Below are 128,351 nucleotides of genomic sequence, written 5' to 3'. Positions count from 1 at the left end.
ACATCATTTGCCTAATGATCAAAGGGTTTCAAAATTTGTAATTTTAATAGTCGATAAGAGGCGTTTTCTCGTTTAACGACGTAAAGATATCCAAATCAATTGAATTTTTGTTAGAAAATTCTTTAAACTATTTAAAACAAGATTTATACTCTTGATCTTGATTACAAGACTCCTATCATCAATTTTTAAAGAATATTCACTTTCAGCCATTCATTTTTCTGTTCACTTGATGGATAAAAGAACAATATCGAAAGTGCGTGAAATTTGATTACTAGGTAGTTTAAATGGTTTAGATCATATTTAACGGAGCCGATCATCAATTTGGAAGCTCTATCATTGAAAACAAATCTGTAGTAAAACAGTTCGTTTACTATCGATAGTATTCTAGCTCAACTATATATATATATATATATAGAGAGAGAGAGAGAGAGAGAGAGAGAGGCTACGACTACTGTACTCTTATGAGTATAGAACTCTTCATACTCATAAGTTATTTTCAATGATGGAGCTTTCGAATTGACGATTCATTCCATTAAATATAATCTAGAGTATTTAAAACTTCTAGAAAATAAATTTTGTAATTTTTCGAAATTAGAATAAAGTTCATCAAGCAGGTATAAAATGAACGGTTAAAATCAAACGACGTCTTAAAAATAGATGATCGGATCCTTCAATTTAAGATCGGAGTTATTAATCTTTATCTATGTAGTTAATAGAATTTTCTATCAAAAATTCAACCAATTTCGATTCTTTTACACCGCTAAACGAGCAAATATCTCATACCGGCCGTTAAAAATTGTCAAATTTGTGACCTGTAAGGTAAATTATGTCGAAAAATTATAAAATTTAATTTCTAGACGTTTTAAAGCCTCTAGATAACGTTTAACGGTGTGGATCGTCGATTCAAAACCTCTATCATCAAAAACAACTTATGAATAAAAGGGCGATCGTACTCATAAAAGTATAGTAGCCGGACTCTCTCTCTCTCTCTCTCTCTCTATATATATATATATAGAGAGAGAGAGAGAGAGAGAGAGAGAGAGAGAGAGAGTTTGTGAAGGCTCAAACATGATGGAAATTTTATATTTTGCATGATTTCAAAATATCATTTGTCATTGCTTGCGTGTGCTCGTAATTAATTTCCATTTCCTTTTTTTTTTTTTAGTTTCAAGGCTCGTGCATGGTGCGTAATATATAATCTTCGAAACAACTATATTTATGGTTAGAGGCACAAAATAAATATGTCACGAGTGTTAGAGTTAGGTGATACATGTTTTGTTACACCTAGCTAATTGTAATATTATGCTTCTTAGTCATAGGAATATCATACGATTTCGAGATCGAAGTGGTTCATCGACTTCGATCGATATATATATACACTATGGCTCGATTAGATCAAATATTTTCAAATTATTTTAATAAACCCTCGACGAGTGCTCACGCGATTTGTAGAGGAAAATGATGGTTTTCCCACAATCAATTATACGAATATAATCTTTATTTTTCCACTAACAATTTGAATACAAATATCATAAGGAAAAGAATGAATGTAGAAGTATTAACTAATAACATTTATAAATTCAGTACATTTTATATGTAATAGTGCAAGTTTATTAGCATGAACTGGAAATGAGGTTTAATTTCTTTGTTACTGGTTAAATTAGATCGATTACTATCAACAATTAATCAATTAATGCTCTACTTTTCCAACTTCAAATAATTAATTAGAGGGGTCAAAATGAAGTAGCTAGATGTAAGTTTAATTTACATCCAAATAATTAATTAGAGGGGTCAAAATAAAGTAGCTAGATGTAAGTTTAATTTACATTTTGTGTAGGGTGATTAAAGTCAAAGTTTAAGTAGCTATGACTTTGACTAAAACGACTCGAAACAACATGACACACACAAGAGGTCAAAGAAGAAGTTACCTCGCACCTCATTTGTTAACCCTTTTCTCCAACCCTTTCTCGAGTATATTGAAGAGAGATTCGATAAATTTTTTATTTTATATATATATATGCCAACCAATTTATTTAAAGTAAAAAAATTATTCTAATTGTAAGAACTACAGAAAAAAAAAAAAAATTGTAAATTGAAAATAGTTTGCGAAAGTACCTTAGATCCTTTATACTTTTTCCTTTTAGAGTTCTCTCTCTCTCTCTCTCTCTCTCTCTCTCTCTCTCTCTTACATGGGTTTATTTGAATTTTAGAAGAAATTATTTTAGAAGTTAACAAGTTTATATTTCAGAAATTAATTAAACTTCCTATGAAATAGGAAACCAAAAAGTATTTAAAAAAAAGAAATCGCCTACGAATATTTTTTCAACCACCCACACAGCACACACATATATATATATATATATATATATATATATAAAATCAAATTTTATACTTTTCTGATATTATTTTCTTGTCCATCAAGTGGACATAAATTGAATGGTTGAAAATGAATATTCTTCAAAAAGCAATAATATAGTTTTTGTGTTCAAGATCTAGGGTCTATATATATCTTGTTTTAAATAGTTAAAAAAAAAATCTAATAAAAATTTAGCTGATTTAGACTATTTTATACTGTTAAACAAGTAAACGCATCGTACCGGCTATTAAAATTGTAAATTTTATGACCCTTTGATCATTCGATTAGCGATGTATCAAAAAAGTATATATAAAATTTGATTCCTAAAAAGTTTAAATATATGGACTATATTATAGTCAACAAGAATCTCGGTTCATACATTTGTGCTAAACATATGAATTTGTTCATATTTGTTTTTACTTGCTACCTCTTCTAGAATTCAAATAAATTTTTAATAATACAAAATAATAATAAAAAAATTATAGGATAGCAATATAAAACCTTTTTAACTACAAACCAACAAAATAAAAATACGTTAAAACAACATAATTAAGGACAATTAAAGGTTTTCCCATCTAAAAATAACACGTCTACTACACACACACACACAAATACTAAACTCTATATGTGGAAACATATGAAATTGACAACAAAAATGGTGTCCCCTCTCTCTCTCTCTCTCTCTCTCTCTCTCTCTCTCTCTCTCTCTCTCTCTCTCTCTCTCTAGGGTTTACATGTTGCATGTGCATGCATGCATGTTACAGAGTCCACCGTCCAAACACCAAGTCTTCGTCTAACCACACACGTCACGAGAAATTAAAGCTACCAATGCACAACTCTACCTTCTATTATAAAAGTGCTTTCACAAACATTTAATTTTTCTTCTTTTTCTTATAAAATGAGAAAAACAAAAAAAGGAAGCTAGAGGACAGTGTTTTGCCTCTATAATTTGTTGCAATTAATTGTGTCTGCAAATAATGCTAGGTTTTCATGATATATACGGTGAAAACTTTTAAAAATAAAAGAAAATTGTTACATTAATTAGTTTGATCTTACTTTTGCTTCGTATTACAGCTGTTATTATAACTAGTAAAAAAATATATATTTCATGTTATAGTATTGTAGTACTTTTCTAATAGTGCTATTCAGATAGTACTTGTCAAACCAGATTACTTCTGTCCTAATCGCCATTAATTCTTTTTGACATATTCTTTACATTTTTTAAAAAATCAATAGATCGAATATTTCTAACGCGGTTGAGAAGGAAGGTTTAATTAGGAGACAATGTTTGAGCAATTACGTACAATGTCGACACGCGCTAAAATTTTATGCTAATAAGAGACAAATGACATGTTTGATTCAATGAAAATTCCTAACCTTTTCCACTACTTGTGCGAAACATTTTAAACAATATTAATTTGCCCCTACCTATTGCCAAAATAACTAATGTCACCAATTCCATTCACAACTAAGACAAATCTCCTTCCACTTAATTGCAATTGGAACACTAATTAATTGACATCTTTTGAAGGTTCCTTAAATTAACAACCACCAAATTGAGAATATATATATATATATATATATATATATATATATTCCAGCTGGAATACTATCGATAGCACGGAGCATTCGGTACTATCAAATTTTCTGCCGTTAGATTTATCTCTTTTATCATTTTCATCGGTTCAATTATACTATTCAACTAACCATCCACTCAACCATAGGGAGCCTATATCATCCTAACCGCACATATTTTAATCCAATGGTAGAAAACTTAATAGCACTAAATCATTGGCGCTATTAATAGTATTCACTCACTCAACCATAGGGAGTCCATATCATCCTAACCGCACATATTTTAATCCAATGGTAGAAAACTTAATAGCACTAAATTATTGGTACTATTAATAGTATTCCAATCTAGTTCTATATATATATATATAGTGTAATTAAAGACCATTATTCATTTATTCCCCACCTCCTCTCTTTTCCTAGTAATTTCACATGCACAAGAACATCCTATATATAAAAGCCACTATAATTTGTATCAAGTTCAATGTGTACAATGTAGATCCTCTGATCATCAAATCAAAGTCTCAATCAATGGTTACTTTTTCCCCTATCTCTTTGATTTTCATTTTCTAAGTCACAAATTATGCTCACAAGGTACTTTTCGCTTTCTCATTTGCTCTTCCAAATTCCATGCGTCATTGCTAAAAGCATCAAACTAATTATCAACTAGAATGTTAGTTAGGGTATTGTTCATCAACCGTAACGAGGCCTCACATCTACTATTTTAAGTTTGAATTTGAATAAATCAAAATTTAGTTTTATATTTTGAATTATCCATGCAACTTCAAAGTTTATTTTTTTTTAAAAAAAAAGATTTAAAATTTTGATATTATTTCAAAATTTGATGTAAATTTTTAATATTTAATTTTTAATTTGAATTTAAATTAATATATTATAAAGAAAATGTTAGTATATTAATTTGATTGCATTTTTTATATCCACCTGAACCAAACACTGACAATGGGAATGATTTATTTTGATTCCGATTCAGGTGATGAACCAAACAGAATTAGGTAATGAGTCATTCCGATTCCGATTTCAACTTATTTTGATTCCGATTCCGATTCCGACTCCGACTTTGAACCAAACACGCCCTAAGTTCATCTTCTTGCTAGTCTCAATCAGCTCCAATGTTTTGATCATCTCAAAAATTTAAGTTCATCTTCTTGCTAGTCTCATAAGCTTTGTAACCATTACCCACTTCTTCACCTTAGAGGGCAAAGACAATGTAGATATGCGAAATATTGAGAATAAGTAACTAAATTTGCCAATAAGAATTCTTACTATAACAATCNTTAAAATTTTGACATTATTTCGAAATTTTGATGTAAATTTTTACTATTTAATTTTCAATTTGAATTTAAATTAATATATTATGAATATTAAGTTAATATATTAATTTGATTATGTTTTTTACATCTACCTGAATCAAACACCGACAATAAAAATGATTTATTCCGATTCTAATTCAGGTAACGAACCAAACAGAATTAAATAATAAGTCATTCTGATTCCAGCTTATTTCGATTTCAATTCTAATTCTGATTTCGACTTTGAACCAAATGCGTTCTAAGTGCTTAGTATTATTAAAAGTAGGACTCATAACTGTAACTTAAAAACGAAAGAGAGAAGCAGGTCAAACACCCGCAGGCGTGATTTGGAGTCTTGTAGATCCAAGTCTTGAGGGCACGTATGTAGCCGGTGTACTTCGCGACACAATGTCTAACACGTGGCGAAATTTCCACCGTCTGATGGAGAAATTTACAAATAATAAAAAAAAATGTGGGCCCCACAAAAGGGCAAGGGCAGGAAAAAGAAAAAGGAAAAAAAAAAAGAAGAAGAACGCGTGGGAGAGTCGATCGCAACCGACTTTAACGGTCGTATCATATCAAAACTAAAGTCGGCAACGAATTCAATTTTTTTGCAACTTCATTAATAATTTAAAATAATTACTTTGTGTTTCTCCTATGCTAATAATACGTGTTGAGCATTAAAGGCTACATTTGTTTTTTTTTATTTTTTTTTATCATTTTTTTGTTTAATGGTTAGGTAGGATTAAAAAGAAGCTTCTTTTCAATATGTAGGCTAGTAGGTGGAGGATTGAGGGGAAACCTATGCTTAGGCCTAACTTCTTTATTATGTTTAATTAGTATTTATATGATAATAATAATAATAATATAAGGTAAAAAAGTATTTGGGGATCTTTTTTAGTGTTGATTTGCTATGCACTAGCGAAAATCATAGAACAAGCATCGATTTGATTTGCTTATTTTGATATATAATTTTCTTATTCATAGCGAAAGTTGTGTGGTCGTTGGTCTCAGCAAGGTCGACATCGGAACAGATGCAGCAAGAATAAATTGTTTGTGATTTCGTTGGACACGATATTTTTTATTTATTATTGATTAATTTTTATAGGAATATTTTGAGAGCATCTTTCTAAATTATGTATAGCTCGTATCTCTAGGACCGAAAAAGTGGTAGCCATCGTAAGCTAGAAACTAGATTTTCTTCTTTTTGAAGGGTCAAGAATAAAATTACAAAATATGAGAAAACTTAGGAACAAATGCTAAGGAAAATGTTCAGCAACTACGCGGATATCGAAAATATTTTCTTCAAAATAAAACCTATATTAGATATGGAGATTAATTTGGTAAACAAAATATACATTATCTAAATAATCAAAATTATATACTCACTGTTGCAAACAATATGTAAGTAACTTGAGAACTGAAATATGCTCAAAGAATCACCAAGTTGGATAAAAAGGGCATAAGAATTTTTGCAATTTCGTATAAAGTGTCTTAGATACATTATTATTGGAACAATCCCCACGTCCACTAATTAGGCCACTATTTTGTTAATCTTTTCTTAAACCAATCCACTAACTTGTTTAATGTTTTATTGCATCCCCCTTTGGTCTCTAATTATTAGTATCCTCTCCTTGCATTAGGCCAAATAGCATAGAAATGTTCGAATCATTAGCCTAAATATACCGCGAAACGGGACCGACCAAATCCTAACAGTTACTTTAGATCCATGGCCCACTTAAATACTATTCCCTTCCACTTCTTAACCAATGCCCCAGTTTTGGATTACATGACTTTGCTTTTAAGGTTCTTTCTTGTTATTATTGTATGCAAAGAAGATGCACTAACTAGTGTTGTGCTATTATCTTATGCCTCTCAAAGTAGAGTACATGCATGCATTGTTTCCTATTGCAATGCCAAATTGGAGAATCACTTGTAGTGAGGTTGTTTCCTCTGTTTTTTTCTTTTTTTTCTTTTTTTTCTATCTTTCTTCTTTTTGGTTCACAAAATTGTTTGTGCTTTTCTTATTGATCGTGTCCATATCTTATGATTACAGGTATATCGTGCTTGACTGTTATCTTGTTAGGACCAGTAAATCCTACTTTTTTCGGTGCTTGTTTCGGCTCGCGATTTGCTTCTGTTCTTTAATTTAGCTACGAGAATATTTACTAGAGGCTTCAGTAAATAGAAATATTTGAAACTTGGGCTACAACTCTGCAGAACCTAACTATAGAATCTTATGACTTCGACAGTTGATCGATCCCCCCAAGGATGCAAGTTAGGCTCCTCAACAAATTCAAAGCCCACAAGTAACATAAATGAAGCTTATTTTCTAGCAACAATAAATAACAAGGTAACATGCTATATGCTTCTTTTATTTTATTTTAAAAATAAATTTAACTGAAAATATGAATAATTTAGAATTTGAATTTGAAATCTCAAATTCCAATTATCAAACTCTTTGCCACTTATGCTAGGGTTGATCAGTATGTTAGTTACCATCTAACATATTAGGCATTGATTTTCACTCTCCGGAACCGTATGTAGTTACCATCTAACGCATGATGTGAGCACCTAATGACAACGAACTGTGACACTTTACAGCATTCTTTGTTACAAGGAACAAAAATTTTCGACAATATATAGGAACCATTCACAGTATCTCACAGGCTTATATAAGTAGTAAGCTTTTATTTTTTATTTTTTATATTTTCTCTCTCTCTCTCTCGCTCTCCTTTCCCCTTTTCTTTTGAAAGTAGAAGTTTTAGGTCGAAAATCGTAAGGTATGCATCATATCATGAATATCCATCCGATAATGAAAAGGTGAAAGAAACCTAAGATATGCACCTCAAAGCTTATGCGAGGAGTTAAGGATTTTGAGGAGTTAGGAAAAGGATTAAAAGGAGGCAGGTCTTTGGATTGCTTAAGGCTTTGGAAATGGAACAAATGCGTTAATTGGCTACATTTTTGTCATCACCAAATGCGTTAATTGGCTACATTTTTGTCACAACATGTAAGACGCTTCCTTTTCTTTTTCTTTCTTTTTTCTTTTTAAAATTCAAATTCCTGCGATGTGCGCGCGCGCGCATGTGTGTGTGTTTTGTTGACCTAACCATGTTGTTGGTTACGATGCGAACCCAGAGATGTTGGTAATTAACTTCCTATAGAGCTCGAACACCGTGAGCGCACAGCATTAACAGAGCCCATGAGGATGTCGCGCTTCTGTCTGCGTTCCTCGATCAACACTAGAAGAAGCAATGTGATCCTTGAATGTAGTTTCTATAATAAATAAACGGGCTAGGCCTTTAATCAACAATTCCGCACTGCATGACATAAACCAACATATATTGGATCACCGGAAATTTTCTTCAATTAAGAAGGAAATAAATCAATCAAAGTAATGCGCGAAAAAAAACGCCCTAACCTGACCGTTCCGTTCCTCGCAATCTACTACAAAGAGACTAGCAAACATTTGAGAATTCCGAATATATTCAAGCACAAATCTTCAGCGGCAGCAATTTTCATACACGAAAACACGGGTTACCTTCTTTCCCGACAACTCGTGACAAACATTTCAACAGCAATTAATGGGGACTTGGAGTTCCATGGTTGTCAGCTTACAAGTTGGGATCAGTAAAGAGAAGAAATGAATAGCCCGCAATATCCACTCACAACTAAAATGTGCACTGCCAATCATAGGGACTGAGAAGATACCGGTGAGAAATGAATGTCCCCCATGAGAAGCATCATGTAAAACGATAAATATGTACAAAAGAAAGGAGAGAACTCATCTTTTCAACAGGAAAAACAAAAACAAGTACATAAACATACCCTGGCGTGCTGCACGGAGTGATGGAATTTTTATTTACAAAGGAATTTCCCTTGCCACCGAACAACAGTGCAAAACCCCCTTAACTGTAACAAACTGAGCAAAAACCAATTCTAAATAAACAAACTGAGTAAAAACCAGTTATAAATAAGGGCTTCCCCTAAGCAACTTTGGAAACAAGTTCACATTCGCCGAATGAATCTTTAGCCCAATCTCCAATGGAAGCATCCCTATGGCAACTCTGGTGTTTCCGATAGAAGTTTCTCCATCCCAGTCGAATGCACGATCTATCAGAGACTGAAAGGAAATCCCCCAACTAATATAAACAATACTAACAACTGCCGCTTTTGAGCATCAGACGTCACCCCCTTCATCCTTCATAGAAAGGATTCCAGGTAGTCGTACCGACGCCTCCGGCTGAATTCAAGTAAACTCCCGTAAGTACGGTCGGCTATCCCTACAAAGAGAGATTCCGCATCCGGGCTGAATGATATCCCAGCAATCTCCCCGAAGAGATCGATCTCTTGGGCGCTGCTGTAATCAGCCGCAGTTTCATATATGTGGACAAAATCTGCAGGCTCCGCCATCGCCATGAACCTGCCGTCCAATGAGAACTTCAGGCCTCTGATCGCCCCCATCCGCCCCTTGAGCACGGCCATGGATTGTGATAAGTTTCTTATATCCCACAAGCGGCATGTAGTGTCTTGGTTGCCCGTGGCCAGAATACGGCCATCTGGGTGCCAAGCTGATGCAAAAGAGTAATCTAAATGACCCTGTAGGGTTCCGATCACCTAGAGTTCCAAAATAAGTAAGAAACCATATTAAACAGATTAAAGACATCTAAATATGTACCCCTATGAATTGTTTATTGTGGTATAAAGTCCTGTAGATTTGAATTTTCATATTTGCAATTCAGAAACTTGGTTTCTCAGATATATGCCCTCATGCTTACAAAAGTCGCTCTCTCTCTCAGAATGTTTTGTAGCAAAAACCAACCTTTCCCATGAATAAAATAAAATTTTGGTAAGATAATGCACCTTTGAGATGCATAATTCTCAAGGATCTATAGGAATATAAAATGGTGACTTCACAGAGATATATTGCAGGAGTCCTAAAAGTTTAACATGGAAGATCACTTACTTTACCAGACACAGGATCGCCTATTAGACAATCAGTAGTATCTCCGAGAACAGCAAAAAGTTTGCCATCGGGACTAAATGATGCATTCTGCAAGATGCAAAAGGGTTCACGTTAGATACCAAATTAAGGACTCTGATAACTCAAAGATACTAGTAACTACATACTCACATTAACAGACCAGGGGAAGGAGAAACGATTCAAAAGGGCATATCTCTCAGTGTCAAAGACCCTCACATGGCAATCATTGTTGGCAGTCATCACTCGCATAGAGCCACTAAGACAAGCAGAGTAAAAAATAATAATAATAATAAGTTAAAAACAAGTTTAATCATTTCGCAACTAAGTTTAATATAACTTCGAAACAAGTTAATTAGTGCGGAAAATGACTTACTTAGAAGGCTGGTAAATGTCCACCGCATTGGTGATAGCATTGTCACTGTCCGTTACATTAGTGCAGAAGGTCACCCCAGGTTGATTAATATACTGGTGAAGGATGGAGACAATAGTTGGAGAGATCCGCAAGAGCATAATGCAAAACATTCCAGTTGCTTGCTACAGCTATTACTAATTATATACCTTACAGATGAGTTCACCATGGAATCCACCAGCCACAATGAAATTGTCTTTCACGGCCATTGTACTGATCTGCACCCTTGATAACGATTGGGCAGAAGACCCGCGAGGCTTCTGTAAAGAACCGCTAGGTTGATCAAGAGATGAAGTAATTAGTATCAAGCTTTCAGAAAGCAAATAGTTGCAAACCTGAGTAGGGACAATTTGACCAGCAACATTCAACACTTCTTTGCTTCTTCGAAGCAACGAAGACCAGTGCATGATAGAATAATTCTGCATCATGTAGACATCATGCTTCGATGTAGCCCACAATAGGTTCCTCAGCTGCAAATAATACAAACTCTTGCTTATAGCCATCGGAGACAATGATATGCATAAGGCAATATTCATCTTGTGGTTACAGCAAAAAAAGCACTTCATAGTACTAGCAACATATGATTGACCTAAAGGAAAGAAGTTTTTTCTTTCTCCTGCCATTCATGGTCATCACATTATATCGCACATTGATGTTCTCCCTAAATTCAGCGTCAGATTGATGGTCTCCCTAAAGTCACAAATCTAATGCACTCGTCATCACTCACTGTTCCTGCTATAAAGTCTGGTCCTATCATGTCTGAACACATAATTTTCTTAGCTGTGTGGGACAGATAAAATCAGAAAGCAGCCCACCTGCATATGATGGGCAATCTTATGTGCCATGTGCAAAACTAAAGACAAGGAATGCACTAAAAGCTTAGCTCCACGTGATATTTTACTTCTTGTCTTAATAGATAGATAATCTTATTCTCCATTTTAGCAGAGAATAAAACTGTTAGATCCAAGAGAAAAACGATTTTATAGTACAACATGTAATGTTTTCCAATATGCACTGAGTATTGCAGACTGGTTCGTGAACCTTTTGTGACCTTCCTTCAGAAGCTCTATAGCCAAACTTAACACCTCTAAGGCTCATCAAGGGCCTTGGTCACTACAGAAAGTGAACATGCAGAAGACGCATAACTGAACTTGAATACACTCAGAGATAAAGCTTCAAGCAAAATTATCACCAAACTTCGATCTGTTTGATCAACACAACTGAGTACAGATCCACCCCCAGGCAGAAGCCACTCAAACCCAGCTTTGTTATAAATATGTTTGCAGTATATTTTGCTAGTCTGGTAAAATTTATATAAACGAAACTACAAAACGATGCATCCTAAGTATGTCGTCGTTTAGAAAGAAACACAAATTCTGCTTCGCTCAGATAATTTACAAGCAAATGTAAGATGTGATAGTGGGACAAGAAATGGAAGCTCAGTCCCATAAGAAGATATACTAGCAAATATAACTTAACACATATAGCATTGAGCACAAGAAAGTCCACCAAGAAAATGTTATGAATAGCTCATAGATGACTTCTTGCCCTAGCATCTATAATTGCTGATATAATCTCATGTAGATGATGCTGTTATGTTTTCTAGTTGTAGTTCCAACATAAGCAAGTAGAAGATCACAATCAAAGTGCAGTATTAAACTAAGTTAGGTACTCCATACGCCCTAGTCATTCTTAGGCCTTCCTCAATTAGCATCTATTTGGAAGTATTTAAAGCACGGTTAACAACAATGACATCAATAAATAAGGCACTGTACAACACATGAAATAACAGTAATAACAGAGAGAGGAAAAAACAGAAACAGCTACTTTGAGAAAAAGCAGCCATCAAAGAGGGGACAAATAAGTTAATATATTAAACAAGTTTATTGGAAAACAAGCATAGCCTATTTGTACTTTCAGAACAAAAACATATGTAATGCCTGACGAACAAAATCCTGCAAGAAAATTTTTGTTAGCCCCTTTCATGCCCAAGCTTGCTAACAAAAACTGGGCACTTATTTAACAGAGAGGCTCACTGATCATAGAACATCCTATCATACCATTTTGAAAAGGTGCTCTCATAACGCCAGCTGCTGGGAAAGCACTTCCACCCTGCTTTTAGTGCCTGACAGAAATGTTATATGATGCACTCCTAGTATCAAAGGATGTGTTAATTGCCAAATCACATAACTATCTATCTATCTAGTACAACACGATCACTATAACTGCAAGCAATGAAAACAAAGAGAGAACATGAGTCTACACTCAGTAATTATGTTTCAGCACATAATACCCACATATCAAGGACGCAGTAAAGAATAATAATGAAACTTCAGGAAAATTAAAGATAAAAACAAGACACTTGACAACTTGAAGGAAGAGGCACCCGTATGAAGGTCCACCCTTATCACTAACATTCTACTAAAATGTGAAATAAGAGAGGCACGTAGAGAAAATGCAGATTTGTTGCGCAAACATGTGGGTAACTGTATCATTGCCAATTAATAAATTAAAAGCATAGTAAGAATTGGGGGGGGAACATGTGGGCAACATTCAGACATGGCAGCATCCATTGGATTATGGAAAGAAACAAGATTAAAAAAAAAAAAAAAAAAGAAAAAAAAAAGAAGCACAAATTGAAAACTAAAGTGAAAAACTAAAGAAGAGACACACAAACGGGGGGGATGGGGGGATGAGCCAACTTAAAAGTTTACTGAAGAATAATGCCTATAATAATATAACAAGCTTTGAAGACCATAGAAATCATAGAGAACATCTGAGGAAAATAAAGAATAAAATAGTTTCTAATACTTCTTGAGCAGTTTGCCATCTATACTGAAGATATTATAACATTGACATCTTTTCAGCAAGTGATGTTATTACACCTCATGAGATCCAGCTGTTCAAAACTGAAAAGTTAGTGGAACAATAATAAATAGCATTTGTTTGGTTTATTAGTTTAAGAAGACGTGTCTTCAGCATGCACACACCCCAGCAAATAACCAAAATGAAAAATGGCTATCTACTTGCTGCACAAGTTAATCAACACTACTACTAGTTATGTGAAAACAAAAAATAAAATAAAATTATTATTGCATTAGGGAGTAGCTTACCTTCCCTAGCAACAAAAATGATGTCTGATGATATGAAAGCTTCATTATGTCATAAATATATCTAATATTCAAATGTACTAATAATAGCAATTAAAGAGGACCTGCAAAACTGAAAGACTTAGCACAAAGAATAGAGTCGTTTTGGGGCCAAAAAAAGGATTTATGTTCAATAGTTAGTCAGTCGCAGATCCATATAATTATCTCAATCCTAGTAGATATGGTGCTCTAAAAGTACTTCTTTCCTGGGAATATAGGTCAGTCATGGAACATGCCTAATGTTAACAGGCCATGGTCTTACATCCATTTAATTAAGATTTACCCAAGAGCTAGGGCTTTTTTTTTTCTGACTGTAAAAGGAGGGGGACAATGCTTAATCCTTAAACATTACGATGCACATTTCACAAATATTCTAATCTACATCTGTGACTAATTTTTATCAAGTATTGAGTGTTATATGTCAGAGAGGGAATGTAATTGGTAAAGTTACGTAAGAAAGGCATGGAAATAGCTATTGCTGATTAGCTTAATGAGGTGGTAAAACCATCAGTGAATCACAATTAGATATGCTCAATAGTGAAATAACGATAAAATTCCTAGACAATTACCAGCAAGGCTAGTCGGTACCCAAAGAGGCAACAAAAGCAATGCTCCATTAAAAATATAATGGAAAAAGCAACTGAAGAAGATCAGTACCTGAAAGTGCGCAATGGTCGATTTCACAAGCCTCGTATTGAACTGAAAATCATAGAATGTGCTTTTCCTCTCAACTTGTTTGCATTCCTAAATGCAGGAGAAATAGCAGATTTAGTAACAAGCAAACAACCAATGCCAGGGTCAAGCACAGTATAGCCTCTCAAGGTTTTAAGTGCCCGTCGGCACGGACCATATCCACCATGCCGTACCGTGCCAACAAGATACCTGTACAATACAGACCCCGTGCCAATGGCACAGCTCAAAACCCTCTATTTTTTAAATTAATAAGTAATTTCCTCAATAAAGTTCAAAAGATGTGATAAAAAGACTTAATAAATAGTTAGAATATTTTGTTGCTAAAGAAAATAAATATTTCATGCTGTTATGTGGCAGCACACAAAAATTTTTTGACCGGCACGCATCGGCACGGCTTGGCACGCACCGTGCCGTACCGTGCCGGCAAATTTCCGGCACAACCCCGTGCCACGGCACTTAAATCCTTGTAACCTCTCATAGATGCACTAACCTTCTGCAATGAATCATGTGGTCTTGAAAGGTTCTCATAATTCCTATACTGCTTCAGCCTCATTTCACGATACTCATCCCTGGTATGATTCAACCCCTCCCACAGTATCCCTTGCATATCTTTCCCATTTCTATACTCAAAAGCCGTTGTATCATTCTTTTGTGCACTCTGAACAATTACAGAAACAAGATGAAACTTTGCAAGGTCCGAAAATCGATAATAACTCGCTAAGAAATACATCAGGTTGAAGCCATACCGGACTACCAAGGCCATCCAGGTCGGCATCATGGCCTTCCTCTTCATAGTCAATCTCGAAGCCTTCATCATCGAACTCGACAAAATCAAAGTAGTCGTCATTAACAAATTCTAAATCGTCATTCAAATAGTGAGCCATGGCACTGCACCTCGAAATCAAACACAATCAGGAACGCAAAAAATAAACATCATAGACACAAAATCAAAGAGTAAAGCAAACCTTAGGGTACACAAATAGCTCAATAAATTAAAGCAGTACCAAAGGGAAAGCACTGAAAACAATGATCAACCATGGGATTACAGCCGAACTAACATAATCGCATAAAAAGCAACAAACAGTAACTAAAACACAGATATCGGAAGCTAAATAACTAAAATCACATCAAACCAATGTTCGAAGCTAATTCTCTCAACAAAGCCAGTCTAAATCACCAGCAAACACAGAAAATGCACACAAAATCCACCCAAAACGACGCGACTAACCAAAACAAATAGATCAAGCAAAAGAACTACTATCACACATCAAACGGATATTCAGATCTGAATCTCTCCACAAAACTAATTAAATCACTAATAAACAGACAACTATCCACGAAAAAGACAAAAAATCCACCCAAAAATCATGCAAACCACATCGGTATCCAAATAAAACACGACGCAACTAACTAAATCACAAAGATCAAGCCAAAAAACCCTAAGATCACACATCAAACCGATATTCAGAGCGGAATCTCTGCAAATAACCAGTTAAATCACCAATAAACAGATACCTATCCACGAAAAGGACACCAAATCCACCCAAAAACATACAAGCTACATCGGAATCCAAATCAAACACTACAAATCACAGTCGCGTCGATGAGAACGAGCGTAAACCCTAGAGATCGCATCAGTTAGATAAAAATTACCACTGTATACGCAAGGAAGTGGATCAGATCAAAGCGTGCACGATGAGATCGCCTTCGAATTGATCGTCTTCGATTCGAAGGTACTGGAATCGAAAAAGACACCTTTCCAGAACGGAGGGAGAGAGAGAGTCAAAAAGAAATATCCCACGAAGAGCTCCGTGAGAAACTGAACGTCAGAGTGAATAACCTTTCGCTATGTATAGACGAGGGGGTGGGACCCGCAATTGACGGTTGCGGAGGCAAAATATTTCCGTCACCGTTAGTTAACAATAACGGAACTAACCGGAGCTATGAGTTGTCACCTGTGGCTATTATAAACCCCGGTTAAATTTGGTGCGTAGCCGTGTGCCGTCACTGCCCGGTGATCCCAACTTCCGTGATCGTTCAATCGTGTCCGTTTGATTAAATCGGTGCGATGGGTCGCTTGTTCTCACCGAAGTAGTTAGGCTGCGTTTGAGATTGCGGGAACATTGCGTTACATGTGATGAAAAATAATAATAAAAAAATATGCCGTTTGTTTCCCGTTCCGTATATTACAGTTTGTCGATTGGGCGTTGGTTGATAGATTTTTTTTTTAATTACTATTAATATTTTGTAGAAAAGATAAAAATATATGAAAATCCTCTGGACTACAGCACATATTGAAATAAGCCCTCAAATTACATGGGGCGCGTAACGTAAATTAATTAATTGCACATTAATTGCACATTATCATAAAGAGGCCCTGCTCTGTACCAGGAGGAATTCTACACTATCACACCTGCACTACATCATCAATAACAAATCAATCACCTTTCTTCTTTTCAAACAAAAATACGATAAAAATACTTTTTTATAATCATGATGGGACATATTTTTAAAGAGAGATATTTGATTGATTTATTATGCCACGTCACCAATATACCCGTTGCATTCTAAAATTTTTCCTGTACCAGACACGAGATAACATCCGGAATTGTTCCACTTGTCACCGCAAATTATCAAATTGTTCTTCCACGCTGGAACTATGCAATACTAAACACCAGATAAATTTTATAAAGAGAAAACTTTTTTCTAAATAAGTCACTTTATTTGGGACCCTGCCGATCCTTTTTTTTTTTTTTCCTTATTCGAGAATCGATGCTGTATTTCTATATTTTCACGTTGAGAATACTTTGCAGCTGTAAACGGTGTTAAAGGAGTTTGTTGCGTCCCAAACAAATTCTCCTTATTCAGACCATAGTTAGTTAATTTGGATTCGGTAAAAATTCAGTATGAATATAATACGTATAAAATTTATTTTTTAATTTTTAAATTCGTTGAAAAATTGGGCTTAAAAAACGGATTCGATATAAAATATAAAATATAAGATATAAAATATAAAATAATTTATATTTAAAAATAAAATTATAAGTTTTTTATTCATATTTTTAATATTTCATCAATAATTCGCGAATAATTCGGCTGGCCCCAAAATTCGCGAATAATTCCCTTTCCTTCGGAAAAATTCGTAAACGGACCGTTTAATTCGGATTTTCAATAATTTGTGAATAATTCACGAATAATTTGCGAATTTACTAACTAGGACTCAGACCTATACGACCCTCTGGCCTATATGACCGGTTGATAAAAATACTCCAACACTCCATCTTTGTCCTATATTCTATACATCATATTAGATAAATATCATATTCACAAAATATGATTAGGTTGGAACTGGGCCTGGCCCTAAACAAGGCCCAGCCCAAAAGATCGTGCAACGCCCGGGCTTTAGTTGTAGAAATCATAACTTTAGATTTGGACCAGATTTAAAACTTTAGGCGCGAAAAAATTTTAGGCCTATTTGGACATATCCAAATCCGGCCTCAGCTCGACATGAAAACCTGGCCCAAGTCCGGCCCAAGCAAATATGATGGTGATGATTCATTATACGATTCTTCTTCTAATATATTATATATTATTCAAACAACAATTTACTAAACAGTAGTATGATCTCCAATGTATACAGCTATTACAAGTTTTAAGATTTATATATTGTACGTGATAAATGGTTAGTGTCGTCATTATATTCACACGTTGTACATAAGAGATGATACACATTGTAAAGGTCTCTTAAAAGCGTTGGGCGAGCCCAGCCCAATTCATGAGAAAATGTTGGGGCTAATTTTAAAACTTGGCCCGATTTGGTCTAAGTCGTTCCAAATTTGGAGCGATCTCACGTATAGATTCTGATCAGCTCATTAATACTTATACATATATATAGAGTAGGGCTACTGTGCTATTAGGAGCACAGCAGTTTTTGTACTCCTAAGTTCTTAACCGCCCATCAAATTTGATGGATGGGTAGGGTGAATGAGAGAAGAGATATTGAAGAGAAATTCAAAGAGAAGAGAAATTGAGAAATCCAATTTCTCTCCAATTACTCTTTTCCCTTTCATCTTAACCACTCATTATATATATATATATATATATATATAGAGTCCGGCTATGGTGCTTGTAAAAGCACCAAGCACTTTGTGCTTGTGAATTTTTTACCGTTAGATCTACGATTTTGATCATTTTCATCCGTTAGATTATATTATTCAACAAACCACCCACTTAACCCAAGGGGGCCCACATCATCCTAACCGCACATCTATTAATCCAAGGGCTAAAAACTTACAAGCATCAATGACTTAGGTACTTTTAAAAGCATAGAAGCTCAATTCTATATATATATATATATATATATATATATAATGCGAGGCTACTATGTTTCTGGAAGTATGGAACCTTCCGTGCTTCCAGATCGTTTTCGATGTTGCGACTTTCGAATCGTCGATCGGCTCAATTAAACTTGATCTAGAGTATTTGAAGTACCAAGAAAATAAATTTTATAATTTTTCAATATCATTTGCCTAGTGACCGAAGAGGCTCAAAATCAATAATTTTAATGGTCGTAGTGAGCTGTTTGCAAGTTTAACGGTGTAGAAATATCCAAATTACGTGAAATTTTGATAGAAAATTCTTTATACTATATAAAACAAGATTCATATCTTTGATATAAAATTTTAATGTCATATTATCATGTTTTGTAAGATTTTTAATTTTAGCCGTTGATTTTGAGCCCCTTCGTTCACTAGGCAAATAATATCGAAAAATCACAAAATTTATTTTCTAGATACTTCAAGTACTCTAGATTAAGTCTAATGGAGCCGATCGACAATTCGAAAGTCGCAACATGAAAAAACGACCTGGAAGCACGGAAGGCTCCGATTATTGATTTTGAGCCCCTTCGATCACTAGGCAAATGATATCGAAAAATCACAAAATTTATTTTCTAGGTACTTCAAATACTCTAGATCAACTCTAACGGTACCGATCGTCGATTCGAAATCCCGAACATCGAAAACAAAGTGGAANCTCTCTCTCTCTCTCTCTCTCTCTCTCTCTCTCTCTCTATATATATATATATATATATATATATATATATATATATATATATATAGTTCTATAGAGTTCGGCTGCTATGCTATCGATAGCACCAAACACTTAGTGCTATCAAGTTTTCTGCCGTTAGATTAACTCCTTTAATTATTTTTACCCGTTAGATTATACTATTCAACCAACCATCCACTCAATCCTAAGGGGCTCACATCATCCTAACCGCACATTTCTTAATCTAAGGGCTAAAAAACTAATAGCACCAATAACTTGGTGCTATTGATAATATTCCAGCCTAATTCTATATATATATATATATATATATATTAATAATATCTAATATCTAATATCTAATATCTAAGGTCTAATATATAAGATTATAGTTGGGACGTGCGTTCTCAGTGAGCATGACTTTTTAGTTGATGCCCTTAACTTTACAATGCATATTGCGAAGAGAGCATATTTAAAATATTATACTGTAGCAAAAAAGATTTTACAAAAATTATGTACTATTTATCGTATTTAGTATAGTTAACTAAGAACTTGATAGCAGGGGTCTTAGCTGGTGATCCGGGGTCTTTCCCTCTCGACGATGAAGCTGGTTCTCCCCGAAATGCGTTGAGGCGCAGCAGTTGACTGGACAACGACGCAATTATTAGGGGCGCGCTCTACCACTGAGCTAATAGCCCGTCGTGTGGGCCTTTAGCATTATCTCAAATTTAAAGCTCAGTTATTTTATTAATTTTTACATATTTATTAAAATATATATATATTGGATGGTTAAAATGTATAATTTATAAGTTATAATAAATGGGGTGGGTAATAAAATAGGAGGATTTGGTACATGAGAAATGATAGGATATGTATTCATTGTACTTGGGAAGGGAAATATTCAGCGTAACGATTGCATTTAATATCGTACGCCAATATGGACCAAAATGACACGTGTGAATCGTATTGAGGTTACGTTGGGTATGCCTTTTTTATTTTTATTTATTATTAAAGAGTTGTTTGTCTTAGAAGGATAAATATGATGTCCTATAGGGTTGACAACGTGACAAATACGATGCTCATATTTATTCATTTATTAAATAAGCCGAAGATAAGTTGATTAATTGAAACATCGAACATGTATTCAATTCGTTTATTGACTTATGAATAACGAGTTAAACTATCAGCTTCATTACCAAACGAGAAAAGTTAAAAGAAAATTTAGAAAAACTAAAATTTTAATCTAATAATTAAAATGTTTATATAAATATTTTTTTTCATTTGAGTTGGCCTAAAATTTATTCTAGCTCGTATTCGACTTGTTAAAATTTTGAGCTGAAAAATTTAATTTATATTTGATCTATTTATTAAATAAGTTGATCGATCTGAAACTTGTTTCAAGTGGAATACGAATCGACGCAGAACTAATTGTCCAATATGTTTTTTTTCTCAATTATATTTTATTTTTCATTCAAGGGATAATGGCACGTATCTTGGTCTATGGTCAAAGTGCTTATGCGTTTACTCTTTTTTGGTCTTATCCATTCCTCTTTGTGTTATTATTTTCAGTTGTCCAAGTAATTAAAGTACAAATGACTTTTGAAACGTAACAAGTCAAACCGTATGTATTTGAGAGTGCTATTCAAAATATTGACGTATACATTTTATATATTTTAATTATAATATACAATTTTTTATTTATAAAAAAACATAATAAAATAACTATTAATAAAAACAAAACTTAGATCACTAATTTGATTGCAATAATTTGGAAGCCAACAACAGCCCAACCAAATCTTAAGAAGAAATTATCAGCTGCAATTGGTGCATCCTTGTCCATAGTGTATCGCATTGGATTACTTAATAATTTCAAATTAATTTTAATTACTTAAACATAATCTATACCATCTACTAATTAGAAGAATAGTTATAAACAATTCTATAATTTAAATCTGCTACTAAGACATCAAGTAATTTTAATTAATCAACCGGACATAAATAATCATTATTAGATTTATAAAAAAATAATAAATCAAATTTTATAGTTTTTTAATAAAATTTGAATTTGAATTTTATATGCCTATACACCCGGCGTAGGCAATCATTTCTTGTAATTAAAGACCATCCCTATCCAAATTCAAGTCGCCTTAAAATGCGCCCAAAAGTCTAAAAAAGGGCGAATATAAAAATATCTAAAATGTCACATCCACTTATCTGTTGCCACGTCACCATTCCCTCCACCCAACTCTCGTGTGCCGTGGTATACAAATTCCCCGAGCGCTACGGCTTCCTCCTCGATCGATCATCTTCTCCCACGCTTCTACGCACCTCGAAACCCTCTCTAATGGCGAAAGAAGGAGAAGGAGAAGCCCCTCTACGCCGCCTCCGCCTCCTCTCACTCCACCTCGACCCCTCCTCCTCCTCCTCCTACGGTGGATCCCTCGCCCTCGTCCCCTGCGGCGGCGGAGGAGGAGGCGCCGCCGCTCGACGGAGGAGGCCATCGGCGGTGAGCGTGGCGGAGCTAACGGAGTACATGCGGGGGCGGCACCGCGGGATCCAGATGAGGGTGTTCGAGTTCTTCGCGTCGCGGCCGGAGCTGGCGACACCCGTGGAGGTCGCCACCGCCGAGCACCGCGAGATATGCATGCGCCAGCTCTCGGCGCTGGTCCGCGAGGCCGGGATCCGGCCCCTCAGCCTCATGGACGACGACCCCTCCGCGTACTTCGCCGTCCTCGAGGCCGCGGGCGGGGTCGACATCTCGCTCGGGGTCAAGCTCGGGGTCCAGTACAGGTGAGCCTCGAATCGGATCGCCTCTCTCCATCTCGATCTCGCTCTCCATCGCCTTTTTTTTTTCCTTCTGTTGTTGTTTGATTAGGGTTTCGAATCAGATGCGTTTGATTTCCTGAGGTAGTAGGAGAATTGGTGGTGCTCCTCCGGTTTCGTTTGATCTTAGGGTTTGCCGGTTGGGGAAGGAGGAACTTGTTGTATGGAACCGGTCTCCTATGTCAACCCATTGATCTCCAGAGATGAAGTGAAGGATCTAGGGAGCGAATAGTGGCTGAATTTAATGTATCTGTATTAACAGTTGATTTTATGCTTTACAGAGATTCATTAAAACTAGTCACTATTTCACGCACTAAATTTGACTAAATTGTGAGCTTAGATAGATAGTGCCATGATCAATCAGGCCATATGAAGATGGTGCTTGTGGAATTCTTGTACTTTGCATCTAAGTTTCTAGCACTAGTTAACTTTTGTGTGATTATTTTGCAGCCTCTGGGGAGGCACAGTGATCAACTTAGGAACAGAAAAGCACAGGGAGAAGTACTTTGACGGAATCGACAATCTCGACTACCCTGGTTGTTTCGCGATGACCGAACTCCACCACGGTGAGCTCCTCCTTGCGTATAATCGATTAGAAATAAGATTGTTGATCAAATTCTTGTGTACCCTCAACACTATTAATGCGCATAGATATTTAAACATCATCATGACTATTGAATACCTGTAGGTTCGAATGTTCAAGGCCTTCAAACAACTGCTACCTTCGATCCGCTCACCGACGAGTTCATAATCGACACCCCAAATGACGGAGCAATCAAGTGGTGGATCGGCAACGCAGCAGTTCACGGAAAATTTGCGACCGTTTTTGCAAAACTCATTTTACCACTTCAAGAGGAGGCAGGTGGTTCTGCTGATATGGGTGTGCATGCATTCATTGTCCCCATAAGAGACCTTAAAACACACGCTGTTCTTCCCGGCATCGAAATACACGACTGTGGCCACAAAATCGGCCTGAATGGGGTAGATAACGGAGCATTACGTTTCCGTTCTGTGCGGATTCCTCGCGACAATCTCCTCAACAGGTTCGGAGATCTGTCAAAGGATGGGAAATACACGAGCCCTCTCCCCACCGTCAACAAGAGGTTCGCAGCTACGCTAGGAGAACTTGTCGGAGGGAGAGTTGGGATAGCGTATACGTCTGTTAGTGTTCTCAAAGTAGCAGTTACTATAGCCACCAGATACTCTCTACTCCGCCACCAATTCGGGCCTCCGAAGGAGCCAGAAGTCAGCATATTGGACTACCAATCTCATCAGCATAAGCTCATGCCTATGCTGGCTTCAACTTACGCCTTTCATTTCACGACGCTTTATTTGGTGGACAAGTATTCGGAGATGAAGAAATCGCATGACGATGATGTTGTTGCCGATGTACACGCGCTCTCAGCTGGTCTGAAGGCTTATGTGACTTCGTATACGGCGAAGTCTCTTAGTGTATGCAGAGAAGCTTGCGGTGGACATGGATATGCTGCGGTGAACCGGTTCGGTATTTTGAGAAATGACCATGATATATTTCAGACATTCGAAGGGGATAATACAGTTCTTTTGCAACAGGTATCACCAGTGGCATCCACCGTTCCGTTGATGAAATTATGCTCTCTTAACTATTAATGTTTTTTTAAGCTTCAAATTACTTGTCAAGTCCCTGAAATTTGATCTCGATTGAAAGTTATATCTGCAGAGTTTCGCTTTTCTTTGTGATAAGCCATCCTTGAATTGTAATTCATGTGGGACTGAACTAGAATTACCTCTCAATTTTTCTTTACTGCATAGGTTGCAGCGGATCTCTTGAAGCAATACAAGGAAAAGTTCAAGGGAGGCACTCTCACAGTCACCTGGAACTACTTGAGAGAGTCAATGGCCTCATACTTATCCCAGCCGAATCCGGTGACCACTCGATGGGAAGGAACAGACCATTTGCGCGATCCTAACTTCCAACTGGATGCTTTCAGGGTGAGCTCTCAATCACTGTCTGTTTACTTTCTAGCACAACTAGTGAATGTAAATTTCTTCCTGTATCAGTGATTTTTACAATCCTATATTATTCAGTATCGAACATCTCGGTTGCTTCAAAGTGTCGCGGTACGGATTCGCAAGCACACGAAGACACTCGGAGGCTTTGGTGCCTGGAACAGATGCTTAAATCACCTCCTGACACTTGCTGAGTCGCACATTGAATCGGTCATCCTCGCAAAGTTCATAGATGCAGTACAGAGGTGCGCTTTTGAAAATTTGGATTATTTGTCGTTCCCTTGCATTTGTGTATTGGAGTATATTCCCTGCTCTCTCTAGCTTAGGACTCGGTTTCTTATGGGTGCACTGTGCTTGAGAAATTTCCAGGTCTAAGAATTTTGTTGGTGTTATTTTGAGATTTGGCATCTATTTTTTGTGGTATGAGGCTAAAAATAATTGATGTTTTGGTTGGCTATAATTAGTTGATGTTTTGTTCTCTTTTGAATTCTTGGACCCGGGCACATAAACTGAATCGACATATTAGATATAAAGGTTTTCCTTTTGATCGCCATTTCTAAGAGTTCGTCGGATTCCGATGTTTTAAGATCAGTATCTCTTTTTGAATTCTACACTTGATCTTCATAGCAAAAGTTTCCGACTCCACTGCTCTGCAGATGTAGACAAGTAGTCGAACAACATATATCTGCCTCTTTATTTTGTCTCCATAAATATCTCTGTTCCGGGTTTAGCCGTAACAGACGATTTCTAATATTGTTGCAGATGCCCTGACGAGAACACGCGCGGCGTCTTGAAGCTACTCTGCGACCTTTATGCCCTGGATCGAATCTGGAAAGACATCGGAACATATCGGAACGTGGACTATGTGGCTCCTAATAAGGCCAAGGTATGTTCCATTAGCATGATACAATTTTTAAGCTCTGTTTCAGGTTCATACAAGATGGCCCTTAACTTTTGTACCGTAATTTCTCTTCCAGGCTATTCATAAGTTAACAGAGTATCTGAGTTTCCAAGTGAGGGGTTTCGCGAGAGAGCTAGTCGACGCGTTCGATCTCCCGGATCTCGTCACTCGCGCTCCGATCGGCATGCAGTCGGAGGCATACTCACAGTATACACAATACATCGGATTCTAGAAAGAGATAGCGGAATTATAGCCATCACACGAGCATCTTATCATAATATTACAAAATATACTAGTAAGATGAATAAGCACCCACATAGGGAACATAGTTATATGGGCAATAACCACAATATATACAGATGTTATTTATTTATTTTTCTCAGCTAGCTTTGTACATGTAAAATTTGCTCGAGAAAAGTGAATTTAGCAGTTGCTATTAAATCCAGAAGTATATGCCTGATGCCTTCAGTATGTAGATACAGTGGAATAGAATTGCCATCTCTATCAATTGAGAATGATAGGAGTAAAAGCTCTAGTTGATTTTCTCACACTTTATTATTAGACTTTTATACCATATTTAACAGAAACTATGGAAACATAAAAATAGTGAACGTGTAATGCCAAAGCATAAGAACAGACACAAGGATTCACAAAAACATGTAGATCTTACCCTCTTTATCCTAGGATTCACAAGATTTTAAATAACTTTTAGTTACTTTTTTTTCTTTTATGTGATAAGTAAAGATCGGATAATTTTTAGAGTGTAAGATATACACTCTACTTTGGTGTATATCAATTGTATTACTTTCAATTTTTAAGGAAAAATAGCATCACGAGTTTCTGAACTTGCATTCACATTTTGTTTTGAAAACTTGCGAGTTCGACATTATGGTCTCTTTTAAGTGTCACTTGATTATTGCCTACATGAAGCATATAAACAAGTAAATGAATTAAGAATTTTCTAATTCCACGTGACAGCCCCTCTTTTATTCTCCTACACTCCTCTCTCTGTCCTATATCTCTTCTCTCTCTTCTCAATTATTATCTATATTTTGTCTCCCCTCTCTCTCTCTCTCTCTCTCTAACACACAGATATCTTATTAGATCATTTTTATATCTTACAAGATTGAAGATTCTCATCAATCTCTTTTTCTCCCTCTCTATGGACAATATGTTTCTCTTTTTTGTACTCTCTTTCATATCTTACTATGTATCTCTCTCTATATCTCTATCATACCTTATGAGGAGGTGATGATCATCGTTATCTGGCGTCGCAACCGTAAGTCCAAGCCCCATGGCACTCACGGGGCTCCACATCGTATCCATGCTCGACGCTTCCTGCATCCACGAGTCCCGCGGTGCATCCTGCTCCTCCGTCGAGCGGCCCATGGCCGCATGCTCCTCCTCTATCTACCAACTGTTTTTTTTTAATTTTTTTTTCCCGCCCATTTCGAGGCCTGAGTTGCCTCACACATGTAGCTAAGTTCATTTATCCATTGAATGAAGCGGGTAGCATGCTACCTTTTCCTCAAAAAAAAAAAAAAAAGTTGTGCGAACTCGACGACAAATAATATATAATCTTAAATTATTAATATACAAATTTTTACTCAATTTGTACATAGAATTAAATAAGTTATATAATTATTAATGTATTAATAATACTATAAACCTTTTTTCCAAAAACCTAAAATGCTTTCCTAAAATTAATAAAACTGAATACTTCTAATAATAACAAAGATAGTTAATATATTTTTATAATTTGAATCTAATAAAGAATAAGTTATAGCAATTCTAAAAATTAATTTGAATTTAACATTTAAAAATAAAGATCTACAAAGAAGCACGATTCCTTAACTAATTTATTATACAAGAAATGAGGGTGTAAATTCCAAATAAAGCATAGTTGAGGGGTTCTCATACATTGTCACCCCGCCATATTTGCTCCATATTTAAAAGAGTAGGGATTTTGGAAAGGCTCCAATTGCATGGTTTTTTTTTTATTTAAAAAATATTATAATTATAAAAATAATTTAATTTTTTAAAATTAATTTTATATAAATAATTTATGGTTTCTAAATATACGAAAAAAAAAGAGGGTGCAATTTACAAATTGCTCAAACCGGCCCAAGACTCGGGTGAGTTGAACCGGAGTTATATATAACACGCTAAGTACTACCTATAATAAAAAAAATTGATTGGAAAAGGACATTTTTAAAATATAATTTCAGTATTTTTCCATAGATTAAGATGTTATTTTAGGAAATAATTAGGATAAATCGTCCTCTGTGTAAATTAACATAAAAGCAACACGGGACCGAGTCTACTGAGTCCACTCATCCAGTAATCAAACGATATTTTTACTACAGCTTTTTAATTTTCGAGAATAAGGACCTTTGTTCAATTTCCATAGATTAAAATATACAAACACCGCTTTAAATTAACAGTATATATTTTCTAAAAGTATAAACTATGATTTATCACGTGATCCAAGCTTAATTGTTAAATAATAGACAATAATTTATTTTCCATAGTTTAAAATATACAAACGCATTTTTCAATGAACAGTATACCTTTTAATAAAAGTATAGACTATGAATTATCACGTGATCCAAGCTTAATTGTTAAATAATAGACAATAATTTGCCGTATAATTTGGAAGTAATCACATCATATTCACTGCTTTGTGTGGATTTTAAAGTCTGTGCGACAAATTCTTGGTTTAAAATATACAGACGCATCTTTCAATGAACAATATATTTTTTAAAAGTATAAACTATGAATTATCACGTGATCCAAGCCTAATTAATTAAATAATTATATCAATCTGATGAGTTAAGATTAGAGCAGAGGCTAAGTAGAATAGTATAATAGTAGGCTAAGTAGAATAGTAATTAACCCAAGAAAAATAAGATAAGTTTATAAAAAAAATCTAATTCGGTTAGAATAGAGCAGATAAAAATAGGATACAAAAAGAATCGATTTCTGAATAACGGTAGCATCTCGGATCTTCTAGAAGAGATCCTATACATCCTAAAATATATTCTCTTTTCACACTAACTTTGATCCAAAAAATTGCTTTTTGATTTTATGATTTATGTGATTATTTTATTCTTTGGAGAAATCTTTTGCGTGACTCTTTGAGGAATCGGGCGTTTTTCCAAACTATAGAATTAATTGTAAATAAAAAAACACTTATGGATAAGTGTTTAGGATATATCGCAGTTAAATAATATTTAAATGTAAAATGCTAAAAATTATAGTTATATATTTTTTGCGGAGATTTAAGTAATCAGGCACATGGGTACCCCATTAATTCGGTGAATAGATCCAGTATACTACCAAAACCTCCTCAATTATAGGTCGTACTTTTGTGTTCCTATCTCACTGTAATGGGTCAAATGACGATCATTTTTAAAATAAAATTTTAAAATTTTGTATTTTGTAATTAACGCTTTTGAAGCTTTTGATTCTTTAAATTTAAATTAGTATTTTTGTTGAATTTAGTTAGTTAAAATCTTTTATTATGGAGCGAAAAAGTTATAAAGTTGAGGGTGGAGTTCAAAATAGGATATAGTTGAGGGGTTCCTGTACAAATTGTACCGACCAATGAATAAATCCGGATCTGACGATGGACAAACGTACACGTGGTACCGTTGAGCACCGCATCATCGTGATCGTCGCACGTGTCACCATCTTATCGTTATCTCCCTCCTCTTCTTCTTCTTCGTCTTCGCCCGTGCTTCTCCTCTTCGTATACTCCTCTCTCTCTCTCTCTCTCTCTCTCTCGTATGCGTAGGAAAAACCCTGGCTCTCCAGCTCCTCCGCCCCCGTTAATGGCGGAGTTCCCCTTCCCCGGGCTCCTCGACCTCCGGTTCTCCCCCGTCTCCTACAAGCTCTCCCCTCCGCAGCCATCGGCGCCGTCGCTCCACCTCCGACGCACCGTATCCCAGCCACCGTCTTCCCCGCCGCCGCTCCGGCCGAGGGTCGCTGGGCGACCCGACCTCGAGCTCTGCTCCACAATCGGTACTCCGGAAACCCTATCCCTTTTCTTTTCCCAATTTGGATTCGAATTTATCGTCAATGGATCGGATATCGTCGTCGTTGTCATCTAACGCGGTCTCGCTCTTCTTCCTCCTCGTCCTCTTCGTCTTCCTCTTCTTTGCGGCGGCTTCGACAGAGTGCTTGGACGGGAGCGTCATCTTCCGGTTCTGCGATGCCGCGGAGAAATCGGATTCGGAGAAGGGTTTGGGTGAATCGGAGGTGAGAGAGTCCTCGGAAGTGGATTTCCAGGAGGCGGCCTCTGAGATGGCGAGGAGACCCACCCTTGAGTCGGAAGGATCGGTAGTCATGGATGCTGATGATGATGGTAACAGGGGAAGTAGCGAATCAGGTGATTCGAATGAGCTGCTTGAAAAGGAAGCTCGTGATGCACGCACCGTTAATGGATTGGAGATGGAGATTGGGGATTCAGAGGGTGAGTTGGAGATGATTACTGAAGCAAATAGTTCTGACTTGTTTGTAGAGGAAGTAGAAGAACCAAATAGTATGCCTGCGGAGAGTAGAGAAACTCCACTTGAAACCAAATTGGTGGAGTCTCCAGACGGCGACCGAGAGGTGAGTGAGGTTTCTGCGGAAGCGAGTGAGATTGTGGGGTCGGAGAAAGACTCAGATTTAGCGTTGACTTGTACGGAAACTTCACTGGAAGTGAAGAGCACTGATGCCGATATCGAACAGGAAGTTAACTCGACTAACGGAAGTCTCGTTGCTGGAAAATCCTTATCACCATATAGTGGTGTTGTCCAAGAATGTGGCCCTGAGATGATAGAAGCCTCAGTTGACGAATCAACTGTTAGCGATCAGGAATTAAAGTTGAACTCTTCGGATGGAACTCAGCAGGAAAAAGCAGTAAGTTCCAGTTTGCCTATTGAGCAACAAGATAGGTTGACTGATGAAAGTCACCTTGTTGAAGAATCCCCCGAAGTTTCTGATCTCCAGGAATCTGCCGAGGAGTTGGAAGAAACCTCAGCTGATGATAGAGAGGAAGTAACTGAAAGCCTTTTGGTGGATAAAGAGGCTTCGGAGGTCTCTAGTACATCAGATATTGATATTGATGCAGATAGGGAATCAAGTAATTTCCCAATAGAGGATCAAGGAGAAGCAAATAGTGATCAGACATCAATCATGGTATGTTTTGCATGTTGCTCTTCTGCTGAATGAATAATCAGTCCTTTATTTTACTAAATATGTTAAATTTCATGAATGAAAAGAATAATTTGCAAATATATATCATGCTATAGCAAGAACACTTTGAGCAAAAAGGCATGCAGAACAGCGACAGCTAAGAACGGATTATACCATAGAATGTAGTAGTGAAGTTTTTTTTTAATCAACTTCCTCTTCAGTTTTGAGCTGTGAGCAGAGACTTCTATTAAGTTGTGCTGCTTAGGGAAGTATATCTTGCTGACTGTTGAGATGATTCGATGAGAAAATGGGCGGCTTTAGTTTAATTATTTTCTCGAAAGAACTTCGAGTGTAAACTCGACAAAGCTGTATTTGCTCTTCAAGGTCTTCAAAAGCACTAGCAAGTGGCAGTGTCACTTCGATATTCAAGATAACCTTTTGTAAACAGATCATAGTAGCTAATTGCAGGTCTCCTTGAAGGTAGTTTGCTGCTTACATAGTTCCCTAGTTTGAAGGCCATTATTATAAGCCCATAATTGAACATAAAAAACTTTCTTAGATTGAAGACTGGTTTCAGTTTTTGGGTTTTATGTTTTTTTTTTCCCTTTGGATTCAAGTATTTGTCTATTGATATCCGGTTATCTTTCTGGTCATTTACTAGGAACAACTTAGAGAAGAGAAGGATCAGATCTACAGCAATACTGAGGTTGTGAGCCCTGACAGGTACTTTTGTTCTATTAGTTTAACTTTTAACTTCTTTAAATTTCTTTTTAAAAAAAAAAAAATGCAATTATAGTAGCTTACAATGTTGCCGGTCTGTTGCATGAGACATTTGCTGAACCGTTTGACTGTACTTCAATTACCATCCAATTTCTTTCCTTGAAATTTTTGGCATTTTATCATTAGATGAAAATTGACGTGTGGCAAGCACATCTTTGGTTATAGTGTCAATGACTAGCTTAGATCAAGATCTGATTTCTTCCTTTGAATGCACAATATATATTCCAGGACAACTTCGGTATCAGTACCAACTCTTTCTTTGGCTTCAGGTGCTGCAATGTTACCTCATCCTTCAAAGGTAATATAATATTCTGACTACGAAGGTACGATTATGAGTGCTTTGTTCATGGTGTTGATATTTTTCGTGAGTAATATAGCATAGTAATTTCAGGCATTGACTGGTGGGGAAGATGCCTACTTTGTGGCATGTAAAAGCTGGTTAGGTGTAGCGGATGGAGTTGGTCAGTGGTCACTTGAAGGTAATTTTCCTAAGAATCATCTAAAAAGTTCATCTACCAACTTCTCTTAAGCTCCATAATATGACACAGCTTCTCCTTGTGCTTACTTACTTTGCCGTTCAGTGTCAAGCGCTTGAAAAGTGCTATAATCATCTAATGGTTCTGGTCTGAAATATGGTTCAGTGTTGATCCTCTGTAAGTGAGCAAACTCTGTTTTGCTGTTATTTAGCTTTCTGGGGCAGAAATATGCTTCAGCAAGAGACTGAAAACATAGAGAATCAGAGGTTACCCTCACTTAATAGCTGATTCCCTGCTGACTTGGTCACAGATCTGATTATTTGTTTTATAGACTGTTTGTTTGAAATGTACTATGCCCCGTTATTAAAGAAGGACAAATGAAAGCGCTGCTATTGAATATTGATATATAGTTGAGAGTCCAACATAGAGCAAGGCAGGTTAATAATTACATACTACATGTGCTGTAGACTGGACAGGTTGTCAGATGGTAATAAATAATACTATTCTGGATCTCAGTCGAACTACTGTAATGTGGGCTTCAGGATGAAAAAGTTTGAAGTCAATAGTAAAACAAGGTTGGTGCAATTTTTGTTTGGAGACCTCACGACAGAAGCACAATGAACAATGACAGATTTTACAGTATAGCCATGGAATTTGAAATTATTGTTGTTGTTCGTGTAAATTTCGAGAACATCATTGGAATTGCACGTTTAGCTGTGTACTTACTAGACAACTTTGGTCATAGTTCCAAACAATTATGGTCATATTTCTAAATGTTGCAACAATATATCTTCTCAGGAGTCAACGCAGGATTGTATGCTAGAGAACTAATGGAGAACTGTGAGAGATATGTCTCCAAGTATGAAGGAGTTCCAGGAACTAAACCTGATCAAATTCTGACCCAGGCTGCAGTTGAAGCAAAGTCGCCTGGTTCATCAACTGTTCTAGTTGCTCATTTTGATGGCCAGGTCTGTAATCATTCTGCTTCAGTATCATGTCAGTTGAGGCTTGCTTGCTCTTTTTTCTTTGTCTGCTACGTTCTGATCGTGAGGTATCTTCAACTCAAATTTCATGCAGGTTCTTCATGTAGCTAATATAGGGGACTCTGGATTCCTCGTGATAAGAAATGGTGCAGTATTTAAAAGATCTACTCCGATGCTTTATGGGTTCAACTTCCCCTTGCAGATTGAGAGGGGTGATGATCCCTCCAAGTTCATACAGGTACACATGGATTCATCCTATCCATATTCATCATTCTTTAATGTTAACAAGAATCAGAGATCCTCAAACTGTTTAAAACGCTTCAATTTGGTCCCTGTTTTCCGGTCGTTACAATTGGTTTCTAGTTTTGACTTCCTATTGCAAATTTTGCTCTTTTCAATAGTTTTGTTTGTTAAATTGGGTAATATTACTCTATTCATAGTTTCCTCGGTTAAATTGGTAAGAAGTGACTGAAATGCCAAACAGATGGTGCTTACATGGATATTTCTCTGTAATTTGATGGAGGAAGGAACCTATGTGAAAGATAAGACACTACACAATGAAAAGATTACAGATCAGTCTCTCTAGTTAAAATGTTCGCCATGAAGAAGTTTTCAAGTTCAGTTAAATATTTGGCTGATTTTCAGTTCTGCACTTTATCCTCCAGACTTACAATATCGATCTAGATGAAGGGGATGTGGTCATAGCAGCAACAGATGGCCTCTTCGATAACCTATACGAACAAGAGATAACTGCGATCGTCTCCAAGTCATTACAAGCGGGCCTCAAAACAACGGTTAAGATTTGAACCCTAGACCTTGTTTGGTTACAATTGCAGTTCCAGTTTCTTTCCCTTTTTCTTTTGAAGAATTCAAATTTTAGCGATTGAATCCGTCGAGGATGGCGAAAAAAAACAAAAAAGATGGGAGCCAGCAACTTAACTAACAATAAAGAGATATCTTTCTTGCTTGTTGAGCCTCCTATGCTTTTCGTAACAAAATGCAGGAAATTGCGGAGTTCCTGACATTGAGGGCACAAGAAGTGGGGAGATCATCTTTTGCCAGAAGCCCGTTTGCTGACGCCGCGCTTGCCGCCGGATACCTCAGCTTTACCGGAGGCAAGTTGGACGATGTGACAGCAGTCGTTTCCATTGTTGAGAAGTCCCACTTATAGCCTAACGTTAAGCAAGCGGGTTATCTCATTGAATAGTGTGGAGAATGTGTGTGTGAATTGGAGCCCGTCTCTGCGATGTTCTATGCTGCAAACTGTATTTGCAGGTTTTAGCCGTTTAATTAAGCCGCGCTTTGGTTAAGTACTTCTCGGAATAAAATAAAAGTGGAGAAAAAGCAAAGAAGATACCTGGAAAGATCCATCTTTGAATCACACAATGATGCGACAGAATGATTGTTCTTTTAATTTTTTTAAATCTGTTGGCATATAATGGCTTAGAAAAAGAAACAGAAAAAAGGAAAAGAAATGGCTTGTGCGGATCAATTTGTAAGGTTCTGTAATAGAGCAGCCTAAATTGAAATTAGGGTAGGCCAGGTGCAAGCTAACAAAGTGGCAAACCAATTGATAAAACCCAAATTCACCACTAGTAGATTACAGCAAAAAAAAAAAAAACAAAGAGACCCTGTTATAAATTTGTGCGCAACAATTTTGGTGAGTGACAATTCGGGGGTCCTGAGATGTGGCACATTCTCAACCTGCACAGCTAATCTGAGAATTCAATTGCAAAACCTACATGCATTCATCATCGACTGAGTCCCGGCGAAACATTTGAACCAAAAAAGGCCATCTACTTGCATTGCAGTACTAAATAAGGCGCCGGCGAAACATTTGAACCAAAAAAGGCCATCTACTTGCATTGCAGTACTAAATAAGGCGCCGGCGAAACATTTGAACCAAAAAAGGCCATCTACTTGCATTGCAGTACTAAATAAGGCGCGATCAGACCTTTTCATTAGAAGCTAGAAGAAGAAAAAGAAGAAGAAGAAGATACATGGGAATTTGCATGATCTATCGAAAGGCATCAGCAACTCAGTGCAGAGCCACACAATAAACACCCAACTGCCACCAACTAACACATGCAGAACAACAGGCAAAGAGCAATAACAAAAACACCAATTCACGCTACAGAAAAAGAGTAGTAGGTAATCCCCCTCGTCTATCCGATTGAAGTTCGAACCCTTCTTTTTTTCAGGCTCGTGTTCAGATTCAGATATCACTTGTACTCGAGGATCATGTTGTTCTCCGGTGAGAGTCCGATGCAGGCCCTCATTATGTTCTCGAGCATGGCCCTCTGCTTCGCGAGTGCATTCACCACTGGCGTGCCCGGTGGGACCTGTTTCATTTTGACCCAAAAAGTAAATACACAACACAACCGAAATATTCGTTCGGTTAAGCACTGTTTGTGCTCTAGCAAGCATAAACTTTCGGAAATATATATTTGGATACAGCTATTCGGTCCGAAAACTAGATTCTCTGGTTTGAAGCTTTGCTTAAGAAACTATCAGCATCAGCAGATTTAAAATACTTGACTAGCACTTGACCATAAAAAGTTAAAACTGGGCACTCACCAGGGGGGCCTTGCTGAGGTAACTTAAGATAGCAGCCACTGGATGGAAGGAGTGGAACTTCTCCTACAAAACCAAATTCAAACAAAACCCCTTTAGTACTCTCCGTAATCTATAGATTCTAAACAAACGAGCTGAAGCTTTTTCGTACTAAGTTTGATCATATGAACATATATATACCTCTCCCTCGGCTTTAAGCTGAATCCTAGTGCTAAGCTCAGCCAAAAGCACCAAATCAAGTATAATTGGCGCAGCCAAAAGGGAGTCCTCACAAGTGTTGTGGAGAACTATAGTGTTCTTCCCCCCCATGAATATCTCTGAAGTGTACTCATCCATAGCTCTTTTGCTGTCCCCAACATAAGGCACATACTGAAACAAAGCAAGGTAATATTATATCTCCCATGTTTTCAGTGGTTTTCTCTCATTTAGAGTGTTCTATCAACTTTTTAAGTAAAAGAGAGGGAGAGAAAATGGCGCGTACTTTGATCACAATGACATGGTCAGGGTGCTCTCCTGGCTCGTAAAGGATGCCGTTGCTCGAGACCATGTCGTCCACCACATTGCTCTTTGAGATCTCCTTCGAGCGGAAGGTTTGCGGCGCAGAGAGGTTCATGCCGTCGTTGTTGCCCAAATGGTTGTAGCTCACAATTGAGGTGGGCTAGGAGACAAAAGAACATGCATATTAATATCAAATTCCCTTCATTCATAAGGTCCTGTGACTTTATATTGACACAATCTCGAACCAGGTAGAGAGCATAGATTACTTAATTCTTAGGAAGATTATAAACAGTTATGAGATACATATTAAAGCCATAATATCACATTTCAGGTTGGAAAGGTGACATTTGAGATACAAAATGAAGGCTCCGCAATTTAGCCGGAGTTAAATCAACTAGTACAAATACTTCAAATTTCATTTCATTTAGAGTAGCAATTCAAACCAAAAATAAAAGCAACATTTTTTGCACTGCTCTTTTTAAGTATATGGTTATATAGTTATGATAACATCAAAAGCACATTCTATTTCTGGGGTGGGGGGGGTACCTTAATACCAGCCCCTACAAGGAAATCCACCAGAACAGACTTCATCTTTGTCTGCCCGCTCTTGAAGTCGTCGCCTCCGATGAGACTGTTCCTCTTGATAGCCAAATCAATCAACCCTGGAGAACATTCAGAAAAAATGCCTTTAAACAAATCTACAAATTCTTCCAAAACTACTTTAACTCTTTAGCAGTACAAAAGAGATAAAAGTATGTACCAGGCACAAAGGTGTTTTGCGGGCTTCCGTTGATGAACGGCACATTCTCGAGGACGCATGCCAATGCATACAATGTGGAGGGCGAAATCTCGGACTCGTTCTTCTCCAGCGAAGCTAAAAGATTCTCCGTGGTGTCGTTCAATCCGACGATAACATTGCTGTACCTCTCGGTGTTCGCGGTCCACAGGACCACCACCTTGTCCACCTTGTTCTTCTCCTTGAACTCCCTAGTGATTCCATGAGAACTCATAATTTGTTAAATTATCCTTATTAAGGAATATCACCATTAACTCCATTAGTGCTAGTCTCTTCTAAATAATTTACTCATAACAAATTGAATATAATAGTTTTACGTAATTCAAAGTGATTTGTGCTTAAGAAAATGGTGTTGAATACAAATATTTTAGAAAAATCAGTCTTCGACAGATTAAGACTTTGGAAAGCAATAATAGTTTCACATAATTTAATATGGTATTAGAGCAGAAAATTCTTGAGTTCAAATTACACCAAGCTCCTAGCTTCATAAAATTTTCTCTAATTTAATTCAAGTTCATGTCTTGCCCCTATAAAAAAAAATCTCAAACTCATACGTGAGAGAAAATGTTGAATATAAATATTAGAAACACCATTCACTCGTAACTTAAAATTTTCGGAGAATAACGATTATTTCATATAATTTGAAATTTTGTTTTGAGTTTGAAACATTCGCATTCAATAAGAGTAAACACAACATTCGTCCATTTAATTCAAAGTACACATCTCGCGTGTATATTAAACATCTCGAACCAAGATGTGACGGAGTGTTACGTATAAAATATCAGAAGCACCGTTCTCTAAACAGGCATTGCGTATGTTAATATACCTGATGTCCTTGATGACTTGATCGACCTGCTCCTTCCTGGTGCCCTTGATCACGTTGTTGGCACGCGAGCCTTGGTTCGCGGCGATGAAATCCGGATCGTAGATTCCGGGCAAGGGCACCATAGACTCCATGTAGGGCCTGAGCTGCTTCTGCAGGTCTATGTCCAGCACCTTGGCGCGCGCCATCGCGTCGGCCAGGTTCATGCTGCTTATGTCCCACCCCCCGAATATAATATCATCCGGATTAACCTAATTTACACATGTTACGCGTAGGTCGTTACGATACTACCGTATTTACACACGTTACGAGAAGGTCATTGTAATACTACTATTATACAGAGTTAAGCTAGAATACTTTCGAAAGAGAGGGATAGTGCTAGTACTTTAGCACACACTTTTCACAATTTAATATCTTCAAGATGCATCGACTCTAACTAGACTCTAACTAGCGCAGTTGGTTAAGAACTTGCTAGTTAGCGGCCGAGGTTTCAAGTTCGAAGTCTAATTGATTCACATTGTTTATTTAAAATAGCAGGTTATCTTTCCCGCTCCTCGAGATGCGTGCCTTCTTTTAAAGCGTACCAAGATTCCCCTTGCTCATTAAGAAGGGCCCACGGATCACGAGGCATATGCATTAATAATTGTGAAAAAGCATTTAAATAAGAGCTATTTTTATATAATATTTCTTCTGCTGCTTCGTCAAATAACATTACACTCTATTTTTCCTCCTGCAGAGTCGACGGGGGCGTAGACTTGATTTTCATTTGATAATAATCTTACAATCTATCAAGTTTTCGCGAAATAACATGCAAAAAAAAAAACCCAAAAAAAATCATTAGATTAAAAAGAAAGAGGATGGGGAGGAGGCTCTTGAAAGGGGCATAAATTTCCTCTCCATTGAAGCTCCCAACCCTAATGGTGGAAGCTTGAGTCAAGGATCCAAAATAGTTGGCTTGTTGCACCTTATCTTTGGTCACCCATGATATTCCCCTATTAAATACTCCACAAAAAAAAAAAAAATTAAACAACATATATATTTATTAAACACCACTGCTTAATTAAATATATGAATTCAACATATTTTCTAAATATTGGAGAAAAATACTTCAAATTCCATTATTATTATAACACTTTTTTTATTTGCATCACATAATAAATAAATAAATAAATAAGAGCAAGTGTGCAAAATAAGACAAAATTGAGGTTGCATCATGTGACCATCACGAATCTCAACAAAGATTTATTAGTAGTTTTCCTTGCATAAAACAAGCAATCCAGCAACACTAGTACACTAAAGTACTACAAATAAAACAAAGGGCAAAAAAAAAAAGTGTTATAATCGGTTCGCAATGATTCCCGCTGTTAAGGTGGACCCGTTATTCCCACCCCATCCCACAAGCATCACCCTACACGCGTAAAAAGCCAAAAAAAAATTCCACAAAAAAAAGAAACAGCTAAAATTATCTCTAAAAATACATTAAAAAAATATATGAATCTGTGTATAATAATATTGTATAATATAAAAAAAAAAAAATGAAATGAAAAGGGAGAGGGGTTACGGTGTACCCGAGCTTGGGTACTCGTGTGTCGGTCTTGAACCGGTATCGGACGGTTTTGGGCCGCACGATCCATTGGTAGGATCCGCCCCGGTTCTCGTGCACCAGCTCCGTGGTCTCGTAGTCGTACACCGACTCGATCGCCTCGTCCCCGTACCTCACCCTCTCGCTCTCCACCCTAAACCTCTCTATAAACATCTTTCCAAATTCAAAAAAAAATTTCAAAATTTCAAATTTAAATTTTTAAAATTCTTTTAATAGAAAAAAACTCTCTCTCTCTCGGGTAAAGCACCGTAAGGGTTACGCAATGAGGGGGGGCTCTATTTATAGAGCGAGGAGGGGTTGGGCACGTGTCGCGCGCTCGGGTGAGCGATGGTTGTGGACGCGCATAGATGAGTTCGCCCCGCGGGGGATTTTGGCCGTAGGATTGGAAACGGACGGTGGAGATGGTGGGACGCACGTTTGGGTGGGGCCCACGTGGCATGGCCTTTTTGTGCCTTTTGGCGGAGCGCACCACGTGGATGAAAACGGTGAGAGTGTGCGCATGTGGGGGCCACGTGGGTGGAAGGTGCTGGAAGGGGACTTTAACGGCGTTAGTTGTGCCGGGTTATTAAGCATTTCGGCAGAACTACTGAGTTATCGATTTTAACGTCCGTTAAGTAACCAAGCCGAGAATTATAGTGCGGATCCCGTGTACCACGTTACCAATAGACCGAGTAGCGAGATCATACAGAGACGGTCTAGAGATGATGTGGTGGACCAAATCTTAGACAAAATTTATAGAAATGGAAATAATTTAGTTGTACTCGGCGCTTGTAATGGAAGCACTTTTTAACGGCGTTAGTTGCATTAGCAGTTTTTCGGACCTTTCGGGAAGCTGTTGAGGGTAAGTTTGATTCCACGTAAAATTATATCGATTTTTTTTTTTTCAGTTGAAAAGTAAAATTTCGGTGATTAGTCGCTCGTAAATTTTTTTTTTTTTTTTTACAAATTCAATGAAATAAGAGGTTTCGTTTTGAAAACCTCAGCCACAAAAATATATAGTATTTGAGAAAGACGGAGACATACATCACGTGGTCCACAAAATGACCTCTATCTCGTAGACCGCATAAGAGAGATCCATGGTGGACTCTCTCTCTCTCTCTCTCTCTGTTCTTATGCACATACATGCATACTAGGGCTAGAATAATTACTCTCCACTTGGGTTGAATGGTGATAGATACTGAAATAATCTTTGATCCAAAAACTATTAATAATCAAGGGGTAGATTTAAGAGCTAGAAACCTAAACACTAATGGATTGGTACTTTTAGATGTATTTTAGCTCAATTCTCTCTCTCTCTCTATAAATATATCTCGAGAGATAATATTTTATTTTTAATAAAAATACATTATTATATAATATTTTATTTATAAATATAAATTATAATATTAATATATGTAATATGATAATTATTACATATCAATAACATATATAATATATAAGAAGAGAAAATATATATAATAGTTTTTTATTTATAATTTTTTCAATTTTTTTTACTTTCAGTCAAACAACTATAATGTAAAATTACTTTTTTCTCCTCCAAACTAAATACTGAAATTTTTTTACAATTTTACGTGAAATCAAATACACCGAGACTCTTCAATTTTAACGCCAGTGAAGTAAAGGAGCAGGGAATTGCAATGTGGACCTCATGCACCACATTGCCAAAGGACTGAATAGTTAGGATTATACATAGACGGTCTACAGATGATGTGGTGGACCAAATCTAGGCAAAGTTTATCTAAATGTAAATAATTTAGTTGTACCCAAGGCATGCGATGGAAGAATTTTTTTTTTTATTTAATGGCATTAGTTGGGCCAGATGTCTTTTGGATAAAAATTTTGTAGGCACCATCCCCAAATTAATAGTCACTGGACGGGCGTGACATGCCCCATCCAACGATCACCCATGAAAGAAGAAAAAAAATTTCCCGATGTTTTGAGAGAGAGAGAGAGAGAGAGAGAGCGCAGTAGAGGAAGACGAAGGGCAGCCGTCGGATGGGGCCATGTGGCGCCCATCCGAACTGTCCCCAAACTATTAGTTTGGGGGACGGTGCCCACGAAATTTTTGTTCAGTTTTTTTGGTGTTTCGAGGAAGCTGCTGGGTTATGAGTTTTAATATTCGGTTAGTAAAGAAGTCGAGAATTGCAGTGTGAACTCTGTGCACCATGTTATCAATGGACCGAATAGTCGAGATTATATACAGAGATAAGACAAAATTTATCTAAATAGAAATAATTTAGTCGTACTCAAAGCACGTGATGAAAAACGAAAGGAGCATGCTACTCGTACATTGTGTTCACAAAATTATTTAGATTTTTAGTATTTATATATAAAAATAATAATAATAAACCCGGTTCTTGGACGGAGTGATATTAGATTTACACATCTTTTTATGGCGTATAAGTAGAATTGTTCAAAATAAAATATAAAAAATACAACTTATACACCTATTCTGGGGTGAAAATCACACATTTCATTTATTTTATGGCTGAGGTTTTTCACTTATTATATCAGTATGATTAGTTAAGTTTTTTTGCTTATTAGATAAGTGGAGTGTATAGCCATTATATGTTGCATGTTGATGTATTGATATTATGCAATATAGAAGGTTTTTCATTGGCTTTTCGTGCGCACACTCCACTGTACCACATGAACTTACCGATAAATCAACAACATATAAAACTAATATTGTAAAACACTTATAGCCAAAACTTTTTTTTTTTATATTCAATATAATTTAAGTAAAAGCATTCGGAATATACTTGAACTATGCACCATTTTGATTCTACTATTATCCCCAAAATAAATCTGACTTCAAAATTTAAGCTAATTATTTAATTTAGTGAATTTATAGCTATGAAAATTATATAAAAAAATACTAACTAAGTTTGTAATGATAAATGATGTATTTAGATTTTAAAATTAAAATGTTATTGGCCGAATCAAATTAAATAAATTGAAGGCTCACTAGTAGAATCAAACTTTGAAAATTTGGATAGCCAAATCAAAATGATCAATAGTTCGGGTAATGATCAATCGTTTACTATTTGGCTTAAACAAAAAATTATTATTGAATTATTTTCTACTTAAGCGTTTTAGAGACATAGTATTAAATATAAAAATGTTTAAACACCATTCTCTAACAACTTAAACTTTTAGAGTACAACGGTTGTTTCATATGGTATCAGAGTAGGAGGTCCTGAGTTCAAGTCATGCCAGACCCCTAGTATAATTAATTTCCTCCCATTTATCAAGCCCACGTTATGGACCGACTAAAAAGTGGCGAGCCCAAACGTGAGGGGGGGTGTTAAATATAAAAATGTTTAAACACCGTTCTCTAACAGCTTAAGCTTTTAGAGTACAACGGTTGTTTCACACATAGGAACTTTTTCTTTGTTTGTGTTACTACGAAAAGAGTATTAGGGACCGTTTGGTTTGATGTAATTATAAATACAGTATAGTTAGAAATATAAGCAATTGAAAATACGGCAGTTGTAATTTCATGCATTCTGTTTGGTTCAATATAGTAGAAAGTGCTTTGAGAAATAATTTTTAAAATTTTATCATTATATATATAATGGTGAGATTATCTCCAATGTGAAAAAATATATTTTTTGTTTAAAAATTAGTTAAGGAGGTAAACATATTTTTTATTTAAAATTACTCTTTCCAACTACTGCAGTTGGAACTGCGGCCAATTTGGACATAGTTCCAATTGCTGTAGTTGAATTTCCTCCTGCAGTTTTTACTGTAGCAGTTGAAGTTAAATACATCGAACAACATGCCGAATTTGTATTTGCATGCAACTACAACTGCATGCGACCAATTGACCAAACGGTCCTTTAGTGGAATAATCAAATGGGTGATTAAGGTAAATCAGGGGCAACAGGGACCAAATTTAATGCATGATGGGGGACCAACATTTGATGTTCAATTATTGAATTATTGTTTGTTCCTCAATGAATGGAAGAATATGACTATTGGGACCATTCCTGGAGCAGATGCATTGCTAGCTAGCATCTTCTTTTACCAATCTTGCTTTTTCCAGAAAAAGTATGTTACTATATCAAAACATTAAACCTAGATAAATTTTTTGCACATGCTTGGCACTTTACATCATTACATGTGAATGGTAATAAGATAATATTTGGTTGGAGAATAATAAGAGTTTCACACTATTCCCTTCCCTTGTATTATTTCTTGGTCAACCAAAATCTATTGGTAGTCGATACACAAAAGTAACCTACTATACGGGTGATACCTGAGATCCCAAATTCGAAGCCTAGTTGCTGTACATTTCTTCGATATATATATCGCAATTGAAAGCGCTTATACTCGCAATCTTATAATTCATTTTTTTTTCTATGTCTTATCATTAGGAATCTCAATAATTTGTTAGCTCACGATACGCTATCAGAGAAAGAATAGGAGACCAAATCAAGGGGGGACTCTTAAAATGGCCAATTTCCCCATGGCCACACAAAACATTGTGGCCCAGGGAGACCACAATAACCGAGTGGGCCTGGTATAGTTACATTACTGTGGTCCAAAAATACCCAAAAATTATAGGATCCATCTCTTCATCTCTCACTATCAAATAAATAGTAGCACATTTTACATGAGAGCTTTTTTTAGAAATGGCCTCCTGAAAAAATTTTATTTTCAAAACAGTCCTGTCAAAATTTAATTTGCAAAAATGGCCCTGGCCCTGGCCCTGTTACGCAGGCGCCACGTCAGCGCCACGCTGGCAGAACTGGGGCCAGTATGTTAAGTTGAACACGGTGAATGATTCACTGTGTTTCACACGGGCTCGGATTTTTAAAACACGCCGGGCTCGGATTCGTGTTCGGATTTTAATTTGATTTTCGAATTTGATTTTTGATTTTTAAAAACCCGATCCAAACCCAACCCGTACCCGATCCGTTGACATTCCTAAAAAAGAAGAAAAGGAATATAAATACACCGTGTGAAACACGGTGAATGGTTCACCGTATTCAACTTAACACCTGGCTCCAGCCCTGCCCGCGTGGCGCTGACGTGGCACATGCGTGGCAAGGCCAGGATCATTTTTGCAAATTAAATTTTGACAAGGTTATTTTTTTAAAAAAAATTTATTCGGGGGCTAAATTGAAAAAAAGGCCCTTTACTTGAGGTGGCAATGGCAATGTAGCCACACCTACTCCCTCACTGTGCAATGTAGCCATACCTACTCCCTCACTGCACCAATCAGTTCAAGCTAGGGAGACAGAGAAAAGCAGGAGAAATTTATATTTATAATTTATAAATACATGAATTAGAATCCGTATAAGTAGGGATGTCAATGGATATGGATATCCGGAATATTATCCGAACCCGAATCCGAACAGTGCGGGTTTATTCGAACTAAACGGGTATGGATTCGGTTATGGGTATAGAAAATAAAACTCGACGGATATGGATACGAATATGAATTTTGTATTTACCCGACCCGAACCCGAACCCGACCCGAACCCAAATAAATTATATATATACATACTTTATTTTTATTTATTTATATAATATACAAAATATTTAATAATTTTTATCCTTTAGATCTTCATTCAACGGGTACGGGTTTTAATTTAGTTTTCAGGTTTGGGTTCCGGTTTTTAAAAACCCGACGGAGACCCGACCCGTTGACATCCCTACATACAAGGGCTCCCCGGGTTGAGAAGTTCTACACTGTCACGCTTGCACCACGTCATCAATAACAAACCAATCACATTTCTTATTTTTAAACAAAAGTACAATAAAAATATTTTTTTACAATCATGATGGAACATATATCTTTAAAATGAGTTATTTGATTGGTTTGTCACGCCACGTCACTAATATATCTGGTGAATTCTAAAATTTTTCCCCCGGGTTTGGCCCGTTTGGGGGGCCATCTGGGTCTCACTTTTTTTTCTTTTTTTCTTTTTCTCTCTCTCACACTCTCTCACAATATTTATTTGTTTATTTATATTTATATACTAATTTCTCTCTCTCACTCTCTCTCACAATATTTTTTTATTTATTTATAATTTATTTATTTATTTTTATACACTAATTTGGAACCAAAGATCCCTCCTTATTTTGGAGGATTGTGGGACCCACATTAATTTTTTGAAGAATTATTTGCACATTGGGTCTCAATCTTTTCACTTTTTTTTATTTTAGTCCCTAATTCCTAAACTTTGCATATTTTTCACTTTAGTTCACAAACAATTTTGTAAGGATTAATGTATATAATAATATATTATTTGATAGTTGAATCTTTTACAGTATAAAAAATATATATATTGATTTCTCATGCCTTTTGATTAGTCTTATTTTTTGTTCTTCTGATAATTACCTACTGATTTCTTCGCTAATTTAAATTTAGGAATTAAATATTTTATTAGTTGTATGTGTAACGATAAAAGCTAATGAGGGTATAATGAAGATGTTGCCGCTAAGAATACCAAAGATAATACTTTCACTCTACTTAATATATATATATATATATATATTGTAAATTCTATCTTGGTGATAATAGAGAAATATTATTTATCTTTCTTAATACTGTAATGAGCTGTTGTTTTATTTTAAACTGATTTATTCATTTTACTTATTAGGTTTAAATATTTGTAGAAAAAAATATACTTCAATTTTATACTTCAATTTTATTCTTTAGTTTATTCTTTAATTTTTAATTATTCAATACGGAGATAAATAATATTTAAAAACATTAATTCATAATAGAAAAAAAAATGATGTTAATAGTTCTAATAATTTACTCTTATATTGGCTTCCTACTGCATCGCGCAAGATTCCTTAACTAGTTATTGCATAAAAGCTTATACATATATAAAAAATTATCATATTTTATGAATAGGACTTATGTACTATTAAGAGCACGAGGTCTTCGTGCTCCTAAGTTATTTTTAATGATAAAGTTTTCGAAACGACGATCAGCTCCGTTAGATTTGATCTAGTGTATTTGAACTATTTAGAAAATAAATTTTACGGTTTTGCGATATCATTTACTTAATGATCAAAATGACTTAAAATTAACAGTTGAAAATAAGAATCTCACAAATAGTTATGATATAGCACTAATATTTTTGATTGGAAATATTGATCTTGTTATAAAAAAATTTTTATCAAAATTTCATTTAATTTGAATACTTCTCCACCATTAAACTTGCAAACGACACATATCAACGATTAAAAATTATTGATTTTGAACACTCCTACCCCATTTATTTTTTCAATAACTTTTTTAATAACACTCCTATTTAGTAAGGAAAGTGCTACGTACTTTTTTTTAATAAAAAATATTGGAAGCATGATTTGTTTTGATTCCACTTGTTGAAAGAAGAGAAGTATTGCAGCGAATTAAACTAAAACTTTATTAAATGATCTTGGACTAAATTTCGATGGTAGATTATTTTGCACACATTTACAGCAGCCTATATATAGGCATAAATCAAAATTCTAATAGCAATAATTGAACAAGATTTAAACTTATCTCCTACGTCTAACCAACAAAATATTAAAAGATAAGTTTGACAGAAATAAATATAAACTTATCAAAAATATTGAATTACTTATCAACTTCGTCTTAGGGTTTAGGGTTTAGAATTTTTTTAGGGGGTTAATTACACCGGTAGTCCCCAACCTTCGCACCAATTTTTACTTGAGTCCCCAACCTTTTTTTTTTTTTGCAATTGAGTCCCTAATCTCTTGATTTTATTACAATTAAGTCACAACCATTAAAAAAACTGTTAAAATTAACAGAATCGCCACGTCAGCATCTATTTGGCAACCTTTTGCATGTCAATTTAGGTCCCTAAACTTTACACATTTTTCATTTTAGTTCATAAAAATAAAAATTTTAATTTTTAAATTTAAATTCAAAAATGATAATTTTAAACTAACGAGAAATTAGGATTTTGAACTTGAATTTAAAACTGAATTAAAATTTTGAATTGAAATTCAAATTTTAAATTTAAATTTTTAATTGAATCTAAAATTTTGAATTAAAACTTAAAATTTTGATTTTGATTTTGATATTTCAATTTACATTTAAAATAAAAGTTTTGAAACCGAAATTTAAATTTAAAATCTAATTTAAATTTAAAATCATATTCAAAATTTTGATTTTAAATTTTAAATTTGAATTCCAAATGTGAATTTGAATTTAAAATTTAAAATTTAAAATTAAATACAAAATCGGAATTTGAATTCCAATTTAAAATTGAATCCAAAATCAAAATTTAAATTTAAAATTTAAATCTTAAATTAGAAATTTTTTTTTGAATTTATAAATTTAATCGGTTAATTACACCATTGGTTCTCAACCTTTGCACCGTTTTTCAATTTGGTTTCCAACCTTTTTTTTTTTGCAATCCGCTGACACAGCGTCACCGTGGCGCTGACATGGCGCCTTCATGCTGCTGACGTGGTATTTTCTGTCAATTTTAACAGCTATCTAACGACTAGGACTTAATTGAAATGAAATCAAAAGATTAGGGACTTGGTTGCAAAAAAAAAAAAAAAAGTTGAAGATCAAATTGAAAAATATTGTAAAGGTTAGGGACCATGGGTGTAATTAACCATTTTTTTAGGACAAAGAAAAAATGTGCAAGATGAGGACCCTCTCAGTCCCATGCAATAATTTGATGTTGATTGATTGATTGAGGCATGCATATCAGACTATAGCTACTACACATTTTCTCTCTCTTTTCTCCTTTGTGCTTGTCTTCTTTAATCAGTGTGTTTGTGGGAGATGTGGGCAAAGGTTAAATAATAGATAGGTACAATAATGGAATCATCAACATGTGCATCTCATGGGCATGGCCTCCCCAGTAGATACATAGTTTTTCTACTTGAGATGTGAAAAATAAGTTACTAGGTATTCAAGTAATTAAGTAGGATATAATCTCACATGAAAACCTCTCTTACAAGTGTTTCTAATTGAAGTAATCAAAGGGAAAATAACATGTGAGCCACTATATGTCACTGTGGTCTCTCATATTTTTCCATCTGTTTCCCCAACAACCTTTTTCCCCAGCAAGGTTAAACTTTTGACGACCTTCTGGGAACAATCTCTCTCTGCAAATCGGCGCTTCTGTAATCGGTGATTTTTGTTTTCTTTCTTAACGGCGCACCTAAATCGAGGCCTCGGTTGCCTTACCTCTGTAGCCTAATTCATCATTCCAATGAATGAAGCAGATAGCATGCTATTTTTTTCTCCAAAAAAAATATATATATAGTTTCATAAGTTTTTTTTTTTTTTCCTCGCTCACTTCTCAATTTTAGGAACACTTGGGGTTACATGCATGATTAAATCTTCTGTTCCTTTTTTTTTTTTTGAGAGAGAATGATAGCAAGTTACTAGTTTCGTTCATTTTTAACAAGGAAAAACTTCAAAAACCCTCCTTGTGGTTTCCCACATTCTCACTTTAGTACCCTGTGGTTTAAAATGAATCAATTTGTCCCCCTGTGGTTTCATTTTTCTCTTTTTATTATCAATTTTATTATTTTTTTTTTCTTAAATCAGTGACAAAGTTAAAATTAAAGGGTACCAAAGTGAATGTTTGATAAATCTAGATGAGTATCTAAAGTTTTTTGTATATAATTTAACAAAATATTAACGAAAAAGCTACCGAAAAGATAAAAACGAAACCACAGGGGAGCAAATTGATACATTTTAAATCACAGGGTACTAAAGTGAGAAAGCACGTAACCACAAGGGGGGGGTTTTTGAAGTTTTCCCTTTTAACAATAAACTCAGTTCAGATACCAATCATCAAATTCTTAGCTAACTGCGGTGGGCACGGTCGGCAGGTTGAGGCACAAGGCTAATATCTCTCCATTAATTCAGAATTTCCATGCACGGAATTAATTCGAGATGATTTTCAACATAGTCCTAAATTATATTCGTCCTTTCATGCCTTTCACATTTATCTTAATTTCAGTTAAATTAATCCTATCAATGAGCTGTACTGATGAATTGAGTTTAAATTTGGTTTGATTTTGTGAGCTGCAGAAGGAAGATCAATTGAGAATATAATCTTCATCGTCCGTTATTAAATAAAAAGAAAAAACAAATCAATTTTATAAGAAATAATTCATCAATAGTCTTAATATTTGTGCTCACGTGCCTGACAACGAAAAAGAATAAAAATAAGCTCTTTTCGAGTCGACAAAGTTTCCATGGGCGATGAATTGAGTTGAGTTGAGTTTATATTTGGGTTTCATGACTATTTTAATCTCTAGTGGGCCGATATGTGAATTGCCAGTCCATGAGAACAACCCAACAATTTCATTGGGCTTAGAGACAGATGTAACACAATGCTTGGTTGTAATAAAGCCTAATTGTAATAAAGCCTAGTTCAAAATGGCTATTCTCAATGATATATATATATATATATATATATATATATATATATATATAGAGAGAGAGAGAAGAGAGATGAGACCTGAGAGAGAGAGAAGGAGAGGTTGGATGGCTATATTCAGTAGCATGATTACTACCAATTTTTAGCTTTGCGATAACTACTTTTCTTATTTAATAACTTTTAGTTGGATTTAATACTATAACCAGTGGAACAGTCACCCTAGCGGGATACCACTCAAACATCTAACCGATAATAATCATCTCTGACCTACAATTTCAATCAAGGCAGTTAAAAAACTTGAGCAGCAAAAAGAGCCGTTTTCACATTAATTAGATATTCCAGCACTAATTCTCTCTCTCTCATCTCTCTCTTCTCTCGCTCTCATCTCTACTATATATATATATATATATATATATATATATATAAACTTATATGAATCCACGATATTTTTTGCAACGTGGCAAGCTGTTCTTCAACCTCACCATTATTTGATCTTTTCTATTCCCTTTATCAAACTTTTAATTAATATATTTAATTAATACATCTTAAACGTTACCATTATCAAACTTTCAATAACAAGGTGAAGAATGTTTTTTGCCATGTAGCAAGTTGTTCTTCACACTCACCATTATTTGATCCTTTCTATTCCCTTCATCAAACTTTTAATTAATACATTTAATTAATACATCTAAATATTACCATTACCAAACTTTCAATAACAAGTTGTCTTTCATCGTATTTGACTCTTCCCATTCTCTTCATGAAACTTTCAATTAATATATGTAATTAATACATCTAAACATTTTCAGTATCAAACTTTTTCTCAGCCAGATTTTTCATTTCCAATTAATTCATCAATTCTCTCTCCCTCATCTTTTTTTATACACCGTCGCCTTCCTCCCTTCCTCCATCTCTTACTAATGCGTGCCCATATCCCCCCTCCGTCGCGACTGAAGGGATCGCCGTTATTTTCACTATCATCATTGCCGGCGAAGACATCGTCGGTTCCATCCTTGCTACTAATAGTAAGTAACCTTTTGTGACTGTAACAAGTGAGGAATACAAAAAAAATATTTGATATTATCTTATAATTAATTACTCCCTATAATTTTTATCCGCTGCAAAGCGCGGGCTCTTTTACTAGTATATATATAGAGTTCAGCTGGAATATTATCGATAGCACCAAGCGTTTGATGCTATTAAGTTTTGTGCCGTTAAATTTAACCCTTTGGCTGTTTTTATCCGTTAGATTATACTATTAAACCAACATTTCGAGTAAAATTAAATTAGGGCCAATTAGTAGGAGAGTTGGGCCTTAGGATAGAAATTTTGCATATTTAGCTCCCAATAAAAGCCTCCAAAACTTTTATTTTTAAAATTAGGAGTTCATTTAAGGTCAGGTGGTGGGATTTTAAGAAAGCATTAAATAATTTATTATTTTTAAATACGGTAAACTATTCATTGCCTTCACTTAAAGCCTTAATTCTTTAAGTCAAAATTTCATGAAAGAAATTACGGAACATATAACGCAATGAACAATATACCACTTTTAAAAATGATAAACGATTTTTAACACAACCAAATAGATTATAATAAGAAAAACTAATACGGTAAATAATTTACCGTATTTAGAAGACAATGATTTGTTCTCCGTTTTCTTTGTTTTCCTCCTACGTAGCATAATTTAGGCTTACTTTTGCAAATAATTTTTTGACAAACTATTTGCACAATTATAATATTCTATAAGCCTATTTATAGACCCTTGACAATCACATACCAATTACGTAATTACCAAGTAAATAACACATTAACATTAGTCCCTAGTTATCACAAAGAACTTACAATTTTTTTTTAAATAAAATAACCATTTTATTCCTTCCTACTACTTAATTTATTTTTACTTTAACAAAGGTAAAGAGATCATTTTACAACAAAACATAGATATGTTTGATTTAAACTTAATTTACTGAATCTGTTTGGATTTGGTTAGATTTGTAGATTAATTCTAATTGGATAAGAATTAATATTCAAATCTGTTGGAGATAAATTAATATTTAAATATTAATTAGAGTATAAATCTAACTAGATTAGAATAAATATTTAAACCTATTAGAGATAAACAAAATATAGATTTAAATATTTATTAGAGTAGGAATCCTAAATATAATAGAATTTGGGTACGTTTTATTGTACCATGTAGGGTGCTTTTGGAGAGTGAGTACAGCAAAAAAATTGAAGCTCTTTGGTGGGTTGTACCGGAGAGAGAGAGTTGGCCGGTTGCATGCACCTAGTGCACGGGTGCATATGAGAGAGAAAAAAAGAGAGTTGTATTCTTTGTGGGTTTATAGAATACGAGAGAAGGGTAGGAGAGATTCAAAAAGGAGGGTTCGGGTTGTAGCTACTCAGTTGAAGAAGAAGGAGTCGGGCATAATCTTCTCTTATTTAATTAATCTTATTTTACTCGCATATTTCTATTTTCGTTTTTTCTCTTTTTTGTGATTATATCAGTTTTTGCTGAGGAGACGAGTTTATGGTAAAAATCCGATTTGACGCTTCCGTTGCGGAATCCCAAAAATCGATACTGAATCCATAGCAGTCGGTATCGGAGAGGGTTGCGGATTCACAAGATCCGGTACTGGGACGAGTACCGGATTCCCGACATGATCACCACAGAAAAAATTATTTAACAACTTAATGAAAATGCACACATGCAATTGATAATTAACAATAGATAAGCATCACACCTAAATGGTATCTAATTTCTTAGACAATTTTGATGTTATTTCTCAATTTAATTATGATATTATGAATTTGTTATAGATCACTATCATCTACCATTATTGGTTGTTGGTTTGGAATTGCAATAATTAATTCAGAGAATATAAAGTTGTGGTGATAGCTAGGGAGTTCCAGGGTGGTTGGTTTGGAGTTGTGATGGTAACATTAATTTGCATTTAAGGCTCCTCCATCTCATGCTGGATTCGAAACCCTAATTTCATTTGTTGAACATTGCACCTTTTAGGTGGGTTTTGTCGAGGTAGTTGTTCTCTACTGTGTGGGGTAGTATTGTTTAATAAAATGCAATTGATCATCGGTGTTTAACGCCTTCTCTTTCCATCGCGACAAAATCTTCGACTTCTTATTTGTCAAATGTTACACTAAAGACGACTGTAGCTGCGAGCAGAGTTAAATGCACGACCGTGTTGACTTAAATGGGTCAGTATCTTGCCCTATGGTAGGAGGTCATATTGGGCCGAGTCATGTTCGAAATGACGTGAGGTTGGGTGGGTCCAGTCATGTTTGAAGTGGCGTGAGGCCGGTTGGGCCGAGTCATAATCGAGACCCATAGGCGCTATATCTGTACGCTTTAAGTGAATTGGTTGCGTATTTCTAATACCTCGAGCTTTTGGGATTAATGGTTAGCGCCAACGATTCGACCAGTGGTATTAGAGCCAGAGGTCGCGGGTTTGATTCCTACATGCTGCGAACGTGTTCAGATGCTGGAGGGGGGATTGTTGGCTTAAATGAGCCAGCATCTTGCCATGTGGCGGGAGGCTGACTCATGTTCGAAATGGCGTAAAGCTGGGTTGGCTAAGTCATGTACGCTTTAAATGAATTGATTGCGTATTTTTAACAGTTCGAGTTTTTGGGATTAGCGCCAACGATCCGACAGACCGAACAGACAATTTGTATTATTGGCCCTTGTGCTGCATTGCCTCTCAACCCTAAACCCTAAAACTGAAATGGTTGATTGAAAGTATAAGTTATGAGAAATGGCAGAAGGAGGCAAATGTACTGTTTTCTCCTTTCTTTAGAGAGGTGGATGGAGACACAAAATGTAAACTTGTTTTTCATAAGATGAGTTAAATCCTTCGGCTTATTCCAAACTGCAAATTATGTTGATAAGAATAGATGAAACTAAAGTGATCAGATTTATCTCCAATTATATCAATTGTAACTTCCTAATACATAGGTTATCGTACTTCGCTGCACAATTAACCTAGAACAGAAACATTATTACCATGTAGCTTTGGCATGTGTCCTATTTTGTCAACTTATATACATAAATTACATCGATCCAATCTCTACAAACTGTTGGCGATTAGACTTTAAATATGGTTTTTGTCGCTAAGTGTCATTTTCACTGCAATTTTGAGTCGGTAGCGATGTTGATTGATGAAGGAATAACGCCAAATTTCAACATACACAGGACTCATATTTAGTGAGAAAAATTCTCCTTCGTGCTATTAACCTTTGATCAGCGCCAAACAAGCGGAATATAAAGGCTTAATAAATACTATAAAGTGGTTAATTTCTGTTGATTTTAAAAAATGATTTTGTGACATGATAGTTGATTAAAAAAACTCAAAAAGGTTTTTGTGAATTTCGACCACGATGATTGATTGTCGTCTTACTTTAATTGTTAATTAGTTCTATTTAGATGCCCCCATTATACAGTGATAAACACTACATTATTATTCAAATGATGATATATAATGGTCAAATTAGACTACACACCCATTCCTAAAAATGATAATTAAATTTAAAAATAGCAATTATATCCACAACATGCACTAAAAGTGATGAAAATTAAATGTCTTATAATTACCTTTCTATTTGCCTATTTTTCTTAAGCATCCAAAGAAGTAAGGTTGCCTTTGGAATGTTGTAAGAATATTGAAAATTTTCCTCATGGTGATCTAGTTGAAAAGTATACATCTCCATTTTATATTATTGTATTCAAACCTTTTTCCTTGGTCACATCTTGCAAGATATCAAGTAAAATACAGGTCTTTTTTGGCCTTAATTTTAGCATCATATATTTGTATATTTGTTAAGCAAGTTAATTAACACCCTATATAAGCAAGTGTTGGATTCATTTGCATAATTTTTTCAACACAACCATGTTCCAATTATCTAATAGAGTCCAATCAAAACTTGAGTTTTGGTGGGTTTCAATTGGCCAAGTCAAAATTGAGAGAGAGAGAGAGAGAGAGAGACAGAGAGAGGGGTGGTTGTGGATGATCTACCTACCCAACACTTTTAGCTTCTACAAAGAGCCATGCACAATTTTCATGGACACTCTTGTGTACACAAAAAGACTCCTACTACAACAAGTCACATCTGTGAAGATGACAAAGGATACCCCAGTACATATGAAGGATGCATAATTTTCTAGGATTTGTTTGGTCTCATTTTTCTGCTTCTGTTTTAGTTGAAAAAAGGAGATTTAATTTTAACCCTTAAAAGTAATATTGATATTTTGACAAATGCATTTTATAATAGTACCATTAATTCAATCAGTATGGTATCAACCAGCGTTGCGCTTTACATTAGGGTTTGGGTCCACAAATATATGCTAACTAATCATCTATATCTTTTTTGTACTTCATGTACTAGAACAAACATACATGTCATCTTAAAAATCGTCTTTGTAGCTGCCATATAAGATGGACACCTTTTATAAAAAATAATAAAAATTCGAGAAAATATTATCATCTGCATAAAAATACACGGATAATTTGGTCGACATTTTCTAATTCTCAATTATTATATTACTTTGAATAAGATTTCTACAAAATTAACTAATCGTCCTTAACACAAATAACAAATGACCTGATAGTTGATATTCGACGTCCCAAATTTAAGGCGTAGCTGCTTCATATTTCGAACTAACCTCATTTTTGAAAACAAATAAAAAAGATAGCATACTTCCATTCTCTCTCAAAAAAAAAAAAAGATTTATACAAACTAAGATAGCTTAATGTAATTAACTCGCTACAGATTATATGTTAAATATCTGTTACAAAAAAAACCTTACAATACAATGAATACTCTCTCTCTCTCTCTCTCTCTCTCTCTAATATCCACCAACACCAACCTGAAACAAATCAATTAATACTCTTCCACCTGCCTACTCCTCCCCAATCAATGCAATCTTTATTTTTCTTTTTCCCTTTTTTGCTACAGTTAATGTCATCTTAATGCCCCCTCCACTGAATCCTATCAGATGTGTCAACTTATTATTATTATCCACATAAAAATGAATCCACAAATCACCATCAATAATACTCAATGCAAATTGTTTTAGTTATTAGTAGTTCATCAAACACCACCCACCACAAATCACATCAATGTCATTTCCCCCTCCAACAAAATTACAAAATTGATCCAACAATTCGAGACCAAATCAAAATCCAATAGTTGGGTTTTGACCAGATTGGGTCATGCGTCTCGATTTGATTATTTATTTTGGATTTAATTTTGTCTCAAATTGGTTTATATTAAGATATTATTTTTTTTCTAAAAAAAATATACTCCCCCCTTTTTTTTTTTTTATTAAATTGGGAGGGAGAGACTAGAGAGACTAGAGAGAGAGGTAGTTGGGAGACTTGGGAGCTAACTCTTTTCGAAGAAAGTGTTCTCTGAACCGAGTCTACCATGTCATCTGTAGACTGTTGAATCATAACCCCACGTGGAAATTGCTATTTATTAAGGACGTTAAATTTCACAAAATTAAGGATAAAATTGTTTATAAAATTTATTGGACGGAAGAGATGAACACAAGCAGTGGATCGGACGAGGGTGATCGAGTGACGATCCAGGTTTACGGATGACGTGGTGGACATGGTCTAGGGAGCGATTTCCATTGGGCCGGAGCGAGGAGAGGAGGGTGTCGTGTGGAGCTCCAATCCCATTTAAAGCCGTTGGGGACTTTCTCTCTCTAACCCCGCCCCTTTCTCTCTCTACACTCTCTCTCTCTCTTCTCATTATAATCCGCCCCCTTTTCGTTTTCCCCCCACTGTTTTCTTTTCTCTCAGTGGATTTTCGTCGAATAGGTCATCTGCGCAAATGGGTTCTTGTAAATGATCACGTAGAAGAAGAATTTAGTGGGAATTGTGATCTGGGTTCTCCCATTTTTGTTGAGATCTCGGGGTGTGGTGCTCCTTTTTCTGATGTAAGTTGATCCAAGTTTCAAATTTTCCTTTTTTTTTTTTTGATTTGTTGGTGTGCTTTAGGTTCTTTGGGTTTTTCTTATCGTAAACAATTGGGTTTTATAATTTTGTTGGGTTTTCTCTGAGTTTGTTTGCGTGGTTTATTAATGCAAATTTGGTATCGTTTGTTCCGCTTTAGTTGTTTTAAATTCGCGTTTTTGGGGTGCTGGGGATGTGTAGTTTCTGTGTTATTGAGCTGTTGTTGAACTGTTCGTAGTAGTGCTTGTTAAGGTCCTTGTGTAGTATGGTCTTAAGAGACCATTTTGGTTTTAACCGTCGAAATAGTTACTTTACATTTATTTGTGGAGAGCAAATTTGTGGGGTCTAGTCTATCTGAACTGTCACAGAATCATTGTTTTGAAGAATCTACATGAAAAGTTTCAATTTTGAACTAACTGGTTCTTACTTTGTCATTGTTTATTTTATTTTATTTCTTTTTTGTTTTGTTGTCATGATGAATAAATCATGCTACAACAGTAAGTCGATAACATAAGTTTTTTTCATGCCATTTAGTTATGCGTAAGTTTTCTAGTTTTTTGTAGCAGAGTTACCAACGCAAGTGACAAATTTGTTTATTTGTGTTCTTCGAATTTGGACTTTATAAAGAGTTGATTGGCATCTAAAAATATTTTCAATTACAATATAGTATATGAGAAAATTCGAGTCTTTCGATGTCAAAGATTCCTTTGGATTTTTGGATGTGCATGTACTTAGTAGCTTGAAATAACTTACACAAGCATCAGCAGTTGAGTTGTATCACAAACTTAGTGAACTATGATATGCGAAACATAAACAACATTCTCTTCCGTAAATTAATAGGGCTTGCTTACATGAATCAATCTCGTATTGACATCTACCATGTTTAGTATGCTCAAGTCAAGCTAGCATCGTTTATCTTTCCTTCCTGTATATAACCAAGTCTCTTTAGTTGAACTCTTTATCTTATACAATCTTCAGTTACAATAAATTGTATACTTTAAGCAACATTTTGCAATGACTAAGCACAGCTCATGGACTTCATTAATAAGTTCATAGTACTAGATATCTTTTTCTCCTTGCTAATAACAGCATTGAGTACTATTGTTAAGAAGTTTGCTGGTCATATATATATATACTTGGTCGCTGTTTGGCCCTGCTGGAGGTGCTGCAGAAGTGCTGTTTAACACTTTGGCGGTAGTTGTTTCGAGAAGCAGTACAGCTTTTTTCATCAAAATCTCCTAAATAAGTTCCTTATATAGCAGAAAAAGATGTTGCAAATTGGAGCAATTACTTTTAGGATAATGTTACTCATTTCTTCTTAATCTAGTTGTTTGTGCAGCATGTCCGAAGGCCAGAGATCACCAATCATGGCAGAAGCTTGGCAAATGAATGGAGTAGTGAATGGAACTGTTCACCTCAAACACACAGCTACATTGTTAAAGGTCGATGAGTTTTGTCAAGCCCTCGGTGGTAAATCACCCATTCACAGCATATTGGTTGCCAATAATGGAATGGCGGCTGTTAAATTTATTCGTAGTATTAGATCATGGGCTTTGGAAACCTTTGGATCGGAGAAAGCGATTCTTTTGGTAGCTATGGCAACACCAGAAGACTTGAGAATAAATGCGGAGCATATTAGGATTGCAGATCAATTTGTGGAAGTTCCTGGTGGAACAAACAATAATAACTATGCTAATGTTCAACTTATCGTGGAGGTTGGTTCTATTTACATTTGCTGATTTGATCTTCTAGGACTAATTGTCTCTTTAAATGGGTAAATGGCAACAGGGGGTTCACAGCCTATTTAAGAGGTTCTGTTTAGTCTCCAAGGATTCCAACCTCTAAATTGGTATAATTGGTCCCCTAACTTTTGCGTTCCTTTGCATTTTTATCCTTTTTTACTAAATTCCTTTGTAAATTTGATGGTAATGGACATGTAATCTCCTTAAGACAAGTCCAAAAGTTGAAAAGTGGTCATTCGACAATGGTTACATGAATACTTTTTGTAATTTGACGAAGGAATTTGGTTGAAATGGTAATATTGCAACAAATTGTAGAGGTTAGGCACCCAATTCTAATGATTGAAAGATTGGAGACCTTGGCACTTTTAAAGAATTTTAAATGATAGCCAATTTATGTTATCATGATTGTTATAACATCTTAAACCATAACAGACTGCAGAAATAACCCATGTTTCGGCCGTTTGGCCTGGTTGGGGCCATGCATCTGAGAACCCAGAACTTCCGGACGCACTGAGTTCAAAAGGAATAATCTTTCTTGGGCCTCCAGCTTCATCAATGGCTGCACTAGGGGATAAAATCGGTTCGTCTTTGATTGCTCAAGCAGCAGGAGTACCCACCCTTCCATGGAGCGGTTCACATGTAATGTTTCACATTTTATATGAATTGTGCAATTTTTCCTACTTGTATATTGATTATCTCTTTAAAATGTTGTTACAGGTTAAAATTCCACCGGAAAGTTGCTTGGACTCCATACCTGAGGAAATATATAGAGAAGCTTGTGTTTATACCACAGAGGAAGCTGTGGCTAGCTGTCATGTGGTCGGCTATCCTGCCATGATTAAGGCTTCCTGGGGTGGCGGTGGCAAAGGGATAAGAAAGGTTGCTTTTATCTCTCTTATAGTAAAATTGGTCAGAATTTTTCTTTTTCCTTAACAGATGTGCTGTTTGCTATTGATACTTATGAAGCTGAGTTAATTCTCAAGGTTCATAATGATGATGAAGTGAGAGCATTGTTCAAACAAGTGCAAGGTGAAGTTCCTGGTTCACCAATATTCATAATGAAGGTTGCAGCACAGGTTAGGATTTCTTAACATTCTAATTTTCTGAGCTTGACTGTCACTGTTCCAATGCTTTTCCTATTATCTGAATTGTTGCTTCTCCTATGGTAATCGTTGTTTCATTTCCTTTTGCCTTCGGAATTCATTATAGAACATACTTCTAGATTTTTTCCCCCTCCCTTCTGTAGAGTCGGCATTTGGAAGTTCAGTTACTATGCGACCAATATGGTAATGTGGCTGCCCTACACAGTCGAGACTGTAGTGTGCAAAGGCGGCATCAAAAGGCAAGCTCTGTTTAACTCCTTTTTTTTTTTTCGCCTATTAAGTTTCCTTATATGCTGAAGCATATATCTTTTACATCAACTTGTTCCTTTTCATTCTTTAATTGCGGACATGCATTTATACTGGCCTTATTCACTTATTTTGTTCACCATGCACTCAAGTACCATCCAGTGATTTTTTGTAGTTGACCTTTGCTCTTTCACTTGGATGGAGCTTCTGTGGAAGTGTTGTTTGAGTACAAATGTTTATAGAAGCACTAACATGGTAGCTTTTTCATCGGAAATATCATCTCCAAATTCTTGCTGTAGAAGCAGAAGCTCCAAGTTGCAGTTTCTGCTCTTGAGGATTAGGAGCTCATTTTAGCTCCCTGCCACTAAAAAACTCCTGATAATTGAGTTTCTGCTCTTGAGGACTAGAAGCTCATTTTAGCTCCTTGCCACCAAAAAACTCCTGATGATTAATTCATTAGCACCACGCCAACCCCTCACACCCAATCAGTGAGAGTCGAGGAGCTATTCCCAAAGTTAGGCCGAATTGCTGCTGAGATGGTGTATGTTAACCGTTCAAAAGAGTCCTGGTCACTCACTATTGTATGAAAACCATGAGTGGACATTGATAGATAACCTGAATATTCAACAGATTATTGAAGAGGGACCAATTACTGTTGCTCCTCCCGACACCGTGAAACAGCTGGAGCAGGCAGCTCGGAGGCTTGCTAAATGTGTGGGGTATGTTGGTGCTGCCACTGTAGAGTATCTTTACAGCATGGAAACTGGCGAATACTATTTCCTAGAGCTCAACCCTCGGTTACAGGTTTCTTTGGCCTCTTGCACTTGAAGAAAATGATTCTTTTTTTATAAATCTTCTATCTTCTCTTTAACTTGGATCCTTTTCAGGTGGAACATCCTGTAACTGAGTGGATAGCTGAGATAAATTTACCAGCAGCTCAAGTTGCTGTAGGAATGGGAATACCTCTTTGGCAAATACCAGGTATGCTAATTTTTTAAGGCCAATGTCCATAAGGGTTATACTTATTTATTTTTTGTTTATTTCTAGGGGCTTTTACACCCCTGCAAAGTCACCTATTTGCATGTTTCCCTTTAAAATCTAAACTTTCATATATTCCCATAAAAAATGCAACTTCTTGCAAAGATACCTTTTTATGTATTTCATATGTTCCCATAAAAAAATGCTACTTCTTGCAAAGGTACCTTATTATGTATCAAAAAAAGTTCTTGGAGAGGAGCATTTTCTAAGTTTAACTATATAGATGCAAGATTTAGACTTTAAAGGCCATGCATGTTCAGACTGTCCAGACTCCAGACATATAATCTAATAGATAATTTTGCACAGGTAATAAATGTAGATAAATCTCTTATTTTTATTATGCATGTATTTCATAGAGATCAGGCGTTTTTACAATATGGACCATGGCGGAGGATACGATGCTTGGAGAAAAACATCAGTTGTTGCAACCCCATTTGATTTTGATAAAGCAGAATCAGTTAGGCCGAAAGGTCATTGTGTGGCCGTCAGGGTTACCAGTGAGGACCCAGATGATGGTTTTAAGCCCACAAGTGGAAAAGTGCAGGTAACAATTTTGTACAAAGATGTTATACATGTAGTGTAATATGGAACGAGCTTTTGATCAGTTTGACTGAATTGTTTGCAGGAACTGAGTTTTAAAAGCAAGCCGAATGTATGGGCTTACTTCTCTGTAAAGGTATGTTTGGGTAGGATAGATTGGATTTTTCTGTATGAACTTGGTTATTGACATGGCAAAAGGAAATTATAGATATGTTTATGTGGAAGACTAACCGATATGAAACATTTATTTTTATTGTTATGTTATTATTGTTACTAATTATATTATCATAAAACTGTGCTGCATCTGTTGCTGGACTTTTATTTCGGGCTGAACTAATGTTGGCACAAACTCTCTTTAGAACCTAGGCAGTCATTTGCATTTAAAAATGACAGCTGGCTTATTCCTATATACTTAATTTCTACTTCTCTTCATATCTTAGTAAGCAAATCGGCGATGGCAGTTTAAATTGTTCTTCAATTAGTTTTCTCTTATCTCTACAATACTTTTTCTGCCTTCCCCATTCCCATTGGTAATCTTTTTTTCATTAAGTGGTTATTTTCATTATGTTGGTAACTTTTACACTTGAAAAGAAACTAGAAGTGGGTTTAATTATGCCAAAATAGAGTAAGGTATTCATTTAGATCTTTATTTAGTATTCTTTTTCCTTCTCAACCATGATGGTGCCAAATAGAGTAAAAAGGAACATCTTATTCATTTTCTTTACATTTTTCCTTTTTGCTCCTCACTATAGCATCACAGCAGTATAATTCTAACCCATGGTGCCTCTCACCTGTAGGCCAGTTTATAGCTCTGGAATTATATTTGTTAGAACTTTGGGATATGCCTTCCAATACCTAAAGTGCATATTTCCATTTCTAAGATACTATATACAACTAATTTTTATTTCATTTTCAGTCTGGAGGTGGGATTCATGAGTTCTCTGATTCTCAATTTGGTACGTAATGCTGACAGATTGCTAGATTCTTCTAATAACTTTTTGAAAAGCTTCTGCTTATAACTCTTATTTTACTCTAGGGCATGTTTTTGCATTTGGGGAGTCCAGGGCCTTAGCAGTAGCTAATATGGTGCTTGGGTTAAAGGAGATCCAGATCCTTGGAGAAATTCGCACAAATGTTGATTATACCATAGATCTCTTGAATGTAAGGATGCCTATTTTTACACTATGTTATCCCTGAGATGGATATCTTATCCAGTATTTCTCATGTACTGCTTTTACAGGCTACAGAATATAGAGACAATAAAATTCATACTGGCTGGTTGGATAGCAGAATAGCTATGCGGGTTAGGGCTGAGAGGCCTCCTTGGTACCTTTCCGTTGTTGGAGGAGCTCTATATGTAAGAATATTTAATTAAATGATAGCTACATAGTTGTCAATTCACAGAGTGCTTTATTCTGTACACAGATATAGGAGTTGCTTACAAATTTGGTCCTTGGATTTTGAATGCAATTTCAGTTACATCGTCAGAGTCTCGATTTTAATAATTTAGTCCCAAAAGTTTGTCTGATTTAACAATTTAAGTTCTTTGGTTAGTCTACCGTCTATTTTTCAGATGGTCACGCAGGACAAACTTTGAGGACTAAATTTGTTACTGAATCTCTGAGGACTTAAAATGAGATTGAGATCAAACTTCTGAGACTAAATTTGTAAGTTGTAACAACCCTATATATACTAAACCAGTCTGAGTGCCATCACTTGCCTTTTAATTCTATCAGAAAGCATCAACAAGCAGTGCAGCGATTGTTTCAGAGTACGTTGGCTATCTAGTAAAAGGTCAAATCCCTCCTAAGGTAGCATATGCTATGGCTGAGCCCTAGACTATGTTTAAAATATTGGTTTCTGCTCCCCTTTTTTATGCTAAGATTTAATCGGTCATAAAATTTTATTGCAGCACATATCACTTGTCAATTCAGTTGTTTCTTTAAATATCGAAGGGAGCAAATACACGGTAATTCTCTACATTCATTAAGTTGTTCGAATTATTCTTTTGAAATATTTTTCATGCTTTAATCATTTGGGATCCTACGGTAGATTGAGATGGTGAGGGGTGGACCTGGTAGCTACAAATTGAGGATGAACCAATCAGAGATTGAAGCAGAAATCCATACCTTGCGTGATGGTGGTCTTTTGATGCAGGCAAATATTTCTCCCTGTTTTCTTGTTATCATAAAATTTTTCTGTCATTCTTAATTACTTGTCTCTCAAACATTATCTAACTTGTCTCTAGTGGCAACTTTCAACAGTTGAATGGAAATAGCCATGTTATCTATGCTGAAGATGAGGCTGCTGGTACTCGCCTTCTTATCGATGGAAGGACATGCTTGCTGCAGGTATGCAAAGTTTCACTTTTTATTTTTATATTTTACCCATTATGAGTTTCTAAAGACTAAAAGTTCGCTTCTAATTATTTAAACACATTTTTTGGAGAGTGCGATGAAACTTAAATGAGTACTATCATATTGTTACTTTTGGATAAAGCATGAACTTCACTTCTAACTTGTAGTTGACGCAAAAATAGCATATGTATTTTTACTGTACTAGCATTTAGTAGAAATTGATAAATATTATACTCTTGTTTCAGAATGATCATGATCCATCTAAATTAGTAGCCGAGACACCGTGCAAGCTTCTCCGCTTTCTGGTTTCTGATGGTGCTCATGTTGATGCTGATGCACCTTATGCGGAGGTTGAGGTGATGAAGATGTGCATGCCGCTTTTATTGCCTGCTTCTGGAGTTATTCATTTTGTGATGTCTGAAGGCCAGGCGATGCAGGTAAATGATTAACTATATGGCCCTTCAGAATCTTAATTTCATACATACTTATCCTTGAACATACAGAAATTTCCCTCTTCAGAGAAAAAAAAAAAAAAAAAGGACCCCCAAACTTGAGCATATTTTTGGTAAGAAAGTAAACCTTCAAAGAATAAATGCTATTTTTCTAACTACCCAAAAGCTATTTTTTTTATTCGTGAAAATAACCCACTTTTCATCCAAACGTAAAATTGGTCTTATTCCTGTTTATCCCCAAAGTTGTACCTATCCCAGGAATAACCAAAAAAATTTTATTCCTGAACCAAATGATACCTCAAAGAATAAATATGAAAATTCAGATTTTACAGGGATATATGTGTGAAGATATGATTTTGCAGGTATACATATATAAAAGTTCCTTGTTTTAATTAGTCGAAGGTAATACTTTTTGCAGGCTGGGGACCTTATAGCAAAGCTGGATCTTGATGATCCGTCCGCTGTGAGGAGGGCTGAACCATTTCACGGCACATTTCCAAAACTCGGACCCCCTACTGCAGTTTCTGACAAAGTTCATCAAAGATGTGCGGCCAGTTTAAATGCTGCTCGAATGATTCTTGCAGGCTATGAACATAACATTCAAGAAGTAAGGAAAAGAAAAGGATTAAAATATTTAAATAAGATTCATTTTGATGGATTTTCATGTTTTCATCTTAGATATTTTATCAAAACATTTAATGCAATGATGTTTGCAAGGTCACTTCTTGCTTTAGAATTATCTTGCTTTCTCTACTATGCCTTAATCTTCCTGCTCTCCAAAATATGTTTCACGGAGTAAAAAGAAAAAAATATCATGTAATTCCAGAAAATTAAATTTGAATTTGGAGTTTTGGACTAAAATGATGAAGATATTTCTCTACAACTTTGATTCTTTTCCAGAAAACAAAATTTGAATTTGTTTATTTTTTTTTCCTCAATCGATATATTACCATTTGTTTGTTATGCTAGATGTCAATGAAGTTTCTTTTAATTTTCATGATCTTTTTTTTTTTCTTCTTCTTTAATTGTTTGTATTTATCAGGTCATGCGAGAATTGCTGAACTGTTTAGATAGTCCTGAACTCCCTTTTCTCCAGTGGCAAGAGAGCATGTCTGTATTGGCAACTCGACTCCCAAAAGATCTTAAGAATGAGGTACGATTTAGCCTCTTGCTTCAGCAATTTCTCATTCTGGCTTATTTAATTGTAGAGCTAAGATGTTTTTCACTTCACATGCAATACAGTTGGACACAAAATATAAAGAGTATGAATCAACTTCATCTTCCAAGAAGAACATTGATTTCCCTGCCAAATTACTAAGAGGGGTTCTCGAGGTCAGTGGCATCTAGTGGCTTCTTCAACCTGTTTTTTTACCTTCTTGTTTTTTCTCCAAGAAGGTTTTTCTTTAATGCGTACTTTTGCAGGCTCATCTCTCCTCCTGCTCTGAGAAAGATAGAGCTGCACAAGAGAGGCTTGTGGAACCCCTTATGAGTCTTGTAAAGTCTTACGAGGGTGGAAGAGAAAGCCATGCACGTGTAATTGTGCAGTCTCTTTTCGAGGAGTATCTGTCTGTTGAAGAACTATTCAGTGATAACATTCAGGTTGATGTTCATTCATGCTGCTTCATTTTCAAAAGTCGCAATTGTAGCAGTAACTAAAATACAATAGGAAAAAAAAATCTGAAGTGATGTTTCTTAGGTTCAAATTTTGTCTTGCCAATTATCAATAATATGACTCAATTAAGTTATCTTTTTCTCACATGAGAGAACTTGCTATATTTCTTGGTTATAGGGTGATGTGATAGAAAGGCTTCGTCTGCAACACAAGAAAGATCTCCGAAAAGTTGTAGACATTGTTTTGTCCCATCAGGTAATTTGCTTGTGAGGGCAACAAATTATCCTTTTACTTAATCTCATACTTATATCACTTGGTACTGCTATATGCAAATTTTGATGTTATTATAATTATCAATTCGAAAGCATTTTTAACATTAACTGTTTATTCGCTGCTTTGAAGGGTGTGCGGAGTAAAAATAAGCTGATACTACGACTTATGGAAGCATTAGTTTACCCCAACCCTGCTGCTTATAGGGACCAGCTGATTCGATTTTCTGCTCTTAATCATACTACTTACTCTGAGGTCATAACACAAAATATTTCTAAATTACAATTAGAATTTTGTAAATTTTCTTTTAAATATTGTGCTTTTGAATGTGGTAACTGCAGTTGGCACTTAAAGCGAGTCAACTTCTCGAACAAACCAAACTGAGTGAGCTCAGAACAAGCATTGCTAGAAGTCTTTCGGAGCTAGAGATGTTCACTGAGGAAGGAGAGCGTGTCTCTACCCCTAGGAGGAAAATGGCGATCAATGAGAGAATGGAGGATCTCGTCAGTGCTCCGTTGGCAGTTGAGGATGCCCTGGTGGCTTTGTTTGATCACAGCGACCCTACCCTTCAAAGAAGAGTGGTGGAGACGTATATACGCCGATTGTATCAGGTACAATCAAGCTTTCAATTTTATTCAGGTTCAACTCTGTTTCTGATTTTACTTTCAGTGTAGATGCTTCTAGCTTCATAAAATAGAAAAGTTTGGAGCTTTCACTGTCGCAATAAGCTGAAATGAAGATTTTGAGCCTTGAAAGCAAAGCTCCAATTTGTAGCTTCTGCTTCTAATGTTAAAAGAAGTTTAGGGGTTTTGATTTAGTCCTTCTGATAGCACTGTATCACCATATTCTTCAACAGTGCCAAACAAAGCCTAATTTCTGTTCTGCATGGCTTGTAAGGCAGCTTCTCAACGCCAAAAAGGCAAAATCTTCTAGAAACTTGCAGTTCGCCAACAGATGGTCTGGAGCTTTTGCTGTGGTAAGAGATCAAAGTGAGCTTCTGGATCCAAGAGTGGAAGTCCCACTTTGAAGCTTCAACTTCTGTTGTGTAGCAAGAAGCTATAGACTAGACTTTAGTGAAAAAGCTTTTAAGTGTTTCTTCGAACTACTCTACTCGAAGAAGCACTTTTACAAGAGCTTCACTCAGGCCAAAAAAGCTCTATATGGATATTGACATATATTATTAATTCATAGCATTCCTGACTAAAAAAAATTTCTGCAGCCCTACCTCGTCAAGGATAGCGTGCGTATGCAATGGCATAGATCAGGTCTGATTGCTTTTTGGGAGTTTTGTGAGGAGCATATTGAGAAAAGAAATGGGACTGAGGATGCAATGCCCGATAAAATGTTAGTAGAAAAACACTGCGAGAAGAAATGGGGTGCAATGGTCATCATTAAATCTCTTCAATTTCTGCCAACAGCAATCAGTGTTGCTTTGAAGGAGGCTACACATTGTTTAAACTATGCAGCAGACAATGAATCAATCTCAAATGCGACTCCTGGGCACGCTAGTCAAGGCAACATGCTGCATGTTGCATTGGTTGGCATTAATAATCAAATGAGTACACTTCAAGACAGGTGTGTACTTCTTGTCATATGATTTAAAAACCTTATCCTGAAATATTAACTTATGTGAATTCCTGCTTAACTTTCCATGTAAACTGAACTTTCTCGCAGTGGTGATGAGGATCAGGCCCAGGAAAGGATAAACAAAATAGCCAAGATTTTGAAGGAGAAGGTATTGAGCTCTGACCTCTGTAATGCAGGCATTAGAGTTATTAATTGCATCATACAGAGAGATGAGGGTCGAGCACCTATGCGCCACTCATTCCATTGGTCTGAGGAAAAGCTTTATTATGAGGAAGAGCCGCTTCTTCGTCACTTGGAACCTCCTCTATCTACATTCCTTGAAGTGGTATGTAACGTATTTGTACATTGAGATATTTATTTATCACCATCGCAAAACTATCAAAACGCAACCGTAAAATCTGAGCATTGATTTGCACCGTTGAAAAGCTGGATTTTTTTTTTCTTTTACATATGTGCCATTGTATTTAGGAAATAGCCCTCTTCAAAATATCTCTTTGTACAGAATCAACTTCCCCTGTGATTTGGCTGGCTTCCCAACTTAAGATATATGTATTTTTGTAAAAACTGCGTTTCAAGTGTTACAATGAAAATTTAGGTTTTACACAGGTACAAATTAAAAATTGAAGATTTTGCAAGGATTATATGTAAAAGCCCCATATATATGAAGCTACAAGTTTTCCTACTCTCTGTGCCAATTTGCGGTAGCATCATTGTTGTCATGTATTCCACCAGGAAAACAGTTGGGATTGAAAGCTTTCTTCTTGTTTTTTTCTTCTATTGTAGGAAAAGCTGAAAGGTTATGGTAAAATACAGTATACACCATCTCGAGATCGGCAGTGGCACCTATACACTGTTGTCGATCCCCAGGCACGGGTCCAGAGGATGTTTCTCCGTACCCTAGTCAGACAACCTAGACTCTCTAGTGGATTTTCATCAAGCCAAGATGTTAATACAGTAATTAGCTGTGCCAAATCTTCTTTATCCTTCACAGCATCCAGCATATTGAGATCATTAATGGCAGCTTTGGAAGAATTAGAGCTTCACGTTCATAACACCACCATCAGATCTGATCACTCCCACATGTATTTGTGTATATTGAGAGAACAGCAACTTTATGATCTTATTAATTATTCAAGGTCAGTAATCTGTACATGCTCTTTTTTTCCTTAAATTATGAAGTAAGTAAATTTTTGTGCTCTTTTTTCTGGACAACTCAACTCTACATATTTCTGCTTTTAATAGGACAATTGATGTGGATGCTTGCAAAGACGAAGCTACCGTCCAAGTGATCTTAAAAGAAATGGCTTTGAAGATTCATGAATTGGTTGGGGCAAGGATGCATCGTCTAGCTGTCTGCGAGTGGGAAATGAAAATTTGGTTGGATTGTGATGGGCTTGCTCATGGTGCTTGGAGAATTGCAGTGACCAATGTCACTGGCCATACTTGCACTGTACATGTAAGCCTAAATATCTCATATTTTATTCTTTTAAGGATGTACTTGGGCTTGTAAATATTTAGTCATTCTTGAGTCTTCTATGATACTTCCAGTTGTAGATTTATCTTTCTTGGTTTTTCTACTAGGTCTATCGAGAATTGGAGGACAACAAATCACACGAACTAGTTTACCATTCTGCCACCTCGGTGCCTGGTCCTTTGCATGGCGTGCCGTTATCTGCTCTATATCAACCTTTGGGTCCTATTGATCAAAAACGTTTAGCAGCTAGGAAGTCCAACACCACGTATTGCTACGATTTTCCACTGGTGATTCCTAAACTGTATTCTTATATTACAACAATGTTTTCTTTTTCCTTTGTATGCATAAAAACCATTTGGGAAATTTTTTTACATCCTTAAAAATAAATGTTTTGTGTGCAGGTGTTTGAAACTGCTCTTCGCCAGTCATGGGCATCTTACTCTCAAGCAGAAGTCAAAGCTCCGGGAGATGGTCGTGATATTCTCAGAGTCAAAGAACTTATGTTCTCTGACAAAACTGGAGCATGGGGTACTCCTTTAATTCTTGTTGACCGTACCCCCGGTCTAAATGATGTGGGCATGGTTGCTTGGTCCGTAGAGATGCTCACACCAGAATTCCCCAATGGAAGAAATATCATAGTCGTCGCAAATGATTGTACATTCAAACACGGCTCTTTTGGTCCCAGAGAAGATGCTTTCTTTGATGCTGTCACCAATCTCGCATGTGAGAAGAAGCTCCCCCTTATTTACTTAGCAGCAAACGCAGGTGCGCGAATTGGGTTGGCGGAGGAAGTAAAGTCCTGCTTTCGTGTTGGTTGGTCTGATGACTTGAGTCCAGAGCGTGGCTTTCATTACATGTATCTCACTCCCGAAGACTATATGAAAATCAGCTCATCAGTCATAGCTCACGAACTTAAACTAGAAAGCGGTGAAATTAGATGGGTCCTTGATTCCATAGTCGGGAAGGAGGACGGACTCGGTGTGGAGAATTTATCAGGAAGCGGGGCCATAGCAAGTGCTTATTCTAGGGCGTACACAGAGACCTTCACTCTAACCTATGTCACTGGTCGAACTGTTGGAATCGGAGCTTATCTTGCTAGGCTTGGCATGAGATGCATTCAGCGCCTGGACCAGCCTATAATTTTAACTGGGTTTCCTACTCTCAATAAGCTCCTTGGCCGTGAAGTGTACAGCTCCCATATGCAACTTGGTGGACCAAAGATTATGGCGACAAATGGGGTCGTTCATCTAACAGTTTCAGATGATCTTGAAGGTGTTTCGGCCATTTTGAAGTGGCTTAGCTATGTTCCTCCGTTTGTAGGTGGGCCCCTCCCTATTTCAAGGCCCATGGACCCACCTGAGCGACCAATTGGCTACTTCCCGGAGAATTCCTGTGAGCCACGTGCGGCTATAAGTGGGATTCAAGACAGCAAAGGAAATTGGTTAGGGGGCATTTTCGACAAAGATAGCTTCATAGAGACATTAGAAGGTTGGGCGAAGACAGTGGTAACGGGAAGAGCAAAACTTGGTGGAATTCCCGTGGGGATCATAGCCGTCGAAACCCAAACACAAATGCAAGTCATACCAGCTGATCCAGGTCAGCTCGATTCGCACGAAAGGGTGGTCCCACAAGCTGGCCAAGTTTGGTTCCCCGACTCTGCCACTAAAACCTCTCAAGCTTTATTGGATTTTAACCGTGAAGAAATTCCGCTCTTTATTCTTGCTAATTGGAGAGGGTTTTCAGGTGGGCAGAGAGACCTATTTGAAGGGATTCTTCAAGCAGGGTCCACAATTGTTGAGAACTTAAGGACTTACAAGCAGCCTGTGTTTGTTTACATTCCTATGAGTGGAGAGCTTCGCGGTGGTGCGTGGGTCGTGGTGGATAGCAAGATCAACTCAGATCACATTGAGATGTATGCGGAGAGGACAGCAAGAGGCAATGTGCTTGAGCCGGAAGGGCTTATTGAGATCAAGTTCAGGTCGAAAGAGCTTATTGAGTGCATGGGACGGCTTGACCCAGAAGTCAGAAGCCTGAAGGAAAAGCTCAAAGAAGCCAACGAAGATGGAAACCAAGCCGAGGTACAATCCATTCAGAAGAGGATAATGTCGAGGGAGAAGCAGCTGTTGCCTATATACACTCAAATTGCCACCAAGTTTGCCGACTTGCATGATACTCCATTGAGAATGGCGGCCAAAGGAGCGGTTAGAGAAGTAGTAGACTGGGAGAATTGTCGCTACTTCTTCTATAAAAGATTGCTTAGAAAAGTCTCCGAAGGACTTCTTGTTAAGAGTGTTAGGGATGCTGCTGGGGAGCAGCTTTCATACAAAGCTGCGATGGGTTTGATCAAGAAGTGGTTTTCCGCTTCGCAATCGGGTGAAGCAGACTACAATAATTGGGATGATGATGAGGCTTTCTTTAAATGGAAAAATGACGCTAGAAACTATGAGAGCTATCTCAAGGATTTAAGGGCTCAGAAAGCATTCCAAGTGCTCTCGAGTTTCAGTGAATCAAGTTCGGATTTGGAAGCTTTGCCTCAAGCCCTTTCTGCTCTTCTCTGCAAGGTTAGTATTGCTTTACATTTATCTTGCAAAATCATCTGCCTATAAAAGTTGAAATCTTCATGTATGCCCCTCAAAAGTGCAGTTTCTTAGAAAAAGACTTTTTAGTTGGAAACATCCGAGAATTGGGAACGTATAAAAAATTAAAATGTAGAGTACATATGAATTTTTTTTTTTATTTTGCATAAATATATAAATGTAGGTAGGAAATTTTGCAGGGGGTGTAGATGTACATTTTTCTTTTCTCTTGTATCAAAAGAATTTGGCTTCTTATTAACACCAAAAAGTTACCAGTTTCCAATTATAGAATGAACTTTACCACATCTGATTTTTAAGTAGTGTTTTATGTTCTATTAACTTTTATTCCTCTTATTTCCCTCTGTAATCGTATTTTTACGTGCATTGTTATTTACCTTTTGTTTTCAAAGATATTCTAAGCTTCATTTTCGATTCGCTTTTGGTGGAAGAAACCTGTAACCTTGCATGAATCATAGCAGTTACCGTATATAAAACTTACTGATATGCTTATTCTTGGACATTATTACAGATGGATCCTTCTAGAAGAACGCAATTAGTCGAAGAACTCAAACAGATTCTTGATTGACCGATCGACAAGGACCACATGTATGATATTGTTGATCGGAATAAGCTACTGATTAAAGCCGAATAATTCTCGCAGACGAGAGAATAGAAGAAACACGAACACTGCATTCGGAATTAAAGGATTTGTTCTCTAACAGCAGCCGCTTTGTTACCGGCCCTGTTTATCGGTTCTTTTCGGTCGCAACTGTATATAATAATGATTGATGCTTGTGCGGGATCAGGTTGTAGAGTAGTTACAATTATTATTATGAAATTGCTTTGGAGAGACTCTTATTTTTATAGGCAAGTGTTCTTTATCTAGCACTTAAGTGTAACTTGAGGATTGTCATTGTCTTTTTTCTTTTTTTTTTCTTTAAGATATTTTTGGAAATTACTTTGTTTTTTTGTTGATGCTTCTATTGTGACGGTTTGTTAGTGGTATTTCTATGGACCTGATTCCTAAATAGGATAATATGAATGGAAAATATAATAAAATTTTCAACTTGGAGAAAAATTATATTCAATTTTTTTTTGGGAATATGAATTGAAAAAGTAAAAAAAATAATAATAATTCCGACCTGCCGGATTCGAACCAGCGACCTAAGGATTGGCTGATGATTCCAACTACAGTCCTCCGCTCTGCCAACTGAGCTAAGGTCGGATGTTATTATTTTTTAAATTTTAATTTTATTTTAATAGATTCCTTTTTCTTTTCTTTTTTTTGTTTGTCCAACCAAATACTTTTACATTGCATAAAAGTACAGGAGCAAATATTTTTTCTAAGCATCATTTCGGTATAAAATTACAATTTGTTTCTGATTAAACTCTTTACCATCTGACATGGCATAATATGATCAGTTTTAGATATATCTTATGTGGTGTATCTGTTACAATAAAGACTTTTTTCTTTGTATTTCTATAACATGGTTCTTTATTATTTCAGGCATTTTATCATTTCGCACTTTTTTTTTTAGTTTTATGTAACAATATGTAGACAAACATGAAAGCAAAGTTTTATATTTTTATATACCGTTGGGGATGGTAAAATATAGTCACGGTTAAACATATAACACTTTGCTACTTTTAGATTTTCATACTATTAAATGCAGTGCAGTGTTCAAAATTATTATTGTAAAACACATGACAATAAAATACAATACTTAACCAGTGCCTTTTTTTTTGTACTTTATCTTTCTGTGGTTTATAAAATATGGCACGTAACTAGTTTTTGAATTATTGGTTTTCACGAAAAACTAAAATACAAACCAAAAGTGAAACCAAGTGTTTTATACTTTAATTAGTATAGGATGAGAAACTGCAAATGCACTATTCCATAGAAATTAAACCTTTATAATGTTTTCCTTTCATATAAAATATTCTGTAGAAATTTTTTGCTTGTCTTTTGCTTTTTTCCTTTTTCTGGTTACATGGTATTACAATGTAGCCGGCCAACATTACTAAAGTTACAAAAGCTATACACCTTATCCACAAATAAGAGAGGGGGGGGGAAAGAGAAGGGTTACAAAGTTACACTATAAATATGGCCTCACCTTTTATGGAGGAGATTGGTGCATGCAAAAAAAGAAAAAAGAAAAAAGAAGATGTGCTTCTTCATAAAGAAAAGACTCCTAAGAGGATGCAAGGAGGAGGAGGAGAAGAGAAAAAGAAGAGAGAAAGAGCGCGCGCGAGCGAAGAAGGAAGAGGCAAGAAAGGAGAAGGAGAAGGAAAAGAAGAGGAAGGATGAGAAGGAGAGAAGAGAGAAGGAAAGAGAGAGAAAGAAGCAAGAACAAGAGGAAAAGAAGAGGAGGATAGAGAAAGAAAAGAAGAAGAAAGAAGAGTTAAAAAAGAAGGAGAAGGAGCGAAAAGAGGAGCAGCAGAAGAAGAAGAAGAAGAAGAAGAAGAAGAGAAAATTGAAAAGTTGAAGCAACAAAACTCAATCTATTTACGCTTGTCGCCGCGTAGTAGTAGAACTTGTTACTTCTCTAGATCTTCTCCTTCCATAGTGATAGTAATAGAGCATGAATTGTTGTTGATGCAAAAGTTGCTCTTCCATGCATGTCTTCGTCGATTCTCTAACGATTAGTACCCCAAAAAAAAAAAAGAAAAAGATGGGAATAAATGTAAAGTTTCTACGATCTCTTTCTCGTTGAGAAGTTTACTGTTTTCCTCATAATTATTTGTACGCGAAAAATAAGGAATTGCTATTGACAAAACAGGCTCATTGGACTACTTTTGTAGTGTTAAGTTATCAATAAATCTTTAGAACATGCGATTTCAGATGATCAGTCATACTCATTGATGATTCTTTCCCATCATGCAACATTCCTAGTGATTTTTTACAATTTTCCATCTATTAATGGGATTAGTATGTTATGATGATTGGTCTAATAGGCCTCAACCTGGTGCAAACCAAAAGAATGTTGTAATCACCATGTAATGCTAATGCCATAAACACATGCCATTCGAGAAGTGATTCCTGTCGAAGCGTTGAAGCACGAAATCCCAGCTTCTGATTTTGTTAGCCGCTTTTGCTTTTCTGAGAATTATTCTACACAAAAGGCGCTACTACAGGCAACAGAAGCACAACCAAACAAGCCCTCAGAGTTCGGTCTCGCAGGAAATATACACACACACACACAGAGGAACAGCAAAAACCGAAAAAAGAAATCTCAAAGTTGATGCATAATCTGCAAGAGGCCAACAACTTTAAGATTAGCCATCACCTTTAGTTAGTAAGTGCGCAAGTGGCACTCATGTTTGCTACCCCACTCAATAATTCAACACAGCCACAAACTATCCAAACAAATTAACCCCCCCACCCTGCAACCAAAATCCATCATACAACAATTTCCCTTATATGTAGCTGCTGCTTCTGCTTTTGTTTTGTTCTTCTAACTCCTAGAAGTACAAAGGCCTCTTATTCATCTTGAGTATCTAAGCCCTGCACTTTTATCTTAGTTCCTCTTGTAGCAGCTCTTCATGTGTCTTCTTCTATAGATTTTCGAGCACAGGTTCTCACCGCATCGCCGACAGTGAGAAATATGTTATCTTGGCCTATGAGCTCCGTGAAGTTGGACAACCGCAGCTTCTCGATCACCACAGGCCCCGGATTTGCGAGAACAAGCTGAGGTAATTGTTTAAACATGATAAGACTCAACATCATAGATCACATATCATATATAGCACCATAATCATTTTTATCACCTGAACACCGCGCTTTTTGAGGGTCTTGAACAACTCCTCGAAGTTGTGGATGCCGCTCGTGTCGATGTCAGTCACGGCTGCAAAGAGACTCCAGTTAGTAGAACTAAAGATGCATCATTCAGGTATGTATAAATAAAGAGTCAGAAATTAAAAGCAGGGATGCATCATTTTGTTTCGTCCTCCTTACGCGACATCTCGACGATCAAGAAATTGATTCTGGGTAGGCTTTTCGTCTGCAATTGGTCTTCCTCGTCTCTCAACCATCTTAGGATTCTGAAAAGAAGATGATCAAGAGTTATTCACTCACATTAATTGGTACTGAGTTTTTTAAGATACTGCTGATTTTTATTTAGTTCAAATCCTCTTTCAATTCAGAAACTTCACAAAAATACAAAAACTATAAGATTGTATGGTGAATTTGTACCTCTCCTTAACATAATTGGAATTGGTGAAGTAGATAGCTGAATCAATTCTCACAATTAAAACTCCCGGAACTTTCGTCGCTTCCGGATACTGTTCAATATTTCTATATATGTTAGTTCTTGGAAGATTCCCAAGTAAAGCAGTTCTTGGCCTTGTTACTTGAAGAAGTATCTTAGCTAGTGATATTGCCACCTAGTAGAAAAATAACCAGCAAAATTAGTCTAATTCGAACAAAAAGTTTCGAAATCAAATTCAAAGGTGAAAATTGATTCTTACCGCAATTAGTAGTCCGATCTCGACAGATACAAAGACGACGCCAAAGAAAGCTCCCATGCAGGCGATGAAGTCCAATTTATCGACTTTCCAGATAAGAAATGCTGCTTCATAGTCGACTAAGCTGACGACCGCCGAAATGATAATAGAGGAAAGAATTGCATTTGGAGTATATTTGAATAGAGGGGTGATCAATAACAATGTGAGTAATACTACTAGTGACATAACCACATTGGAAACTGCTGTTGCGCACCCTGCCATGTAATTAACTGCCGAGCGCGAGAAAGAACCTGTGATTTAAAACCGACAAAAAAAAGACCCATAAAAATTGAATTCTCAAAAGAGTCTAGGTCTCTGAAGTTCGACTCTGATTTCAATTTCTCCTTCCTAGTTTCCAGTTTGACAATATACTACCGTGAATTTTCACCTCCATCGATTTCAATTTGTACTCAGATATTACAATTTTAACAACTAAAAATCCGCTCATGAATGAAGTGCTGATAAGGGAAATTTGATTACCCGTCGCTACGTAGCAAGAAGTCATCGAGCCGATTACATTCATGGTTCCTAGCGCGAGCATTTCCTTATTTCCATCTAATTGATAGTCCTTCATCGCAGCAAATGTTCTTCCGATTGCCACAGCTTCCTGATAAAAATACGCTGCGGTTAAATCGAGCGAACTAACTCAACCATCGGTAATAATTGGAATAACAAATTTTTATCTAAAGCATACCGTCAAGCCGATCATTCCAGCTAATACCCCAATTCTGAATCCTTTCGCAGTGTATGAACCCGTAAAGTAAATTTGATTAACTGATGAGGGGTTGATACCTTTCTTTATGTGCTTTACCTGCAATTAATACAGTAAAATTTATCTGAAAAAGTGCAGAAAAAAATAAATAAACATCATTTAACTCTAGTAAATGATTGGAAATGAGAGTTGATAGCTTACAATCTGAACGCCGTGCTTATCAGCACGAGTAATGTAAACAAAGAAGGTTGATATGATAACCGAGATAATTGGCGCGATCGCTGGTATCCAGAAAAGTTTCTTCCTCTTTTTGCCCTATTATTAATTTCAAATTGCAAGAAGTGTTAGAAATTTTTTTTTTTTTAAAAAAAAACCACACTATTTGAATATCTGAATACTTTCTATAAACCCCTCATAATAAAGCGGAAAAAACTCTTACAATGTACTTTGCGAAAAGAAGGAACGCCAAAAAGGATGCTCCTATCAGTATAGTTTCCCAATTCCACTGCAATTATAAGAAGAAAATATAAGTAATTACTGCTGCTACGTCGGTGTCGACAGAGAAGAAGAGTAGAAGGTGAGAATCTTACGCCGTGGTGAGCTGAGCTGAACACAGATCTCATTACAGAAACAATATCAGTTTTCTTGGTGAAATTTTGTATACCGAGAAATCCTTTTAGCTGCTGAAGCGCAATTGTAATTGCTGCTCCACCCATGAATCCGACAATGGCGGCATGAGATAGGAATTCTATTAGAAAACCCAACCTGAAATATTAATTCAGTAATCAAATGTTTTTTTGCAGATCCAAAAATTACTGAACATATATATAAGAATCAGAAACTCAGAACTGTGGCTTTACTAAAACTAAGAAACTCAACACCGAGGATGAAATTGAAACTGGTTTTGATCTTAGGAACTGAAAATTGTGATTGCATAACAAGAGTATAGGTGCCTACCTCAAAAACCCAAGTGCTGCTTGAGTTATACCAGCGAAAAAAGTCGCTGTAAATGCAAGACGAACGTACTCGTCCTTGTTCTTCACCGGATCGACCTCGTTCTGAAGAAGCGTCCCAAGCAAGAGAGACACAACTGCGACAGGTCCAATTGCGATATCTCTTGAGCTACCCATTATGGCATAAATCAGCGGTGGAACGAAACTCGAGTCTGCGACAATTAAAATCTCAAATTGTTTAAGAAATCATAGGATTTCATTTCCTGATTCTTTTTTTACTAAGTGCACTTCTGATAGAACTTACAGAGCCCATAATTCGGATCCAAATTGGCCAATTTCGCGTATCCGATATCCTATTTTGCGACATACACACAATGGTAGGACTTAAAGAGTTCACTCAAACAATTGAAACTTACTAATATGTGAATAATCTGTGTCGAATTATACTTACCTGAGGAATACACAAGCTTGCGATGGTTAATCCGGCGATCAGATCACCCTTAAACTTGCTCAAATTATAGTGCCTTCCCCACTCGAGGATCGGAAAGATGAACTGGAGGCCTAGTAAAAGTTTCTTTGATTTCGGTTGGTCCTTGTACGGGCGTAAGGGATCATCAGCGAAGAATGTTTCCTTGAATGTATCAGCGAACTCCGTGACGAAGTTCTTCTTCGGAGGGAATCCAACTTTGTAGACAGATTGGTTGCAATCAATTTCGCGGTAAGCGTTAGAAACGTTGGCGGCGCCCGTTTCCTTGTTCTCGACTTCGTCAGAAACGGAGCGGCCCATCGCTATCTCAATCTAAAATTGGATCAAACCAAATGTTTTTATCTTTCGAAACACGAATCTCTATTGAACTTTTGAGTACCAATCTCATTACAAACTTAACTACAAATCAAAAAGAAACTCAATAGAATGTTTGCTTCAATGAAGCCAATGCATTTCATGCATTAACTAAGGACTAGAACATCATTATATAGGATTGAATTCTATTCACGCGTGCGATGAATCTAGATCGTAATCACGACCATGTTCAAGGCCCGATGAAAAAGCATATTTTGTAGTGGATTATTCAAAGTTAGGATACCTCACTCTTTGACATGTTAGGAACGCCCTGAAGCCACTAAAAATATTTCACTTTCTCCGAGCAACATCTAATTAGGCTTTAGCAATTTTTAATCACATAATTAGCATTCAAACACATAGAAAAGATAAGGTATTATAATAGACATGCAATTATTGAAGATGCAAGAATTATACTTGGATGTTTGGTCACAAACAAAATGAGTTGTCGACGTCACGAAATAGGTCATTAACTCCTCAAATTGATACAAATTTGTTGAGTTGAATAGATATGATTAATATCAAAGTGGAAGGATCAAGCAGTCTCTCTATTCACCGCATATTTCCGAAAAGAAAAAAACAAGCACTTTTGATGGTTGTGGTGACATCTCCAAATGGAATCAATAAAAGAGTTAGCAAAAGTGCTTAAGAATATCATGATAACCCTTTCTGTTCTTTGTTATATGTTTCAAACTGTTCCCTAACTATTCAGAATATATATAAGATGCTGTATATGTTTAATAATCATAAATTTCAATTTACATTTTGTTCTTTTTATCACCATCCAACATGTTTATGTTTTCTGAAAAAGGAAAATAAGAAGAAATTCAATAGAAAAAAGTAAAATTTTTATATGTTGCAAGAATCAAACTGCACATGAATATATCCTAACTAATTAATTGGACTAATCATAGAAAAAATGCAAATTTATGTAACCATCTCTACATTTTAAGATAAGATAAGATAATTCCTCTGAGACCATCTCTACATTTTAACCACCAAAACAGGGGATAAAATATATAAAACAAATTATATCTACAAAATTGATTTAAGGAGAGAAAACCAACATTCATGCACCACAAGCTGAGTCTTTTTAAGATCAACTCTCTTAATTTTTTTAAAAAAATAATAAAAGCAAAACAAAATTAATCACAATACAAATCCAGTGAATTAGTTCAAATCATAGATTTGTATATATTATCTCATGATTCAGATGACTTAAAAAAAACTGAAAAAAAAAAGAAAAAATCTAAATTTGGACCACTTTTCTTATTAAAAACAAGAGGTGGAATCATTGGACAAGAGGAAAAAAAGAAAAAGAAAAAGAGATTTGTAAGTGCAAAATCTCACCTTTTAAAAGCCCAAAAAAGAGCTCAGCAAAAGAAGCTTGAAACCATCATTCATGGTTAATAATTGGAGCCCAGTTATTCTTCCCCCCCCCCCCCCCCCCCCNCCCCACCCCACCACCCCCGAAATTGCTTGCTATTTACAAAAAGGTCCTTTTCAGGTCCCTCCTAAAATTCTCCACACGAGTCAAAAAGAAACCCCATCATTAGAGAAAATCTCTTCGTACAAAGACGGAGGAGAAAAGTCTACAATTTTTAATTAAAAATATGAGAAAAATATGAGCTTTTTTTTAATATATAAATATAAATTAGCCACGGTGAGCGGAGGGGAACGAATTAGGAATCGGGACGAAAAGATGGGACAAGTGGAAAGGTCAAAAGTGTCCCTATTCAATGAACCAAGTTGGGGGGAACAAGAACGGGCTCGTGTGGAGTTTACGAGCGAACAAAAAACCGGGCCTTGGATTTGGTGTGTCTAAGACAAAGTCAACAGGTGGCAGTTATTGCGTGCACCCGGTGTATAAGTACGTCTCCTACACCCGTACTTTTATGAGAGAAGTTAATTTCATAATTCATACGTGTAGTGAATGACAAATATATCACTACAAAGTACAAAGTTCAACTTTCATATATTGTTTTCGGAAAAAATTTGATATTTTCAAATATGTTCTTCTGATTTATTATCGTTAGAGAATTATTTATATTTTTAATTTTGTCATCACAAATATATCCCTCCAACAGTCATAACAGTATGATGATATAAAGGGATAAATATGTGAAAAATTATCAAATTTAAGTATTTAGTTTATGGTTAACTAAATTTTTCTAACGGATTCTAACGGCAGGAACATATTAATTTGAAAATATCATAACGTTTGCAGAGACAATATATAAAAATTGAACTTTGTAGGAATATATTTATCATTCAGTATGTTTTCAGGAATCTGTATGAAATTAGCCATAAAATCGAAATCTATTTTATTTGATGAATTTTGTGACATATAAAAAGTTTATAAACCATAAAATTTCTCTATTTTAAAATATAAGGCACTTTTCAGATCAAGTGTGAAAAAGTTTGCTGAATTTAGAATAATACAAGTGATCGTCTTACTGACTAACAATAGATATTAAATTTCACAAAAGGAAATAGTTGAATAATTAAAAATAGGTATTGAATTTTTGGTAGTTAGACGGTAATTAAAAATATTTCCTGATTACTTTAAAAGATATGGCAAAAGTAGGATAGTTATTGTAGGCTACATTTCTTTTAATTTTGAAAAAGTAGGGTTACATTGCGTTCATGAACGGTAACTATCTTTTGGGTAACTTACTCTTCATGTTCCTCGATGTCAACTAATTAAAAGCTATAAAATTCAAATATTAATTTCTTACAAATGAGACAATGGTCATGTTTCTGAATTTTCGAACTATTTGATACTTCGATAATATATAAACAAACTTAACCTATGATATTTTATGCATGGATTATTTACATAATATTAGATTTTAATTGGAGAAAATTGATCCTTAAAAATTGAGATGTGATTTACACATGCACCAGTTGTTTCCTGGATCTGATCTACCACTGATAATGACAACTTATATTGCAATTTAGGAGGCTTATATTTTTCTTCGACGTGTGCGTGTGGGTCCACCCTAAACTCTAAAAACTTGGCCCCATAAAACCCTCAAACCTTCAATTTGCGTTCAAACTGTGGTCGGGTCTATGGACCGGGCTCAGGGGACAACTTTTCTGCGTAAAATTGTATGGAGGACCCTCAACTGTGGCCCATTTGAAACAAGCCCCCGACATTTTGAATAACACTCCCTTATGTTTTTTTTTTTCAATCGATTCGATTTGTGGTGCGCTTCTGAACAAAAAATTTAAGTGTCCATCGGTACGTGCCGTATCGTGTAAATAAGATATTGGTACGACACAGTCCCCGCGCCGATGACACAGCGTAAAATCCTCTATTTTTTAAATTAATAAGTAATTTTTTCAATAAAATTGAAAAAATTAATAAAAAATATATAATAAAAGTTAGAATATTTTGTTGCTAATGAAAATAAATATTTCATACTATTATGTGTCGGCATACATAAATTTTTATGATCGATATCGTACCGTGCCGAAAAATTTTCAGTACGATCTCGTGCCACGACACTTATATTCTCATTCTGAGCTGAATTTGTAAATCGTGGAAAAATTAACACGGTCAAAAGTAAGGAGTTGACAAGCGAGGGATGGATTTGGAAATGTTCTATAGTTGAGTGGTCTCTGTGCATTTTGACCTTGTTTAATGTACATGGATGCTGTGGCTACTACTGTGTGTGTGTCTCTTCAACATGGATGGTTCTGTGTGCATTAATTAAATGGTTTGTATTCATTGCTCCAGCTAATTAATTAAATGGTGGGGGGAGAATTTGCTTCTTTTGGAAATTCTCCAATTTAAGATTAAATAATTTCCTTCTATTTCAAGGTCAATATGATAGAAAACGCGTACATTAATTGATTTTCTTTTATTTAAAATTAATTTGATGAAAAATGATAGACATATCACGTACGCCTCAGAAAAAAAGTGTACATTTATTAGTATGGTACACCCTCCATTCTAGAATTTGAGAACGCTTTAAATGTTTAGTTTTTTTTAAAAAATTAATCATTGACTTAGAAAGGTGTAACATGTACACTCAAAATAGGATAGCACTGCTTTAATTTGATTTAGACTTAATTACATCCTACTGCACTATACTTAATTTAGTATTATTTTCAAGAGAAATGATTCGGTACTTTTTTTTAAAAAAAAATAAAAAAGATCTTAACCGTTGATTAATAGAGGGTAAAAATATAACTTTAATACTTAGCAGGTAAAAGGATTATTTTATTCAAGGTTAGTTTGGTAATTAAATAATACAATATTTAAAGAAACTTTTAATTGAGGTCCTAAATTTATGCATTAATTAGTACTAATTTAGGAAATTAATTGATTAACCAAATTTATGAAGTTATTAGGCATTAATTTAGGAATCTACTTTAAATGTTTTAGTGTTTCTCAAATTATGCATTAATTTAAATTATAGAAATTTTAGAAATAGTTTTATTTCTAAATACGATGAATTTAAATTTTAAAAATTAAATACTTAAAATTTAAAAGTGAAATTTAAATTAGAGGAATTTCATATTACTATTTAAAAACTAAATTTCTTACAAAGATTTAAAAATACAGTTTACTCGCATCAGTTTAAAACGTAATGCATAAAAACTTAGAGATAAGATTTTACAACTAGATTTCTTAGAGGAATTTTATATTACTATTTAAATTTTAAATTCAATGATTTAAAACTAGTTGGAACCGATTTGATTTGACTGATCAGACTTTGACTTATTCTATCAAGAAATCTGATTTTAACCTATTGAACCGAATAACATTAAACAATTTGGAACCGGTAAAGATAATAAATATTTTAAACAGAATAATAATTTAACTGTGTAGAGCTAATAAATATTTTAAATATAATTTTTAAATATAAAATAAAAATTAGAATTATTGGTGAGAAAAAAATAGTAGAATATTGAATCGAATCGACTAACAATCACAAAACTTATTTCCAAACTCGACGGATTTCAAAATATCATATCCAATTCAAAACTGATCAATTTTCGAACCCAAAATCAAACCTAAACTAGAAGACTGGAATTCAAACATTATTTTCTGTTTATCATATTTCAAATATTTATATAAAACTTAAATTTTTAAAATATAATTTGAAATAATATTAAAATTAAATTTAAAAGTGAAATTTAATTAGAGAAATTTATATTACTATTTAAAGTTTAAATTCAATGATCATATTGTCAAATTATTTGAAATTTTTCTTATATGAAATGCCAAATTATGAAAGGAAGATAGAGAGAGCAAAAGGAAACAAAGAAAAAAAGATTTTGAAAATATAGTAGATGTATAATGACTAAATGCTCATGTATTAAAAGACAAAATATCCTTGTTTTTGAGGTACCTGGTAACCGGTACTCTCCCAAAGTGACCTGCTATTGCAGGTCACAATTTTAAAAAAACTAAATCTGAGTCGTTGAATACGCGTGATATGAACGGTAATAAAAAAAAAAAAGTATAGAAGCATTACTCTATTTTCAATTGCTATATTATATAATTTATATTTAAAAATATTATTGTATTACGTACTGTATTTTAAGTTATTTTCTTTTCATTTTTTCCTTGTACTATCTTCTTTCTCGCTAAGTTCTCATATTAAAATCTTAACAACTTTATTGAGAGCCGCTTATCAAATATTAGGAAATATATAAAATAAATCTCTATGTTAGACTCATTGAGAGCTTTCTAATTATCAAGTAATTTTCAAATATTTTTTTCATTATTTTTATATATTTTATTGATTTTATGTCAATACGAGTTGAATATATACTCTGTCACACTTGTAATTAGTATTTTTAAACAACTTTCATCTAGCATTGTATATTTATTATTTACGGTGTAGGGATTAAGAAAATATATAGTTAAATAGTGTCTTTGAAATAAACTGATATAGTGTAGAAGGTGAAAATACCTGTAAAATGTTAAAAAAAAAATAATAATGTAATTAAGCCTTTAATATAATTGGAGCTTCTGCAGAAGCATTTTTAAACGCATATATATCAAAAGTTTTATTTTGAGCCTCGCCTTTTAAGTTTCGAAAGTTGATTTCTTAGTCAAGTTGATAACAAAACACACTAAACATATAGTTCTTGAGCACTTCGCTTGATCTTTAGTACAGAAGTTGTTTCAATTGTCAGACCAAATTGGTATAAAATTACTTTTATCGAATATGAATTTTCATGCATATATATTTCTATCCTTAAAATAGTACAAATTTCAAAGGTACTTAATAAACCCAAAGACTATTTCAAATAAAAGCAAAAACTCAGTATAAAGTCTTCAGATCTTCTCATTGACAAAACTCTATGCATAACTATGCTTAACAAAAATGCCAAACTTAGATTATTCTTCAAATGTAACAAAAGTCAAAAATGTAGACTTAGACCAACCATTGATATAACTTTGTGTCGGCATTGTCAAAATATAAAAAAGAATGTTATAAACACTATCCTAATCCATTAGGCCTCGCATGCTAAGAAACTTAAACCAGTGTAAACTTAAGTTCTGCTTAACCGACCGTCCCTAGAACAAGTGGTAAAGGATTTGGTGGTTGGTATCCGAGATCCCTAGTTCGAATTCTAATTAATTCACATTTCCAGCTTAATTTATTTCTAAATGAAATAAACGAAACGGGTAGTGTGCTACCTATCTCTCACAAAAATAAAAATAAAAATAAAAATAAAAATAAAAATAAAAAAAAAATCAAAAGCTTAAGCCCATAGGCAGAAAACCTCTAATGCTGTATATGGGCTAAGATTTTAAGATTTGGTTTGGTACTATGGTCTATCTGACACTATTAGATGAAATAGAGTCAGGGTGAACATAATATTATATACGGAAACAAATATAGATGCTGTATATGGGGCTAAGATTTTAAGATTTGGTTTGGTACTAGGGTCTATCTGACGCTATCAGATGAAATGGAGTCAGGGTATAAATATGTAGGGACATACTTTTGTGTTCTTCCGTAGGACCACAGAAAATATATCGTTATCGATTCATCGTGATATGCAGAACATAATATTATATACGGAAACAAATATAGTATTTTCTTATCGTACTTTCGCACGTAACGTAATTTCCCTATAGTCCCAAACGAAGTCCAATTTGTATTCGATATAAGACTAATGTTCTTTGATGGGTCTTAGAGAAATCATTAGATGATTTACAAAACTGGCCTGATCCGGTAAACCGGGCTCGGGCTTAAAATTAAGCAATAATTACGTATGCCTCCTTATAAGGCTATCAAGTAGTAATATATCCTTACAAAATTTAAGTTATCAGATTTATCTCTTTAAAAGTTTTTTCATATGCAAATATATTCTTCTGTTATTAAAATTTAGATAATCATGAGCTAAAAAAACCTAATCACAATTAGCTAAAGGTTAAAATAAACTTTTTGCCTCTTATATATATAATTTTTATTCTAATATCGAGCCATGTCATCTTTCTCACATTTTTCTTTTTATCCATGAAAACAACGAGACCTATGGCAGCAGCAACATTGAAGACGAGACCCTTGGTTACAACAAAATGAGGCACACTGCACGTGCAGCGACGAAGGCGAGGAGAGAGAGAGAAATAAAAATAGTTTTTGCATAAACAAATTTGTAAGGCCAAAATGGTTATTTTATATACCCACCATTAAAAATTTATTAACGGATCGGTGGGAAATGGGCCCATAAAATGACCAGTCCAGCCCAGCTCGAAATTTGATAAGGTATTGATCCAATAAAAAGTATCGGATCCGGATCTGATCTCATTCCCTTATCGGATCAGCAACGATTCGCATGCAATCTCGGCCGTGCATTTTTTTAACGGGTAGGATAATATCATCACGAAAATAAACGGCTGGATCGGCACCAGCACAGTAGATTGGTTCGGATGATAGTGCTCCTCCTAATACCCGTACCAAAACCCGAATAAGTGTTATGCGATCTCTCTCTCTCTCTCTCTCTCTCTCTCTCTCTCACAAACACTGAAACACACACACACACACACGGGCGCTGTTCGAGGCTCTTCCGATAGAGGAGCGCGGCGAAACCCTAGATCGTGAGTGCGATTATTTCTCCTGTTTAATTCGACAATTTTTTTTGGAGATTTTCTTACAATTTCCTTCCTCATTCTCTAATCCTTCTTCGCGCCTTTCTAATCCAACTTTTTGGTTGTTTTTTTACTTTTTTTGTTTTTTTTTTTCCCCAGGGGAGATGCGTGTTTCGGTGATTTGGCCGTAATCGTTGTAGGGATACTTCGAAGTGTTCTCGGAGTGGATTTGATCGAGGTACCCTCTAATGCCTATTTTGTGTTCTCGAATTAGGGTTTTCGTTTCGACTCTGCTCTGATCTCTAAATCTCTTGCCCTTACTTGGTTATTGAAGCAGATTGTTTGGTGAGTTCTCTGGAATGATATTGTATAGTTAAGATGAGATTTTTGAGCTTGCATTAGGGGATTTTTTTTTTTTTTTTTTGAGTGCTTAATCTGCATGTATTTGAGAGCTAGGCTTTGGACTGTTTGATTGTTGTAAAAGTATTTTGCTTTAAGTAATTCATATGCTAATCATTTATGATTTATTAGATCAGAGTTATTATCCATCTATAAAGGTTTAGATTCATATGGTGTTTTGCGATGTATTACTTACATTTTCGCTTTAATCTAAAAATTTGTGCTTAGTTGAAGCAATGTTGGAAATGGCCATTTTTTTCTCCCTTTTTTCATTTACTATTTTTCTCTTTTATAGATATTTAAATATGCGTGGGAGCATTATTATTACTTATCTCATGCATTACATTTGCACTACCTGAAAATTTTCATATGATTACTAAGGTCGAACTACGGGCAACTGGACAGGATGTCGTCGCCATACCCTGTGCTCAACAACAAGCCAATCGATCAATGGAAGGTTACCGAGTTAAAGGAGGAGCTGAGGAGAAGGAAATTGCCAATAAAGGGCTTGAAAGATGATCTGATCAGGCGGCTGGATGAAGCGCTTCGTATCGAGGCAGCACCAACAGAAGAAGAAGAAGAAGAAGAAATGGATAATGGGGTTAACCTTAATTCAGATCCCCAGGATTATGTTGAGAAGGAAGAAGCACAGCTGGTGGTGAAAGATCATACAGAGGTTGTTCCTGATAAAGTTGTTGAAATAGATGGAGGTGCAAAAACAGATGGCACTGTTGAGAGCACGTCAGAAGTCAAGGAAGAAATCAAATTTGAAGATGCAAATACGGTGCCTCCTACGGAACCGGACGCAACAGCCGAGATCACTTCAGAAGTCAAGGAAGAAATCAAATTTGAAGATGCAAATATGGTGCCTCCTACAGAACCGGACTTAGCAGCCGAGAGCACTTCAGAAGTCAAGGAAGAAATCAAATTTGAAGATGCCAATATGGTGTCTCCTACAGAACCGGATGCAGCAGCCGAGAGTACCCCAGAAGTCAAAGAAATCAAATTTGAAGATCCAAATTTAGCGCCTGCTACAGAACCAGCAATAGAGAGCAGTTCAGATGTCAAAGGAGAAATCAAATTTGAAGATAGTTATACCAGGCCTTATACAGAACCAGATGCGTCAGTTGCGGAAAAAGCAGTTGAGGAAATGGAGGTTGAGTCAAATATCTTGCAAGAAACTACAACTAATATTGCAACCGACAATTATGATTCTGCTGGCCAGGGTTCAAACTTTGATGACGAGCGCGAGCATACTGATCCCGCCAATGAGGATAGCAAGCCCATCGCCACTGAACCAAACAATCAGGTATCTGAGGTTAGCCCAGACTTAGGGTCTATAGTAAAGTGTGAGTCAATTTCTACTGAATCTATGTCAATTACTGAAAAGAATAATAATCTTAAGGGTAATTTGAATGCTGATAACTTTGATTTAGAGCTAGATGTTGTTAAGCCGGAGATGGTGCAACAGCCATCGTCCAGCATTCCTCCTCCCTTAGATGGCGATTTACATCCAAAGGATGGTGGTGATGACAAAGAGCCTGTTAAGGAACAGGCCTCTTTGGAAGAAATAGATTACAAATGTACTGCTACCACTAATGTGGAGTCTAGCAAGAAAGATGATAGTGCTGATGGAGGTTCTCCAGAGAAATTAAACCTAGACAGGAGCTCAAGTGAGGAGTCAATGGAGGAGGATGTGACCGAAAATAAGAATGTCATCGAGTCCAATATTAAGTGTATGGAAGAAAAGAGAGAGGAGCATGATGTGAAGGATGAGGTCCTGCCTGATGCTGGCATCAGCAGGCCATCGTCTGTCAAGAATGATGTTGTTGAAGAGAGGAAACCTAGAGTGGAAGCTTCTATCGAAAAGAGGAAACTTGAAGGTACATCTTTAGCTCTGCAAATGGATATATCTTCTGTATATGTCATCAGTGCCTTCTTTTCTTTTCCTTCTCCTAATTTTGTCTACAAATTCATTTTTTGGCTGATTTTTTGATAATGTTATGCAGCATTAATGACTTCCTTATGCCCAGCTTTTTCCGGGCAACATCTTAAAGTTACTACAGCTAGACGATTTCGTTTGTTTCCTATGTTTATTTATCTATACGAATTTTGTCTAGAAATGTAAGGGATCATTCACTAGTGATCTATAAATATGAAAAAGACGGACACAAACAGGCAGATCTTATTATTTCACTGATCCTGATGACTGTATCTAACCATCATCGATACTTGGATTGATGTTAAGTATTCAATCAATCACATAACAGCAAAACTTTTGTACCTGAAGGAGCGTATGGGGCTGCATAGTCCCACAATATTATGTTGCATATTTTCCATAATAATCATCTTTTCCCAAATTCTTGTTTTCCATAATAATCATCTCTCTCCAATTTCTACTCGCCTCTGCCACTCTATTGTTGGTGTTGGCGCACAACTGTAACGGTGGTTGCTGCTAACATTATGACTTGTAATTGCATTTTTATATTACATTACACTTGCAATTTGATCAGGCATTCATGTCTTATTTTTGCATAATTCAGCTTGAGGAAATTTTATTGCCCAACTATTAAATGAATGTTCAAATTTCAGAAGGTGCTGGGACTAATGAGACTGTCAAGCGGCAGCGAAGATGGAACTCTGACAATGTCAAAGTTTCAGAGGGAAAGGCACCTAATCTCAGTGTTTCTAATGCACTTGATGAGGCATCTATACCTACCATCAAACGCACTTTTACCAGATCTGACTCTGCAATCAGTGAGGATTCACCAAAGGAGCGCATTGGTGAGCCTTTGCAAGATTCATGTTCTAGATTTCCTTTTCTTTTTTATAACAATGTTTAAGTGAGCAGTCATCTCTGACACACTGCAGTACCGCCATCTCTGAAGCCTCCTACAACTTCCCTGAGAATCGATCGTTTTGTGCGCCCCTTTACTTTGAGAGCAGTGCAGGAGCTGCTAGCAAAAACTGGATCTGTTTGTAGTTTCTGGATGGATCATATCAAGACCCACTGCTATGTGACAGTATGGTTCTCTTAACATCTGACGTTTGTTTCCTGTGATATGCAGACTCACCTTTTTTGCTGTAATTCAGTCTTTAAGTTCACACTGTTGTAGTGCTATTAAAAGATAATTTCATTTGTCCTACCTTAAAGTGGTAAATAAGAGGACTAGTGATGAGCTGTTTGGCATTTCTTTTGATAAGGCTTGGAAATATCTCCAGAGACCCCCTTTTTTCTGTTCCTATACCCCACCACACCCCACCCCACCCCACCCCACCCCACCCAACTCCTTTGTTGGGTTTTTTTTCTTTTTTTTTCTTGGGGCAAGAGGGGTGAGGGGGGTTATATTCAAAGTGCATGCCTGAATGAACTTTACGAGCGAATATCTTGCACATCCTTCTCTAGTTTCCTACGGATGGCTGAAGATTAGAAGATTTGAGAGAATGTCTAGAGGAAAGTTTTCTGAATAATGTTGTTTTATGTTCTACAGTAATATTTGTTGCTATATATGTGATTGCAGTTACAAGTCCCCATGCAATTGGCCATGCCATTGTTTCCTTTTGTGGTAGAAGTACTGAGATCACTTACTGTCTAAAACTTCTTTTTCTCTTCTATAGTACTCATCAGCGGAGGAAGCAATAGCCACTCGTAACGCTGTGTACAATCTTCAGTGGCCCCCCAACGGCGGAAACCATCTGATAGCTGAGTTTGTGGACCCGCAGGATGTAAAGCTTCGGGTGGAAGCCCCTCCGCAATCTCCAGCACCCATAACTCCCACCCAAACAACACCAAGAGCCGCTCCCTTTCAACAAGCCCAAGCCAGTAACCAAACTTTTCCTTCCCGAACTACCCCCAGGCAGCAGCAGCAACAGCAGCAGCTACCTCCGCCTCCCATTCCTGCGCCGCCACCTCTTTCTGACCCGCCTTTCCCTAGAGAAAGACTCCCACCTCCTCCCCCTATGAAAAAGCCCGAACCTCCTGTGCTGACTCTTGATGATCTGTTTAAGAAGACGAAGGCTGCGCCAAGGATTTACTACTTACCTTTGTCGGAAGAGCAGGTGGCGGCTAAACTAGCTGCTCAAGGGAGAGGCGCTAAGGAGTAATCTACCCTTCCTTCTTTCAGTCTGTCGTCAAAATAGTTCGTCCGTGGGTGTGTATACTATATCCTTTTTTCCTCCCTCTTTATGTGTTACACTTTTGTAAGAAAATTTTGGGGATGACGCCGGCGATTGGTTTTGCAGGGTCTTTGAGGCAGCAGTTTTCCGACGGGAGATTGTTTGATTTCTCTTCTCATGTGACTTTCGGTTCCAAATGCATCCGTGGTTTTGGAGCCACGTATTGTGGTCAATGGTTGAATTGTATGTGGACAATATAATGCAGGAGCTTGTTAGGTTTTTAGCTAAGCATGAACAAAAGTTAAAACTTGTATTCTCCATATTCAAGTTTGAAAGTTCAAAAAGCTTCTTTACAAATTCCTAATGTGTTAGTTTGATGGATGCTTAGCTGCTGTTTTGTGAGTTGAGCAGTGGATGAACAGCAATGCCGTGGCGGAAATCGATTAGTGGGATAGGATGTTTAACTGGGTGGTGGCTTGCTCGATGAATAAGGGTTTAGGCTTATCCGAACAAATTATTTGCAACAAGGAAACTTAACGTTGAAGGCTGTGGTTATGATGAAGACGAAGAGTTTTGAAGATTTCGATGGTCTAAGCTGTTGCACTTTATCAAGGCTTTGTGTGAGAAACGACGATAAGAAAATATAATTATTATACTAATTATTATACTCTCGCTGAGAGATTGAAAAGCTATGTTTTTCTTCCGACTCATTTTAGTCGCAAAGCTATGTTTCTGCCCTGACCTCTTAATCCAACAGTGTCAGGTGATAGTATTAGATGGTTTTCAATACCAAAGAGATTAACAGAGGATTAACAAGTAGATCATTTTTGGCAAGAAGAGCCGAGCCTAAGCCCATCCCCTTACCCAAACTAAGTGACCATACAATCCAACAGTAAAAAAACCATGCCCGTTAAAACTATATATTCTTAAATACATTTGCCGCTGCTGTCACATAGTCTAAAGAGAAACGCATGCAACGGTACGGGAAATGGTCCAAAACTGAATCACTTCTAGCAAAATCTCACGCCGAAAAATCCATAGCAATGTTCAAAAGGAGGGCGGAAGAACAATAAAGGAACATCTATATTTGCTATAAACCCCTTGGAGACAACAAAATTACATGATGTACACAAGATAAATCAAATCATCAGAGCTGATACTTCCCGTCCGGTGCGTACGAACTAGCTCAGCTAACCACACAACAAGACAAGCGGCAGTTTATATTATACACACTTATCCTCGACGGCAGAACACTTTTAGGATTTTATACTGTCATATTTACAAAAACTAGTTTTACACCGGCTAAATAATGCCCTGAGATATTAGTATCTCCTCATTTTCTTGCAACAAAATGAATGGATGCGGCCGCTCTATTCAGCAGCAGGAATGAGAGCTATTGTTTCTTTGGTGATCTGTTCTTGAGAACCATCATAAGTTTCTGCCTCTCCCCCTCGACCTCTGCAAACTGCAGGCTTAGCTGCGAGTAGCGGCCCTGCATCTCCTTCAGTTCGCTCTCTATGGCGATGTACCGTTTCTTCGAATCGAACATTTCTTGGATCAGCTCGTTTATGTCCCTGAAGCTCTGAAGCACAGCTTCTTCATCATTGTGTTGTTTCAAGAATGAGCTGAAATGAAGACAGAGAGAGAAATCAGAAAATTAAAAATATAAAATACTCCCAGAGAGCGGTTCCCAAGGGTAAAAATGTCATCAAGTATGCTAGGGGTTTGTAAATTTACAATTAAGCCTAGGAGCTTGGTGCACAAAGGAAGATAATTTGAGGGATTTACATGTGAATAACAGAAACTGGTAAGACGAATCCAATAATGAAAAGATTGGAGCAACATACTTAAGTAATAAAAAAAAAAGAATGTGTTCCATAACAGGGAATTTTTTTTACCTCTGGAAACGGATATTGGCTTTCTTCTTTGCCTGCAATGCTTCTGCAAGCTCAAGTTCTAAGGCAAGCACCCTTTCCCAGGCACTACCCGAGCCTGGCAATTCTTTAAATAGAGGAAAAATGCTCCCCAAATGTTCATTTGCCTGAGAAAAACAGAAACAGTACAGTCAATGACTCAGATATTTAATTTTGCTTTTCATGTCAGAACTCAAAGGAACTATAAAAAAAAAAAACCCGCACCATGTCAAGTTGTGATATCGATCTTTGCATTCCATAGAGTGATGGATTATCAATCCGATCTTCAAGAGGAAGGAGGGGAGACAAATTCTCATTCTTCAACTTCTCGAGCTGCATAAACAAATATGAACTAGAGGTCAATATCGCTTGTAGCAATCCAACTATTATCTGGTTCAGGCATCTGTACTAGCTATTTGCTCCACATCTGGAGTGTTTTACAATTCACATAATAAAAATGAATGAAAACAAATAGGTTCAACAAATATCCATCTGCAACCACTGCTACAATTTCCGTGTGTGCCTGAACTCATATTGGATTCACAATGCCGTTGCTATTCAGAGTTATTTTTAAAAAAGACAAATAAAAAGCTGATTTTCTTCAAGGTAAAATACCTCCTTTTCAAGGAGATTCATCTGAGTCTTCAATCTTTGTTGATCTCTGAAATGCTCCTTGGCAACACTATCCTTTGTGGTATTCTCCAAAGTTGTGTTTCTTTTGTTTTCAATTTCAGCATTCTGTCAAAAGAATAAAGATCAGATGAAGATCCCAAAAACAAGAATAGTCCTTGTGAAGCTTGTATAGTAAGTTTCTATGCTGTTAGGAAAGAGGGATAGAGCGACACTGACAGTAGAAACAGTTGGCTTGACTTGTTGGATGCCTTCAAAGTTCAGCTAAAACATATAAAAATGCCGACATGGTGGTAGTAGTAATATTGAGATTTTAAGCAGATGATATAACAAATTGTAAGGCGTTTATATTTCTGAAAGCTTTTAGACTTTATTCCATTAACGCATAAGACAATCACAGGTGCAACAGACTACTTGTTTAGGATATTAAGGATAAGTACTTTGTTAACAACTAAGTCATGATGGTTAATTTTATCACAAAAGTTAATAATCATTTTGAACAATAGATAATGCAAGGTAAGGGACCACCTTGCTAACAAATTTACGATTTTATACAATATCAGCCATGTAAGGAAAAGAAAATTTTGATTATAAAATCAATGAAATTACCTCTGAGGCTTGTGCCGTTGATGAAGAACTCATATATGTGAATTCCTTTAGGGAATCTTGTTCAGCATCTTTGCTGTCTCCAGATGAGCTTGATGGGGGAATTGCATTCGGGGTGTAGTTTCCATGTACATTATCTAAAGGATTTGCAAGGGCTGTAATTCCTTGGTCTCTCCCAGAATTACTACTGCTAATATTTGGCATCTCTTCACAAACACTGTTAAAACCAGAATTGACATCTTCCAAAATCTGTCCCATTGATGTTACTCCAGACGCCCCAGAATCATGATTTTCTTGAGACTGTTCATTACCAGTTGCTGCTATATTCTCTAATAACCGTTTCACCAATTCGAGTTCAACTTTATTCCTCTTTCTCTCCTCTTGGCATTCCTGCAGAGAAGCTTCAAGCTTCACCTTTTCTTCCTGGCAGCACTTAAGGTTCAATATAGAACATTCCAATTCACTCTTTATGTTATCATAAGCCTTCACCAGCTCTTTTCTATCCGTCAATACCATATGTAGCTCCGGCTCCATTTCTGAAATTTTCATTGACAGCTCTTCGATTCTTTTCGCAAGAGAAATTTCATTTTTCTTTCCAGTCTCAACTTCATCAAGTGCATTCTGTAATTTCAATAGCATTTCTTCAGTATACCGTTTAGAGACATAGAGCTGATTTTTCAGCTCTTGAATCTTAGTTTCATACTGCTCCTTGATAAATGCAATTCTAAGTGATTCCTCAACATCCTTTTTCTCACGTATTTGCTGATGATGTTCTGCATCAGCTTTATCTTTGAGTTCTCTTAGATGGATAGAAAGATTCTTAAATTCTTCTGTCTTCAGAGTCTGTTCAGAGAGTTTGTGCGTAAGCTCATTGTTCTGCTCTCTTAATTTCATTAGCTCATTGTTACATTCCAGAAGTACTGACATCTTAATCTGTTGCTCACCCAATTTGGATCTGAACAGTAGATTCGCAATTTCTAACTCGTATCTGGAGGATATCAAATGATCCACCTGTTCTTCGAGCGTGGCCTTCATGTCATTAAGACGCACAATCTCATCTTCATACTGCTGTTCTCTACTGCTATTCGCTTGTACAATTGCATGATTGCTGTTTATGGAATCTACAAGACCTTCGTTCTCATGAACAACTTTTTCATATTTGCATTTTAGAGACTGAAGAGCTGTTGATAGTCCTGCATTTCTATCAACTAACTCTTTTTCATTAGACATGTGTAGTTTTAGCACCGTCATGGTATCCTTATGTTTCTGATCAAGCACCTCAAGGTCTTCTCCTAATGACTTGACAAGGCCAACTAATTCCTTCAACTGACTTCTCAAATAGATAACTTCAATATCACCAACTAAAAACTCCTCATCAAAAGCCACCAAGTTGTTTGCAACATCGACAATCTGTAAACGGAGGGATAAATTCTCACCCTCTAAAATTCTTTGGTTTTCTTCATCATGCAACAGGAGGTCCTGCATTCCACTGTTTGCCTCTTCCAAATCCTGAACCTTTTCCCTCAGATATACAAGTTCAGCCTTCTGCTCATTGAAAGAAAGCATATATTGGTCTTTCTCCTTCATTTGTGATGAAAGATTTGAAATTACAGATTCAAGCCCCTCCCTCAATGCGTTTTCTTCTTGGAGATCTTCATGAGTGGATCTCATGTTTTCTTTTATACTTTGGAGCTCATTTTCCATCTGGATGGAAGCCTCATCTCTAGACTGTAGGGACATAATTAAAGTTTGGTTCTCCTGCTTACATTCTATAAGACTGGTTTTAGTCCTCTCAAGTTCCTCATTTAGGGCATCAAATACCTGTAGCTTTTCAAGAAGATTTTGTCTTTCATCAGTAAAACGCTGTAGGTCAATTTCCAGCATTTCAAGCCATGATGACAACTCCATATTTTTAATTGCAAGCTTTTCTTCAGTTTCTGAGCCAAGCTTAAACTTCTCTGTCACAACTTGAAATTCTACCTGAAGCTTCTCGACTAGTTTGCTTGATATGTCTAGCTTTGTTGTCATAGCTTCAACATCAGACTCAAATTTCTCTTTCATGTTACACATATCCAACTGTGTCTTCTTTAATGAGCTTTCAAGAGTTTCCTTCACTTCCTCCATCTCCTTCTTCTCCTGGTTAAGCTGAATTATTTTCTGACATGCTTGTAGGTTGAACTGTTCCAAACATGTCAAAGTGGCCATGTAATTCTTGTTTTCAAGTTGGTGTTGTATATGTGCATAATTGAAAGGACAAGAATCGATTTGCTTATTACAGGATATCATGTTACAGCATAAATCACGAAGTCCCACTTGAAGAGCAGTAATACCTTTCTGCAGATCATCATTTTCCGAGGATAGTTTAACAAAGTTCTCTTTCAATGCCGTGAACTCTTCAGTGAGCCGATTCTTTTGCAGACTTTCTTGAACTAGTAAGTTCTCAAATCTGTTCCTTTCTTCACTCCAGGACTTACATTGTCTCTCATAAGCTCTACATTCCATCATCAGCTTCTCATATTCTGCAAACTTGTCACTCAGACAAGTATTTTCAACCAAGAAATCTTCAAGCTTTGCTTCCAGAATTTGATTTTTTAATGTCAAATCATCACATTTAGATATGTATTTAGCTTCATTCTCCTCCATTTTTTTGCATTGATCCAAAGCACCGTCCAACTTAAACACCAAAGACTCCCTAACATAATTTGACTGATCTAGCTGTTGTTCGAGATCAACTATTTTGTCCCTTGTACACTTAATTCCATCATTTAAAGTGTGCAGTGTCTGTAGCAATATGTCAGAGAATACTTCCTGCTGAATGTTAACCGCGTGCAGATCTGAAAATTCAGCTTCCAGACTTGAATAAAGCTCCTTTAGCCTATTAAATGAAGTTCTTACATCCTCTGTATCATTTCCATGATTTATCTGCCGTTTATCTGATTCAGAACTATCAATAGATCTTTCAAGTACTTCATGCTTTTCTGTTTCTGGAGGTAGATCAGCAGAAAGCCCAAGGTTCTTAATCAGTTCACGACCATGCTGTGAAGCTACCCATACAGAATAAGTAGAATCAATTTCATTTACACATGCTTCGTCCTTGCAATACAATTCTTTGCTTTTGGGATCTCCTAGAAGATAGATTTTACTGTTCATTTTGTCCACGAAATTATCTGACAATCCATTCTGCAGTTGAGACAGTCCAGGATCAGTTTTAATCAAAATATTTTCTTCCAAATTGTCATGAGGATAGTTTTGATACGAATCTGAAAAAGCTTGCTTTGCTAGGGTTTCATTTGTCTCGTACATAGACAGAACCTGGAAAGAGAGTAACTCAAGGTCTTTCTGTAGTCGATTGACTGCTATCGAGTAGTTCTGACGAACCCTCTTGAGAGCAGTTTCAGAAACTGCAGCCCGCTTCTCAAGTTCCTTGTTTTGGGATTCTAGGATTTTCTTTTCTTCAGCCAACCTCATCAAATGTACATCCATTTCCTGGTGCTCTTTTGCAATCTGCTCTTGGAGGAGAGAAACAGTATAAAGAGAAGAAGCATGTGCATTTCTGAGGTCTTCCAACTCCTTCAGTGTTTGCTTCTGGCTTTCCTCAAGCTGCTGGATAAATGCTTCATAGTAACGCTCCATCTGGCTCATTTTTTTCATTACGGCTTCGTTCTCAGTTTTTGACTGCTCCAATTTCTCTAGGAGCTCACACATTTTCTCTTCCATCATGCATGCGGAACCAGCTTTTTTCACACCTACCAAGCCTTCTAGGCCTTGCCCTTGGTTATTAATACCTTTTTTAAGATTGTTCAGGATGGATTCAACAATCCTAAAATCAGCACGAAGGAAATCAAAATCATTTCCATGGAATCCAAAGCAAGCCTTCTTTTGGATTTCCTGAACTTTGCTCTCAACAAGCAGCAAACCCTGAAGCCATTCGATCCCCTGCGAATGCATATCGTGAGAACGTTGTAAAACTTCAGCAGATTTTAGTTCTTCAAGATCCTTCTTGAATCTCGAGCATTCAGATTTCAACATGACGACTTCTCTCATAAGCTCTTCTCCTGAAGAGAGCTCAACAACAAGCTGTTGCGCCAAGCCCTGAGTTTCTGCACTTAATTCATCTGTGACGCGCTGCAGTGACTTCGCTTCTGATTTAAGCTGCAGAAAAGCCGATTCTGCAACCTCCAATCGTGACCTGAGCCTATTATTCTCTTCATAAGCAATTGTTAAATCATGGTCTCCAGAATAGTCTGAGCTCCAGCCACGGTTTAAATAGTCCTCTTTATCAGACTTAGGGCTCTGACTGAGAGGATACCCACTAATATTACTAGGTATTGTGCTCTTGAAGCTATCAATCTCATGTGGAACGGAAACATCGTTTTTTTCAGTGTATAAACTATCTGATGTGTATGACGAACCATCAGCTCCAGCAGCAGGATCTTCATAATCTTCATTAGAGTCCGCCAGTTCTTTAACTGAAGGAAATTCCATAAAGTTTTCTTTGAACCTGACCCGTGCATTTACCTATTATCAATATTAGAAGAAATTTAGTGTATTAAAAAATTCTGCTGATGGAGACAAAATATCAAGAGAACAGCACATTAATAAAGAAATTACATCTAAGCAGCATGAGATGCAAAAAACAAGCAATGGAAAAATCCATTATAGGCATATGATAGATGTTTGATGAAATAATAGAATCTGTAGAACTCATGAACATTGGAAACTCAAAACAAAGGAAGACAGGTAATAATTCAGTAATAAAAATAAAAAGCACCAAAACAAGAATTGATAGAAGCAGGAAAAAGCACACGTGTTGCTTTCCGGACAAGCTTAAACAAACCCATTGAATGAATCTTCAATTAAGCAGGTCAAATTTCAACAGTATGATGACTGACCTTGTTAAACAAGGAAAAGCAGCACTCATGCTCACCAATATCATATAAATGGAAAAAAAAAAAAAAAAAGATGGAAAATGAGAGATGGCGAAATCACTGATCAAGTAAGTGTTTAATGATATTGTGCCATTACCATAACTTAAGTTAGCATGAATAAAGTGAAAGATTACATTTTAGAAAAGGGCAACACTGAAATATTTATTTTATGTTGCTGATAGATCGTTTATATCAAGGATTAAGTGCCGTGGCACGGGGTCGTGCCAAAAACTTGCCGGCACGGTACGCACAATGCGTGCCGGGCCGTGCCGATGCGTGCCGGTCAAAAAAATATATGTAAGCCGACACTTAATGACATGAAATATTTATTTCTTTAGCAACAATATATGCCAATTATTTATTATCTATTTTAATCAAATTTTTTGAACTTTGTTGAGAAAATTACTTACTAATTTCAAAAATATAGGGTTTTGAGTTGTGCCATCGGCACAGAGGCTGTATCGTACCGATATCTTGCTGGCACAATACGGCACGGTGGATACGGCCTGTGCCGATGGGCACTTTAATCCTTGGTTTATATTTCCATTTCAAGCGTTAAGGCATATAACATAGTTGGCAGGAGGGACGATGCTGTAAAATTACTAAATTTCACGAAATGTTAGAAAACTGAATTTGTTACAAAGCATCAAACCTTGTCTATATGTTCACCAGGAATCTCCGTTGAATGAGCTACAATGTCAGAATTATGACTTCTCTGGTTTGACATCATCTGAAGACCCTTTACAGTGAGCTCCCTTTGCTGCTCAAATTCTCTGAAATTATGCAATAACATGTAAGAAATTGTATAATAGTCAATAAACCAGCTCATAGTTGCACTGAAACAATACCTGAAGCCAGTTTTGGAGGTTAGTAGTTGCACCGTAACCTGAGATATAATATCATAGAGCGCACAAAATTAGAAACCTTAAACGATTTGAGCACCGGAAGCATTAACAAAATCAGTAACAGAAGATAAATGACTGGAATGCATTCATCAAAAAATGGTATAGAATGCAGATGAACCTAACAAAATGTGATTGCAAACAAAGGGAGTAAGCAGCGCGCATAAGAGTTCTTCCAGATGGCGTAAAAAAATTTTAGTTCAATAATTAACTGAAAATTGTCAATTATGAAAAGTCTAGTAAAAAATGGTAAAATGGTATAACTAGACAGTTTAACAGGAGAAAAAAACATGGAAAAACTCACATGTAAAACTGTCCCATAGTCACAACTATCAAGAGGCAGTGCAACAGAGGATGGCTTCAAAGCATCCACAAAGTCAGCAAGGTTGATGTCAACCTCCCCAAGAAGACTAGACCGAGAAGATCCCTATTATTATTGGAATTGACAAATTGCAAGGAAGTTCCAACTCGTCAGCAAGAACCTCATTATTACACTTTCATTAAATTAGAGAACAAAATTGATAAAAGAGAAGGCATTTATCAGTTCGGATATCAGGGAAAAAAGAAGGGAAGAGAGTAGAGAGAGGGAGAGGAGAAAAACCGAAAGGATAGGAAGGGTTCCCAAGAGGTACCATTGCCACAACAAGCTTATAGAGCTTTTCATCATATTGTTTAGTCCTTGTATCTAGAAGAAGTCTTGTAGTTTCGTAGATTGGGTCTGACCATTTGCAGCTCCCATTTCTCACATTTGCTTTGTTTGTCTTAGCAATTGGTTTACCCGTCTCGTGAGGGATGAAGGACACAAGTAGTTTGTCCCACCCTGTCTGTGGAATCTGAAACACTCAACAAATAATCACTTTTGTATACTTCAAGAATAAAAGAATGGAGGAATTAAGAGAGAGAATCTAAAGCAAGATGGAAATTTGCAAAATAGCATTTCAAGCCAGATGGAAATTTTGCAAAATGGCATTTCCTTAGGCAGTAGTTGACATATGGGAACGAACAAGGGCCCATTTAATCTAGTGGAGGAACAATTTAAGAGATCCAAGAGAGAGATAGTGTGATAAAAGGCACCCCGCAGAGCTGTTCAACATTCACATTGTGCGATAATTATATTACAAGAAGTAATTTAGCCCTAGTTGTAGTTTCAGCACTCTGGTCATGCAAAGAGTAAAGTAGTGAACAACTACACTCAAAATGGAAAAGGAACGGACGCAGAAGACGAAAATAAGAAAAACCACAGCATTCCTTTTCAAATTGCTGACAATCTAAATGGCTGGATAAACAAGCCGTTATAAGAGATAGAGCGAAATTGCAGTGAACGAACAACTCCTTAAATCAATTAAAATTGCTCGAAGTTGAGCAACAGAAATTAAATTCAGCAAGTTGGCTCATCTTCTTCGTGTCAAAATAAAAGATGGAAGCTTGCCTGAAAAAGAAAACTGAACTTATGCAAGACAACAACAGAACATTTTATGAAACTGTTATTATATCTTTAATAACAACATCAATTGAAGAGTTTAGTTACATTTGTTCATCTTTTTCATATCCAACTGCAGCAACAGCAACAAGTAAAGAATCAAAGAGAAGAAAGACCACGTGGAAGCCAGTTGTTAATTCAAAAGTAAACACAAGAAAGTGAAAGAACGCTAAAAAAGCACAATTAACACTTCCACCCCATGGAGTATAACAGACCAATAAAGTAGTCCTACTCTCTATGCGGGCACCCAATTCATATTCTAAAGGGCGAAAATAAAAGCAATTAAAAGGCATTGCACAAAAAGCAAATCTTACATGCGTAGCATGAAACTGTAGGCGGAAGACCACTTTCACTTTAGTCTTTTCGTTCTTCCACTTCGGAATCCTCGACATTTTTCCTGAATCATATTTGAATCAACATCCCAAAAAAAAAAAAAAGAAACCCAAAAATTTACTCTTTGTCCAAAAATTAGCATACACGGAAACAACTAAGATCAATTCTCAGATCGGTAAACGGCACAACTAAGAAGCTCGATCCAGTAGAATACACTAACAATGAGAACAAACAATGCATAAAGGGAAGGATTAGAAAGGGATGAATGAATAATGTCGGGGTTTATCACCTAAGTACCAACCTTTCTACTAGCAAAGCAGCAAATGCGAGATGGAAAGGGATCCGTACACCAAATCGTAGCGTACAACTCCGAATCAAGGACTAAATCTCAAAACTAAAGCTACAGAGGGGTCGATTACGGCAAATAAGTACAGTATCACGAGCTCACCTGCAATGGCTACAGGGAACAGTAGATTTCTCGAGAGATCTCGCGACAAACGAATCTAAAACAGAAGAAGTGACGCAAAGTACGAATCTAGAGAGGGAGAAAGAGAGAGAAACGGGGGGATGGGACAGGGCGCGGCGCTATACTAACTTCGGGATCTAGCGCTTCGAGAGCAAGCGACGGCGAGCAGATCGTGTACACGCGAAGCTCCGCAATGGATCGGCTATGGCGGAGATCGTCAGGGCTCGGAGCAACGAGGGGGTCGTCTAGGGCTCGATCGAGCTCGCCATGAGAGACGAGAATGAGGTGAGAGAGTACAGAGAGAGAGAGAGAGAGAGAGAGAGAGAGAGCTCAATTAGTTTAGAGGTAAAACGACGCCCCGCCAAAGCCTATGATTTTCTTTAATTATTTATTTATTAAATATTTATTATTGCGTAATTAGTGAGGGTGTTTAATTTTTTGACACGTAGGATAGGAAAAATAGCTTAACGGGGTCGCGTGCTTTGGGCCCCGAGCGCAAAATTGGAAAGTTTAAATTTTGACTTTACTTTAAAGTATAGCGCTATAGGAATTTCAATTTCAGGTAGTATACTATACAATACAAAGTACAAAACTAAATAAAGTTTATTACTGTAGAAATTTATATTCCACGGTAGTATTATTTAGGGGCAATTACTTATATACCGCTAAAAATTTTCCTGACTTTTTAATTTATTTTTTTTAGAAGGTTAGTATTGAAAATACCTTTTTTACATTTCAACCTATTTTAAATATACCTCTAGAGTTAAAATTTGTTAATAAACGCTGTTATCTCTATAAAATTATTATTTTATTCTTTCAAATATACTCTTTTGCTATCACTGATTTTTCTTATTTATTCTTAAATTAGGGGTACAAAAAGTATTTTATTTTTTGACCTTTTCAAATATACTCTTCTAACATCATCAACATTTCTTATTTATTCTTAAGTTAAGGACAAAAGTGATATTTTACTTTTTTTTAATTGTGGTAGATATTTAACTCACGTTTAACTAAAAGTAACTTGACAGGTGGTAACCGCAAGGGTATTTTAGAATAACAGAGGAACATATGAGAGATATATTAGAAAAAAATATATATATATATAAATAAATGAGATATTTTTGAAGTTTTGAAAGGTATATAAGTTATTATTGCTATTATTTAAGATAACATTTGGGCTAATCTTATAATAATATTGAGAGATCCGAATTTGTCCAAAAGCCTAGAGGATGCTCGGAAGAGTAGAGATTAGAGCACGATGGGTTTATTTATTTTGCAGATTCAACTCTCTGGTAGATTTTGACTAAAGTTGGAGGTATGATTGTTGTACGAGTGTGAAAGCGAGATCGGAAGCTCTCCTGAGTTTGGTATTGCAACAACTACTGTCTCCTTAAATTTTTCAGGAAACTTCAAATAAATACCTCCTATGTAGTTTCGTACTTTTTTATTTTAATATTATATAATTTAAAATATATCAAGTTAGTGTTGGAGAAATATGAATGGAGATCAAGTAAATTATGGTCTTGAGGCGTGTAAGTTCACTTTCTTTAAGGTGTTATTTGCCCCGACTCGAATGTATGCTGTCGGGTTACCAGCAAATCACCTCCAGAATATAACAAGACCGCCGAAAGACTGCAAATAGCACTTTTGAAGACTTTTCTTTAAGAACTTCTCTCTTAAGCATCAATAAAAATTAGGAAGGAGAAAGTATTGATAATTAATGTCCTTGAAGCCTTCAAACATCTCCTATTTATAGGAGGTGAATGGTTACGATGAAGGGACACAATCTTTAAAGTTATATCCTTTCACAAAAGAACACGTCCTTTCACGAATAACGAAAAGACATACTTTTTCGCAAAAGTTTTATATCTCTTCGTGAAGAAATGCGTCTATTCGTAAAGAGATATATCTCTTTGAATCAAATGAAAAAACGTATCTTTTTATAAGAATAACTAATTCAATAAAGAGACACAACCATTCATTTCATTTTAATTTTAATTCTTGAAGTTATTCTCTCACATCCTTTATTACAATCTACACTAACAGTTAGTACCATACGGTTTCGCACTTTCTCACTTTAGTACCTTGTGGTTTAATATTTCGTTAAATTATATACCCCGAAATAGATAATAAAAAAAATTTAAAACCACATGGTACAAACTTGATATAAAAATGAAATCACAGGGTACTAACTTTGTACACTTGAAATCATAGGGTACTAAAGTGAGAAAGTGCGAAATCATAGGGCATTAACTTGATAAACTTTAAACCATAGGGTACTAAAGTGAAAAAGTGTGAAATCACAGAAAAGTATATGAAGTTTTTTCTATTTTTTTTTTGGATCGCAAGTATGATTTTTTGAAATTCACACAAATAGATCCTAAGTTGTTAAATGTGTAATTTTTTATATTATATACAAATTTTAAGAACTCCGCCCCCTCTCCCTCTCCACTGAAAATACATAATACTCAACATGTTTCAAATTTACTATAAATACATCGTAAGGTACCGTTTGGTTTGGATATAAGCAAGAACTAGTTATTACAGGAATAGGTATAAATATGGGGATAAGAAAAATAGCATTTGGATGAAAATTAGGTTATTCCCAGGAATAAGAAAAATAACGTTTGGATAGATAATATGGAATAAAAAAAATATTATATAGTTTTATATAGAAAATAAAGGTGTTGGTGGAAATAGTTATNAATAACGTTTGGATAGATAATATGGAATAAAAAAAATATTATATAGTTTTATATAGAAAATAAAGGTGTTGGTGGAAATAGTTATAACCGGTTGTTATAGGTAATCGAGAACTACTGTTTTCGGATAAAAAATTAGTGTTTTGATATAAAGGAGATAAGGGCCTATCCCTATTCCTATTCTAACCAAACACTTTCAAATTAAGAATATCAAATAAAATTATTAATCGTCTTTGCACCGTTGTACAAACATGGTTACATGAACCATAACAAATGGGCTCAGATCACGTTCTTATAGTACGGACACACTTGCAGAAACACTGGGAATTGATTGATTCTATTAATAGATTTAATTTATTTTTATATTTAATAAATATAATTTAATTTAGTAAATTTAGTTATTATTTTCTGCTCGTCATCGCTTTTCGCTAAAAACAAAAAATAAATAAATAAAATAAAATAAAGTAACGGGCTAATTACGAATTGTAGATGTACCAAACACCACCCACACCTGCTATGATAATAGTAGTAGGAAAATTGCTTACCTAATCGTTAAACTAATGAGACGCGAAAGCCAAATCCCACCAACCATTTACGTCACTAATTAATTTCACTGATTTTTCTTTTTTTTTTCTGACCGTGCGATATCTCTGATCTTCCGGCAACATACACGTGTCATAACGATAGCCGTTCGATCTCATCTCCTATTAAAAATAGTTTTTGTGATTTATAATTTTTCGAAAAGTCATACACCCTTATAAACAAATATTATATATTAGAATATAATTTTATTTTAATCAATCATAAGAGAGAGAACCATCCGAGTGTACTGCGCATTAAATTTGAAGTGTGATAGAAATAAAAAGCTAATGAATCTGTCATGTAGAAATATACAGATACGTCGCATGTAAACAATTACTTGTAATCTTACAGAAATTGATTAAAAAACTAAGGTTTTAGGATATTTATGTATCAAAGCAATTTGTTTGGAAAAACACAACTTAAAATTTGATCACAAATTGAGAGAGAATTGGTGGGAAATTGCTATGCTGAGCTAAATATATGAGATGGCGAGCTCCACTCATCTCAACTTTATCTTGGTAGGGAATAAAGTTACAGTGTCTCACGTGATGGAAGTCGAAATCGAAATTGATACTTAGAGTCCGTACACCTCCTTAATATTTTTTAAATAAAAATTATTTTTCTTTTTTATATTAGAGGTAATCTCACCATTATATATATAAAATAATAAAATTTTAAAAATTATTTCTCAACTGGATGCGATCAAACAAATTATTTATAATTGCAGCGCTTTTTATTACATTCAACTAAATAAGATTTATCTAGTTATAACTATTGTATTTTCAACTGCATGCATTTCTAACTACACTGTATTTATAATTATATCTAACCAAACAGCCCCTAAATGCGGATCGATGAAATATGTCTCTGTCGGAGATTCAGAGAAACAAACAAGCCCTGATTCCGGAAATAAGTCATGTATGAGACACAGGACCATTGCTAAGGTGCGCATGATCCAAATGGCGTACGTTAGCCTGGGAATCACGCGTCGCAATTGCGTACGAGTAAGTGGATCTGAGTGGATGTAGAAGAGCATGTGGATTGTTCGTGAGGTGTTCAGGGTTCTTGCGTGATTTCCAGCTAAGCATGTCATATTTTGTCACACAAGTAATAAATAATCTAGGTATAAGTAGTTAATATATTGTAGTCGTACGATCATAAATTCAAGCCTCAACATAAGTTCATAGAAAAAACTCTATAAGAGAAGAAGAAAAAAAAAATTTATATATATTTTAAATTTTAGAATTGTACAAAAGAAGAGTATTTCTGAAGTGTCTTATATAACCGAGAGAAGAACTCAGACGATATCATAAAGTATGCTACCTTTGGATGTTTGATGTTTGGCAACACTATGTGAAATATTTTATGAAAATTATATAAAATTATTTAGAAGTTTAAGAATGACCATTTTTTGCGAATTTTGTATTTTTTTTCTTTTATTCTTTTTGAAATTGTTGCATATCTTTTTCATTTTGCGACTAATTCGATCATCTAAAAGATCAAGGTGCCTCCATTGATAGAGGTATTCCAACCTATGAAGAAGTACTTTTCTTCAAACTAGGCAGTAGGCACCCAAAAAAAAAAAAAAAAAACTTTTGAATCGCAAAATAAATTTGAAAAAAAACACCAAATTGCTGAACGTGGGCCGAGTTGTTACATGGGCCGTATTTGTGCTATTTCGGAGCCCAATGAAAACACCAAACGGGCCTTAAAGGGCCCAAGCCCAACGCACGAGTCCGATCCATATAGTCACGTGCGCCACACGTGACTCTCACGCGCCGTGTTGCGGAGAGAATCCGAAGCCTTTGTCCGATCCCTTACTAAGCTTAGTTTCCTCCTCGTTCAACGTCGCCTCTCTCTCTCTCTCTCTCTCTCTCGAATCCAATCAAAACCCTAATTCCAAGCGTAAAATCCGCAAATTCGCCCTCACTCCGAACGCGAAATCGAAGCGAGGAGAGGGAATCGGATCATGGCGAGGAGGAGCGGCACCAACTGCGGCTTCTGCGAGCGGTCCAACCTCGCCTCCGTGTGCTCAATCTGCGTCAATCACAGGTGATCTTGATCATGCAATTCGATTACAAGTGGAGATGCGATTGTTGTTCTCGTTTTATATTTGATCTCGTGGGCGTGGATTGCGCGTAGGTTGAACGAGTACAATTTGATGCTGAACCCGTTGAGAACTCGCAGAGAATCGCTCTATGCGAGGCTGAGAGAGGAGCTCGAGGCGAAGGTTAGTGTGCAAACTCTGCATCTAGGGCTTTTTTACTTGGAATTATCTGGTGTAGTAATGTAGTTTATTCTTCATGTGTGGAATAGTTAGTAATCAATTCTTACACTGGTTTTTCGATGCTTTTGTTGGATATTGTGGTAGTTGATTTAATCATTAGATGGAATAACACTTTAGTTGTTGAAATATCTAGTGTTTGTAACTTCATATGCATACAAGTGTCTCTTCATTTTAACATGTTTCAAGTGGAGGGGGCAGTTAATATATTTTAGCTGAAATTATTCCATATATTTGCTTTCTTAGTCGTTTACTTGTAAGGATTTAGCTGAAACATTTGATAATAGCTTGGTCATAAGAAGCGCGACCAAGGTTGCATAAGCATATATTTCTGCATTAATAGGCACATAGATCACATTGTTCCGATGGGTAAATGGTTATGCTATCGTAATAGAACATTTGCAACTAATACTATAAACTTCTCGATGCCTGTCTTTTGCCAGAAGAGAGCAGATGACCAGCTAAATTGGCGGGTAAGCCAAAATGAGAAAATAAAAAAGTTGAGGGATCAACTAACCAACAAAAAGAAACAACTCTCACAAGGTTGGTCTCTTTCTATATACCTTACAACCTTGGATTTTTAGGAATACAATTTTAGTGATTAATGTTCTCTGTCCAGAGAAGGCTAAGCTTGAGGAGCTGTCAAATGATTTGAAGTTAAGATATCAGTTGTTGAATTCAGCTTCTGCAACGGTATATGATTATTTGCCGGTCTATGTTTCAAGCACAAACTTCTAATTATATTTGAGATGAAGAATGGGCTAAAAAATTTGCTGATGCGTGCGGAATTTACTGTTTTTGTTACTTTCAGTTAGAAAAAAATCGCGCAGAGTTTTCAAAGTACTACACCGACTTCATTTACACACAGGGCTTAGGCCATGTAAGTTCTCCACTTTCTTTATTATTTTCTAATTTCTATAATGCGGCCATGTGGCCTTAAGAGATGAATTAGACAACTTTTATTTTAAGTTTCTAACCTCCTATTGCTTTTTAATTGTAACTTTGTACTGCTAATTTAAACTGTGTCGAATCTTTTGTGTAACTATGCAATAGTACCGTCATACAATATCAAAAGTTTATGAATTGGCTTGTTGAATTTTCATATCAAATAAAGCAATTAGATGCATATGTCAAGACATGAAGGTCCGTTTGGCAGCATAGCCTGCTAACCAGGATTGGATGGACTAAAGGAGAAAACAGAAAACTGTAGATGATACTGAATTTACCTCTAATTATTTCATTCTTTCTACAGCATTGTTCATTTTTTTCCTTAATCAAGAGTTTTCGAGCTGTTCACTAAGAGCATTGTATTATTGTCCTGAATCCAGATGGCAATCAACTCTCAGCGGCTTCACATACAGGTGGTGGTAATAAAACAGATTTGCAAACTATTCCCAATAAGACGGGTAAGTTCTATTTGATGACTTTATTATTTGCAGAAACTCTACCAAACTCCATTATTTTCATTACGAGTATGATTATGTATAAGAGCTCGGTGATTGCTCATCATTATTGAAGCTACCGGAAAAATGTTGTAAAGATAATCTTGATAACTCATGAGTAACTATTTTTCCAAAGAACGAAAAAAAAAACACTTATGGGTAGCTTGCGTGATTTATTGGCTTGATATCCAGGTTAACTTAGATGGAGAAAAAAAGGACGGTTATAAAGGTCCACATGATCAAATATGCAATGCTCGGTTACCTAGAGCACTGGACCCACATTCAGTTCCATCTGAAGAGCTTGCAGCTTCTTTGGGGTTTGTTTTTCCTATGATATTCGTGATACTACTTTTGTCATCCCTGCCCTTTCCTCTCTTTCTTCCGTCTTTCAAGTTACTCCAATTTCAGTTGCACTTCACTTGTCAAAAAAAGTCTGAAATGTGTTGCCGTATAAGATGGGTTCTATATCTGAACATCTATGTACGTTGTAGTCTAAATAATTGATTTGTTTAGTTTATATGATTCCTTTTCATTAAGCATAACCGGCATCTGTGAGCTTGCTTCAATGAAGTTTAGCGTTTTGAATGAACAAGTATCTTAAATTTGTTCTCCTATTTGAAGCAAGAATAAAATACTAGGTTGAAATTGAAGCAATTTTAAATGTAGGGTAGTTGTTGGGGTAGGAGTGAAAGTACAGGCAGGTTTTTGTACTTTGGCCTTAAATATTTGACCTCTTTTTCTTTTTCTTAATGTTTGTTTCCTTTTCATATATAGAGAATTTAGTGTAGATTGTAATTGCCACTCAGCTTTTCTTTCTTGGTGTTATATTTGTGAATCAAACTCAATTTTTTGTGGTTGTCGAACAGGTACATGCTACATCTTTTGAATGTGATAATTCCAATACTGGCTGCTCCATCCCTTCATAATGCAGGTTTTGCGGTAAGCTACAACTGTTATCCCTGAATAACAATGTAATGTTGAAATGTAACAACTCGTTAAAGATGAGAGATGCCAGTATTTGTTTTTTTTTCAATTTAATATATTGAACACTGCCTAGAAAGACAAGTTCCTTCTTGTATGTACACACTGATAAACATTGTTAGAGACTAACATGAAAAATTTTGTTTATAATATCTTCTGAATATAAATTTTATTTGTCATATCTTGTGAATAGTGATGCAGCCTTTATGTTTCTACTCATGATTTCTCTGAAATGTATTATATAATAGCCCTTTATAACTCTCCGCAAGTTGCGACTACATTCATTTAAGGAGTTAAATTTCCTTGCAGACATAAAAAGCTTAGCAAGAATTTTTGCCTTTGAATTTCCCTTGGACTGTCTTATGTTTGCATTCGTACCTGACATATTTACTTGATGTTGCATTGTTACTTCAGGGTTCAAGTTCACGCATATGGCAACGGGAGACATATTGGATACCACGCTCACTTTCTCAAAGGTGCTATATTTTGGGAGAAATGTGTCTCAAATAGAAGTTATGGTTGTTTGTCCTGTCTGGCTATTCTCAAGATGTGCTGTTTGGTTACAGTAGCTCGAATAAAGAAGTAGAAGTGTTTACATTAAAACGTCTTCTTGCTATATCAGAAGCAGAAGCTCCAAATTGATGCTTTAACTGCTCATTGTAGGAAAATATCCAAACACTCTGTCTGCCAAAAACTGCTGCTTTTGGGAGCGGAAAAGAAGTTCCACGCCAAACAGGCACTTAGGCTTTGTATAGTGTAGGGTTTGTTACTTGATGAAATGCTTTCTATAGAGTGCTATTTTCTGAAACATGCTATTTTTTGAAATACTATATAAAAATCCCCCGGCAACTTCTTCCTATAGTAGCCACAAAAGCTCCAAATTAGAACTTTTGCTTTCGGTGCTCAGAATCTCATTTTTGACCAGCTACAGCAGAATTTCCAGAATATTCTGCAAATGCTCTACTAGAGGTAGCAGCAGCTGAAAGCAGGAGCAGAAAGTGAGGCCAAATAGGCACTCAGTGACTGTTTGTCCCACCACCTCATTCAATTTGCGTGAACGCAACTCCTCTGCATTGGATAAAAGCAGCAATTTGATGCTTGTGTCCGATGTATTATTTTCAGGAAAATGCTGTTCAAGCGGGTCAATGAAATGGGCTAATACTTTTGCACGACAGAGATGCAGCCTAAAATGTAGAGCCAAACAGGCCCTTAGTGGTTTACTAGTTTTAGTAGCATAACACTTCTACCATTGTCATGCAGTAATGAGTATCCACTTTTCATACCGCGGCAAAACTTCTGCTCATCTGGTGGGGAGAATTCTTGGTCGGATAAAAGTTCCAGTAATTTTGGTGTTGCTTCTGTCGAGTCGGAAAAGAAGTCTTTCCTTGGTGCCGAGAGGAGCGGCAGTTTTAATTACTCCTTTGCTTCTCAGCATTCCATGGAGACTCACAAGGACCTTCAGAAAGGGATATCTCTCCTTAAGAAAAGTGTTGCGTGCATTACGGCGTACTGCTATAATTCATTGGGTTTGGAAGTGCCTTCCGAAGCTTCCACTTTTGAAGCGTTTGCGAGATTACTGGCTACTTTGACTTCGTCAAGGGAGAGACGGTCTGCTTTTTCATTAAAGCAGGCATGGTCGAGGTATAACTGAACTCGTCTTGTTTCCTAGATGTTTATGAGTTTTGTGTGTTACTCAAATCAAATTAAACAATCTTTATTACCTCTTTACATATTTTCGGTTCCTACTATCACAAATATGATGGTTCAGAAATGAAATTGATTGAAATTTTTGGTCATCTATTTACAGGTCAAATAAGCAGGTTCAGCAGCTGAATAGATCAGTATGGAACATAAATTCAGGCATTTCCTCTAGTAGCAGTCTAATGGATAGCATGCGCACAACTATAATGGTAAGCCTAAATTGCACATTCTCTTTTGGTAGGGTGAAATGTTTCATCGGTGGTCGCTGCACAATCTTGAAAATGTTCTCGTCCCTGTACCTCATTAAAATACTTTATTTGCTGAGTTTTCACATACGGGACACTTTTAATCCCTGGCCATCACAGAAAATCTAAGTTTCCTTATAAGATGACTATTTACCCGAACGCTCGTAAATGACTCATTTTAGTTTACTTCAAACAAGATTTAGAGGTTATTTCTTAATCTTTTTAATTGTTTTTTAAACGTCAAAGATGAAGGTGCGATACATATAGAAGTTTAGGGCCTACATCTTTCAGTTTTAAAGCTCAGGGACCAAGCTGCAATATCGGTTTAGTAGAACTATCCATAAAATTTTTTTATCCTTTACTGCATCCTATATCATTTATTGCACTGTATACAGTTTCTGAATCCTGATGTATCTGGGTTTTCTTATCAGCCAAACTTTAGCGACAACATCCTCTCGAACTCCACCGCCAGTTTCCTCTACACTCCAGAGATGGCTGAGTATGGAAAATCCGAGAGCCTCGTCGCCGAAGATTGGGATATAATCGAGCACCCGACCTTGCCCCCTCCGCCATCCCAGTCCGAAGATGTAGAACACTGGACAAGGGCCATGTTTATCGATGCCACCAAGAAATAGTATTCAAGCACAAGTCCCTACTTGCCCGCGCATGTCTTCAACAACTACCCATCGAAGAATGTTGATAGTTTGTGAGAAGCAACCGGTTTTTCTGATTCTGCAGTATCGGCTTATGCAAACCCTAGCAACCCTAGTTGATGTATAGAACTAACCCATTTAGCAGCTTCGTAGAAATGAGAATATCAGGTGAAAAGGAGCTCAACCTCTTATGGTAAGGGCTTATTTCTTAGTGTACAGTAGTAGGTAGGGCAATTATAGTTCAATGTTCTCGTGAAATATTATATTCCACTTTGTTTCTTGAAAAGTTAATAAATACTCTTTTACTATCAAAAGGCGAAGTTCATTTCCTTTTATTCTTATTGAAGATGGTGATATTTTTTGTCACTAATTTTGTTTGTGGAGATTTATTTTTGACCTCGTAGAGTGAGAATGGTGATTATGGCATTGAAATTTGCGGGGAATTATATTTTTCTTTAGTTGCAAAAGAATAAAACATAACCACCCTAACAAAGAAAAATCTCCAAATCCACCCACTTTTGCAGTGATAAATAATAATCGACAGAAGAAGAAAACGAGAAAACGAAAAAGAATAAACAGGGAAGGGAAACAACTGGAGAAGTTTAAAAGAGTGGGCCCAATCGAGAGAAAAAAGTAATTGTTAGGTAGAAGAAAATAAATGAGGTCGAATATAACCAAACAAAATTTAAGGAAAAGCAAGGAATCTCAAAAAACTGCAAACTAAAAGCATAGATACAAAGGAACCACATTAAAGGTGAAATGAATTTTCAGAGCAAGCAAAAAGCATAATTTTTGTCGCTTCCATTGGGCTCGAGAGGATAAGAAAGAAAAAGAACAAAAAAACAAAGACAAAAAGATCCGTTTCGGATCGGGGTTTTGAACCCGACGTGAATCGAACACGCAACCTTCTGATCTGGAGTCAGACGCGCTACCATTGCGCCACGGATCCGAGTTGATATTGTAGTCCAAAACAATATTATTATTAATATTATAATTATCAAGAATCTTTAACCACGAAAGATGAATCTTTAATATCAGTTACGACCCGTAGATACTAGGGAGTTTGAGAGTGTTGATGTGAAATCATTTGCGTCGACTCGTCGTTAGCTCTCGCTTTATGGTTCACACTCTCTTTCGTACCAAATCAAGAGAGAGAAGCTTCGTCAATCTCACTTTTCTCCGATTTCTGTTTCATCTAAAATTTCATTCCTGCAGTTACTCGGCGCGCCAATATAAATTTGCAGATCGTGTTTGTATCTGACAATCAGATGAAAAGCTTCTTACTGTGTTAATTTCGGACATTTCTCGGTAAATATTATAATGCGCTATCATGCAGGACATGTACAACTTTACTACTTACTGCATGAAACTTTGTCATACCAAATAATACGTATTTTGCCAAGAAAACCGAAAGAGCGAAAACAGATTCTATTTTTGCATAATATCACTTCAGATTCAGATAGTGTAACCAAACAAATTTCTTACAGCATGAGTTTACTACTTCGATGTAAATCCATGCTAATCCCGTAAATAGACATGATTTAAAACACAATTTGTTAAAAATCCTGATAACTTGATGAACAAACCTTCTTTCAATTTTCAATTTAACATTGCCATGGGATGAGAGAATAAAAGAATTGATAAACAACAGAGGGCTCAGACGAAAAACATTATATCTCTACTCAACCAGCAAATTCAAATGATATCAATCAATCAATGGATCAAATCCTTTTTTTTTTTTTTTTACACTAAAAAGTTATAAACTAGCCTTGACTGCAAGGCTTGGAAACCCAGGAAAAAAAATTGGGACAAATTGAGAGAACCCAGTTACATGTACAACAACAACAAAAAAGTAAAAAAGAAAGAGGAAAAGGGGGGGAAAAAATCTCTCACATTGTTATAGAACAAAGATCTTCGAATACCATCTTGATGTTAGGCCTCTCATTTACAGGAAGAATACATCTAAGAGACACCGCGAGCAATTCATCCATCACTCTCGGAGCTTCCTCCAACCCTGCGATGTCTCTGTCGAAGCAATCAGGCCCGCGGCCCTCCCTATTGCACATTTGGACCCAATCAGTAAGATCGACAGCACCCGATTGACCAGAAATAATATCACCCGCGCTCCTCCGGGTTAAGAGCTCCATTAGGATAACCCCAAATGCATACACATCAGCTTTGTACGAGGGGATGGGCTTATTTGTTGATGCTAGTTCGGGCGCGCAGTACCCGAGTGCGCCTAAATTGAGTATTTGTTCTGCGGTGCCGCTTGGCGTCATGAGGCGATGGAGACCGTAGTCGGTTAGCTTTGCTGTGAGATCGGGGCCGGTCAAGAGAACATTAGTTGGTTTTATGTTTCCGTGAGGTAGGCCCTTATCAATGTGCAGGTAAAACAAACAGCGAGCCACATCGATTGCGATCTTTACTCGTTGACTAACTGATAGGCGGGAGTATCTTCTTGGGGTTGACTCTGAAAGCATTAAGTTGGGCGATATCAGCGCTTAAATGGAGAAATTAGCATGTCTAAATATGATGAGACAGTGCAGCATAAATAAAAAGAAAAGAAAAAGAGAAAATTAACTATCAACAAAATCAAACGTGCTCTAAATTGCCGAAAAGTATTTAACAAGCTGATTGCGATGAAAGCTAAAAAGGCATTACCATAAAGATAAAGTGCCAAGCTGTCCCCGTAAACGTAATCCGAAACAATCAGCCTCTCTTGCTCCCTAGGGCCCCAGTAGAATCCTCTCCACGAGATGATATTCGAGTGTCTGATGGTTCCGATCCTCTTTGCTTCCTTCGCAAACTCCTTTTTGTTTTTCACAAGACCAACTCGCAACCACTTCACAGTCAACAAGTGCCCACTGTCCAGCGTTGCTTTATACGACGTACCATGGCTGCTCCTACCAAGGACCTCTGCTGGGGCCTGCGATAGTTCCTCAGCTGTAAATATCAAGGAGCCATCCAAGAAAGTCAACTCACCAGCTAAGCGGTCCGGTGAATACACATCCAATTTGGTTGGTGGCTCAGCCAGTTGAGAATCAGCAAAATGCGGTGTAGTTGAATCCATCATACTGGAAATCATAGAATCTGAGCCTCCCTTTGGATCTTCATAACTATATTCCACTGCCTCAGCTAACAACTCTTTCTGTACAGACATCGATCTAGAAGCCGATGTTAATAGATGGTCATTTGAAAAACTTATTGTTGTAGTAGGGGCAGAATTGTCTTTCTGTGGCTTAAACATGTTAGGGCGACTGAACCTCCCAATCTTCAAATCTCTACCAGAAAAGTGGCATTTGAAGCCGTTTCTCCCGCAAAGTTCTTGTGATCTTACCATGTACAGAGCAATTACTGCAAAAATTATCAGCATCAGAGCACCAATAGAACCAATTATAAAAGCAACTCGAACACCACTCTTTTTATGATGATTAGTCCCACTTTCCACTATTCCCGTGTTATCACCTCCCGCTGGCATGCCATCTGGAAAAACTAACAAAGGATTTCCGGGATAAAATGAGGAAGCTGGAAATATTTCCAAACTTTTAGGAACAGTTCCTGACAAATCATTGTTGGAGACATTGAATGCCTTTAGACCTGGCTGGGGCATATCGGGAATTTTACCACTGAACTGATTATTTGATAGATCAAGAAATTCCAATTCGGTAAGCTTACTAAGATCACTTGGGATGTCCCCAGATAACTCATTTCTCGCAAGATTTAATAATTTAAGCCTTTGCATGTTACCAATCTCGGGAGGTAATGACCCAGATAAAGAGTTGTCGGACAGATCGAGGCTCTCTAGATGAATATAGGAAGGTAAAACGAGTGACTCCGTTGACTTTGAGCTTAGAAGTGGAATGGATCCATTAAAGCCATTTCCAGATAGATTCAAAATGGTCAAAGTTGATGATGTGAAAAGGGCTGATAAAATAGGTCCCATGAGCTTATTCAGACTAAGGTCGAGTATAGATAACTTTGGGTAGTTCCCGAATACAGAAGGAAGAGAACCCGATAAAGAATTGTTACGTATCTTGATTGAGATTAAATTCCGAAATTGAGAGGCCCCGTTTGGATAGCTACCCGATATTGAGTTTGAACTTAGATCGATAGTCTCCAATGTATCTTCCCAACTCAGAATTGCAGATAGGTAACCAGATAACATGTTCTTGCTCAGATCAATTGAAGTGCATTTTCCAATACTAGAAGGTAAAGGGCCTAAGAGTGCATTTGAAGAGAGATTCAAGTTCCTCAAAGTCGTTGAGTTTACAGTATGCACAGGCCCTGCAAAAGAACATAAGAATTAGTTAACCCTAAACACAAATGATGATCCAATCAAGTTAGGGTTAGTAGGTGGACAAAGATGATCCAATCAAGTTAACAGCATTCTAGGGACCAAGATGATCCAATCAAGCTAACAGCATCCAGCAATTCGATAAGTAAATTCGAAGTAGGATTAGTAGGTTGACAGGAATCAATCCTAGAACTCAAAAAGTCCCAGACTTCCCCTACGGCATAAACCACATGAAACAAAAGCTTTATTTCTTATTCATCACAATCATCTAGCTGTAAGAAAGCCAATCCTAAGAGCTATCCTTTCTTATATAATCATAAATAACTGTTCACGATCAAATAAACCCTTTTTGACTCACAGAGTGAAAAAATTTTCATCTGTGACAATGTTTCCATTCTTTTTCAGAGACTCCTAACATTGTAACAAATCTTGATTTCCCTTATGTGCTAACCAGAAGACTATATTTTACATGAAGTAAAGTCGATAACAACTTAAGAACTTACTAGCAATAAAATATCCTAAAAAACCAAGTAGATCGATAAGCAAGTAATTCCAGAAAGAAAACTGATAAACTATCATCCTTCATTTCCATTCTTCTAACAGTTTTGGAAGACACGCCTTCAAAGAAAGAAATGTAATATTTTTACTCAACAAACTATCTGCATTTAATCTGATTAACGTCCTTCCCTATTTTCTACCCTTTTCTCTAGAAAGCTAACCCCTTAAGGCAAGTTACTAAGATACATGCTTCTTAATTTAGTAACAAATATAATTTTCTTAAACCAAATGTCCGAAGCCAATCGGAAATGCTAGCTCGCCTATTCACCGACAGACATTTAAAGCGCATAGAAGATTTCACAGTAATTCGATTCAATTGTCAGCAGTAATTCCTTCCGCATGCCAAATGAACAATTCAATGCATGTTCTTTTTCTCTTTATGAAGCGGAATGACGCAGAATGACGGATGACAAAGCGACAAGCGTTTAATAAATAGCAGAATACAAAAAAGGCTCTTTTTACCTGTAAATCCATTCCCACTGAGATCAACTTCCACCAACTGCATTGAACTCTCAAGGAGACCTTCGGGCACCAACCCAAAGAGCTGATTATTCCCACCTCTAAATACCTTCAAATTGTACAGCGTGTTGAGCGGCGGAAGCTCCCCGCTAAGCTGATTATGACTCAAGTCTAATGTCTCCAAGCTCTTGAACACCGCAATTGAATCCACCGAGAAAAACTTCCCATTTAGCTGATTGTAGCTAAAATTCAAGTACCGCGCCGTGTTCCCCAAACTGGAAATGTTCTGCGGCTCTATGGTGAGATCCCCATAGAAGCCATTGCTACTTAGATCCACGTGCTCGGTGTTCCTCAGCTCGGAGAGGAGATCTCTTACGTCGCCCCGCAGGCCATTGGATCTGAGGTCCAGAACCTTAAGCTGCTGGAGATTGTGGATCCCGGGGGGCAATCCTTGGGAGAAGTTGTTGTAGGAGAGGTTGAGGTGGACGAGGCCCCAGAGATCGGCGATCCGGCCGGGGATCGGGCCGTAGAAATGGTTCCCGGAGAGATCGAGCCGCTGGAGCGACGCCATGGATCCAAGCACGGGGACGAGGCGCCCAGTGAAGGCGTTGCCGGAGAGAGTGAGGTTGCGGAGGTGGCTGAGGCCGGTGAGGGTGGAGAACTTGATGTCCCCGGCGAGGCCGAGCCCATCAAGGGCGAGGGCGACGACGTTCCCGGCGTCGTCGCAGACGACGCCGCGCCACCCTCCGGGGCACGCCGCTGCGCCGCCGCCGCCGTCGCCGCCGCCGCCGCCCCCCCAGGAGTCGAGGACATGGCGGTCCTGGATCCCCTTCTTGAACTCGAGGAGGGCTTGGACGTCGTCGGCGGGGGCGGCGGAGCTCGGCGAGACCACGAACAAGAAGAAGACGACGACGAGGAGCATCGGGAGATGAGGAAGCAGATCCATCTCTCTCGAACTAGCTTCTAGGCTTTCGGGAGCTACTGTAGGGGATCAAGGAGAGGAGGACGGGGAAACCATAACCCTAATCCTAACCCTAACCCTAACCCTAACCCTAACCCTAGCCATGGAGGAAACCCTAGAAGGGGGAGGAGAGAGAGGATCAGAGAAGGGGAGAGAAGGAGAAAGAGGAGAGAGAGGGGAGAGCATAGGAAGGTAAAATATAGAAAGAGGGAAACAACAACAACAAAACAATACAGAGTGTAAAGGCCAAGGAGAAAAAGGAAAAAAAAAGATTTTAAAAAAATTAAAAAAGAAAATAGGTAAATGTGTAGTCTCAACTTTTTCCTCTTTTCTAATTGACAACTCTTTTTAACTTTTAATTTCTTAAAACTAAATAATTTTAGTCCAAATTTTTTTCGCATTTATTAATAATTTTACTAAATTTAATAACTTTATTTACCCGATGATAATCGAAAAAGCCTAATATGCAGAAGTTACACTATATCATATATCATACATATATTCAGTCAATCACATTTACTTTTTTTTAAGAAAAAAGTATAAAAATATTTTTTTAAAAATATTATAATAGAATGTGTTAATTTCAGTAAGTAATTTGATTGATCGGTAATAATACTATATCAGTAATGTGACTGGCGCATTCAAACTTTTTCCTACTTTCCCACATGATGGATGTTAGAGATGCTCCATTGGTGTGGCCCACCCTTCTTGGGCTTTTAATTTCATTTCATTTGCTTTCCTAATTTTGTTTACCTCATTAACAAATAATTTGTGTTACATTTCTTTTATTAAATATTAATTTAAGGGCATGCATTGTTGCAGTATTATTTCCATATCATAGTTTGATACTTATTTTTTTCGCTTAAACATTGAATTACCTGAATTTTTACATATATATTATTTAGTTTAGTTTATATTAAAATTTTACTTTATAATAATATATTTGAAATTAAGTTCTATATAGAAAAGGAGTTTTTGTAAACTGTACCAAAAAATAACAGCAATATCAAAATACTCAAGGGACTCCCCATTCACTGTACTCCCAAAATTTGCTCCCACAATTAGTTTTAATTACTTAGTTACAAGTGATATTAATGATGGTGGAAGCATAGGAAAAATATTTCTTATTTTTAGTTTGATTTTGTTTCTTTAGTATCTGTAGTAATGCATGATCTGGGGATTTTTTTTTTTCCCCATTGGGAGTGGTCCTATTTCATTGACGAGAAAGTCTATATTGTAACACTTATACCACATTATTTATCATCAGTCAATCCATATCTTTTATTTTGAGAGCAAAATACAATAAAATTATTTTTTTAATAACTATGATGGAATAACTGAATTCAAAAAAAAAAGATTTGATTGATTGAAGATGCCGCGCCAGTAATATAATTGGCATATTCTAAACTTTTTCTTACTCTACTTGGTGTGTCATCCTATCAAACAATGATTCTGATGGGTGGGGGATTAGATTGGTTTGAAAGGGATATGATTTTGATTTATGTGAAAAGTACAGATTCTTTTTTTAAAAGAAAAAAAAGTTAGTCTATTTTTTGAGAAATAAGATGGGTGAGAGTACCAAAGATGATTTTGATGTGTGAGGGATATTGTCAAACTGGTAATCATACATGAAGTAGATAGGGTTTTTGTTTTGGATTAGTTTGTGAAGTGTAAGGCAAAAGTAGGTTACTTACTATCTAAGGATAGATGATTGATTTAGGGTGAGCTAATTAGCTGTCATTTTTGCTATCCAGGTAGGTGATTGGTAGGATTACCAAATCCATAAGCATTTCTAATTCAAAGAAAAAAAAAATTTGTTGCAATTAAGCTTTCTCTTCTCTCTCTAGATCTCTCTATAGATTGGTTTGTTCTGAAAATCCTCTATGTAAAAAGGATTTTACGAAAAAATGATGCTAACAAATTAATCAGATATAGTCGTATTCTTCAGGAAGAAATTTCTCACAAAAATTTTGGGCGCTGATATAGTGATAATCACAAATATAATTTCAATAGAGGTTAAAACTATTTTTGAGTTTCTAACTCTTAAAAGGTAAAAATTAGTGATTGTTTTTGACATTTTAATTAAGGTGCAAAGCGATTCATATGATCTTTACTTGCTTTGTTTCTATCAAATTAAGAATTGCGAATATCATTATATAATATATCCCCCACAATCTTATCTTCTTAAAATCGCTAAAATTTTCTCACTAGGATTCGATCAATCTGACATGCCATCCCACGATTAGCATGTTTCTTTATAAAAAAATTATTGGCTAAATTACAGAAAACCCCCCTGTAATAACCCGCTTTTTCATTTCCCCCCCTTGACATTTAAAAACCTACACTTTGCCCCCCTGTAAAATGAAAAATGTTTACAGGGGGGTTACGGTGTGTAAAATAACCATTTTGCCCCTCGACATTGTCGTCTTCTTCCCCATCTTCCTCAGCCGCCCCTTCGTTCGGTCGCGATTCCCACCTCAATCAGCCGCGATTTCTCTCTATTTCCTTCTCCACCTGCTCCCCTTCTCCTCCTGCACCATCGCCGCCCTCGATTTCGGCGACAATAGGGGAAAACCGAGGTAGGCGATAGTAGGAGAAGGGTAAAGAAGGCGAAGGCGAGGCGGCGGAGGACGGCGAAGGGGATGCGGGTGAGGGCGAGGCAGTGGAGGACGGCGAGGCGGCTAGGCTGCGAGGCGGCGAGGCGGCGGCGAGATGGCGAGCCGGAGGGAGTCGCAGCAACAGAGAGATGGCGGAGGGGTATTTTCGGCATAAAAATATATTTTTTAACGGAACCCTGACGGAACCCTAACGGTAGGGGGTGAAGTGCACATTTTTTATTTTACAGGGGGGCAAAGTGTAGGTTTTTAAATGTCAAGGAGGGAAAATGAAAGAGCGGGTTATTATAAGGAGGTTTTCTGTAATTTAGCCAAAATTATTTATAGTGTTCTTGAGCTAATTAATCATCAATATTAGCATCAATATACATACTGATATGGCAACATCTCTTAATATGTGTAGAGCTATTATGCTTTCGGAAGCATAAGGGAGTTCGTGCTTTCAGCTTTTTGACTCTTAGATTAAGAATTGTACGGTTGAGATGATAGTGGTTCCCACGGAATAATAATATTAATCCAAAAATCACAAATAGTGAAAAGGACTGATCTAAATGCTAAAAAGTCGAAAGCACCGACTTATTATACTTTCGAAAGCATGGTAGCTTTACTCGTCTTAATATTGCTCTTCTCAGTAAACTAGACAAGTGTATTTTTAATGAACAGTGGGTGTTGAAGCTTGCTAGCAAGTAAAATAGCCATCCTCAATAATCTGCCAGAATAATACAACAGATACTAGTCTAGCTGTAGAGAGAGAGAGAGAGAGAGAGAGAGGAGTCTATGGTTAGTTTAATGGTACAAACTGCATGCAAAAGGTCTGAACTGGGGCATATATTGCATGGATATATAAAACTTTTTATCCCATACAAGTGGACTTAATTAATTTAATTTGTTGGCACAGAGGATATATAAGTAGACCAAAATACCCCCTCCCCCTCCTCAAAATAACACCTCTTTATGATGATGATGATTGAATCCAACCTCTATAGTTTGTGTGCATCATCATCATCATGCTTTACAGAAGTAATCCCCATGGGTTACAGCTGAGACAACTCCAGTTGTTGCAGAATATATATATATAACAAATTAATCAAAGTGATTCCCCTTCCACACACACACACACACACACACACACACACACACACACACACACTACTACTACTACTACTACTAGTAGTAGATATATATCTCTTCTAATAATTATCCTTGACTGTGCAAGCCCTATGTCAGATGGAACTGTTTCTGGGATCATCATCATTCATCAAAGCCCCCTACTATTCCACTCCATGTGCACCCCAGTTGCCCATCTGCATAACAATCCAGAAACCCTTGATAGGTGCATCTTATGAGAGACCCATTTTTAATTAAAGGCACTGTTGGTGACTGGACCCATGTGTTTTGTGGCTACATCTTTTCCCTTGGGTTGACCTGCTCCTCCTTTTCATGGTTTGCAGGTTGTATAATGTCCCTGGGACAAGGTCTACCATGTCATGTTTGTGGACCGGAGCGATTACATAACAATGGAAATTAAATAGAACATGTTCTTATGAGTTAGACCGAAACAACTAAAGTATATTACGCGTACAGAAAAGACTCATATCTCATGCTAATCAAAACGTGACGTCATAGATATCGACAACCACTGGATTGGTTTTAATTTATTTTTAACTTGAGCGGTAGATCCATAGTTTGAATCGTACATAGTTAAACATTCCTGATACGCATCGACCGTATGCAAACTAATACGAGAATAGATTACTAAAGATTTATACACTTAGTGATGGAAATATCAACTAAAGTTTATCTAAAATATACATCTTGAGCTTATCAAAATTCAAAGAGCTAAATTAATACAATGGAAAAGAATTATAATAGATACAAAAAGTATTTAAAACTGATTTATGAGAAACTGCCACAAGTGTTTTACTTGACACTCCTATAAAGTAAAAAAGCACTATACATATATATTGTTTTTTATTATGTATGTTCTTTTCACAAACTAGCAAAACAATATATATGTCATAATTAATTCTCAATCACCCAAAGGATTTGTTTGTCCTGGGGTCTGGTCTATAGACATGGTCTATGCAAGAATTCCTGCCACCCTTGTAATTTCATCCTAATCAAGTGGGACCCACTCAAAGGACAGTCTCTTCATCATGTTAGCTAGCCTGGACTTAAAAAGAAGATGAGAGGTTGGCTTAGTTTGAAGTTAAAAAAAATTATTAAAAAAATGGTTTGTTTACTTAGCAAGCATGTGGGATCAAGATGCCATTTTAATTTATTATTTAATCTGTTTGGAAAAAGCTCATCACATCACATTAATATTAGAGAGAGAGAGAGAGAGAGAGAGAGAGAGATATGTGGATATCATGAGCACCAATCAATGTTATGTAGCATGCATTCTCTTATTTTAATGGTGTATCAAAGTTGGGGAATTAAGCATCAAATTTTNATATATATATATATATGAGCCTGGATGGGATACTATCGATAGCACAAAGGATTTGGTGCTATCAAGTTTTTCATCGTTAGATTTAACCCTATAATTATTTTTATCCGTTAAATTATATTATTCAACCAACCACTCACTCAACCCTAGAGGGCGCACTTCATCCTAACCACCCATTTCTTAGTCTAAGGGCTAAAAAATCAATAACACCAATAGTTTGGTGTTATTGATAGTATTTCAGCTTAGTTATATATATATATATATATATAAAGAGCCCGACTATTATCCTATCAATAGTACCAAGCACTTGATGCTACCAAGTTTTCCGCCTTTGGATCTCCTTTGTTGATCATTTTTATCCGTTAGATCATACTATTCAATTAACCACCCACTCAACCCTAAAGGTCCACTATCATCCCAACTGTACATTCCTTAATCAAGGGGCCAAAAATCTAATAGCACTAAATACTTTGTGTTATTAATAGTATATATAGTGGCCTAGTTTATATATAAATAACACGACATTATCAAGAAAAGAATAAATAGTGGGAATGTTTATACCTGAGGCTCAGATATTGCTTGTTTGGACAAAGTCTTGGATAATCATGAAAAATATCATACTTTATAAATTGGTACATATATATTAATCTGACCTAACTTTTTGAATAATTTCTCTATCCATGGTAAAAGACAATAATCAAGTATTTTACCAAGAAAAAAAATCATATTTTTTTACTTTGGTAAGAAGCTGAAATGAGTTTCTACACTTAAAAGTAAAATAATAATAATAATAATAATAATAATAATAATAAAAGTCAAATTTAAACCTACTGTCTCTAATTAGTATTGACATCATTATAATATTTGTTCTGCAAAAAAAAAAAAAGAAGGAAAGGACAAAATATAATAAAAGATTTGTTCATGCTTTTACAATCATTTCTTAAAAAACTATAGCTGTTGAAATAAATCTTATTTTTATATAAAAAAAGAGTTTATGTGATGGCATTTAAAAAAGGAAAATAAGTTTATAACATGTAGAAATTTCAAAATACACCAAAATATCTTTTATGTGGCAAACACGATCTCATAGGATAGGAATTTATTAATGATTTCTTCAAATCTTCCACTAATCAAATTTCATGTGGGTTTAATCAATTTGATAGTTGGAAAATAAACAAAATAATTTATTGGTCTTTGTTTATTATTATAATTATTATTGTTATTGTTGTTGTTGTTGTTGTTTTGCATCTGACTAAATGGTGCTTCATATATAATTAATTAATGCTTGATAATTAAATACAAATCACAAGAGCTTGCTTAAGTTACTTTTTTACCCCCTGAAATTTTATTCATTCAATCAATCAATTAAAGACCATAAAAACCTATTTGGTTAATGCATAGAATGGAACTAGCTGTAATGTTTAATGCCTTGTTAGTCATCATATTTTACTTTTTTCTAACACAAATTTTATATAATTGGACATATGGTGAGTGATGAATGACAACTCTGCAAGGAAGCGTATGTAATCAATTCAATGCGTGACGTGCGGCAACGATTTAGAGACCGTTGATCATATACTGGTTTGATGCGTAATTAATAGATTTTTTATGTACAATATTCTAGAAAATAGGCACATTCTAGGGCCTCGGATAAAGGTCAGGAGTGTTTAGGAGCTTCTGGCTGGAGACCGCCGCCAAGGGGCAACTGCGAGGGATCTGATTCTAATCAAGATTGTAACCTGTTGATGGATGATCTTGCGATAAAGAAATAATATTATTTTTATGAGCCAATCATTTGACTATTTTTTGACTATTAGACGAATACGGAACGTAAATAGAGAATGGACTAAGTTTTGCAGCTCTTAGTGCCTTGGTTTTGTGTGAGGGGTTTTGACTGAGGAGTGAGGAGTACAAGTATCAATTTTCTGCAGTTTTTTTTTAATTTTAGTTTTTATTTGTCTTTTTTGTTTGGTTGCGTTCGATGTTTTCCGAGACTGCGCTGTCTCAACCCTTATAGCTAAATTCATCTGCTAAATGAATGAAGCGGATAGCGTGCTACCTTTCTCTCTAAAAAAAAATAATAAATAAATTAAACTCATATAAAAGTATATATTTTTTTTATAGAATCAACGTTGTTGTGTCCCTAAAGTTGACCCTTCATAAGAGAACAAAAATGAAATTACTATAACAACGATGATTACGCTAACCACCAACAAATGTATGAAGTTTAAGTGAAATGTGTCACACCTAAACTGTAGGCTATGTGACCATACTATTAGGGTGTGTTTGGTTCGCGCTATCTTTTAAAGATTCCTAGTAATCCAATGAGAATAAAAAAATATGACGGTGTTTGGCTAAACGCACTAAGTAATCTAGTTGGTAATATTGGATTCACTTGGGAATAAGATTCACCCCAAAGTACTAATCTCATTCCCTTGAGGAAGGGTGGGTATCCTCATATTAATGAATTGGGGTAATCATAATATATCTAATCTCTTTCTTTCTTCCTACCCGCCGGCTAATTGATATTATTTTTCTTTACACTCTAATTTTATATCTCTCTCTAAATTTATTTTTCTCTCTAAAATTCAACTTTTTTTTTCTTTCTTAAAATAAGCTTTCTCTCTCTCTCTCTCTAAAAAACTTATACTCTCTCTCCCTTTTTTCTAAAAAGATGTTGAAACTTTTGGTAACATTATCTAAAATTAATTAAATAAATAAATTAATTAATTCTATAATTTTTGTAATATTAAATAACATGGCTAATTAATATTACTGTGTGAACCAAACACAGGAATTCCACATTCTTAATAATAGGATGAATATTAATAAGATTCTCGGATATCTTTTATTCCTAGTAATCTTTTATAATGCGAACCAAACGCACCCTTAGGGTGACCATTTGGATAAGAACATTAATAGTAGCTACTCACCAACCACAAGTTTCACTTTAATTTTTTTCTCTTTGGATAATTTTCTCTTACTCTAATATAATTGGTAAATAAATTATCCCCTAGAGCCTAATGTATAGATGCCATGCACACAACTAGTGTGAGTTGTTGCAGCTCTGAATTTGCATTATTAGGCGACAAACAAGAGGACACAGTTCTATATTATTTCATGTGTAGAATTTTTCTGCATATAGAACAGTATTATCACTCATTATTTATAGCTTGGATTAATCAAAGTCGTCAATATTGGATGGCGGTCCACCATATTATCTATGTAAGGATCGGTCATTCTATGACCCTTCGTCACATCTTAAATTTTAATTTTAAACAATTCTGTTTTTTTTGCTTTCCTAAAATTTATAAATTTTAGTTCAAGGGAAAAGTTAAAGTAACTTAAGTATGTCATGAAATGAAGATGACGACGGATGACGTGGTGGACCAGGTCTACTTAAATAGTCTCAACTTCTACACCCTCCAAAGCATTAAATTTCTAGGAAAGGCTACATTGTTAATATATTCTCCCACCCTTTTGTTTCCCCCTTGTCCCTTGACCAAAACACTACCTCATGATATAACATCTCCTAAAAATTGACAAGTTAACATCTTTGAAAAGGTTCAATTGATTGAGATGGACTATGAAGTTACATCTACATGTTACATGAATTATTATTATATTGATTGAAAATGAAAGAGGAGACCCTCAGATCAGAGGAAGAGGGAAAAAATAAAAATAAAAATAATAAAAAAAGGCCACTTAGTACAAAAGCCCTGTGAAAAAAGAAATCGGTACCGTTTGGTTCGGGGTTAAGAAAAAATTAGTTATTTTAGGAATAGGGTTAAGTTTAGGGTTAAGGTGGAGTTAGAGTACTTTTGTGCTTGGTTGGGGATTGGAGTTAGTCCAGGATAATGAAAAATAGTGTTTGATTGGAGTATGTGGGATAAGAAGGATAGTGAGTTATTATGAATAGAAAATAGTGTTTGGTTGGAGTTTGGTGGGATTAGATGGGATTAACTAACCCGCCCATTTTTAAAAGTGTTTGGAAATACAATGGGGGTTAAGGGGTTATTCCACCCCTTAACCCCCAACCAAACGGATAGGTGGCTTAGTACTAATACAAACCAACGCACCAAATGATAAAGGGGTACCTGTGGGAGTTTTTATTCAAATGATTCCTACATTTTGTATGAGAGTTGTACGATTCCCCTTCATCTGCTTCCTCTACTCACTCTGCATCTCAAAAGGATTTGCTGGCATTAAGAAAAAAAAAAAAATTTTCAAATACCACCACCTATAATTTCGTGAATTTTTATTTTAGTATGTTGTG

At 36.1% G+C, this 128,351-nt stretch overlaps 9 protein-coding genes, 2 non-coding genes and 1 pseudogene across 20 annotated transcripts; 5 read left to right on the top strand and 7 right to left on the bottom strand.

The window, feature by feature from the left end:
• On the bottom strand, positions 8,970-16,289 carry LOC109710235 (uncharacterized WD repeat-containing protein C2A9.03-like). 4 transcript variants are annotated; one of them, XM_020232748.1, is made up of 10 exons: positions 16,130-16,289; positions 15,223-15,364; positions 14,967-15,134; positions 14,441-14,527; positions 10,970-11,104; positions 10,784-10,894; positions 10,599-10,690; positions 10,376-10,481; positions 10,208-10,294; positions 8,970-9,858 (listed from the first exon to the last, which is right to left on the bottom strand). In XM_020232748.1, the coding sequence occupies exons 2-10, from the start codon at positions 15,358-15,360 to the stop codon at positions 9,445-9,447; spliced, it is 1,338 nt and encodes a 445-aa protein (XP_020088337.1). In that variant the 5' UTR covers positions 15,361-15,364; positions 16,130-16,289; the 3' UTR covers positions 8,970-9,444. The 4 variants fall into 4 exon arrangements, with proteins under 4 accessions (XP_020088337.1, XP_020088327.1, XP_020088351.1 ...); XM_020232738.1 differs by lacking the exon at positions 16,130-16,289 and adding an exon at positions 15,992-16,112; XM_020232762.1 differs by lacking the exons at positions 14,967-15,134; positions 15,223-15,364; positions 16,130-16,289 and adding an exon at positions 12,695-12,759 and having other exon boundaries at positions 14,441-14,458.
• Positions 21,797-25,710, top strand: LOC109717744 (acyl-coenzyme A oxidase 2, peroxisomal). Its single transcript, XM_020243636.1, has 7 exons — positions 21,797-22,312; positions 22,796-22,911; positions 23,034-23,917; positions 24,137-24,316; positions 24,413-24,579; positions 25,097-25,220; positions 25,312-25,710. Exons 1-7 carry the CDS (start codon positions 21,867-21,869, stop codon positions 25,465-25,467), a joined length of 2,073 nt encoding a protein of 690 aa, XP_020099225.1. The 5' UTR covers positions 21,797-21,866; the 3' UTR covers positions 25,468-25,710.
• Positions 28,990-34,036, top strand: LOC109713721 (probable protein phosphatase 2C 71). The gene is made up of 9 exons (XM_020241596.1): positions 28,990-29,258; positions 29,413-30,419; positions 31,078-31,139; positions 31,425-31,494; positions 31,588-31,675; positions 32,471-32,640; positions 32,750-32,893; positions 33,321-33,449; positions 33,659-34,036. Exons 1-9 carry the CDS (start codon positions 29,024-29,026, stop codon positions 33,824-33,826), a joined length of 2,073 nt encoding a protein of 690 aa, XP_020097185.1. The 5' UTR covers positions 28,990-29,023; the 3' UTR covers positions 33,827-34,036.
• On the bottom strand, positions 34,552-39,188 carry LOC109721350 (annotated as a pseudogene).
• LOC109722793 (acetyl-CoA carboxylase 1-like) lies at positions 56,049-72,310 on the top strand. Of its 2 annotated transcripts, none has more exons than XM_020250945.1 (32): positions 56,049-56,292; positions 57,648-58,023; positions 58,483-58,689; positions 58,768-58,929; positions 59,034-59,126; positions 59,297-59,392; positions 60,030-60,203; positions 60,287-60,380; positions 60,794-60,981; positions 61,063-61,113; positions 61,894-61,933; positions 62,014-62,138; positions 62,218-62,334; positions 62,714-62,788; positions 62,890-62,946; positions 63,030-63,134; positions 63,242-63,328; positions 63,580-63,771; positions 64,205-64,393; positions 64,829-64,939; positions 65,029-65,118; positions 65,209-65,385; positions 65,576-65,653; positions 65,801-65,923; positions 66,010-66,279; positions 66,888-67,243; positions 67,343-67,580; positions 68,039-68,391; positions 68,498-68,711; positions 68,837-69,016; positions 69,131-71,290; positions 71,835-72,310. In XM_020250945.1, exons 2-32 carry the CDS (start codon positions 57,649-57,651, stop codon positions 71,889-71,891), a joined length of 6,834 nt encoding a protein of 2,277 aa, XP_020106534.1. In that variant the 5' UTR covers positions 56,049-56,292; position 57,648; the 3' UTR covers positions 71,892-72,310. The 2 variants fall into 2 exon arrangements, with proteins under 2 accessions (XP_020106534.1, XP_020106525.1); XM_020250936.1 differs by having other exon boundaries at positions 57,636-58,023.
• TRNAY-GUA lies at positions 72,442-72,530 on the bottom strand. Its single transcript is given in 2 exon segments — positions 72,442-72,477; positions 72,494-72,530. It is a non-coding gene; the product is annotated as a tRNA-Tyr (tRNA).
• On the bottom strand, positions 74,522-79,748 carry LOC109718860 (sulfate transporter 1.2-like). Its single transcript, XM_020245310.1, has 14 exons — positions 79,665-79,748; positions 77,925-78,272; positions 77,778-77,826; positions 77,478-77,685; positions 77,111-77,285; positions 76,960-77,025; positions 76,722-76,835; positions 76,503-76,619; positions 76,289-76,415; positions 75,773-76,059; positions 75,498-75,688; positions 75,261-75,346; positions 75,074-75,150; positions 74,522-74,993 (listed from the first exon to the last, which is right to left on the bottom strand). Exons 2-14 carry the CDS (start codon positions 78,258-78,260, stop codon positions 74,847-74,849), a joined length of 1,980 nt encoding a protein of 659 aa, XP_020100899.1. The 5' UTR covers positions 78,261-78,272; positions 79,665-79,748; the 3' UTR covers positions 74,522-74,846.
• Positions 86,279-91,251, top strand: LOC109712271 (apoptotic chromatin condensation inducer in the nucleus-like). 4 transcript variants are annotated; one of them, XM_020235765.1, is made up of 8 exons: positions 86,279-86,385; positions 86,536-86,614; positions 87,157-87,931; positions 88,001-88,658; positions 89,368-89,559; positions 89,647-89,798; positions 90,394-90,926; positions 91,018-91,251. In XM_020235765.1, exons 3-7 carry the CDS (start codon positions 87,182-87,184, stop codon positions 90,877-90,879), a joined length of 2,238 nt encoding a protein of 745 aa, XP_020091354.1. In that variant the 5' UTR covers positions 86,279-86,385; positions 86,536-86,614; positions 87,157-87,181; the 3' UTR covers positions 90,880-90,926; positions 91,018-91,251. The 4 variants fall into 4 exon arrangements, with proteins under 4 accessions (XP_020091354.1, XP_020091338.1, XP_020091346.1 ...); XM_020235749.1 differs by having other exon boundaries at positions 87,181-88,658; XM_020235757.1 differs by having other exon boundaries at positions 87,157-88,658; positions 89,371-89,559.
• On the bottom strand, positions 91,953-102,486 carry LOC109712252 (intracellular protein transport protein USO1). Of its 2 annotated transcripts, none has more exons than XM_020235724.1 (11): positions 102,279-102,486; positions 101,665-101,747; positions 100,503-100,703; positions 100,175-100,297; positions 99,817-99,854; positions 99,621-99,741; positions 94,044-98,558; positions 93,420-93,542; positions 93,030-93,137; positions 92,790-92,932; positions 91,953-92,516 (listed from the first exon to the last, which is right to left on the bottom strand). In XM_020235724.1, the coding sequence occupies exons 2-11, from the start codon at positions 101,740-101,742 to the stop codon at positions 92,285-92,287; spliced, it is 5,682 nt and encodes a 1,893-aa protein (XP_020091313.1). In that variant the 5' UTR covers positions 101,743-101,747; positions 102,279-102,486; the 3' UTR covers positions 91,953-92,284. The 2 variants fall into 2 exon arrangements, with proteins under 2 accessions (XP_020091313.1, XP_020091320.1); XM_020235731.1 differs by lacking the exon at positions 102,279-102,486 and adding an exon at positions 102,132-102,254.
• LOC109719906 lies at positions 107,236-113,074 on the top strand. Of its 2 annotated transcripts, XM_020246750.1 has the most exons (13): positions 107,236-107,485; positions 107,576-107,663; positions 108,161-108,260; positions 108,337-108,410; positions 108,529-108,597; positions 109,046-109,123; positions 109,352-109,476; positions 110,026-110,098; positions 110,555-110,616; positions 110,804-110,896; positions 111,401-111,781; positions 111,948-112,050; positions 112,518-113,074. In XM_020246750.1, exons 1-13 carry the CDS (start codon positions 107,403-107,405, stop codon positions 112,719-112,721), a joined length of 1,533 nt encoding a protein of 510 aa, XP_020102339.1. In that variant the 5' UTR covers positions 107,236-107,402; the 3' UTR covers positions 112,722-113,074. The 2 variants fall into 2 exon arrangements, with proteins under 2 accessions (XP_020102339.1, XP_020102348.1); XM_020246759.1 differs by lacking the exon at positions 110,804-110,896 and having other exon boundaries at positions 107,238-107,485.
• Positions 113,617-113,688, bottom strand: TRNAW-CCA. Its single transcript has one exon. It is a non-coding gene; the product is annotated as a tRNA-Trp (tRNA).
• Positions 114,413-119,201, bottom strand: LOC109707533 (probable inactive receptor kinase At5g10020). The gene is made up of 3 exons (XM_020228862.1): positions 118,054-119,201; positions 115,401-117,023; positions 114,413-115,209 (listed from the first exon to the last, which is right to left on the bottom strand). Exons 1-3 carry the CDS (start codon positions 118,994-118,996, stop codon positions 114,629-114,631), a joined length of 3,147 nt encoding a protein of 1,048 aa, XP_020084451.1. The 5' UTR covers positions 118,997-119,201; the 3' UTR covers positions 114,413-114,628.

The sequence above is a fragment of the Ananas comosus genome, linkage group 1 (assembly GCF_001540865.1).
Source record: "Ananas comosus cultivar F153 linkage group 1, ASM154086v1, whole genome shotgun sequence".
NCBI classification, from domain to species: domain Eukaryota; kingdom Viridiplantae; phylum Streptophyta; class Magnoliopsida; order Poales; family Bromeliaceae; genus Ananas; species Ananas comosus.
The sequence above is the reverse complement of the archived record's forward strand: the minus strand, read 5'-3'. Positions and strand labels throughout refer to the sequence as shown.

What these genes read in the sequence shown, in the direction of transcription:
- LOC109718860 (XM_020245310.1), bottom strand. Translation starts at nt 78,260, where the DNA reads ATGGGCCGCTCCGTTTCTGACGAAGTCGAGAACAAGGAAACGGGCGCC. An exon ending in CAAGCTTGTGTATTCCTCAG is followed by an intron (nt 77,827 to 77,924) that starts GTAAGTATAATT and finishes GTCGCAAAATAG; the next exon opens with GATATCGGATACGCGAAATT. An exon ending in TCAGCTCAGCTCACCACGGC is followed by an intron (nt 77,026 to 77,110) that starts GTAAGATTCTCA and finishes TTATAATTGCAG; the next exon opens with TGGAATTGGGAAACTATACT.
- LOC109710235 (XM_020232738.1), bottom strand. Translation starts at nt 16,029, where the DNA reads ATGTTTTTGGGTGGATTTGGTGTCCTTTTCGTGGATAG. An exon ending in GGTGTCCTTTTCGTGGATAG is followed by an intron (nt 15,365 to 15,991) that starts GTATCTGTTTAT and finishes TTCGAGGTGCAG; the next exon opens with TGCCATGGCTCACTATTTGA. An exon ending in ATGGTGAACTCATCTGTAAG is followed by an intron (nt 10,691 to 10,783) that starts GTATATAATTAG and finishes ATCCTTCACCAG; the next exon opens with TATATTAATCAACCTGGGGT.
- LOC109712271 (XM_020235749.1), top strand. Translation starts at nt 87,182, where the DNA reads ATGTCGTCGCCATACCCTGTGCTCAACAACAAGCCAATCGATCAATGG. An exon ending in TTCACCAAAGGAGCGCATTG is followed by an intron (nt 89,560 to 89,646) that starts GTGAGCCTTTGC and finishes GACACACTGCAG; the next exon opens with TACCGCCATCTCTGAAGCCT. An exon ending in AGACCCACTGCTATGTGACA is followed by an intron (nt 89,799 to 90,393) that starts GTATGGTTCTCT and finishes TCTCTTCTATAG; the next exon opens with TACTCATCAGCGGAGGAAGC.
- LOC109722793 (XM_020250945.1), top strand. Translation starts at nt 57,649, where the DNA reads ATGTCCGAAGGCCAGAGATCACCAATCATGGCAGAAGCTTGGCAAATG. An exon ending in TACTAAGAGGGGTTCTCGAG is followed by an intron (nt 65,119 to 65,208) that starts GTCAGTGGCATC and finishes GTACTTTTGCAG; the next exon opens with GCTCATCTCTCCTCCTGCTC. An exon ending in ATGAGTACACTTCAAGACAG is followed by an intron (nt 67,244 to 67,342) that starts GTGTGTACTTCT and finishes ACTTTCTCGCAG; the next exon opens with TGGTGATGAGGATCAGGCCC.
- LOC109719906 (XM_020246750.1), top strand. Translation starts at nt 107,403, where the DNA reads ATGGCGAGGAGGAGCGGCACCAACTGCGGCTTCTGCGAGCGGTCCAAC. An exon ending in AACTATTCCCAATAAGACGG is followed by an intron (nt 109,124 to 109,351) that starts GTAAGTTCTATT and finishes CTTGATATCCAG; the next exon opens with GTTAACTTAGATGGAGAAAA. An exon ending in GAGCTTGCAGCTTCTTTGGG is followed by an intron (nt 109,477 to 110,025) that starts GTTTGTTTTTCC and finishes GTTGTCGAACAG; the next exon opens with GTACATGCTACATCTTTTGA.
- LOC109713721 (XM_020241596.1), top strand. Translation starts at nt 29,024, where the DNA reads ATGCGTAGGAAAAACCCTGGCTCTCCAGCTCCTCCGCCCCCGTTAATG. An exon ending in TGGTCAGTGGTCACTTGAAG is followed by an intron (nt 31,676 to 32,470) that starts GTAATTTTCCTA and finishes ATATCTTCTCAG; the next exon opens with GAGTCAACGCAGGATTGTAT. An exon ending in ATCCCTCCAAGTTCATACAG is followed by an intron (nt 32,894 to 33,320) that starts GTACACATGGAT and finishes TTTATCCTCCAG; the next exon opens with ACTTACAATATCGATCTAGA.
- LOC109717744 (XM_020243636.1), top strand. Translation starts at nt 21,867, where the DNA reads ATGGCGAAAGAAGGAGAAGGAGAAGCCCCTCTACGCCGCCTCCGCCTC. An exon ending in ATACAGTTCTTTTGCAACAG is followed by an intron (nt 23,918 to 24,136) that starts GTATCACCAGTG and finishes TTTACTGCATAG; the next exon opens with GTTGCAGCGGATCTCTTGAA. An exon ending in TCCAACTGGATGCTTTCAGG is followed by an intron (nt 24,317 to 24,412) that starts GTGAGCTCTCAA and finishes TATATTATTCAG; the next exon opens with TATCGAACATCTCGGTTGCT.
- LOC109712252 (XM_020235724.1), bottom strand. Translation starts at nt 101,742, where the DNA reads ATGTCGAGGATTCCGAAGTGGAAGAACGAAAAGACTAAAGTGAAAGTG. An exon ending in TACAGTTTCATGCTACGCAT is followed by an intron (nt 100,704 to 101,664) that starts GTAAGATTTGCT and finishes TGAGTGTTTCAG; the next exon opens with ATTCCACAGACAGGGTGGGA. An exon ending in TGAATCTCCTTGAAAAGGAG is followed by an intron (nt 93,138 to 93,419) that starts GTATTTTACCTT and finishes TTGTTTATGCAG; the next exon opens with CTCGAGAAGTTGAAGAATGA.
- LOC109707533 (XM_020228862.1), bottom strand. Translation starts at nt 118,996, where the DNA reads ATGGATCTGCTTCCTCATCTCCCGATGCTCCTCGTCGTCGTCTTCTTC. An exon ending in CAGTGGGAATGGATTTACAG is followed by an intron (nt 117,024 to 118,053) that starts GTAAAAAGAGCC and finishes GTTCTTTTGCAG; the next exon opens with GGCCTGTGCATACTGTAAAC. An exon ending in CTTGGCACTTTATCTTTATG is followed by an intron (nt 115,210 to 115,400) that starts GTAATGCCTTTT and finishes TAATGCTTTCAG; the next exon opens with AGTCAACCCCAAGAAGATAC.